The following is a 103,106-nucleotide window of genomic DNA, read 5'->3' on the forward strand; positions in this document are numbered from 1 at the left end:
GCTATACCGCGTCTTAGGTAAGTGCGCGGCGAGACGGGGAGAGTACCGGCCGCTCCGTTCCATCATTTTGCCGACAACGCTCGCAGCGGTGCCAATTCTCTTTTTTCCTCGGTGCCGTGCTTTTCATAGGCATGTTACTGCAAGACATAGGCCTCTCCCAAAGATATTCATGGGGAATATACAATAATCACCACGCTTGGCAGACGTGTTGGCGTACGCAGTGTGGTATTATGACACGCAGGCCGCCCTGCCGCCCATCCTCTAGGAACTTGTGAGCAGCGGCAATCCTATATAATTAATATACAAAATATTAGTTATATAACATTGCATTCCGGGAATTGAACCTGCGAACTATAATCGCAAGTATCAGCCCTTTACCGCTGGGCCACCAATTTTCAGTTACTGTATATTTCAAAATAGTTTGAACCTAAAAAATTAAAACACGTTCATAAATGTTGTAAACATTTTTAATTACTTTAAATTAAAACAGGTGAAACGTAACTTAAAATGTCATTTTACTCAAATCCCTTAAACGTTAGCTGCTCGAAAATCTATTGTCCTCCCGTAGAAAAAAGATAAAGTTATTGATTTAGTATTTCAACAACAACGAAACTAAAATAAGTTCTATTTCTTACAATGCAAAGCAATGTGGTAATATTTTCATTGTAATGCTTTGTGTTTCACGATATTTTTTGATTTAACTACATCTTATCACCTCTTTTTGTTTATAATGGCCAACAAATGTTGAATACCTTGAAACGGGTGACATAACTTATTTTGCTGGTAAACATGCGAAGATAATGGTAATGTATATTATTTTATTGTTTTACTTTAAATTATACTAGGTTTCCTTTTATTAGAACTTTTGTCTACGTTAAAGAAATTAATACACATAAAATTATTTGAAGTTAAAAAAATTAAAAGAACAATAAGTTAAAATTTTCGAGTCGTTGTCGAGTTATGCACATGAATATAAATAAAAATAAATATAACAAACACCATTAAAACAACTCTTAAACACATCCAATTTTACTTACATTTATTTGCCAAAGACGACACGCCTTAAAGCCATATTGGCTGGAAACGTTGTTCAAGAAACCAATTTTAAAGTATGTTGGAAGAGAACCAAATGCTTAAAATGTCTTGCGAATAGAAGACAAGAATTTGGAACAATTTTTATACCACAAACGAAATATGTTTAGATTTAGTAATTAATAATCATTTTCCTAGTTCTACTATAAACGTAATTATAAATATTAAAAACTGCTCTTTCCAATCCGCACGCTAAGCGTGACGTAAATTGGTACATGCCTCCAACGTAATATCTATAATGAGGCCTAAATAGTAGTCCTACTGTTTATTTATGAAGATTGACTTTGACATTGACATTCACAATGCTACGAATGCAACTAAAGGACAGTATTCCTGTAATTAAATTTATTGTCATCGTTTATGTGTATTTATATGAGTGTATATATATATATATATATATATACATATATATATTAAACTATAGATTAATTATTAAAACATACACATTGCCCATTAACATCTTTATTAACAAGTCCTCTAACAAATGTCAGGTTATACACTCCCATCTCACGAATGTACAGTTTTTATAACAGAATACTTGAACGATTTCCTACCATCGATATCTCTCGCAACTCTATAGAGTTTTCAGAAACAATCATACTTTACTATATCTATAGTAGTTTTTCAATTGTGTATTTTTAAGCACTTTCCTTGAGAAATCTTGTTCGCCGGAGGAGACATTTCCACAAAGAACACATGACAAAACCATAACTGATATGACAACATTTCGGACATAAATAAATAAGTCCTACTTTTGAGATGGATCTCACAGCTAAAAGGCACATTAATATCTTAAAACTTTTATAAAGACAGAGCACACCGAGTTCTTATTATCAACAAAGTTTTTTCAAAGTTTAAATCCAAAAAAAAATATACGAGGTGAAAATAAAAGCATAACCACGAACTGATTAACTAATTACTACCACTAGGCTGAAAATATTATCTCTATCACCATTATATGGATGGTTTACAAATTTTCTTTATATAATATTAACCATAGACTATCAAACTGAAATATTACAAACATCAAAACTGTTTAAGTACACATTTATACAGCCTGGTTGTTGTTTAACAAGATATAATATTTAAATACAAATAATAAATTAAAACTTCTTTCTAGAATTCATGCTATAAGCCTTTATTAATTCAGTGTAGTAAGTATTATATTTTTAATACTAACTCTAATTTGTCATAATATAATTGTTAATAGAGTTATAAAGAAATAACAGAAAAAAACTTATGAATAGTTTTTGCTCTCGGAATGGAAGTTACCTGTATTTTGGAACTTAATGTAATAGATCTACCACTATATCTGAGATTGTTCGTTTTAAATAATGATATACCTTCTAAATACATAAATAATTGAGAAAAAATTTATGATACTAGTGAACAGATCAAATTTGCAAATACAAAATAAAGTACTTACATATCTCACTAACAAACGTACAAACCTAGTTTCCGCTTACAATCAATTCTATTTTAATAATACATCTGTGACACAAACGTTCACTTCTAGAAGAGATGTCTACACGACCACCAGAAAATAGCACTTAAGGGCTTAAAAAACAAATTTTCCTAAGTAATAACTGCCAGAAAGCTATAAGTGTCGCATGTCGAGTATTGAGTGTTTAATTAGCGTTAATAAGTTCGTAACAACATAAAAAAATCATAATAAAACTGTAAAGATTACGATTATTTTAAACATGAACAAAATGCAATCTAAATAAGAAAGGACCAATATCTAGCCACCTCCGCACATGCAGTGGTTGTCGTGCATGAAAGCAATGCAATCTATACTTTATATGCGTGTTATTTGCAGTCAGCTACTTTAGCAGCGACTTCCCCATCATCATTATTTTAGCCTTAGAAGCCCATTCCAGTACATTCCCGATAGATTTCCAAAAAGACCGGTTGGAAGCGAACTTCATCCGTTGTCTTCCGACGACCTTAACTAAAATGTCTTACCGCCGCGTGGGTGGACCACCCTTGTGGGTTCGTGGTCACCACTCCAGAATCTCAAAACCTGTGGCTGTGGCCATTCTTAGATTAGCGGAAACTAACGTAATAAAAATCTTTACCTCGGTATATTAATAGATCATACATAGTTCGATTTTAACTAATAAGATGTGATCCTATCTCATGATAGTTAAATAATAATATTTTGTAAATATTTTTTTACTCTCGTAAACAGTTATTAGGATGTATAACTAACCTTAAACTTAAATACAATAGTCTGTGAACATATAATTTACACAAATTTTAACCGCATTGAGTTTGGGTCTGACATCTCTCGGGGGAAGGGAAATTCGTAATTAAGTTTTCTCAACCGTATTAAGTATGCTATTGTCAGTGACCCGTAACAGTGAAAATTAATAAATTAAATTACTGGAATAATGGCAATATTCGGGGAAAGTATGAATAACAGTAATCGACATAGCCCAGTGGACTGGCAAGTTGAAGTGACAGTGTCCAAGTAATATAGCGCACAGAACAGACGGATTCTCGGGCCTTACGGTTCTGAAGTGGAGCCCTTCCACAAGGTGGACAGACAAACTAGTTAAGGTAGTTGGAAGACGCTGGACACAAGCCGCGGTTTTATAGGAGGATCTCTATGGTAAACCCCTATATCGTGGATACAGGCAATGTAAAACGGGTCAATGTGGCGGTAATCTTTGAGACAGTGCGTCTATCGACTGAAAAGAAGAAGATACAGATTAGTTATATGTATTGAAAACGTTTAAATATTAATATTGTAATTATGACAATCTAATATGCATGTAACATTAACTTATACAGGTGATTGGTTATCAGTGTCCAAGCTTTTAAGGAGTGAATATATATTAGTCAGCAAAAAGCTGTAAACTTTTATACCTATATCTAATCACCTTTCATAAAGTGATCACTAAGATATATTATATATTTTTTACTATTAGTATAATAAACACAGAATAATAACTTCCGGAATTTTAAAGTCTGCAGTAACAGTCAGTAAAAAATAATTAATTTTAACGCGTAGTATTTCGAAATTTGATAACACTTTTTCAATAGCATTACGTAATTCATTATTTCTGAAACCATTGATTTTTAGATAGAGTGTACCACGCTTTAATTAATAGCAAATGAACTAACCATTCACCATTTTGTAGCCTTTACACCTATTTCCTAACACCTATGTATATTCAGCTTCTCAGTTGGATCAATGTAGTTATGACAATATATACGTGAGTCAATACACGTGGTACGTGACAGAACGTTAAACGAAACGAACGGAATTTCAATCGCACCTTTTTCCTGAAACTACTTTCCTTTAAACAATCTTGTTATTTATTAACAGTATTGCTACAACGTGTAATAATTTCAAATTCAATTTCGTACGAATTTGTTACATTTGTTTGTTCATAAATATCTATAAATGTTCTTAAATGCATTTTAAATTTCGTTACTATACCATTCAATGACACCATATATAGAAAGACATTCTAATAATTTAGGAATGTTTCTAAGAAAGTCTGCTTCGGGAGGAAACTATAATACGAAAGTAATTGATTTTTCGTATTGATTCCTTCAATTGTTAATCAATTTTGATAGTGTGCCAATTTTAAATTAAAAAAGTAACTATAGATATTGTTAAAAGATATAGATCGAAGAAATACATATATAAGGAGATTGGTTTTATGATGAAATACTTTAAAGCTTTTACACTTATTTCACCTAGTGTAAAGTGATGTAGTTGTCCGAGTTTTAATCAGTGGTTCCCCTGTGGAAAACCTCTCTTTCTGTGCCAAATAGGGAACACCCGGCGATTAGGCACATCGCGGTCTGATCCACTCCTGGGTCACAGTTGCACGAGGGACTTTCCCTGAATTTAAACTTTCACAGGTTTGAATACAAGGAGAGGTACTTGGTGAATCCCCCGTATCATGTGAACATCTGGACCAGGACTATGTCCAACTGAATTTGGAGAAGCATGTGGTAGGCCGATACGGCTTCCAGGTAGGACTTCCGCGTTACCACATATTCCATACGCCAAGCGCGTCCAGCCTAAGCTAACGTTTGACAAATGAAATAGCGCACTCCTTATAGTCTGATCTACATTTACTACTCATAACTTAACATTCTTAACTGCTCCTCATGCTTTAATTATATTATCCTTCAATTTTGGCGCTAAGGGATGGAGGGCAGAAGCCATTTGTGAGTATGGTATATACCCTGAGTTGAACGAAACATCCATATTGAAGTAAATTATATGGCTGTTCCATACGGAATGCTTGTGTTGACAAAATAACATGACTATTTATAATCTTGTGAAATTGGTATCATAAAAGGATTCGAAAAACGCGCGGGGAATAGAATGGCACGCCATTTAATAACGCGGTTTCTGCCTCGTAAAGAACGAACATAACCTAACCTCTTAATTTAACCTAACCAATATATTTTACAGTTTAGTTTAATTTAAGTGTAATATAAATTAATATAAGATCTGTGTTAATATTCTATTCGAAGCAGTCATTAGAAGCAATGTCACTAGTTTCCGTATCGCTGTAGCGCTATTTAAACTTAACGTATCCACCTGTGTTAATTGCACAGCGAGCTGTTAAGTAGTGTTGTTAAAATCTTTTCAAATCGCGTCCCGACTTTAAAGGCTTCTCATTTATTTAACATCGTCCTGGCTCCTCTGTATTCAACGTCAATTGCGTCTTTAAAAAGTAATAAGAAAATCTTAGAAAACAAAATAGGTTCATCATAATAATTACAGCTGCAAAACGTCCACTGTTGGACAAAACCCTTTTCCATAGATTTCTTATCGGAGGTTGGAGGCAGCCTGCGTCTCATTTTCTGAATACCAGAAACAGCGGAATTGCCGGAGACTAATTGGCTGATCTTTTTGGTTACTTTATTTTGCTCCAAACAAAAATTTATTTTATCATATAAATAAAAAATGAAACTAACAGTAAACAATAATCATTATGTTAAATAAAAATAAAAAAGAACAAAAATTTAATAAACAGTAAAACCCCAAGACCCAAGGGAACGAAAACTTCAAACGAAACTGGAATCGCCGCAAGCACATTTCAATTTATTTCCAGAGGGTACGACTTACTGAAATCTCCCTAAGGTGAACAGACTTACGGCTTGTTAATACAAGTTCTTTATTCACAGTTCACTAGGGCGAAAACCCGAGAATTTAACGAAATATATTTTATTTAACATAATCTTATTTCGTTATCAATACATTAACTTATCTCTAATATCTTTATGAAAAGTTTTTATAAGAAGTAAACTTGCATTAATAAATAGAATAAAGAGAATTCCTTACGGTTTACCGACACTTTACAGAGACCCAGGTACAGAGTAGAAAATACAATTAACGTTTAAATTTATTATAATGTATAACACATACCTACATTATGCATACACACATACAACCTTCTGTTATGCTTCTGTGTTTTGTATTTGAATTATAATAAACTTTATAGACTTATAAATGTAATATTTCTTTAACACGCAACGTGCTACAATATAAAATCTAATAAGATAGCCCAACGAATTGGAAAATTTAAATTGAATGAACAGGCCCAATACATACGCTTGCTGGGGTTTTGGATCATAGATCGGCAAGTGTAGCGTGTGATGTGCACACACGCCCTTATCAAAGACTTTGCGATACGATACTAGCTGCTTCCTACCGGTCGTATTAGCAATTTGGGCGTTTTTCCAGCAACGGATGTCCATCGGCTAAATCAATAATGACATACTAGGGTCTAGTGCAATGTTTCTCAACCTTTTTTGTGTCACGCCCCACCTTAGCCTTTCTAACATTCTTTCGCCTAATTATCTACCAAACATAATTTTTATATTAAAGCGATAGGGTCAATCTCGCGAATCCATTTTCGAATTATGACCATATTATTTTATATTATTACCAAAAAAATTGACCGATAGAGCGCATGTGGACTCCACTTTGGGAAACACCGGTAGGGGAGTCCACAGGCACTCTAGCTGGGAAGGCTGGCTCGATATAGCCTCTTCGACTAGGTTAAATATGCTCATCACGAATGCGTTCTAATTCCAAATGCGCATTGACTTAATCATTGCTATCCAATTAATCACAAGACAACAAACGCAAACATTGCGTAATATATTCTATTATACCTTTCACTGCGTGAATAATACCTACTCAATCTATTCTTATCTCAGAAAAATCTTACGTCGTCTTATTTCGTATCTGAACGGGTATCAATTAGATAACGGACGGTTTTATATATCTTCCTTTAGTTTTAAATTTGTTTTACGCAAATATATGACTGTCTTCATTTGTCAGAGTTTCTCGTGAAAATTTAAGTAATATCTAGTACTTTAAAAATCATTTTTAGAATGGTATTATTCGTTATTCCTATTCAACCAACGTTACTATTAATTCGTAAGGATTTTTCGACTGCATGGTCGTATTAAAGTGCTACCAAAACCGCTGTACCGCGTTTTAGGTATACTGAGGCGAGACGAGGGGCTATCAAACTTTATACAACTCTTTAAGTGTTGTAATAATAAATATATAATGTCGTAAGTGCTCGTACCATTTTTTTTAGAAAAAATTAATGCTACATCAATTAAATTTTCTTTATGAACGTTAAAAAAAGAAAAGTCAACAAGTCCACTCTTTAATGCTGTAAAGTACTTTATCGAAGCTAAGGGAGAAAATTGATAAAACTGTACTTGACTGTGAAATCAATTTAATTTTTATACCTTGAATGGACAATATTGATACGATTATCAAATGTCGGCAATCTCATCAATACTGACTCTAATGTGAACTATACCAATGAATTTCTAAAACAATCTTTTTCTTAGAAATATTCGTAGTACGTGATAATATTAAGTAAAAAGCAACAACTTATCATCTTCCTTAATAATGACATCGTTAAGCACAAGTTGGTAAACATTTTTCGCGAAAATACGTCTTCATAATAAATGACTTTCATTGTTTACGATTGCTCGAAGGAAATAGGATTTCCTACCTTTCAAAATAACGTATGAGAAAATTTTTAGATGAGTAAAAGAGATTTGTTTTCTTACGTATTCCTAAACGAATGGTTCACGCGATATAAACAAGTATAATTCAAGACTTCTTTTAAACTCTCTCTATATTTTAATAAATAATAAGCTCACCTTAATGGGCATGAATTAACTGAATAACCGTGCTAATTTCAAAAATTAATAGGCTATGGGAAATGTTTATTACATCTAATTGTTAAGGATCATTTATCATCACCATTGTACCCACTGTTGGATATAATACACCTTCGCAATAGATATCCAGCAGGACCGGTTGGATGCGACCCGCACCTCGTCTTTCAATAACTAGGAATGGCAAAGCTTCCGGAAACTAGGAGTCTGATCTTTTTATGTGTATATATATATATATATATATATATATATATATATATATATATATACCTCATGAGCCGCGCTTGGAATACGGGTTTGCGAGAACAGTTATTATTTAAAATGTGTTTAGGAGATACTGCTGCCCATCATTCGTAAATATTTTTTCCTTGGTCGCCTTTATATTATATTTGGCTTTTGAATAGAACTTATGAAAAAAAAAATTAAAACCCTGTACTATATATATAATATAAATTACAAAAAAACATTCTGATAATTAACATAAAATAATAAATAGTTTATTAAAGAATAATAATTACTATACTATATGAATCTAACTTTTTAAATTAGATTAAGGTATGTTGTAGTGGTGACCCGGCAGTAAAAGACTGAGACTTGCAATCGTAGATCACGGATTCGACTCCTGGGTTACAATCCTATATTATTTTAACTTTGTGTTAAAAAAAAAGGTTTCCTGAGGAGGGGCAGCTGTGTGCTCTACGTAGTATAATACCACACTGCGATCTCCAACTCACCTGCCACGCGTGGTGATTATGGTATCTCATTAAGATATTCCCCATAGATCTTTTGGGGTGACCTATGCCTTGCAACGGATTCTATGTAACGTCGAATGATGACGATGTATTATTTGTAAATCTGAATTTTATTTTGCAATTTTTGTTGTTAACCTGGCGCAGGTTGTTCTAATTTCTTGTCGTTGAAATTGCAATTATTCCTGTCTTTTTAAATGCTTTCTAGTTTTATTAAATATTGCTTAATTTCTAAGTAATTCATAATAAACAATGACATAAATTAAATTATAATTGTTAAAAACGATAGGATTAATCTCTGTACATGCTCTTGTTCATGTAATTAGTAATTAAATTATACTCGCTAAATTAGACTCTTTTCATTTATTGATTAGATGTAACAACCATAAATTCTGCAAAATAATAATAAACTTTTACGTCGCTTTTGTGCGGATGGCATTTCTCTTAGCAACAATTGGTGCACGTAAGATGGTCTATTGTCCTCACAAGTATCAATTCTTGCTATTCGTAGGAAACAGCAATTGTTATTGCAATCGCGTCTCTAGAAGATTCCAGTGAAGTGTCTTTGAAACTGAACGTGCGTCACTACAAAGGAACCACAAGGCTTTATTGCACCTTCCATTCGCAATTTTACAGACGTCGATCACCATGAAATTTATGTAGCATTAAAAATAAAAAAACTCTTAAAAGCGCAAGTTTTTCTACATAAATTGAAAATTTGAAATAATTTTGAACAAACTCAAAGACACAATAAATTTTATTTAAAAAAAGCATGTTTGCAATAATGTAATTGTTCGTGTTATTTAGATACGTTCGGTGTTATAGAATTTGTTAATAAAACAAAATTAACTTATGCCATCAAGTTTATCTTTCCTTGACTAATAAAGAATGAATAAGTTATAAAGGGAGATATATGTGCCGTAAGTTTGCTAAACGCAAAACCGCATGACTAATGGCTTCCCGAGCGACTTCTGAAGCCAGCTACTAAAGCCGTGGCTGCTTGACATTTATTTTTAAGCCGAACATAAATCATCGCATGCACACACTTCATCACTTTCATATCCTACAAAACTTACTGTTAATTAAGGGTACCTATTACCTTGCATTTAAATTAATGTATATTATTTTAATGTTGTATAGCTAATTTGTCAACAAAAACGTTTTAATCTTTAACACTTATTGCAATCATCCAATTATAAAATGATCATTCCAAAACTCTAATGAAATTTGAAAGAGTAATAATTTCCAGGAGTAGGAAGTCGACACTCTAAAGCATGTTAAGTTATTGTTTCTATTGGAATGCGACTAATCAAAAACTTCGGGCCGTACAAAATCTGCTGGAGCAGATAGTAAACAATTATCAATTATAATATGCAGTAATCTGAATTACGTTAATAATTATTTCTGAAACCAATAATTTTGAATAGGGTGTACCTTAAAATATTCAACAGCGAATGAGCTTTACATTCACACCTTTAAAGCTCTTATACCAATGACCAAGCACCATGCGTAAATAAAAAATAATCACCAAATGTGTTGCTAAACACAAAACTGGACAATGGTTAAACGAATTTGGAATATTATCCGTGTTAGTAAATGTGAAAAATTTATTCGTGAATTGAAACCAAAAACAAATGCCTTTGGATGTAATCAAAGGAGATTTTCTTAGAAAAAAATTATGGACAATATTGCATTTGAATCAAAAATAATCATATTAATATTAGTCTCGCAATGTACGAAACTGAAAAATATTCTTGAAAAGATTCGTTGTTTATTACAACATAAATAAAAAATAAATCAATTATTCTGAAATAAATGTATATATTTTTACTATTCAACTGGGACAGGACAATAACTTTTGACAGTCGTTAAGATACAAAAACGCTCAAAATAAGAAAAACTTTAGAATACACCACTTCGGTAGATATCGCCGACAACTACAAATCTACTTTAGACAAAAAATAAATGAACTAAAACTCCCATAACAATAAAAAACAGATTTAGCAGAGCGTGGTTTCGATCCACGGACCTCTGGGTTATGGGCCCAGCACGCTTCCACTGCGCCACTCTGCTTATATTCTAGGTAGTGAATTTAAACATCAATTAATAAAACAATATTAATAAAACCATTATAAAATTTTATTTAAATAAAGAAAATATGAATTAACGGATACTGTGATTATATTCTGAATAAAGTTCAAACTATATCATATCTTTCAGTCTTGCTTTTTAAAAAAAAATATACGGGAATTTATAAAAGGAGCACACTGGCTAACGTTACATCAATCGTACATTCATTAATACGAAATATTACTAATTTCTTAGTTATTTGCTAAAAATATTCGGAGTAGGAATCAATACAATTCGACTGTAAAATAAATATAACGATACAAATAAATTCAGGATTTGTTTACGAGGTTAAATCAGGAATAAGGAATAAAACGAACGAAAGTAACCGCAATAACCTCTGGGTTATTGACAAGTTGAAGTCGCGTTGGGCAGGCCATATAGCACGAAGAAATAATAGCCGCTGGGACCAAAAGGTTCTGGAGTGGATACCACGGATTGACAAGCTCAACCTAGGACATCCATCTAGAAGTCCATGGTGTACAGACGACCTTGTTAAGGTCGTCAAAAGTAGGATGCAGGCTGCACAGAACCGGTCTATTTGGTATTCCAGTGGGGTGGACTAACCACTTTAATTGATACAAGTCAATGACTGTCAGTTAGGCTAGTAGTCAAAAACTCGATTTACCATCAGAAAGTCTATAAATATAAAGTAACAAAATAAAATATAATACAAATACAATATAATAAAAGTTACATACAATATAATAAAAGTTATAAAATATAATATAATAAAATGAAATATAAACAAATCTAATTAAACCTGCAAAATCTATGAATAATTAACAAATTAGGAATTTACTTTACGATATTTACTCTTCAAACCCCAATGAATAAAGATTTCTCTGTAAAATGTAGAACAGTCCGATAACAAGCTCTCTGGAGCTACGAGGAGACGGCAGCCATGTTTTATTTTTGCCTCTTCACTCGAGTCGGCGAAAATAAAGGAATATTCGAACTACAGCGGTATTTGTATTTTATCATGCAAAAACGCTCTCCATACAAACGGTTCGATCGGACGCAAAGAGTTACGTACCATATTATTTACTTCGTTCGCTGAATGTTAAATTCACATTTTCAATATCATATTTTAAAAAAATTGTTGGTGCGTAGAACGGGTAAGGGAATCTATCATTATCATTACGTACAGCGGATAGACGTCCACTGCAAGGCATCACCACCATGACCTGTCTTGCGTTGCCGTACCAATAATTGTTGTTGCTCCACCTACCGAGGGGGCTGCCTACGCCGCGTCTACCAGATCGTGGCCACCACTTCAGAATCTGACATGCATTGGAATGCATATTTACTAATAATGAAATATTAACCTATGTTTTCATTTTAAATATATATATATATTACGCCATATTTTAAAAATGTGTCTCATAACACAGTTGTGTATGAATTAAGATACCGTTATCACTATCAGGAAAAGAGTACTAATATAGCCTGATTTCTAACCACGAACTTACTTCTACTCTGCTAATTATCATGATAATAAATCTGTTTAATAATAGTAATAATAGTAAATAAGAAAACCTATTATTATGAAACATAATTTTTATACTAACCTTTATAAATTACAGCAAAAGCATATTTTAATGTAAATCCAAAATCTTTGCCAAAATTATAATAAAAATTAACTTTTTACCAACAAGTTATTTCATTAAGTTAAATCTCATATAAAGAAGCATATAAAGTAAGATAACAAGGGTATAAAGATTTGTATTAGATTGTTGTCAGAGAGGCAAAATTAAGGGCGACCGTTTCCATCCGGCGCATTGCGGTCCCCATCGTCTATAATCAAATTCCATACGTTTTGTTGAACAAAGGCTTTCAAAATCAATGTGATATTGTTAAGTTACGTTTGCTACTTCGGTTTACACGCTTCGTAGCTCATTATCTAACAACGTTACAGAAAATTATCAGACAAATACTTAACATTCAAAAATCTTTATTTAACTAGGCATTTACACGCACTTTTGAATAACAAGTTATTTTAAACATTATAAAAAGGTCAATGTTGCCAGTCCGTGAGTAAGCTACTAGCTCGGAATGCTGATCTAAGAAAAACCGACCAGAAGGTGGCATACTTTCGCTGCGTCCACCAGCTCGTGTTCGACACTCGAGAGCCTTTTGACCCCTACCGCCTTCGTTCATCCTTTGGTTAAAACAATTTATTTAGTGAATTATTTTGACTGACCATGAAATGTGCTATGTATGTGATTATCTATAGTGCGTATTTTAATGTTTGGTGTAGATAATATCATATTTAATAAATCAATAACTAGAGTAAAACAAATAGTAACTATCGTAACTCATCGAAATATTTACTTACTATACGTAATGTTACCTTAATTTCTTCTGAAAACCGACTACATCAATTGGATTATGTTTAACACATGCGTGACATATAGCAGAGTGGCGCAGTGGAAGCGTGCTGGGCCCATAACCCAGAGGTCCGTGGATCGAAACCACGCTCTGCTAATAATTACTTTTATATCAATTAAATTCATAATAATAACATTATATTCTGAGAGAAAAGTTATACTATGCTTTATATATGAATTTGCAAAAAACATCTTTTATTACAAATTTATTTACATTGCACTAGTGTAGACGCCATTTTGTTCAATGACTTTAACTATCTCTTAACCGTTGCAGCAAAAATCTTTTAACTTCTTTTAAAAAAAATCATTGTAAATAAATTGCATTCGGTCCATAAAGATCACAAATTTAGTCGCGGCTCACGTTACATTTTTAAAATATATTATTAAAGTAAAATCCTAAAAAGTATCGACTTAAAAAAAAAAAAACAATGATTTTAACATAAAGAAAACGGTTGCCTGTATTTATGTACGTGAAGTTACACTTCATTGGCATATTTAAAAAAGTTTTTAATTGCATGCATATCATTAAATACAATAAAATAATAATACTAGACTGGAAAAAACTGTAAATAAAGTTCAGTTTAATTTGTAAAATTTAATAAATAAATATTATTTTTTACGTTAGGTGTAACATATTAATAATAATTCTCTCATTATTCGAATGTTTTTTTTTTAATTTTGACCACTGCCATAGCCTATTCCGGTAATAAATGAAATGGAAAAAATGGCCTATTTTTATTTTTGAAATATTTATTGTTTTCTTGATTTAATGTTTACTTTTCACTTAGTTTCATTAAACTTACTCATTTTTCAATATCTAAATGTTCATAACTTATTAAATTTAGTAATAATATGTGTTAAAGTTATATTTTGATTTGATGTTCAATTTTAATTTTTATCAGCAATTTTTTATTATCTGTTTCATTTTCTTAATAGAATTTATTGACCTATATATATATTTCGCACTTGTATGAAACTAAAACACGTGACCTATTACTTTTGTGTAACAGAGATGCACGCGCGCTTTGTATTTACAAAGAAAATAGTTAATCTGAAATTAGCAAAATCATATTACTTTATCTATAAACTATGTATATTGACCAATCAATCCAATTTAGCCACCATTTCGTAGGTTATGATAACAAAGGCTGTAGAAAGCTTTACTCGTGAAGATTCATTTATGAACACTTGTTTCCTGATAACTTTGTAGACAACGGCCATAAATCTCAATACTTTTGCATAACGACTGCCTTCCGTCAATACTAATACTCTGATAATATATTTAAGATTGAATGAAATCAGATTATTGCAGTAGTTAAAAGGTTATAAGGTTTTTAAGTTAGGTTTTTTTTTAAATTGAGTGTTGTAATTTTTCCAATAATTAGCTGCTAATTTTAATCAATCCCTTATTTTAAAAGAATATCACAGTACATAGTAGTACCTTAACAAATAGAATATAACAGTTGTTGCAATTACTGCCTTTATGAGAATGTAACACTAAATTTAATAGTAGTAAAGTAAATAAGTCATATTTTGCTACGCGATCGTGTCCCACCTTTTAATACATACCTTTTTGGAATACACACTAGAAAATATGTTTGTCTTATTTCGTAACGCCTTATTACAGCCGCCTTATTAGTCCAGCTAAGTGATAGGTTCGACAAGCCTTTAACGATAAGGTGTCGAAAAAATTTGAATATAATATTATCAAGTTTTAATTCGAGATGCAGGGAAACCTTTTGCAATATAAATAAAGGACACATAGAAACAGTGTTCGTTTCCGAAACCTTTCGTACGGATAATAACGAATATGCATTGGCATTCTTAAATGGCATCATTTTATGCCATGCGTAACGAAAAGTCTGCTACAATGGCCGCTATGTTACAGCAAAGGTTTCCACAAACAACGTCCCATGTTTTTTCAGAATGTCAAATGTTGCAAATATTCTGCGAAAAGTCGTTTCAATCCATAGACGCCGACTGCAAGGCATTGACTTCCTCCTAAGTTATCTAGAGGTTGGCAATCGTAGTGTTGTGTACGCTGAAAACGCTGCTGTTCATCTTCTGGAAACTTGTTTGTGAACAGTGGCAATCCTATTTAATTAATGCAAAAAATGTGAATTTTATAACATTTATATCCCGAGACTCCAATCCACAACTTCCAAATTTGAGACCTTAACTGCTGGGCACACACTGCTCTTATTATAGTAAACTTAATATATTCTGAAACAAGTCCCTAGAACATCTTTAATCCCACCTGGAAACGAGAAAAGATACTATTATGGTGATCACCATAATAGTTTCTTTGCTGCTGGGATTCATTCGAGAACCAAGCTGCTTTAAAATTTTACCGTTCCTGGCAACATAATATAGTGAAACAATTTAAATGTGTCCTAATGTGTACAATAGAGAATATTAAATAAAAGTTAGTATTTACTAAATACAGAATGATTCTTTGGGCTCTGCGACTTACACACTGTTCCCCCTCGAACTGGTTTCCGTTTTTTCGTGGCAGAAAGGACTCGGCAGTTGTGGCCTAATCACCTATAATGAAGCTACCAACTACCTGAGACGTAGCTTATCAAAGGCGGCTGCTTATAGTGGGCACTTCGAAAGCGACCAGATAAACTACAGAGCAAAAGTGTACCTGTTTCTAAGAGAGGCAGTATTGCGCTTCGCTGCTTGCCGACTAAACAAGGTTATATTGCGGATTCAGCAGTGGTGGAGCTGGGGGAATAATGATGCTCAGCGGTCTAATTATAATTATCTAATTTGCCCATTACTCTCCCTAAATAAAAAGGTCAGTGTATGGTAGGCTGTGTTACAAAGAACCTTTTTTGAAAGAAGGGAAGATTTTTTTTCTCTCGATACGGGGCTACATGAGTCTTCATCGTCTATGGAATATGTGCCGAGCAAGAGCGTTCCTGGATTCTTATCATAGAGCGAAACTTAAACGATCATAATCCAAACTTCTTTATGGCTTTACAGGAGCGGGTAAATAAAGGTATTTCTTATATAAAAACATGTCACGAACAGTTCAGTAAATAAACTTACTATTTTGTGTATTTATCATAAACTAAATTTGACTTTGAAGCTTTCCTTTGTCCTCGGAATTTATGTTATTAAGACAAGGGTTTCCCATAAAGTTTTCTGTTTCCATTTATTCGGTTGTCTAAAACATGTGTTTGTTACATGCCTACAACTTGGACAAATTTTGTAATAAAAAGAAGGAAATTAGGTTTATTAGGAATATTATTTGCTATAATTTAAAGCATTTGGCTTGTACTCATGTTAAAGGAAACGAAGATTTCTAAAAATCTTGGCTAACTCAAACAGCACATGAACACTAAGACTTCGCAATTGACGGAAAACAAAATTGTAGTTCCTATTTTTAAAAAAAAACTGATTTTAAAATCGCACAATCTATGTCGTTGAATTTCCCTGGAAGCGGTGATTCTTTTGTTTTATAAATTAACTACGAGTGTTTCAATAACACAACATATGTAAGGAATGCTTTTAGCCTTGTAGAGCTGAAACAAAACACCCATTGTGTGAAAAGTAGAGCTTCACTTAAATGAAAAATATTCAAATTTTGTTTAAAACGACTCAAATTCACATCCTTATGACTATTTTGCGGTAGAATTGTTAGACGTTAATATAATTTATGTATTATCTAGGTCACCCAAAGAGCAATGAGAGGGCTAACCTCGGAGCTGCACCGCAAGTTCGAATCAGAAATGAGGTCATAGAAAAACCAATGTCACCAACAAAGCACGAAGAATTGATTGTCTGAAGTGGCAGTGGACGGGGCACATAGCCCGTGCAACCAACGAGCGTTGAGGCCGAAAGGTTCACGTTTGATGACCACGATTCGGTAGATGCGGCGAGTGTGGGCCCCAAGCTAGGTAGACGACATAGCCAGAGTCGAGGAAAGCCACAGTGGCGATCTTTGGGAAAAGGCCTATACCTTGCTCTGAGTCTATCGACTAACATGATGAAGAATATCAGTTGCCATAAAAACCATTTAAATCCTTTAAATCTGCACAATAAATTCAAACATCTTTAGGAATTAGTAACCTAAAAGATATCCATAAAAGACGAAAATCAGCTGGCCTGGTAGTGTTAAATATTTTTTATCTACTTAATTCTCTATTCTCAACCTTTAACCCACGTTTCACGTCCTAAATACAAAAAAACATGCATGATGTTTGTTTAAAAAATATTACATACACCTTCAAAATTATTTAATCAAAAGGTTCATACTTATTTTGAATTCATTTTTTAGGAATACCAATAGCTGTAATGATCCTTAAGAATAAAACATTTCTGTGAGTCGCGCAAAACAATTCAAAGCTTTTTCCCAGACCATTTCATATTTCACAAAGGCAACTTTGAAAACACAAATTCTACAAGGAATATATTAATAATGCTTCTGAAGCAACTATAGTCTATGATTCATATTTCATGAACAGGTTTAAGGTGTATTATGACTCTGGGGAGCTATTAAGGTAGAGAGGTCTGAAAATTTATGCTTTGCACAAACATTCAAATAAAAATAGAACACTAAAAGTTTGCACATAAAAATTTAAATACATTTTTTTTCTTTAACATTACACTTAGAATTATTGTCACATTTCGTTTTACATAAATAATAAGAATGTAAATAGATAGTATCATATTAATAATAATTAAAAGACATGTAATACTCGTAGAAATAAATGTTGAAATCTCTCAATTAACCATGGAGAGGTCTTTGCACAGGATTTGTCTATGAGATTAAATAAGGAATGTAGGGATAAGTAGCCATAAAAGTGACTGACATCGCCCTGCCGGTTTACAAGTTGAAGTGGTAATGGGCAGGGCAAATATGATGGCGGCTAGGGCCTAAAGGTTTTGAACTAGAAACCCAGACCAGCAAATGCGGCAAAGAATATCCACTCACATAGTGGACAGATGACTTTGTTGAGATTGTCAAAAGATGTAGGATTCCAACCAGTCCCACTGGAAATATTTTGGAGAGGCTTATGCCCAACAGTGGATGCCGTATAGCAGAAATGGTGATGATAATTAAAAATATGTGCTGTTAAGACAATAAGGTGCATTAGTAGTTGACTGCACCTACTCTGTGGTTAAAAAAAACTTAAAGTATTCTAAAGATAGTTATCATTTATCACTAAATACAAATGAAATTTTTCAACTATAATCAAGTTATTTTTGTTCATGATTCAAATCCAACCCCATGTAAAACCTCCTTAAGTTTTTTAACAATATTTTCATTTGTATAATACATATTTTCACAAGGGGCCATTCCCATAGACAAATTATTATCAATATGTGTCAGTTGTTTTAAACTTTTGCAAGAACTGTGAATAATTCTACAACCAATATTTAAAAATACCTTTACATTGTCAGAATTTACACCAGCTCCTGGCATTATTTCTATTTTATTACCAAAACCCAGCACAAGACCTTGCAACAACTTAATAGCTTCAACATCCCCTGCAGAATGTTGTTGACCACTTGTCAAAAGTCTGTTAAACCCAAGGTTAATTATTTTCTCAATGGAATCATATGGGTTCTTACAAATATCAAACGCTCTATGGAAAGTAACAGGTATGGGATGGGCTGTTTGTATAACTTTTAAACAGCTTTCTTCATCAATTTCAAGTATAGAAGTTAATGCACCAAAAACAAATCTATCTACATTCAAAGATTTATAATATTCTATATCAGATAACATAGTGTCCATTTCTTCTATTGTGTAACAAAAGTCTGAACCAGCTCGACATCTTATCATCACATTTACTTTAGGTCCCTGTAAACAGAAATATTGACTGATTAATTAAAGACTAACTAAACAGAATTATAGACCCAAAATGTGGCCACTTACAGCAAGCTTTATGAGAAGGCATTTTACAAGGTCAAATCAGAAATGAGGAGATCTGCAGATAAACTATGGTCACAGACATAGCTTGAAGAATTGCTCATCATCATCAATTGGTTGGTAACAAGCCAGTAGACATAGCATAGGTAGATTTCCGCAAAATGTGGAACAAACATAGTTAAGATTGCAGGAAGTTGCTGGATGCAGTCAGTGCAAGACAGATCTTTGGATCTATAACTTCAAGTGGGTGCTTATTGGTTGATATGATGATGATAAAAAAGAAACATTTAATTTTATTAAAATAGAAATGTAGTGTGCCAACTTTATGTCAGTGCAAAATAACATACCTTTGATAAACTTTTACAGCGACATTGGCTGCAGGTTTTATAGATCAATTCATTATGAAAAACATTATTCACCTGAATAAAAAAAGCAAATTATTATTGACTAGACTTTTAGGACAATTTTACAGATTATCACAATAGGAAGAAATTACTTACCAATTTTAATATTTCTTTAACAAGTCCTGGAGAGGGAGTTAATCCACCTTCTGACAAAGAGCTACATATTTCTAACTCATCAGCTCCACCATGAATTGCATTGATTGCCGATTCTAAACTATCAATACAAACTTCCAAATGACCCTGCAAAAAAATTCCTTCATAAAAACAATTATTTCATTACATTTAGATTTATGGTTTATAATCTATAACGCATTATCTTTAAAAAAATCTACGTTTAGTAATGATAGTACTATTTTATGGAAATAAAATAGAATAAACAACGGGAACATTACATGAAATAAAGTTCATACGAGGGTTTATTTACCATATCAATAAATTATTTTATTATATCTAAAAGTGGCCTAGAAAATAGACTGACTAAAAGATCGATCACGATATTTTCTCAAAAAGTTCTCTAATTAATTCCTTTTAGAATTTAAAACGCTCCGATTGGCTACTTATGATTATTAAAAATTACATTTTGTTGTTATTATAAACGTTTGGCGAATATAAAATAGTTTCAACAAAAACAACACACAGTAATTGAATCATAATGTCAAAACATAATCGGAAGCTTAACATTACACTGACAGGAATTTGACCGACCAAATTGGACCAATGTAACGTTTTGATATCGTTGCTTCATTAATGATCTACTTTTCCTAATATGAATACAAGAAAAATTTCAAACAATACTGATATAATATCTAATAATTATTGCTACAACAAATATATCCAAAAATTTTTAACGTAAAGAGACTATTTGATTTATCTGCTGCTAAAATATTCTTCGGTGATATGTCTGTCGGCCTAATATCTATCAACGATGTCTTTCGAAATTGCGTAACTGAGGATTATACTTTATTAAAACAAAAAAATATTTATCCTTATACTTTAAAACAAATACGTATACTATTTTGTAATTACAAAATGTAGTGATGATAGTTAAGATTTCTGAACGAAAGTGTAATCTGGCATGAGACTAATGAAATTGTTGCTATACTCACGTTGGTTCCTTTTGACATTACGAGCTGAAAGAACACGCGAACGTAGGCAAAGTTAGGCCTTCGTTCGCCTTCTTTTATTAGGTACAAGTCTATTTTCTTATAACAAAATTTCATTAATAGGTTATATATAGTTATTCTAAGAAGTTACGCTCAAATTGTCTTGCATTCAGCATTAGATGTATAAACCCATACGGTTTTTATTGAGGTTATAATAATGTTCTGTGCCACATATTACAATAAAATTCAACTGATTATTGTAACAATTACATAAAACTTAAGTAACTTTTTCCTAATTGTTAAATACTGTTTATTAATTACTGCTCTTAATCCTTAACAGTTATGTCTCGTAATAAACAACATGAAGAGACTGATAAACTTACACGAATTGCTATCGTGAACGCTGATCGATGTAAGCCGAAAAGATGCAGGCAAGAATGCAAGAAAAGCTGCCCTGTAGTCCGTATGGGCAAGCTATGCATCGAGGTAACGCCTAATGACAAAATTGCCACGATATCCGAGGAACTTTGCATCGGTTGTGGTATTTGTGTCAAGGTTTGTTAAATATTATTAAATTAATAATTGTATAAAGTTTGCTTCTTTCGGAAATAATAAAGACATTTAATTTCATGGTAAAACTACTAATGTGAATATATAATTAATTGAAACTTATTTACAGAAATGTCCTTTTGATGCTATTACTATCATCAATGTCCCATCCAATTTAGAGAAGCATACTACGCATCGTTACTCCAAAAATTCATTCAAACTCCATCGGCTCCCAATACCCCGGCCTGGTGAAGTTTTGGGATTAGTTGGTCAAAATGGTATTGGGAAATCCACTGCCTTGAAGATTCTTGCTGGGAAACAGAAGCCCAATTTGGGTAGATATACTGTAAGATTCCTTTTTCTATTGTATTTTGTACATACTATTATCATTATAGTATAAGTAATCTGTTATTAATAACAATCCTAAACTCCATTGAATGGAAATAAAATTCACTTTTATCATAATTTTTACATGTCTGTAATATTAATAATTTCTTATAAGTACTTAATACCTAAAATTCACCCCCCCCCCCCCTCCCAGGAATTAAATTATAGATTTGATAAGAAAGAAATTATGAAAATAAAATTCATCTGGTAGTTCACATTCTACTACTTGTCATTTTTGTACAGGATCCACCAGACTGGCAAGAAATTCTGTCTCACTTCCGTGGTTCAGAGTTGCAGAACTATTTTACCAAGATCCTTGAAGATGACCTAAAGGCTCTTATTAAGCCTCAATATGTGGATCAAATTCCTAAAGCTGTGAAAGGAACTGTAGGACAATTGCTAGATAAAAAAGATGATAGAAAAAACCAGCCTGAAATCTGTCAAATGCTTGGTAAGTTTTCTTTAATAAATATACACAATTTACAAACATATTTAGGTGCTATACTTCATGGTCTGCAGGGATTTCACCTAAGGAATCCTAATCCTAAGGAAGTGACTTTAAAGACCAACACAATGACAGATCTGATGCTACCTACAAACTAAGTACTTTAATTTTACATACTTGTTTTCGGGTTTAAAGTACTATGACCATTATTTTTTTTTGTAGATTTGACTCATATTCGTGATCGAGAAATCGCCGCATTGTCTGGTGGAGAGTTGCAACGTTTTGCCTGTGCTATGGTGTGCATCCAAAATGGGGACATCTTCATGTTTGATGAACCATCTTCGTATCTGGATGTAAAACAACGTCTTAATGCTGCGCGTACAATCCGATCCCTTATACATCCTGATAAGTATGTTAAGTATTGACTAATATGTCCTAGAGATATTTTATCGGTACCTAGTAAATCTTTAGAACACAGAAGTAACATTCTGTTAACCCATTATAATAATGAAAAATACTAAAATACTGACTCCTTGTATGTGAATTTTAAAAGATTATTAAAATTATAACTCACATACTTTATAGAAATATTGTCCTAGAATTAATTTACTTTAAATAGTAGCCAAAAACTGATTTCTATTGAAGACTACATTATTTTTTTCTGTGGGACTGTTTTTGTCTTAATTTAAATGTGGTAATGATATAACAATATGAAATTTTTGTTACAGGTTCATTATTGTTGTAGAACATGACTTGTCTGTGCTAGATTATTTATCTGATTTTATATGCTGCTTGTATGGTGTGCCTGGTGCATATGGCGTTGTTACTATGCCTTTCTCTGTTCGAGAAGGTTTGTAATATTTATTTTTAATTATAACATATTAAAGGTTAAGATATATTTAATTAATGCTAAGTATTTATAGATATATATATAAATTACTTTCCATTTTTTGTAATTATGCTTATTTACTTTGTAGATATAACATATTAAAAAATATTTATTTTACAGGTATTAATATATTCCTTGATGGGTTTGTACCTACAGAAAATATGAGATTCAGAACTGAATCACTAGTTTTCAAGGTAGCAGAGTCTGCTACTGAAGAAGAGGTATGTATTCCTTTTTTAGCCTTATTGTAACAACTACATAGAATCCTAAATTATGTTAAAAATACAATTCAGGCTTTTAATAAATATATTCTAACAAAAAATATTAAAATACTATAATAATATACAGATAAAAAGAATGAATCACTATGAGTATCCTGAGATGTCCAAGAAAATGGGTGACTTTAGCCTAAAAGTGATGCCTGGTGAATTTTCTGATTCGGAGATTTTAGTTCTTCTGGGTGAAAATGGTACTGGAAAGACCACATTCATTAGAATGTTAGCTGGCAATTTAGATCCTGATGAAGGTAAGACTTAATTGTAAGCCCGTTAGTTAATTTTATAAACCGATTAACATTTATTTTTATAAAAAGCTTATTTCATATTAATGTGGAATTTAGCACCCATATTTTATGTTTAGTAACCACGTCATTCTTGCATTCTGAATATTCATGACAGAAAAATATGACAAGTTTTATTTCAATCTATTATTGAGTTTATTCGCTTTTTAATATTTTTGGTTAATCGTGAATTAAAAATGGAAATCTTTATTTTATTTAAATTTTTTATTATAAAATTGTATCGTGTATCCGAACGCTTATGTGGCAACACGAATTTATGGAATGTCAAATAAGTTGTCAATTGGTTTCAACTTGACGTTAAAATCTCGAACGCGATATTTATAGCGTTTCGTGAAATTGTATTTAATTTTTTGTAAAAGTGCATTCCATATCTGTTTTTTAATATTATAATAGCTATTTTTCTTAAAATGTAGATGACGCTTTCTTATTGAGGTTATAAGCTTATTATAAAATTAAGTGTATTTTGATGGACCGTAATCCAGATAGAAAATCTTAGCATGGCTAGAACGGAACTCTTCGATTTGTTCTTTCACCCGGTATTTCAAAAATGTTTAAAACATGCGGAATCTACGATAAGTAATGAAGGTATTATTTATATATGCATGTATGGGTAACCTACATACGGCTATTGTAGCGTCCTAGTTAAATAGTTATGTATGTTACTGGTTGAATTCAATTGCTTATTTAAACTATTTATTACCAAAATAATGCAAGTTTGAACATATTTATTTTAAATTTATAACGTTTCTAATTTTCCATAATATAATTTAATAATAATTAAGTAAAAGTACATTTTACACTAACTTTTGATTGCTTACGCAGGTTCAGGTCAATTACCTCAACTGCACATTAGTTATAAGCCACAGAAAATATCACCCAAATCCCAAGGAATGGTCAGGAACTTGCTTCATGACAAAATAAGAGATGCATATGTCCATCCACAGGTAAAATATAATATCAATTCTTATAATAATATTAGAAGAATACAAATAATCTGTACAAGCACTGTCTATATAATAAATATAATATAATTCCTATACTCTTAAAATAATAAGTAAAAGTATAAAATAAATTATAGAATAATGTGAGGGGGTGGTTAATAGGATGTTAATTTAAAAAATGCATGTTTTAAAGTATTATTATGGAATAATGCCTATCCAGAATATTTTATAGTGTGATAAAAGTGGTCAGTGGTGTTAAATTATACACAAAAGGCATTGTGGGCGATATAAATCAGGCAGGCGACTACTGATAAAATAACTTCAAATATGTTACAGTTCATAACTGATGTGATGAAACCAATGAAAATTGAAGAAATCATGGACCAAGAAGTGCAAAATTTATCTGGTGGTGAATTGCAACGAGTAGCTTTAGTGCTTTGCTTAGGAAAACCTGCTGATGTGTACCTTATTGATGAACCTTCTGCATACCTTGATTCTGAACAGCGTTTAGTCGCAGCTAAAGTTATTAAACGGTTTGTACTTTGTTTTTCAAAAGATATAGAACATATGCTTTTTAGATGTTCACTGGCTGTTTGACTTAGTAGTTTGCTTATCTTCTCTCCATGGTTCATTTTCATAGCCCAACCTCATAAGAATCATTTGCGTGGCTGAACTTGGCATTTTTAAAATTAAGTGTATGTAGTTAAAACATGATATATATAAAAGATTGATATTTCTTATGTGCCAAATCAAATGCAGGGTACTATATATGCATGCATGCGCCATGTGTATAGTACATATATACATAGAGCGCAATGATATTAATTTTCCCAAATTCAATGACATTTATAATAAAATTCATTTATAACTCATATATATATCTCTCTATTCTAATTTTTCATGCTCAAAAATATTACAATTATACTTTCACAGATTTATCCTACATGCTAAGCGTACAGGATTTGTTGTGGAGCACGATTTCATAATGGCAACATACCTTGCTGACCGAGTGATAGTGTTTGAAGGTACACCATCCTCATTCGCTACTGCCCATGCTCCACAGTCACTTCTCAATGGAATGAACCGATTTTTGGAACTACTTGGTATTACGTTCAGACGTGACCCTAATAATTTCCGACCTAGAATCAACAAACATGCTTCTGTCAAGGTAATTATCTGTGTATAATTCTAGTTATATTATTAATATTAATAACAATTATCTATATTATATAAATACATATATAAAAATCATTATTGGTTAATGTAATAGCACATCTATACTAATTGCAATTATTTGTTTTATATTAAACTTATTTAGTTTAATTAGTAATGCCCTCTCAATATTAACTCAATTTTTAAGACAATTTTTTTTTTATAATAATTGCATGATAATAATAATGCATATTGGTAGGTTAAAAATTTTCCACTAGTTCACTAACTAGTGGAAAGTTTTTAACTTTATTTTTAACTTATTTTTAATTTATTAAATTATGTTACTTCATAATTTAACTGTGACCTATTTTTTAATTTTAGGACATGGAACAGAAGAGGGCCGGACAGTATTTCTTCTTGGAAGATTGAATAAGCTAGCGCCATTTTAATGCTTGACATTGTATAACTGTCACAATGGTGAAAACCCGCCATCTATGTATTTCCAATAATTTAAATGAATATATTGCTGTAATAAAATCAGTTTTATACAAGTGTTGTGTGCTTATTTTGACAAAATTAATAAACTGCATTCAAATTTGAATTTATTTATCATTTTAGAAATATTTGAATACTTGATTATTTCACTCTATGTTGTATTTTAATTTTAGGTAATAGCATTTTCAACTGCCAATTTAACTGTTGGGCCAAAGGCATAATTATTAGAGACTCAATGTGTAGTCTCGTCTTATAATTTTATGGAATAAAACCTTCAAAAACAGTACATTTTTTTATTAAATTGATTAACATTATGAAATCAAACAGTGGTAGCTCACCAGTGGAGAAGTAAGACTTGCGATCGTAGGTCGCGGGTTCGACTCCCAGGATTCAATCTTATGTAATTCACACTGTGTATTAATTATATGGGATTACAGAGGATTGGCAGCTGCATCCTCTACAGTATGATCGCCAAGCGTAGCGATTATGGCATATTTATTCCCCATAGATATCTTTGGATGAGGCCTGTACCTTACAGTGGGCGTATGTGAACTGAAACAACGACGACGACAAAATAGATTAACTTTCAAATCCAATCCAATTTAGAGCAGTATTTCTAAAATGCTTAGACCTTTGTATGTAATATGTATATTTTAAACATTAAAGCGAAAAGGTTTAACTCGTGTTAAGTTCACATTCGAATTGCTTCCTTTAACAGTCAAATTGCCGCCTGTGAGGCGTGGGGTTCCCGTTTGTAAACACTGATTAATTGTCTCTTACAACTTTATACATTGAACAACAATTTGAAATAAATTTTGTTGACATTTTTTTTCTCGGAAAACAACTTTTAGAATTCAACAATGAATCAATCAATTTGGTTACCAATTATTGATAGTTTTTCGTTTTTTTTAATTCTATGGTTAATAATTTTTCATTTTCAAACAATTTTTTTTTTGACATTGTGCATAAACTTAATATTAATAAAGCAGTGTTAAAACATTTGTGGTGTGTGATAAAATACATTTACCTTCGATTAACAAATAAATTATGAGACACGGGGATAAAGTTATTAATAATAAATTATTTACTACCTAAATAATTATTTATAGATATTACATTATTATTTTTTGTATTATGTTCTTTTACGTTTGGTATTTTCTACAGAAATCAAAATGTTAAAAAGGTTACAATACAAACATTACAAGCTGTTACTGCATCAACCTCTTTTGAAACGAAGTCTGAATCCAGGATTCCATTTATTGTTTCAGAAAAAGATTTCAGTTCTGGCGTTCACGTAAATTGATTGACTAAAAATTTCATGAAGTACGCTGTGGAGCGGACAATGCAAAAAGCTATTATATTAAGGATCTTGTCGGCGAATGAGGAGATGGCAAATGATCAAGTATTGTCAATAAAAACTTTTGAATCAATCGAAATATCGTGATAGTTTTAATTTGTAATATTTGTAGGAAGTTAGATTTTTTGAAGAAAATATGGATTTTACAATAATAATGCTAAACATCGAGAAAAGAACAAAGCAGACGAAGAAAAAAAACAGTAACTTCTTAGGAAAGCAAAATATATTGTCGAATAATAGTTAATTGGTTATCGGATCCTTTACAGCACGATGTTCGGGGTTATATGTCGCATTTGTTATTTGCCATCATCATAAATTACCTCTCTAATTGGGCAAACCAAACCAAAAACCTTTCAGCCTAAAGCGCCAAAGCCTTTACTCTTACAAAGCTAACAATTTAGACGAGTCGACCTTTTACGATTTTAATGAAAACCGTCATGTTCAGAGAAGTAAAAGCATACTCTCACGTCAATAATTACTACTATGATTAGATTTATTAATTATAGCACTTTACTACGTTTGAACTAACCCGTCGATTGATTAATTAGATTTCACATAGATTATATTGTCAGTCTTCAGCATTTTTTATAATATATATAATTTTGCGAATGTATACTTTCTAGTGAGAAGCTATACTGTTTTTCACAATAAACCTACCTACCCTGAACAAAGATACGCATTATACAAAGAGAGAACGTCCATATTGTTGTGTGACATGCGACTCGCCTTCAAGAACGCTGCAGTAACAGACGACGCACTCCGAGTGACGCCGCTGCAACAGGACACCGCGCTAAAAAAAACATCGCTATAATGTAGTGTAAGTTACAAGACTGTCGGACCCTTAATGATATTATTCCCCCAGGTGTATAAATAGCCATATAATTTTGTAAAACACAAAGGTTCCGAGTGGAACAGCTACTCGTTTTACGAACTTCGGTGTTTAATTTCAGTAAGGATAGAAACCTTCATTATTAAAGCTCCCAGCATCTAAAACTATAAAAATTACCACTAAATATTAAATTTTTCGAAAAGAACACGAATCAATGAAAAACGTCAGCATTGTTCATAAAATTTGCAGTTGGTTTGCCATTGGTTTATTTACTAAATACCTCGAACTGGTGCCTGCCTTAACGTGGCGATGACTATAAGTAAGTGAGGTAAGTGCATCTGTCTTTGTTTACGCAACGGAAGCAAGATTCCGGAGTAAAATTGTCAGTATGACGATGTGTCACTCAGCCTGCCTTCCGTTTCACACCGTGGCGGTAATGAATGTTGGGGTTATTCTTCATCCGAGACTAAATTATGGGTAGCGGCCGAAATAACCACCAGATCCGTTGTAATTTGAAGCCTTTTCAAGTAAAAATATTGTAAAGTAGGTTAAAAATCAGGTTTATACAGTAAAAAACTGTCTAAAAATATATCTATTTAAAAACAATATCATAATTTTTCTCAACCTATGGAAAAGCATAACGAGCGTATTTGAAAAGCGTATTCCAGTTGCTATACTAGATTTTTTGTTACGTATTTTATTTATTTTTTAACTCTTAGTTTGACGTCAATCCATTCCCCCGGCTAGCTCGTCCCATCCGGCGCAGTAGCCCTTAGCCCCTGTGTGACGGATTGAGTCGGTTGTGCCAAGGTGGATGAGAACTACACTAAGTTCCCGGAGAAAGGGAGACTTTTCTTCTCAGAACACTGAAACAAGGCTTGAGCTGCCATACAGCATTAGGAACATCATGGGAGTTTGTCAGTGCCAGTTCCACGCAACATGTTTTTGCTCGCGCAAAGAAAATTGTGTAGATACCAAAAATATAATTATTAGAGACCTTACGGTTAACAGCTACAAAAAGAATGCTATAAGGTCAAATATTAGAGAACATATGCAAATAATAAAGAAAATATTGCATGTATTGTTTAATTCTTTTTACGTTTATATTGCGTTCACAAACTTTTTCCTTTGAACCTGTTTTTCTTTAAAATATTTGTCGATAATACTTTCTTTCATGTTTAAATGGATTCGTGAAAGTTTTTATAATTCAACACGGACGGCAAGTTCTGAAGTATTTAGAGTTGTTAATTGCAAAATTAGAAGCCGATGACACAAAGTTAAGTAATTATCTGTACAAAGTGATCATTCTGAAATATGATACAATGTTTTTTTTATAGGAATGTGATAGATTAATAACTTCTGGCAGTACGAAGTCTGCGGAGACAAAATGATAATGAATAAAATTGTAACCCGAGGATAGGAACCCGCGACCTTAGATCGCAAATCTTGGTCCTCTGCCGATGGGCTGCCACTGCTCTACGAAATCCATTATTTCTAAAACCATCGATTTTTGGATAAGACATTTTTTGGAAGCGACAGCAAATGTTATATTTCTCCCCTGATATTCACTTCTTTAAAGCTTTTACACCTATAACCAATCATTCCGTATAATCATTGTGTTTACAGATCTTTTATATTGATTACTTGTAATAACTACTAATACTATTAAATGTAATACTAGTACTGGTAACATTAAATGTAATAATCTCTTAAAGTTTACGAACAAAACTTAAATTACAAATAATTAATTGAATATTCGACATCAAAATTTCTTTATAATTTTCCTCAAATAAATAGTGATTACAAATGTGTTACTAGTAAGTCTATCTATATATCAAACGTTCACAAACATTCAATGAATATCCAATGATTCATCGTCTTAGACATTATTTCATTTAACTTGATGATTTCATTATAGTACTTAAATTAAAAGGGTGATGACTGCAATATGTTTATTTGATGATTAGTTAATGAAAAAGTTTTTTGATTTTCTAACATTTGTCATTACAATAAGTTCTTCAAATCTAAATCCGTAGGTTAATAGTAAGCTCTCTTGACCCGATATATGTATAAGAGAATATTCATTATTTGTATACAAAAGAGAGGATTTTAACATTTACGTAATACAAACCGATTTTTTGTTAAAATACGATAGCGATTGCTATTTGTAAATAAAGATGGCTACACAATCAATATATAAAATAAGTTATAAGTATTATAAGTACGAATAAAGCCGGCTTTCAAATCAAATGTTTGCCGGTATGGCGGCACTTTGGACGCGGTGGCGTCGGCCGCCCGTCCGATGACATCACCACTGGCGCGATTACGTGGCACAATCGGGTATCGTCAACTTTTTTTATTTTTTGTTTAGTAGCAAAATCGACAGATGACTTTAAGCTTGTTGGAACTCTGTATACAGGCGGCTTCCAACCAGTCTTATTGGAATTCTATGGGAGAGGCCTATATTCCGCAATAGATGCTCTCGTAGAATTCAGCGTGTCTGAATTAGTATTGGTGAATTATACTTAGATTTATATCCAGAACCAACTAATGAATTAAAAGTCAAAAACTGAGTTCAGAATTGAGGTAAGTAAACAGGAGCCTTCTTATCAAGATCCAAATAACGTTTTTTTATTAATTTTCCTAATTAGGGCCTTTGGAAAACTAGCACGTACATTATATCGCACATGAACACTACTAGACTTGACTTTGATTCCTATTTTCTCTTCTTTCTACTTTGATTAGTTAAATTGATATAATTGTATACAGTTTAGTTCAGTTATTTCATGAGTATTTTCGTTCGCTCTGTTTTATGTTTACTTGCATTTATATCCTTATTTTGATTATATTGTGCGGATTAATAATTTTTATTATAAGTTTAAATTAGATAACTAGCATGAAAGAAATTTTAAAACATTATCGTTACTATAAGGGAATAGTTCTATTCTTTAATTTATTTTCGCTGTAAAAAGAGAGCGAATATAATTATTAAAATGGAATCGGATAAAAAATAATTATTGTACATAATCGTGTACTTATTCTGAATGTGACAATCGAGTGAATTAGTCTTTGGGTGGATTTTACAGCAAAAATCTCCAAAGGTTATGAATACCTGAATCGTGCAGGCGAGTGAGAGGGCGAACAAAACGCCGCGATTGTGACCGACCTCCGACTAGTCTCGTATTCGTGTTTATTTCGGCTTATACTCTGTAGTAACTCGGTTGGGTGTGTCTTTGATATATTAAAAAAGTACGTTAATTTTTCCTTTTATTTTAATAAAAGTTACAGTAAACCAACCCTTTTGTGATTCTATTAGATATTGTTAATCGATATTGTATAAAACGCAGTACGAACAGAGCATGAATGTTATTTTGCTTGTCGGTAAAATGCCGGTCCGCGTTAATGGAATTTTATTTTTAGCGAGGCTAAATAAATTAATGGGACTGTTAATAGAAAGTAATAATAATGCTTTTCTGTTGTTTTAGCAAATATCCACCATGAGCGGACAACAATACTACCCGTACAAGGTTAGTTTACCTCATTCCTTATTTAAGCACCTACATATCCATAGTATCGATTCTCAGGAGATGATGTCATCTTTCCGGAGCAAGGTTGGCGAACTACGCTTCACAATTATTTACCAAAGCAATGAGTAAAGAAGTTTCACTAGAATTTTTTCAGTAAAAGTAACGTAATAAAAATAAACTAATTGGATATTTCATTGCAATGTTTATTAGGTGGATATACAAAGCTCATATGTTTGGTTTGTAATAACAGATAATAATTTGTAAAAAAATCGAGGTAGGCCTAAAAAGTTAAAATTTTACAGGATATCCTCAGCTATCACTATGATCGTATATTTTTTTATTCCAACTACACGTTAAGAGCAAAACATTAGTTTCATATAATATAGTACAAAATTAAATGTTGTTGCTTCTTGTAGGCATATACAGTCCTAGCCATAATCATGCTAGCTAATACGATATTAAACAGCACTAAATATGTACGAAATCAGAAAAAGTTTCTCATGCAATGTTTTCGCTGTAGTGCACACCAACGGTATACCCTGCGGAGCCTTTTGACCCCGCGGCGGACGCTGAAACTCTTCGGAAGGCTATGAAGGGTTTTGGCACTGATGAGAAAGCCATCATCGATGTACTGTGCCGTCGTGGAATCGTCCAGAGACTTGAAATCGCCGAAACTTTCAAGACTAATTATGGAAAGGTATGTTTTAAATTGTCCTTCATATGTTCGAGTTCCGGCGTGCCTTCGGAAATTACGGCTCTGTCTGGTACTTTAGTTATTTCACCGGTTTTGGAAGCCGTCAAATATGTAGGTCGCTATGACGAATGCTCTATATGGTGAGCAAGGGCTTCCGAGAGGGAACCTCGTTTTGAGCTCACAAGCTAATTCGTTCAGCATTCCAATTGGAGGGTGTCCAAGATGGACAAACCTCTGTTTGATTGATATTGGCAGATAATGTAAACTGTTATTCAAAATATATTTCAAAGACCAAATAGGTATTACATATCTACACAAGCGTCCGATATATAGGTTATATAGGGGTTTGGCTCCTGTGACAGTGTATCTATTTAGTAATATTCAGCTTTCAATTACATTAAGTCACTCAATTTGTTTACTTTAGTTCGACAGGTCATATTTATTTGAGTTAATCACAAAATTATTTGTGTATCTTCTTCTGATAGTAGTTTATTTATAGTGAAAAAAGTTAGAATTATTATTTTCTGTAAACAAATCAATATTTATAATGATATCACAATTAAATTCTGAGTGGTAAATTATTTTAAACTACAGTGGGAACCGGTTTTGTGCATGAGGCTTTGAAGGTGTAACGCTGTGTAGCAAGTGACCTAACCTTGTTTCATTTATTACGAATTTATTTCAAAATACATCGTTTTAACTTGATATTTTTAAACTTCTCGATGTAGTTACATACACAGTTTAAGTATAGACTTTATTATGAATAATATTTTTTCCAGATTGTACAAGACACGATTTTTAGGTGTCGTTTTTTGTAATATCTAGCAATCTTATGGTACTAAAGTTATATATATTTTATTGAACGTGTATATTTACATTTACACGTTCAATAAAATATACCAAAAATGCCTGTGAAAAGCTATCAAAATATTTAAACAGAATGAAGCATTCACAATTAGTTAGCGATGTTTCTACCTACTATTGAACTTTTGTTCGGTTGAATTTCCAAATAGATATAAACACATCAGTTCATTTATACTTATTTGGTTATTTTATTTAATTATACAGAAGGATTTATGATGAATGGAAATAAATGTTATGACTGCCTTTCATTGAATTCGACGAGTTGTGGTCGTTAAAAATATGATGTGTAATAAACATGTCAGAGTCGAAATAATAAGTCGAGGAATGTCATTGAGAAGTTCAATTTCATTAAAGATTTTATTAGATAGAAATTAGTCTCTTTTGAATGTCAAAGTGTTTCTCTCGATATATAATATTCAGAGTGTAAAATTATTTAGAAAAGTATGTATACATATAAATTTAAGAAAAAAACTTTTTTATTCTTTTTACCATTTACAGTGACCCCTTTGGTCATGAAAATGCCAGAAGAGCTTAATTAGCTAGAAATTAGAATCAGACTAAGCTCCCCTATAACGTCATCTTTCAACATAAAGCTACTATGGGTTTAAACAAACCCTGATTTGAGAATATCCTATGTTATATTTCTATTTTTATTATATTTATCGTATTACCGCTAAACTTAATAAACATAGGCAAAACCCAGAATCCATTCTGAAGCAGCACCTTGAGCACAGAGTCACGCGTTCGTTTAGATTCTAATCATTACGTTGCCTGTGTGTAAACCTTGAACATTTTAACGCTGGCTTGATTTACCGGCCTCAACCGATGACGTTACGTTAGTCATCGTTGATTCAGTGCTCTTGAATTTATTCGACAAACTTAAAAAAATTTCCTGCCAAGGGGCTAATAGGCCATATTTTGTTTTAATAAATAAAACTCATTCAGAACTTGAAATATCTCGATGCTAAAAAGAAACTGTTTATGTAACGTATCACCTTGTTTTCCACATAGATAAGATATCTTAAAGTTTACATTCACTCCTCTCTGTTGTTTACGCTTTATTAGTCTGCGAATATACATTGTTGGATTGGTGTTAATCAGGGGTGTCAAACACTCGGCCCGAGATGAACATTTATGCGGTCCATACCAATTTTGAAAGCAGTCTCGACAATTAAAATTTCTCCCGAACTAAGATAATACCAGAGAAAAGATATTAAGTATCAAGGCGTAAGCAATAATTTAACTTTATACATATATGTTATAAATTATTAGACATTGTATTTTTTTCTAATAACATTGATTTTATGTTTACGGCCCATCTAAAATTGAGCAGTTTCTTTCGCTCAATATAGCTTTCGAGTTTAACACCCCTTCGTGTAAACGTAAACAGTTTGTTGCTGGGACTATTTAAAAATAAACGATAAGCTAGTTAATTATTTTATGTTTTTCCCGGCATAAAATAATCAATTCCTTATCAGCAATAACCATATTCATATTATAAACAGATTTATTAACGCTGCTAATATTACTGTGAAGTTGTTAAAATGTGGTTTATACTTACCAATTTTATATATAAATAATCGTAGTTTTAATATAGAATTACATAAATTATAGAAGGGTTTATTGTTGTATGTTTCTAAATATTTTGATAGTTTTTTTTTTCGGTTATTTAGCAATTATAATCAACTTCGTTTCTGCCGTACGACGTTCTCTGTTAGACATAAGACTTCCCTCACAGATTTCTAATGAGACCCGTTGTAGACGATCTGCATTCAGCGTCTTGTAACGACTTTAATAAGGTCCACCGTCTGTCCGCCTTGCTCATGAACATACTACTCTGCACATCTATATCTGTGGTCTACGCTCTAGAACTTTAAGGCTACATTGGACATATATTCTACACGGTATGTGACCGGCGTACCCACTGCTACTTCATATTGTTTATCTTCTGGGTTCTGTCGGGTACTTTCGTTGGTCTACGGATCTTTTCATCCTTATTTCGATCTTAAAGAAAATCCCAATACAGTTTTCTCTCTCGTTAAGCGACAGTAAGCTAACCAATGAAGTCCGAATTGATAGACCACGTTTTACTGTCGTAAGACATGAATGGTAATACGCATTGACCATGTATGTTAGTCTTAAGGCACTAGGAGATATTGGATTGGATATCTTGTAGTTTCCCGTACGCTTTACGTGATATGCCATAAAGCCTTAAATGATGGCGTAAATTACGTTATCTTTTTTTTACAAGTATAATAAAGTTAAAAGTAAATAAAGTCCGATAATAATCACTTATAGTCTTCGTGACTAGCACATTTTTGTTACACACGTATAATTATTATTGTTTATATTACTTAATAGTATGAAAAATTTCTTTTTATAACTGTAGATACTTAAATTTAATCATCATGTCTGCCGGTAGATGTCCTAAATATCGCCACGATGACTAATGTTGCACTGCCCGCGATCTTGTCTATGTCGTCGGTTCTTCTGGTTGAAGCCTTCCGATATAGAGTTTACTGGCTCGTGGTCACCACTCCAGAACCATTCGACTCACAACGGCCGACACCCGATATGCTTCATCCACTACAGACGATCAATTCGAACCAAATACAATATTTCAAATAAACTGTACCACTGACATAGAATTATTTATTTATACACCCTTTTTACAAATTTTGTAAAGGCGTACTTAATGACTTTAGGCATTCTCTACCAACAAAGGTGTTGCAGTTATATTTAATTTACTTAATTCTACACTTTAGGATACATTTAAATAGTTTCATAATATTATACAAAAAAAGTACAAAGGGCGGTCTTATCACACAAGGCAATCTCTTACAGACAACCATAGTATGAAAAAGGTAGAAGTACTAATAATGGGTAGTATATAGTAATAACAGGTAGATAATTAGTGAGCATTACTTTACAAATTATCATATGAAATTATCACATTTTATTATGGAATATTTCCTCCTACGTCTCCCAAACCGGTTAGAGGTCGAGTTTTGGTACCTAAAAAGGAAGTTTAAGCTAAGCGTCATCTGCGCCCTGAAAAAAACGCAAATAGACGCAATAAGTCAATAGAGCAAAAGTGCGAAACGAGTCCCAAAACAAATATTTTCTCGATGGTTGTCTGCCCCTATAGTCTGAGGAGATATATAAATTGACATTTTGAATATTTATGCGTTTATAGACTACTGATCAGAATTCGTTCATTTTTACTCTAAATACATTGTATTCAATAATGAAACGAAACTACGTTTATTAGTTTATTGCCTGCACAATCCATTTTATATTATCACAACTGCTAGTACGATAATGTTATAAATGGAACAAACGACGTAATTATCTGAAGTGGATTTTTATTAGCTAATAAAAGCTTTTACTTCGATCAATACAGTTACTTATTGCAGAGTACTTTAGTTGTTTTCAAATTTATTACAAATAAATGGATAAAGATATTTTTTTCTTTATTATAACTTAGGATGCAAAAATCAATGCGTTAGCTTAGCCTAAATAATTATTAGGCTTACAAGTTTTGAAATTTTAAAATTGTCTTGAAACTACGTTTCACGTTTTTATCGCTACATGCTTATTCAAGCGTATAAAAGAAATGTCACAGTAATAACGAGTAATTGTGCATAGTGAGTCAGTGGGGTCTAATGGATTCTTTTCAAGTGTACTTTATAGCGTGACTATATCTGTAGAAAGGAAACCGTTTAACTGTTTAACCGTGTAACTCAATGTTATAAATAAACGAAATGTACAACAGCAAAAAGAAACGTTCTTTTGCATATTTCTTCTGCTATAACTCAATTTTTAACTATAATCGTATTTTTCTTACTAAGCATTAGACTTGCTTAGTAATAAAAATACGATTACATTTGAGAATTACTTTAAAAAAAGAAGAGTCCATAAGTACGTTTCTTATTTTATTTTTATTTGATAAATTTCAATTACTCCTCTAATAATGACCAATAACAATGATGCAAATGAAAGTACTGGTAATTCAGGCGGTGAGGTGTTATTAATTGAAAAAAAAAAAAGATTGAATAATATTCCCGGAAATGAAAATTAACGTAGCATTGTTAGCCAGTTTTCAACTGAAAACACCGGAAAGAAATGTTGTTATTTTTGTTGTTGTTTATTAAATATTATTAAAATAATTATTATCACGGAACATTTAAACTAAACGAATATCATACAAACTACTCAGATACCAATGTACATGCAATATATTAATATATATATTTTTTTACTTCAAATGTACAGAACACAATGTATTTATTAAGAGGACCGGAAAGTAATGTCATTTCTGTCGACATATTTTACAGTAATACCGATTGATTTTTACCGTTTCGGCATTGATAATTTGTATACTAGAAATTTGTATACTAAAAGGTTGTCGATAACGAAGGTTATCATATTGTTGATTAGGAACAAAAACTTGATGAAAATGTAGTCGTGTGAATTTAACTTAAGAAAGCGACATCACTTTCCAGTCCCTCTAATAATTCTGTTGTGTAATGAAGTTTAGATTATGTTTTGTTGCTGTATTGTAATGTCAGTCTTGAAATGAAATTTTCTCCCAGGGAGGAGAGAGTAATATTACAGACTTGAAACTTTGGGGGTCAGTTTACGCGCTGCAAATTTAAAAAGTTATATTAAATTATTTTTAATGGAATGGGACAGGTCAATAATTTGCGGCAGTACAAAGTCTATTGGACAGGCTATAACTTAAAATGAGAGAAACAATTGGTATCATTAATTAAAAACTTGTTTATCAGGATCTCATTAGCGAGCTGAAGAGTGAGCTTAGCGGTAACTTCGAGAACGTCATCGTTGCTCTGATGACACCTCTTCCCCACTACTACGCCAAGGAGCTCCACAATGCCGTGGCTGGAATTGGTACGGATGAGGAGGCTATCATCGAGATCCTGTGCACGCTCTCCAATTACGGCATCCGCACCATCTCTGCCTTCTACGAACAATGTAAGTAATTGATTCATATCAGCTGATAAACCCTCGCTGCAAAGCATAAGCTTCTTCCGAAGATCGCCATAATGACCGGTCTTGCGCTGCCCGCATTTAGCGGCTTCCCGTGACCTTGATTATGTCGTCGGTCCAAGTAGGGGGGGGGGGACCTACCTAAGCTTCGTCCACCGACTCGTAGTCTCAACTTGAGAACCGTTCAACACCAACGGTAGCGAATGCTAGAGGGGTATGCCCCGCCCACTGTCACTTCAGACGAGCAATTCTTCGAGCTAAATCGGTGATTCTTTCTTCTGCGGATCTCATATATTTGGCACGGGTCGATGTAACATTACTCCTGAGTATGCCCCGTGATGGCGTGAAACACGTGTTGAGTGATTTAACGGTGGTAGTTGTGTTTCGCATTGTTTACCGCATACGCATTTATCAGCAGGCTGGCGAGCGGTGCACTTCATTGCACTACTACTGCTGCATAGAAGTAGCTATATATTAGTCACTTTCTTACTTAGGATGAACTTCAGCAAAATAACGCCTGAATCTATAAGATTTTTATATGTGGAGTTATAAAATCATAGTTTGTAATTTTTATCTATGTATTTCTTTACTTTAAACCTAATACAATAATATTTTTATAGTAACTATTCTATTCACCACATTACTTAATACCGCACTATTTAAATATACATATATTGTGTATTAAGGTGAGATTGATCAATAAGACATTTTATTGTATTACAGCCTATATATATCTCATGATAAATAAAGGATTTATTTAAAAAAAAAACAGTTAAAATTTGTGTTAAAATAGTATAGTTTGTTGGAATGTTCTTCTCGATGGAATCAACTATCAGAACCTGTTGTTCTCCGTGTATAAATACAAATTTAAATTTACGTCAAAGGTGCTTAGTAAAGCTTATTAAAGAAAAAGAGGAGAAAAAAATGTTTAAAACTTTTCTTCTCATTAAATTAATAACATTTTCAAGCTGTTTTATTAATAAATCTTTTCATGAAAACAGCATTTATCTTACATGAGTAATGTTAAATTTGTATGTTCGACGGAATGTACCAATTATATAAAGCATACGTGATTATTTTTGCTATTTTATCACGTAAACTAAATTATTTATTCAACAACTTCAAAAAATGCTGTTGTCAGCAAAACTGTTGTATGATTTAAGGTAAAAGGTACAGGGGTCTTGTTTATTAGTATTAGCAGTTAATAAATATATATATATTTTTTCTCTAAACAATATTACTTTTCATCTAACCACACGTATGTGGTAGTAACCCACCGTGCATTTTATATGGCTCAAAGCCAGCGAAATGGAACTAAACGCATTGCTAATACGATACGCCAGATATAGTTTCGCTTGGAATTACACAAGTTATTGGAAACCGGTACATTTATAAATACACGGTATCACTTTAACACGAAATACTTCTCGTTAGTCGAGAAAGTTGGCGTCTATTCTTATATGTTATATTTTTTTCGGTACTTTTATACATTTAAATTAAGAATCCTGATAATCGAGCCGATCTCTGTTACTATACACATGTTCGAAATAAAATATTTTAATAAAAACAGGAAGTCGTTAAAGAATGTAAACTATTGTAATAGTAAATAGAAATGTGTTTACTTTTTTAAAGATATTAGGTTAAAGCCTGCAACAGATCTATTCTCCGCATACTTGGCACGTGGAAAACATCTTTCGATGGAAATAACACCCTTTTATAAACAATCACTAAGTACTTTCTCTCCTCAGCCCGTTTCGCCTGTTAGAGCTTTAATTTGAAAATTATAATTTTCTTATGAATGCTCCTTTAAACTCCATTGCGGGTGGAACTTCGTTACATTCGTTCTTAGCTGACTTCTAATCGGTGAAAAGAATATTCTTAATGGTTCATGATATACACACACACACACACACATATATATATATATATATATATATATATATATATATATATATATATATATATATATATATATATATATATATATATATATATCGTGATGAGTCAGTGACAGTCAAAATCTAAATATAGAATGTGAATGATACCATACAGGGGAAAGTAATAAAAAATATATCATCATTAAATACATTTCCAACTGTAACATTGAAAATATTGGAATAACGCAATCCTTTGATTGTATCTAATAAGTGTATGCTGATTATTAGACACTTATAATTACTATTTACAAATTATTCCGAATACTGCTGGTCATTATATTTTTTGAGTCACTAGCAAAAGCTGGTTTTTGTTGGCATTAAGAACTATACTTGGTTTTTGGTAAGACCTATGTCCAGAGGAAGTTCCAGGGCTGAAATAACGATAGTTGATTTTTCATGGAAGATGTCTAGAGATTACAAGTTACAATTACTCACATTAAATAATACTTGGTTTCTTTTACGGGATCTAAGAGTTATCGCTATTATAATTATGCTCCACTTTATCTAATTTTAATTTTCAATAATTTAAATAACATACATCTTTCTACCTATTAGCAATTGAAAAATGTACTATAAATCTTACAGAGATTTTTCTTTTTTTTATGTCTACATATTAAACAAAATCCCTTCTATGAAATTCGTTACTGTTTAGAATGAAATTTATTGATTACATGTGCTACGTAGAAAGATAAAAATGGCGTATAAAACAAAGCTTTTTAGGTCAGGGAAGGGCCAGTGGCGTTTAATTCAAGGTACGAACGCGAAAATTGTCCAACAGTATATGGGCGGTAGGCAAGCGATTTGACGCACACATAATTTGAATTATACGCTAAAATAAAGGGTAGGGCGACGATACATACCGTTGTGTGCATACTAATGCCTGGTAGAATTTTTTATTCGCGATCGTACGTAATTAGCTGCACGATAATGTTATATCGTTAATGAGAAAAAATTTCGTTTCACTGAAACAATTAGTTTAAATACTGTTCAAAATACATTGTGCTTCAAATAATACATTACTTCTGTGCTTTGGCCTATAAAATATTTTGTTGTTATTTATGACGTTCGAATTTTTTAACGGAAATCACCTCTTATTATGAAAACTACACTTAAATCTTGTTTATTTATTATTTTTGCATAAATTATTAACCCTTGTGACCTAAGACAATGTCTATCCAATATCAAATATACCTACAAATTGCGTTTTTTTATTGATCCAAAAATTAAAAACTTAATACAAGGCAGGTTGAATTCCACAAAATCATTCCAAAAAAATTTTTATCCGCAATCAAAAATACTTTATTCGACAAAATATAGGGTGCATTTTTTATTGACTTAAAGATGAATCTGACAATTTTTCGGATTATAAATACTTCTGGCCTGAGAATAGGAGAAAAATTGAATATATATAGGGGAAAACCGGGACTATATTTTTATAAAATAATTTAAAATAAGTTATTTAATACAACATTTAATAACTTGGAACCGTACACGTACTTCATTCCCAAGATGCGTTATCTTAAAAACAAAATTATTTACGGTGTAAATTTAGCAACTGGAACTTTCTCGGCATATCCGGAGATATACATTACCCATATAATATTAACTTTTCTCAATTGAGTCTTAGGTATACAAAATTTATTTCTGTTATTGTTTTTTATTTATAGCCTCTACAGCAATAGCATATAGTTTTTTTTACTATTGTTACAGTGTACGGCAAAAGCCTTGAATCAGACTTGAAAGGTGACACGTCGGGTCATTTCAAGCGTCTATGCGTGTCGCTCTGCATGGCCAACCGCGACGAAAACCAAGGAATCGATGAAGACGCGGCCAAAGCGGACGCCGAGGCGCTCGCGAACGCCGGCGAGGGACAGTGGGGCACCGACGAGTCGGTCTTCAATTCCATCCTCATCACGCGCTCTTACCAGCAGTTAAGACAGGTAAGATTCTATTATATTCCCTTTGCTTCATAGTTATTGCTACACGATTCCCGAACAGATATAGAAAACCAGCAGAGTTTCAGCTCTCTCGTGTCGTCATCATCATCATTTTAGCTGTAGAACGACCACTGCCGTACATAGGCATTGTGCATAGATTTTAGGCCTGCTTCCAGTGTATTTCGACAATCTTAACAAGATCGTTAACCACCTATGATGCGCTGCCAGTCCGTATTCTCCACTCCAGAACCATAAGGACCTAACTTCCAATTTCGCGCTAGGTGGTCTGTCAAATTAGCACCTCAACTGGCCAATCCGCTGGGATATGTAGGTTATTTTCGATTGTCTGCGGATCTCTTAATTATTGATTGGATTTAATAGAGATATCTTGACCATAAGCTTCTCCTTGGCTTGTTGAGCGACTGTGAGCTTCCAAATGAATCCCAAAGTTGAGTTTTCACGAATCTCTATATTTAATAATATATATTAAAATATATATTTAATTCCTTATAATCTGATAATAGGAAACCACCGATCAGAGACCTTTTTCGTTATCCTCAACATAATACGCGTTTCATGTGACAGGTCTTAGTTTCGTCTCAAAGACTCCTGTACCCAATCTTGAAGCGTCTGCAAAAGCAACCCGGGAACTTAAGACCGGTCTATCTGATGGAATTAATAATGAATAAAAAAGTACCTCTCGAACTAAGTTGCTTTCTAGAAGTCTTGGCCAATCGTCTGTATTTGGCCACTTAAAATGATGTCGATGACTAAAAGAACGCATAACTTCCTTCCTCATTGCTCACAGCGACAAGTACAACGATTGCTTATAAGTCGACTTATCTCTGCGATGAGTAAACCGAACACATACTTTCTTCGTTCTGGGATGCCCTTAGACGGATGCGTCATGTTTTATGACTGTAATTAAACTTTTTTGAGGGTAGAACGCAAAAACCAAAAATAAAATGTGTATAAAAGAAATAACACCGTTAAATCACCAAAACAGTTTCGATATTCACAACTATCACAACTCCTTTTCTCACGCTCCCAAAAGCCAATTGTATGGCACTATTGCGGCAAGACAATTGCCTCAATTTGCTTTAAAAAGTGTAAATTAAAATTTTCCTGTTGTATTAATAAGTGTAATTTTTTTATGTAAACAGTGGAAACTTACGGGATTTCCCCGTAAGTCAAGAACGCTGACAGTGAATTCATTTTTAGAAACGGAACGTCAGAAAATCGAACTGTTTTAAAACAGTATTGATAATAGAACATTCGTGCAATAAATATTCATTAATTAACTTCAGAGCGCTGATATGCGCGAATGGCCTTGTTATTACACATTTTAATTGGATACGACTGCGTTTGCGATTTTGAAGTAGTTTCATGGAAATTTTAAACTTACTTCCAAACGTAACATGATATTTTCGTTAGTTGCTACGATAATGAGATGAACAATGTAAATTTTTAATTTGCCTTGTAATGATGACTATTTGATGAGAGTTAATATAGTGTTCCCTTTATTGCTGGGTTTTCAGAAACAATTTCACTGAGGAAAAACAAATTACATTGAATTAGATTAAATTGAAATAAATTCAAGTAAGAAAAAGAGTAAGAATAGAAATCGGTCCAATAATAAGACCAGAACAGAAAAAAATATACATAAAATCATCATCATTATCATTTCAGTCGACCTGTACGTCATGGTTACTGTTGGATATACGCCTTATAAAATTGTCTTAAAAATTGCCTTACTGGCAAGGAGGTGTCTTGGAAGTCTTAATGAATAATTAATTAATGCCGGCCTGCATGCAGCTTCTCCAACGACCTTAACAAAGCCAACGCCTTGTGGGTTATCATCCTAAGTCATGTTTCCCGGTCTGGTTTCTCCATTCCATAAACTTGAGCCCTCCGTAGGTACGTGTACTGCGCATATTACCACTTGAACTTGCTAATGAAGTCTAAACTGAGAGACCTGGCTTCATCACCAGTAACAAACGTTGGTCGTAGACTTTCGTTTTAAATACTGAGGAATATCGGAGGAGAAGACCGACAGTTTATAGGCAACAGAAAAAGCATAATGACAGGCTTTTAGTTTTAACTCTTTTAACAATATAGATACATATTAAAGAGATGTTTACAACTTCAAAACTTTTATAAAATTCATAACCTGCTATAAATGTTTTCAGGTTATGCTAGTATATATGTTGTTCTAGTACGTGATTTCATATTGATCACATATACAAACTATATGATGACTCACGATAAAAGAACTTGAGAATGACCTCAGACTGCAGACATTAATTATTCATGATAACGTCTGATGGCCGAGTTAAAAAAAGAAATAAAATCAATTGCAGATCTTCGCCGAGTACGAGGCGTTGACCGGAAAAGACATTGAAGAGACTATCAAGAAGGAATTCTCTGGAAGCATCGAGAAAGGCATGTTGGCAATTGGTGAGTATTTTAATTATAATACATTGTTAAATATATATTCTACTTATATATTTATTGTTTTTTATTTGAAATATAACATCCAGGTATCAGATATAATTCGGCGCAAAGTAATAGCATTCTAGCAAAATAATGGGGACGATTTAACAAATACAATTATTTTCAGTCTTGTAGTGCGTATAAGTGTAGTTTATCGCGTTATTTGCGCAAGGAAATATTGAAGTATTGTTATCAAAATAAAATTGTTCAAAAGTGTAAGTCGACATCTTAAGGCACGCAGGCATCAAAAATTGACTTTAAGACAGTAAAATATATGTCTAGAAAAATTTTAATATTTAGAGGAATTTAAAAAGTAACTCTGATTATGTATATAGCTCAAGCTAATGATTTTGTCGATTTAGTTGACACGTGATAGAATATTCGTATCGTTTGAACAATTCAGGGACGTACTATGTTAACATTATATCTATCCAAATAATCAATACGTCTACACGAACATTACATGAAGCAGTGTGTAAAAAGTGAATTAAATTGCTTTATAATGATGACTGTAAAAAAATGTAACCTAGTGGTTCTTCTGCGCAAAATTTTTTTAAGTATAACATTTTGGCACTTTTCCGTTGGCCAAGTGCAAGCTAATATTACCAATTATATATATATATATTAGGTAATTCTGAGAAACTTTATAGTTACATGTTCAGGGCCATGTGCTCTTTCTGATTTATCGAAAATAAAGTATAATTTCTATTTAAAGAAAATTTGGGATATAACTAGAATTAAAAAAAATGTCTCCATTTTCTTAATGTAAGAGTACCAGTATACTGTATAATGCCAAAGAGTGAAACATGATATCAGAATCACTACATTAGGTTATAAGCAAATTTTAAATAAAACAATATTATCCAAAAATAATGCATTTTTAGCGTTTGGTTACATAATTAAGTGGATATTATAAACCATTGAAAAAACTACTGAGCTTTAGATAAAAAAAAATATTCTTATAATATAGTTAACCCATAAGAATTTTATTTTTAAATATCACCTCAATAAGGTGTCTATCACCTAAATGTACACACTCCTTGAATAGAGACCGTAATTTTATAAAATCGCATTGGCACATTGCTCACAGCACAGCGCATATTTCTTCGATAATGTTATTCTAAAGCGAAAGTTTGTTGGAGTAGACGCAGCTCTTGATGTACTACATCTGGGATCCGCGGATGCCACAATGTCCTCTTGACGCGATATCAGTTTTCCACTAAACATTTCGTTTACAACTGCTAAAGACGCTGATATATCGTCCTATATTATTGGAACGAGGTCCTGCGGTTGTGGAATAAAAAATTATGTAGTAATACGCGCGCCTTTCTGGCCCGTTCCTTGTAAAATCATAACACCTTATTAAATCTGTTCATATCTAAAACTATACACCATTGTTACAAGCCAGCTTCAAGGTTACGTATTCTAAGCACAATAGGAAGTTAGTGCTATGTGACCTTGTCTGACTCATTATTTTTTCGCATACTTTACCTTCGTTGTCATGATTTCATCTAAAACTTACAAGAATAACCAATGTTAAACGAGGAACCATTGATACGGATTAGTTCAAAAAGGACGTATCGTTGAAATAATTTGTGTTTGATTTTCCTAAATAACCTGCTTTAATAATTTCTTGGAAGTATCAATTACAAATATATTGCTTCAATCCACGATAAAGATCTCTAACATTATATAATAATGGTTTTCGATGTTTATTGATGTAAATATGTTTTGTTTTTGCTTACAAATATTATATTGCTATTGTAATACAGGACATAGGGGTATCAAAAAAAAAACAGGTAATGTTAAACTGACTTCGTTATATGTTATCTTAAGCTCGGACGATAAGCGTAAACGTTTGCTCCAAATCAATTCTATATTCAAAGGTATATGAGCGGCCGTACAGAAGAGGTTAATGTCTAGCCGTCTGTTCTTAAATATCTCGTGCCTCTCTTATAAATCTGTCTCTGCTGTAACTTCTTATTCCATTACCATTGCAATAAAACAACAAAACGACAAATAAAAGTAATCAAGTTTGCAATAGAAAAAAACTAGACTTCAGAACTTTATGTTCATTTAGTTTAGTTGGCATGGATAACGTTCGCGGTACGCTGATCGAGCCGGGCTGATAGGCCTAATGCGGAACTCTTTATCTTCCGATCAATAGGGAAACTTACACATCTGTTATCTTTATACCACTTGTAGTAGAAAACTAAAACTATGGAAAGATTATCTTGAAAATAATAATTCACAATATATATTGATAACCAGCGATTAACCTATATATTTTTTAAACAGATTATTGAGGTGGTTTTAAAGAATAAATAAACTAAAGGAACTTTTTTAACTATTAATCATCCGAATATCAAATCACTATTGATAATAATTTCAATGTAAATAAAACAATTTTTTATTTTAGTCAAATGTGTGAAGAGCAAGGTTGGTTTCTTTGCTGAACGCTTGTACCATTCGATGAAGGGAATGGGCACAAATGATAAAACACTCATCAGAATCATTGTCAGCCGCTCTGAGATTGATCTGGGAGACATCAAGCAAGCATTCCTCGAGAAATACGGACAATCTTTGGAGAGTTGGATTGCTGTAAGTGTTTTCATTTATATTCTTACTATCTTAACTATGGCTTTTGTTTGTACTTTTCGTTTATGGCACTTATACTAATATCTTAATGCTACATGAGTTTTATTTTGGTAAAATTAGAATAATTTAATCATCATTAGATCAAAATATTATTAACATATTTGTGTTTTGTGCTAACAATTTTGTCTGTTAACTATTTAGTGTACATATAAATCCACATCAAACATACAAAAAAATTATAGTATCTAAGTAAAAAATATTTTTTCCAGTTATAAAGAAGCTGACCCATATGTATTATTTTCAATATATAGCATGAGTTTTACTTTAGCGCATATAACTACCGCTCGATCAAATTAAGTAGACGATTGACAAGTTTGACGTTTCTCATTATTTTTGTAGTACAAATTTAAGAGAGATTTTAATAAAGATTGAAGACGTTATTGACATTAAATCCCAAGTTATTCATAACAATATAGTGCTACCGAAACAGCAGTACCGCGATTAAGTATGCACGCGGTGAGACGGCGGGGAGGATCAGTATCTGCGTTCCGTCAGTCCGCCATTTTCTCACTTTTATCTTACCTCGCTGCGCAATCCTAAGGCGCAGTACAGGGATGTCAGTAGCACTAAAGTATAGCTTTGGTGTTTTATTTTAAAAAAAATCACAAGTATAAAGTTACCTTTATACTTATGATTTTTTCATCATTTATTATAGATATAAAAAAGCAACTTATGTCAGCGTCTAACTGGTTTGGTCGACTGTTCTTTGTATATATATTCATACATAAATATTTCATTATTAACATAGATTATACAGATCTAGTATTTATCAATATAAATTTTCGAACATAGTTTTAATTTATCGGCAGCAGTTTTTAAATAAAGGTGATAATATTGTGTTCATGATATTAGTTACATTTGTTGTCTAACAATTGTAAAGATTAATCAGAGTTACATAGAATTTTAAAGAAATTATATAATGCTGTAGAAAATATGTTTAGAATAGTAATAAATTTTGATTTGCAGGACGACACTTCCGGGGATTACAAGAGGGCTTTGCTGACCCTTGTTGAATAAATATCTGGTCAGGAGTCAGGATAACAGCGTTGCGATACTTACTCTATCAGTTTCTTATTTTCGTCAATTGTTAGGTTTTAAGTCAAGGATGCTCCATTATAAACATATTTAACTGGTTTCATATTATGTTTATACTGGTTCCCAAGGTGTAAATTTTGTTTGTAAAGATCTGTATATTACGCTTGTCTCACGGTCATTGTAATTTTCCACGCACAGTAGCTAACTGCTTGTTGTCATGAGTGCATGGGGGATGTGGTGAACCCCATCAGTTTGGTTTGCTTTACAAGTAGTTGGCATTTTTTCAGGAGGAGGTAGGAGGTCCTCTCGGCGAACTCCTATCCACAATGGCTTACTAAGTCATCGGTGATTTCGCACACAATAACTATATAAGTGTGAAAGTAAAATAACCGTAAACCCATCTATACTTTGGGTACTATTGTTTATTGCATTTCGAATATTTAATTATAAATTATTTTAAAAGATATATTGAGAATCTTTGTATTGAATCTATAATCTCGCGCTTTTTTTGCATGGTGTAAAGAAAGTTATGGGCCAGTTTCTTTGTATCTTGTTTTTGCTAACATTACAGCATTGGTTCGATATTTGTTTACAGGAAGACCTAACTGGTGACGTCAGGGATGCGCTAGTCGCACTATGTTATTAATCCTGCAAAATAATTATTTTTGTAGCAAGCGTTAAATTATTGTATACATTAGTCAGCTTTGCATGTTCGTATCTGGATACTGTTACAAAACCAATGTAATATTTTGCAGGATGATACGAAAGGAGACTACAAACGCGTGTTACTCACTCTCGTTTCCTAAGAAAATGCATAATAATAAGTTCTACAGTTTATTTAAGAGACGCTATGAGCTATGTTCCGATGTGAAACTGCCTTTACATTTGTATAACTGTTGAGATGTAGAAATCAAAGCTTTTGATATTTTGTGAAAATGAGATATTTATTGGTGCTGTAGTTTTGTTTACGATATTTACAGATTAATAAAACTATGTATGTTCCGATTGTGTTTTATTCAACATCTCTAATGCCCTCCGAAGTTATCTGCAAGAAATTTACAAAGGATATATAACCAAAGATCAAATATTTGTATATAAACTTGTCTTAATTCTGTATTAAAAGAATCAAAGAGGTAGTATGAAGTAGTAGTAGGTAGTATGAAGATTTTAATTTCAAATTAAACCAATTTTTATTTTAAAAAGAAGAATATTTATGAATAACATTTTACCTTAAAGGGAGCTACTGCTTCTGGAGCTATATTACTCTTAAGCAGAAGTGCCAATCTGTCACCTCCTGGATCGTCAGGCTCTGAGAGCAATATCCTAATATTGCATCTGTGTGCCCACGCGTCTCCCAGTGAACCCACTACCGCCCCACTGGATAATCCTACTCTTGTACTCATCTCGTTTGTCAGAACTACCTGAATCAAAATATTCTTTATTCAAATAGGCTGTCACAATCACTTTCGAATAGTCAATTAACATGAAATGTCAGTATTGTCAGTCCTGCAAGAAGTTACCACCGGCTAGGCGAGCAGGCCCGCCCGCCGAGAAAAGCCCGCGGGAAATTCAGCAGTTGCTTTTACAATAAGTCCATGAAAATAATTAGCTTTCTAAGTGAGCATCAACATTTAATTCCACAAATTAACATCAGTTTAGTATTCTTGAATAGAATAAGTACATTTTCAATGCTTTTAATATTCATTTTAAATTTCTCCAGTACCAAATCTAGAATTGGTGGAGTTTTATTGTATATTTGTATACTGTTAGGAAGGTGCTGGTACGCAGGCAGATGCGCAGTCATGCGCTATACTGAGTGACTCGCGGTCCGCCCTCCAAACAGTCGCAAGACCGGACACCCTGCATCCCTTAGGGTTAAGAGTAAAAGAAAACATCATGAAAGTGAGCGAATGGAAAATGGAAAGAATGTATGGAAGGGTAATGAGGGGGCGGATCTGGCCAAATAGGCGGCCCTGAAGTATAAAAGAAGACTGGATTATGAGGAAAGCCCCATCTCATTCGTCAAGCGACAGCATAGGCTGGGTACGCTTGGCGAATGAAATAGGAGGTATGGAAGGAACGACGGCATCGACAACGCGGAAATTCTTCCCGAACGCCGTTGCGGTCTATCGCACGCTCCGCAACATGGAAGTGGACGCGGTCTTGGTCCAGCTCTTCACGTGGCACGGGAGATTCTCTGAGTAACTTCATAGGTTTAAGCTCAATCCCCCGTGCTTTTGTGAACCGGGCGTGGACCAGACCGTGATCCGCCTGGTAGTCGAATGCCCCGTATTTGAAGGGCTCCGAATCGACACCGAGTGCCGATTGAGGAAAAAGATTGAGGAGACGACCATCGCCTCCATCATGATGGAAGAAGGAAGAGAATCCTTCCTCAAGTTCTGCAGGTTGTTGGCAAAAATTGTGATAAATAAAAATTAATAAGTAAAACAGGAAGAAAGAGAACTAGAATTAATTATATTAGAAAAAGTGAAAATGTAAGAAATAATACTGTAATTCTGATAAATTAAAGAACTGTTATATATATAATAAGAAGTGTGATATATGTAGAAGAGGAAAATAAAAATCTGTGATATTATAAATAGTAATTAGACTTAATTGCATTGATAAAGGATAGATGAAAGGAAAAGAAAAATAAAATGCATTATGGAATGAAAGAGACAAAGATAAATAAATAGACAGAATGATAGAGGAATGGAAGAATAAAATATATAATATGAAGAAGAATAAAAATAAAAGAAAGTGAAAAATTTAATATAGAAAATAAAATCCCTTTTTTTATATAAAAAGGGGTAAATCGAGATTTCCCTAAATACGACGGCCAAAAAACCCAAAAAAATAATAAAAACAAATTTTCTTCTAGTGGTCCTTAAGCCTAGTTTAGCCGCTCTATGGACCAACACTTAACCGATTTAAGTAGTGTCCCGCGCCAAAGCTCTTGACCTCTCGAGCTTTGCTTTGAGGCCGAGATTTCTCTGCTAACTGTTCCAAAGAACGTGCAAAATCTGCAAAAGTTACTTGGACAGCAGTATAAGTCAAGTCAAAAACAAAACATTCTTCAAATCTTTAAGTCTTTTTTAACCATTCTTAAGATTATAGTTTATTGGACATAGTAACAACATTGAGTAATAGATTTTATCTAAAAAGGCAAGGTACTAGAAAAACCATTACAGGTTAATATAAGTATATTAGTGCCAACACTTAACATATTCTTACTTACAACAGGTGAAGTGTCTGAGCAGTATATCCTGTTATATATATATATATATATATATATATATATATATATATATAGAGGCTACTGATTTTCCATAATAGATTCTTGTTGAATGCATAATATATGTTAAAATGAAATCATATGTAAAAAAATATTTTTGGTTACATACCGCAACTTGATTTTGCACTGCAAGTCGTTGCAATTCGGCCATCTGTCTGAACAACAAGCCAGTGCGCTGTTTTGCTGTTATACCTTCTTTAAAAGGGAAAGCTATTGAATCTATTACAATAAGTCTTATCTGAAACAATTTTCTAGTCAAAACATTTAATTCAACTAGGGTTATAATAACATGATTATAGCCAATTAACATTCCTGACTATATTGGATTATTACATTAAGAAACACATCATTTAAATTCAGTCAAAATATTAGTAGTAATGGGATATTTTACATTAGTTCCATCTGTGAATAATTGAGGCAACTGATGCATGAATGCACAAAACTTCTCAAAACCAAATGCATTCACATAGTGCAACTTCTTTAATGCTTCTTCTTGATTAATGTTTAAGGAGTTGTTTAGTAATTTATAACATTTTGCTAATGTTGCCTGAAGAATTTCTGAAAACATACATAAGCTGACTGCAATGTTTTGCTGACCATACATATTTGTAATACTGATTATACATGAAGTTAGATAATTTAATGCATATTTGCGAATGCCCTACTGTTAATAAATGTAATATTACTAAACCAATATATTTTTTACTACATGCATGTTGATACATGCCCGAATAATAAGTTAAGCAGACGACAGATGCTTCATGATGTTGAAATTGAAAGCGGGGAGTGATTGAGACAGTATATTTATGCAAAGATTAACGAACTATTAAGTATTTTGGCCACAATATAAGGGCATTGCCAATACAATGACTCACTTAAGGCATCTGAATTCAAATTGGCTTTCAAGTTTGAAATGGAACACCACAATAATTTAACATTAGAAGTATAATGGTTGTAGTGGCCAGCAATATAGAGCATTCTTCATGAATGTTACATGTATAGAATGTGTTGAGTTAATGGTGGAACTCTAGGGGATATTGCAAATTTTTTTCCTTCTGTTAAAATAAGTGTAATTCATGGTTTACATTGCAGGCATTATTTTTGTTTATTGTACATTGTTACCTGTATATTGTTATGTAGAATATTTTCCAAGATTTAGAGTTTATTTTACCTTCAAACCTATGAAGTACAAAGTTAGTATTTGTATCTACATAAATTGCTTCTGCATTTAATCCTCCAAGTGATTTAGGTATTTGCACTGCTGCACATAATTGCATACTGAAAGTTCATCAAATTTAAAGTCATTTTGTCACTCAAACTGTAATATCGATACCGAAAATGTGAAGTTAAAATGATAATTAATTTTACTTAGCTTAGTTGCTCGTAAAAGATTTAAAGCTGAATTTTTTAAAATAAATTATACTTATTTTTATACTTCAATACATATTAAAAAAACAATTTTGCTATTAATTGAAAACTCGTACCATATTTGAGTTTTTCCAGTACCCGGTAATCCCAATAATTCGGTAAGAGTGCCTAACGGTATACCATCACATCCTAAAACTTTATCCAGTCGCTGACAAAATGTTGGAATGTTTGGTAAACTGGTGTCTTTCTAAAAATCATGAAAAAAATAATTTCTTGTGTGGCCCACTACGGAAGCACTGTAAATTTTAAAAAACTCACTTGCCACATTTCTGTTGCATCAAAGATTTTAAAATCTACGGCCATTATTAAGTTATTTAAAGTTAAGTTAAAAGTTTACTAAGAATCAAATTTAAAATTTGAAATAGCTTTGACGTTTTGATGTTAGGCTTGAGTTATATATTCAGTCGTTATGTCAATGAATTATTTTTTTGTTTGTAATGAAAAGAATTACGTGTTAGTGTATATTATATTATAAATGTACATAATTTATTGTGTATTCAAATGTTAAAATACGGATTTATGTTTTCGAAAGGGATGAAACGATACGAATAAATGTAAGTAACTACTCGATACTTTACTTCTAATACCAAGTACTTTTTGTATGGAACTTTAAAAATGTCTATCATATTTCAAGCTAAATATTATGATCAATTTCTTGTAATTTTACAAAACAACCATACGGATAATGCTGTGATATGTTTTTTCGAAACAAAAGAATTCGAAACAAATATTACTCGAAAATTAGGAATAACCAATTAGTTGAATTTTCAAAAATGACAACAATTTTGTAGAAAATTGTTGATAAAGTAGATCTACAGAAGACTTTATATAATTTATTATTTCTGAATGATCTAAAAATTTGGGAACTTTTAATAGATTAAAGTTATTTTTTTTAATTTTGCGTTTTACATGGTAACCATATATTCAGTTGTCAACGTTTTGATTATTTACTCTGCTTGACATATCTGCACAAATTTTCGCGTATATTTTAAATAATAATTATTGTTTAAAATGAATCAAATGAATATGCATGTTCCTATGAACCCCGTGGGCGCACAACCCAACGTCGGTATGCAACTGCCGGTGTCAGGACCTATAATGCAACAACCGTCACCGCAGCAGATGCAACCATCTATTCCGCAACAACCCCAACAGGATAAAATGGATAATATATCGAAAGTTAAGACATTAATGGGTTCACTCCGGGAATCTCTTCCCGTATGTAAAAGTTTAATTTCCTTTAAATCACAATATTTATCCGGTTTTACGTACAATATGCTTAATAAAAAATTCAATAATGTTAGCACAAAAAGTAAACTTCGAAATCAACAATATTTAAAAAGTTTGCTTGGTAAATAGTGGTTTACCTTTAATAAATATTGTTACTATGTTTACATTAAAATTACAAAATAAATTGTAGTAGTAAGTACCGAAATATCAGAGATTATTAGTGAAATGAGTCTTTTATTAAATAGCCAAATACCTCTTGTTCATAATAAAACAAAGAAATAAATAAAATATAAATATAATGTTTATTAGAGCATAGAATATGGCCTACACTAAGACATAGAAATAAAATTTAGATCAATGCATTCAAAGGATAGCATTTAATTTGGCTTACCTGATGCGCCAGTGATTACTCATAGACAAAGTCAGAATCAGTGTGTTTTATGTTCAAACTTACAATGCTGTATAAAATTTAGTAATATTTGTATATTATATTGCCAGTTTACAATAAAAGTCTACAACTGCACATAAAATGTGTGAAGTGATTAAGTAAAATTTCCTATTACAAGTTAATTTGGCTTGAGAATTTTAAATAATTAAATTTTATCATAAATTTTGTTTTAGATGACTTTGAAATCTGCTGCACAAATTTTACATCAAAATCACAATGTGGATTCCAATTCCCAGTAAGTAAGCAAATCATATGACTATCAATATATCATATATCAGGTAATGTTTTAACTTTTGGTATTGTTGTTAACTCTTGGTATTTTTGCTTTCTTTTTCTTCTTTTCAGCCAATAGAAACCCACTGCAAGGCACAGGCCTCTCCTTAAGTTTGCCACTTTACATTATATTTTTTTCCTTAAGGGGGTGCAATTGTCACCATCTTTTTTATTGGTGGAGAAAACATTGGGATGTTCAAAAGTATTTATGTAAACTAATTTATACTAACAGTCAATCCATTATACAACTTATCAAAAAACAATGTTGCATTTTTGAATATTGGCAAAAATTTTTACTTGCTATTAATCAGCATACCTGACAAATGCATTTTCAGATGTGCCTCTATTTCACCTGTAGAATTTAGATTTTTAGGATTCCTAATTTTTAATATCAACCTAATATATTTTTGTGTAAATTAATCTCGGATATTATTGGATGAGTGAGGTGGATAACTATACTTGCTTGTACAAGTGAGGCAACAAAGTATATCTGCTTGTGTGGAGGTAGAAGTCTCTGTAATTATTTTACAATTTATCTCATAGAAACCATCTCCTCAACTTCCAAGTATATTAACTGTGACTGAACATCCTGTTACAACCTCGAGATGGTAGATGCGGTGATTGAAAACCACCCTCAAGATCTATCAGCAACACTATCAAGCCTTTAGATAACTGGTTATTGTGGCAATCTTTGGGAGAAGTTCTGCATTGGGTTTCTATCAGCTGACATGACCATGATGATGATGTGGATCTGAATATTTTATTTTTAATTATTAATTGCTTACATATATTTTTTATTTTAAAATATTATATGTGGCAAAATAAACGACAAATTTATAAAAAAGCAACAGAGTTATCAAAAAAGTATTTTCTGTTTAAGGAAAGGCATTGACAATCCAGTTCCGAGATTTGACAAAAACTTAGAGGAGTTCTTTTCACTCTGTGATCAAATGGAACTGCATTTGGTAAGTTGAACTGGGATTATTTGTCATCTAAAATATGTTGGACATTTTGAATTTCTTTTTCAAAAAATTTAATCATTTTTATAGCTTAAAAACACTCAGAAACGCATAAGGAAAAAAATTAAACTTGATAATTTTTACTGAAGGTTGCCAAGATTGTATTGTCATAAATTTTTTCCAAAATTTCCTCTTCTTTGTAGTTCCTTCGGATTTTTTATTATTTTCTAAATTACTCATTTCATTTAAAAAAAATTATGTGTGCTAAATGGCTCTTCACAGATATAGCAAGGTTTTTGATGCCAATACTCTATCTTGCAGAGTGACCGTTTTGAAGATATAACAAAAATTATAGAGGGAGACAGAATGACAGCTGGATAGCGGTTTATTTCTTTGCACAAATGTTTAAACGGCATAGACATTTAAAATTGGAATATTTTACTGACTGTAGGTGGCGACACCTATAATGCATACACACCTATAATGCGACACCTATATACACCCGGTACATTCAAGCGTCGCACCACGGCTAGACAGAGAAGTACTCGAGTTTTCGCTACGATAATAAGAAAATCTATTGCACACCGATAGAGTCGCCTTTAGATAACCAATCGGTCTTGTCGGAAACGAAGCCAAATCATATTTCACAGGGGACGCCAACCCCAATCGTACAAGATATAAGGGTTGTTAGAGTTTCTTTTGCCACTTCTTAAAACGGTTTCCTAAGTAATAGTAGTGTTATTAGACAGGCAATAGCAACCAACCAAGTCAAGGTGCGCCGTTGTATCGGAATGATAAGCTGATTTTATCCACTAATGAGCTCAAGCCGAGGTCCACTCGTACCTAGTTACAATATACAGCGTCAACCGAAGCAATCTAAGAACTAAGCAACCACCAAATCTGATGAAATAATAGCAAGCAGAAGCCCGAACCAAGGAGCTTCGTGCCTTTAAAGAAGATTTAGGTTAGGCATCTTCTGTGCCCTGGCGCGTCGATCCCGCGGCAATGACATTTGCGAAGCAGTGAAAGTCGGGCCTAAAAAAACTATTCAAATTTTCCTTTTGCAAGAAATTTACGAAAGGAGTTTTCCATATCATCCCCTATCTCTGAACTCCACAGCTACACGTCAAGCAGTCTCACATCTAACATAAACCCAAAAATCGATAAACAGAATGTAAATAGGATACTTACTTGGTTCTGATTTCGGGATATATCTTCGTGAAGGCTTCTTTCAATTATACTGTGAGTTGCAAATACACTGCACTAATTTGTTACTATGTAATATGTTGATGTAAACAAAGGAGGAGGGGACGCATCTAACTGCAACAATTAACTTATTGACCTAGCAAACGCCAATCAGAGTTACTTATGGCACTATCGCAGATATATGCTCTGGCCGCTTTATCACTTAGCTGGCAAATAATATAAAGTTCATATGTTGACCATCGCGTGATTATGTAAATATTATAACAGAATCGATGATTATCATTAAGTCAATGTTAATAATTAAACACAGTATCCATGTTCACAATTTGTAAACAACGATATATTGACTATCACATTTCGCTCAAGGCCTAACGTAAGCAATATACACCGGAAGTACGAAACTCATGAAACTGGTTCAAATAAGAAGAGTTAACGAATTCTTGGGCAACCATAGTGGTTTTGATGTTATAGCCTTCTTTATATAATAAATTAGATTTAAAATTAGAAAAAACTGTACATCTTTAACTTCATCACGACGTTGAAAATATCTCCTCCCTCTTATTAATCTATAGACGCCCACTGTAAGGTATGGGCCTCCTCAAAGATTGCTACGATGACCGGTCTTGCGCTGCCCGCACATATACATACATATGTATATATATATATATATATATTTATATTTATAGATATATATATATATATATATATATTTATATTTATAGATATATATATATATATATATATATATATATATATATATATATATATTTAAAGATGGATCGTTTGTTTTTTATTGTTTTTTGTTTAATTAATTAACACTGTCATCTATTTATTTTTCAATTAAAATTAAAGTTAAATATTAAAACAATCATCCTTAGGATAGGATATTCTTAGAAACGAGTCCAGAATATTATTATATAGCATGGATTACGACTCTGTTACGAGTTTATTAAATTTATTATTTTTATATTCTAGATATTTTAACTGTCAAATAAAATATTCAATTTATATGTATAAACGATAAATATCGATATTTCTATACGTGGGTATTACAATTCGTCGTTTTAGCCTATTGGCGCCCACTGCAAAGAATAGGCTCTCTAAATGTATAAATGGGCGAATATACCACAATCGACACGCTTGCAAGGCCGATTTGTAATCGCAAGATGGTATTGTTATACGCAGAGGACCTTGCTGCCCATCCACTTACTTGAGAGCAGTTGCAATCCTAAATAATTAATGCACAAAGTGTGAATTCTATAAGGTTGTATTCCGGGTATTGAACCCACAATCGAAACTTATAGACCTCAACTGCTGTGCTACCACAGTGTTTCAGTTATTTGGTAATTGTTGTTTCAGCGTACCGCAATAACGTGTATACAGCAAGCTCAATCGGCAGCTCACTACCTACCGCTCACTGTGAATACATCAAGACTAGATTCGGGGCCCACTACTCAGGTAAATTGGTTATTAAATGATTTTTTAAAACCATTGTATGTCACAATCAAGTATTTTCCCGTGCCGAAATTCTCGAAGGATCTATCGTTAATCTATCTCTCAAAAGATATAATAATATGCTCAAGTTGCTGTAACACTTTTTTAAATCTTATGTGCTATAAATGTGAACAAACAGATGCATAACATTAGCACTTTGATATTTTCTATTTAGAGATCCATAGTAAATAAACGAATAATGAATCCTTTAAAATCTAATTTACGGGTTATGTTGTATCATTATTTTTTTTGTTCAAGTTAGACATATTTTATGTGACCGACTTGTCCTTGCGTCTATATCAGGGGAGGCCAAACGTGGATCTTTGAACGAATATTTTTATCTCCGATTAATTGTCGAATTATTTCAATACTTAATATATGACCTATTATGATTATTATTTATATGACCTATGTCAGCTCCTGGGCAATCGAAACAAATTACTGTTGTGAATAATAATTATTATTATTCCACCATGAAATTATCGAAATCGAAAACGCTGATCATATTAATTAACCGGCATCTTAAGTATTATTAGGAGTGCTGTCGTATATGTGTTCCGTTATATCTAACGTCAATACACATATTTTGTACTTTTGTCATATAATTTCAATAAATATAATTTTCGTAAAAAAATACGCTTGCTTGTTTTAAATGCGTATTAAATTGCAGCTCGCAAAAAATTTCAAATTTCGAACAATGGCTCGCTCAATCAAAAAGCTTGGCCACCCCGGTCTATGCTATATTCGCCGGATAGAGTTGATAGAGCACTCTTTCGATCCCACGATTGTGAGCAAGAGAAAGGGAGAGATAGAATTAAGACATTGGCGTTAAAAATTGTAAACAATTTTCTGTGTTTTTTTTGTTACTGTTTTCTTTTTTTAGTGTACTTCTTACTGTTTTAAAAACGAATAAGAGAAAAACACACCAAATCACAAGTTAAAAGTTAGTCCAAAAATACGAGTAGTTTAGAGAGTAGAGAGACAGAGAGAGAGTAGAGAGTACAGAGACAACCACGCAAATAACAGTGTCTTTATATTAATGGATCGTTTTTTTTTGTCTAAAGGGGAAATTTTACATGGAGTATCTTTCCGTTGTCTTTTGCTTGCCAATCCATATTTTTAAAACATGTATTTTTACTTTTCAAGTGCTTGTGTAAGTTTCATAGCTAATAGCAGCAATTAGAAGCAATGCTTTGGGCGTTGCATCAATGGAGCATCTTCATTAACGTTTCTTATTCATAAAAAATAATAAGATACATTAAAATATAAGATTACTTTGATTGAAATTTGTATTTTCGAATATTAAAAATTATCCAAGTAACTTCATGTTTCAGTTTCTGTTAAACAAAATTTAAATGTCTCGTTACCTATTTATTCCTCTCATGATAATGAGATGATTATGATTATATACAGCAGTTATCCTATTCTGCCCACGCCTTCCTCTGGGTCAGTAAACTGGAACCTTTTAGTTCCTCTATGCGGCTTATCAATATTTTGGTTAAACGCTGATAAATGGGCATTTGTATTTTGGTAGTAATATTAAGTTGTAACGTAACGTAAAAGTAAAAAGATATACGTAATTATCGCCTATTTAATTTTGTTATTTATGACACAAGGTTACGTTTAAGTGTTGTTTTACTGTGGAAAGCACGTTCGTATTTAAAACCTGTATCTTTTCAGCCGTATGACGTCCAATTTGAACGATTGTAATAAGGTCTTCTGACCACTTTAATAACTGTTCCTTTTTTAACTTTACTAGGAGTAATTAGTCGAAGTCGCCTCCATAGTTTATAAAAAAAATTACTTAGATAAAAATTTGCAATTACATTCGTTCGGTTTTTGAATCAAATACAGTAATCGTCATCATCCAATGAAAGTGTAACGTCCACAGCTAGACATAGGCTTCCCCCATAGATTTCCAATAAGACCGGTTTAAAGCGATATGTATTCGGAGTCTTTCGACGATGCTAAAAATGTCGTCTGACTATTTTGTTTGTCAATTACTAATTAAACATAATTATTGATCAACGTTACACTAAAAAGTTTCCAGAGAATGGGCAGCAGCGTCCTCTGCGTACCATAATTTCACACTGCAAATGTCAACCCGTCTGCCAAGCGTTGCTATTATGGTATATCACCCCATCGATATCTTTGGAACGACCTATGCCATACAGTGAGCGTCTAGGGGCTGAAACGACGGTTTATCAAGTGTACTATATAACAATTATAACAAACAATGACATTAAAACAAATTGTGTTACACGTTACGTGAAAGAAAATCATAAAGGTGGGTTTTATAAATCAATATAAGTTATTTTTACAGGAGACGCAGTTGACATACCCGCAGTATTTAAACACAGTACGGCTTCAAATATCATACGCCAAAGATATCCACGACACGCTGGTAGCCGCTGCTCAAAACATATTACCAACAGAATGACCCGAGAGGAATTAAAACTTCGAGAGACGTGTGAAGAAAAATGTATTTAAGCATAAGACTAGTATCGTGTTAACGTTATATAAGCTGTAAATAAAAATATAATATACAGAAATAATTCTTTGGTATTACAAAATATCTAAGCATGACTATTTTTAAAAAAGAACATGTAGGTACTTAGTTTACTTATATCTAAAGGAGATGTTAAAAGGCATACAATTCGACAATTTTATACAATAAATCTTCACTTAAATTAACAGTTAACCACAATAATACATAATATTTGATTTTGAGATCACATTTTTCCAATGATAAAAATACATAATCATTAATATAGAATTTCAAATAATTTAAATACATAACACAATAATATTAATTTGTAATTGACATGCAACATTTGTATGTATTAATTTTCTTGATAATAAACATAGAACCGCAACAAGTCAACGTAGATGACATCTTATAAAAAATCCATACTTATTATTAAATTGACGTAAATATCTATCAGTCTTTGCATTAGCTTCTGGAACACTAGTGTTTTCAATGAAATGAAAAACGTTACATATTTTCGATCGCTTCTGGAGTCGGTTACCTGAAACAAGGATAATAAAAATTTAATTAGTTTTCAAACTGACTTTAAGCGATTTTTTATTTCAAGACTACTTTATTACAGGGGCGGCCAAACTTCGGTTTGCGAGCCACATGCGACTCTTTGAACGGGTATTTTTGGCTCCGATTGATTGTCGAATTGTTTCAATATTTAAATTTATATAACCTATGTCAGATCCTGGGACATCTAACCAAATTACTAGTGAATAATTATAATTATTGATCTACCATAAAATTAGCGAATTAGAAACAACGACCATAATTAACTAACCGGCATCTTAAGTATTATGAGTGCTATCATATACGCGTGCCATTATAATTACCTTCGATACACATATTTTTATACTTTTGTTTAAATAGTTTCAACAAATATGATTTTTGTAAAAAAAAACACATTCTTTTGCGTGTTTTAAATGCGTATTCAATTGCGGCTTGCTAAAAAAAAATTCGAAAAATAGCACTCGCACTACCGAAGCGCTTGGCTACCCTTGATATATTATATAAAAGGTATTTCACTATTACACCCGTATTAATATGTGATCTATAATAATTAGTACTAATTTACTATCATTTTAAATGACCGGATTATTTAACCCCTCGGATCACAACAACGCTTATCTCTTACAAGGAAGTTCATCGCTGGACATAAGCCGCCCCCATAGATTTTCAATAGAACCGATTGGAAGCAAGTCGTTGATGGACGTCCTATATGCGACGTATAATTGTACTTGGTGGTCCCGGCAGCCATCAACTTGTCGCGCTATTTGGCCCGCCTACTGCTACTTCATTTTACCAATCCGCTGAGTTGTTACCACCATCTGGTCTGCTGGTCTTCTCGATCGTAATTCGAGCTGGTAGAGAAATCACGACCATAGCATCCATGGCTTGAGCTACTGTGAGCTTGCAAATGAGACTCAAGTATACATTAATATACCAGAAATCAATACCTTAGTCGTGATAATACTGTGCCGACAATTTTTTTTAAAGACCAGAAAATAAAAATTAGCTACTAACAATATTTTTTAATATCAGAAATTGGCATTCTTACAGACATAAATTATTGAAAAAAAATAATGTACAATGACTCCTAGTGTTCTATATGATGGTGTGAAACCATTGTCAATCACCGCGAAAGTTTCTGGGTTAGCACGAACAATACTGAATCTGGGACGGGCTATCCAGATAAAGCGCGAAAGATTGTGGCAATAAAAAGACGCAGTTTTAGTGGACAGGAATGCTACATATTTCCCCCACAGAGGCAGGGTATCTTGATCATCGGATATCCCTCTCCTCCTCGAAACCAAAAAAAGATAAGGTTAGATTGCCTAGTGATTTAAAAGCATTTATTTCCTTTCCTAAGAATAATGTTATAAGTATATATCACTCATGGAACCGATGGCCGTATGGGTCGACAGGTTCTTTATTGGGAGACCACGTGGCGGTAGACGCGGCATGTGTACTCCCCCACTAGGCAGAGCGATGTAATATTAAAAATCGTGTGAAGTCGCTGAACGTGGGCAGCGCAAGACCGATCAGTGATAGTTCATCGGCTAAAAAGAACATTTACACACAACACAATAAGTATAACAGAAGTCATGAGAAGATTCAATGACGATGTAACAAAGTTACCATTTTTTCTTATTGACATTTATTTGGGGTAGCAAAGCGTCGAAGTTATTTATCCTCTTACAAAGTAACTAAGCACGAGGATACCTTCAAGAGCCTCATCTCTGGCCAAAACGTTATTTATTTCACTTAGTTTTCTAATCTGTCATACTCTTGGATCGTTTAAGTGGGTAATCTCTTAAAAACTCATCTATTTCACTATTAAAAAACTTTTTTGAACGGAGAAATAAATGTATATTAAAGTGAAGAAAGGAAATAACTACATTAAAGACAAATTTATCAGCTGACAGTTCATTAAACCAACACGTAAATAAAATAAGTACAAAACAAAGCAATATGACAAAGTGCGGAATAATACAAGATGTACACATGATTCACTTGAAGCCCCGGGGGGCTGCCAAGATACTGATATAGAAGGACATAAATTAATATTATCTATTATGTATAGGAACAATCCGAGCACCTCGCGACCACTGTTTGTTCTCGTAAACGACTCCGATAAACTTATTATTGTGACATAAATTAATGCACCGCCTGTGGAATAATACAGGACCGAAATGTTTGCTCGTCTACCGAACTGACCAAGTGTAAGAACTTGAAACAACCAGTAGTGATACATAAAATTTCTTTAAGCACAGCTAAATAGTGTATATCGTCTTATCGAAGCTGCTAATGGTTAAAAGAGAATTCAAAAAGTGTATTATTTAAGAAATTTTAATTAATAAATTAGTTTTAATTTTATATATATGTGTAAAATATATAACGTGAAGATAAATAGATAGAAGATAGATTTAAAAGTTTAAGAAGGATACCAACTGTTCGTGAAAAGGCAGTGATTAAACAAATTTTCGTCGCCCAGAATTTGCCTGGTTTTAAATTTACTTAAAATGAATGATTCGTGTATGTTTAAAGAAATAAATGCTGGTGAAAGAGACGTTTTTTTTTGCCTCCCGGAGAGTCGCTAATAAAGTTCCCCTTGGTTCTACTTGGGACTTGACTAAAAGTCCCCTAAACTCAGGTCGGGCCTTCCATTCAATTCGTGACAACAGAGCCGAACCACGGCTCTATCAGTTGATATTGAGCGAAGAATGAAACAGGGTTATGGATTTTGTGCATTCTTCTCAAAAATTTTTTTGTTACAATTACAATTATTCTTCTCTCTTTTTTTTGCCCTTGTTTTTGAGTGCCAGTGTTTACTTATATGTAATAATGTTAAGATTTATAAATCCTTTCTTAAAATGTTTGGTACCGTATCAAACAGTTTTTAAACCCAACTGAAATAATTTTTTTGTACGCTTTTGACTGATATCGTACATTAGTACAGAATATTTAAGAAAAAGAATTTCAGAACAGACTTTTTACGCAAGTATTTTGCTAAATGCTCTCATCGCTATGGATTGTAGGATTACCAGAGGTAAAATTAGTCAATTTTAATGTAGAATAATTTTACCTAATTAATCTATTAAAATATATAAACCGGAATATTATGAAAAAACTCTCGATAATTTTGGATGGCATAATTGCATCAAGCATCGATGCATGATGCGTAAAAAGGGCATAGAAAGGGTGTTCAAAGTACAATAAGGACTTTCATATCTTACTTACACAATACGTTGGATAGAAAGTCTTTGCGCCTAGTAACATAGACCCTTTTATTTATATCGAGACTTATTCACTGGCTTGCTCAATAACGCTTGATGGATATGTCAACTCAAATATGAATTAAGATAAAATTAATGTGATAACGTTATTAATAATGTAACATAATAATCAGTTAGTCTGTTGCCAAATACACGGAGCATAGCAACTTTATTGCAACTTGATTAGAGCGGTCAGCCACCCAGCAGATAGGGACATTTCGAGTTATTTGATACGCCTCGCAACAAAAATCTATGGAGTATTAATTTCATCTAGTGATATTAGAATATTATTTTTACGATAGTAACACAATTAAATATAAATACGAAAGTTTTGAACGGAATAGAAATAAATTATCTGTAAACTGTACCAGTTTCGATCGCAAAATATATTAGGTATAACTACATCAAACACGTTTTTTTTTGTTTAATCCTGGTAATGAATTCTGTAAAAAATTGTAAGAAAGAATACGTGTACTTCTTAGCAGTTCTCGACGCTATATTACTGATATTGTATTGTTATGGCGTTATTTAATATTTAATCACAGTTGAAGAGTTAAACATTCGACCCGCGTACACATAACGAATGAATTCATTAATTGTGTATTCTGGTATTCAGTAATTGATTAAGTCGACATTTAATACATTTAGTAAAGATTAAAGAGAAGAGTTGAAATTTATCCACTATTATTTCAGTTCTTTATAAACGATCTGGGAGTCGTTTATAACGGGGAATAATTCTGTACGTATACGTAGTACCGTTAACCATACATAAATTATAACAAAGCACTTAAGAAATAAGAGATTAAAACTTTCAAGTGCAGTTCATGATTTGGGAAGTGTAAGCAAAACAAGAGTTATTTATTATAAACAAAGGTAAGGTGTTAGTTTAAGAAACTAGAGATTACATATTTCAAGTGTTGTTCGAGACGTAAGAATTGTAAACAGGACGTTAGTTGTTTATGATAAAGTATTAAATGTTTGAGTATATAAGGATCTTATTTTAATAATAAACAGTATATGTCATTTGAATACATACCAAAGATAAATTCATTACAAGATTTTCATAACCCACTCATCACACCACATCCTCCTCAGTCACTTAGAACACGACATGCGCAGACTTCATAACAACAACAACTCAACCAACAACACATCAAACGAAGACACGACGACGATGCACTAAAGTCAAGCAGCGCTCAGCTCACAAACTGTTTCGCTTCCGGGAACGGCCGCCGGCCCTCGCCTCTGTGCACAGCGAGGGCTATCTGAGATAAGACTCGCAGTCTACCTTTAAACGACTTGCTTTCATAGCACATCATACACCTATTCTCATTACACTATACCCTCACACTTGTTTAGTCTACCTTCGTACTAACATGTTCGTTCAACAGGCAAAATTGGGCTAGTTAATTTTGTTAAGTTCGTGGACCCATCAGTTTCGATGAAGTTACAAAAACTCTGAGCTAGCAGCATGAACATAAACAGGTACAAGATATAAAGATAAATGAACATGTAATAACTATAGAACTATCTCATGTTTTTTTAAGTTATCTAACAATTCGAGCGAGCAAATCTATTAAAACAATTAAATTCGTGAGATAGTAAAATATAAAGTCTAGACGAAAGAGATAAATATTAAGACAAAGGAGCTAATGTTGAACAAAACACATACCTTTAAAAAGTTGTATCACAGAATAACTGTCGTATTGATAATTATAAACAAATCATGTTTACACTGTTTAAAATTTATGTATAATGTATTTGTGTTATGTTATTAAAAGACATAAAGACAATATTTTTATCATCTTTCCATTAAAGTAAAGCACGTACAGAATTATCGAGTATTTCCTTCCATATCGATATGCCTACTGCAACAATGTTATGTTATGATATTTATTGACTAGTTATGAAGACAACAAACCAATAAATCAGTACACGTAAAGCACACACTGTATTCGAATTTATTGTTACGTAAAATTCAACATAAATAATTTTATTCCCTACTAAATTCAATTACTTTATCATATATATATATATAATCAAATATGCGGTCAGCAGATTTTGCATGACAAAGTTTCTTTCTTGTATAATATTTCAAGTTCATATGTGCATGTTTTTATTTTGTATTTTATAAGTCTTCTTGATTTTCATATTTTCCTATATCATAGGTAATTTCGTTTTTTTAATCTTTCAATTTTTCCTTTAGTTCTTATGTCGGAATATACCATTCTATTTACCACCAAGCGATGATTTTTATGTAAAAAGCTTTACTAATTAAATTATTCTACTAGCAGACTAAAATCTGTTATTATATTCGTCGTTGTTTACAGCCTAAAATGACATTTAGGATTGCTATATGAAAAGAATATTGCCAAAAGCACGATTATCCGTCACGAGTAAATATTTACCAACATTAAAAGTCGAAACTAAATAAAAAAGGTAACTGTAGTCATTTATCGTAATGCATTATAAAACTTGTTTTTATCTAATCATTATAGCCTCATTAGAATTTATTTTGTTATTTATACTGATCAATAATTTTATTTACATTAAATAAGAGAAAGCAGTATAGATAAGTAATTCAACCGGTAATAGTTCATGCAAACATTCACATATGGCCAGTTATTGAGCGAAATTGAATCTGGTCGAAAGACAGTATTGACTAGAGTTTAGTTAACACATGTGCAATCGCCCTTCTAAAGCGGAAACATGAATGGCAACAGTATTTTAGAGAAATTGGAACGTCTGATAACGATATACACTCTCTGGCATAACAATTTTATCAACCCTATTGATAAAAAGAAATTGTAACCGTAAAAGTTTTTGCTTCAGTCTTATAATTTAAAATTTACATATTTATACGTCAATACTTAAAATTTCTTATAAGTGCAGTAAGTGCTGACTTAACAACCATTTACGCCTTTTGAAGTCAACAGTTAAAATTAGGATTTATTTTTAAAAACATGAGTTAAAATAAATAAAACAAATGATATTATAGTTCGCTTCATAATACGTAATAATTAGCAAAAAACTTTACGTATAGAATTATTTTACTAACCGAATAAAATCTGCTTATTATATTCGACATCGTCATCGTCGTTTCAGCCCATAATAAGCCTCTCCCAAAAATATCTATAGGGGATATACTACAATCGCCACACTTGGTAGACGGTTTGGCGACCGCAACATGGTATTATCGTACGCTGCTGCCCATCCTATTGAAATTTGTTTGTGAGCAATCTCATATAATTTAGGTTTCACTCAAATATCAAACCTATGCTCGATTGGTTAGGATTTTCAACCAGAATAAAATATTTATGTTTCGTAATTTGATACAACTTTTTACTTTAAAGGAATAAATGCATAGCTCATTAACTGTCAATTAATGTATATAAAAAACAATGGATTTAAAAATGATAAATAACGAAATGATAACAAAGTCAGAAAAAGCGTTTTCAAAATTCGAATTACTACATATTAAAATTAATTATTGTTTTCTATTTGTTCCTGCAGACTTTATATTGCCAGAAGTTATTGGCCTGTCGCATTCCAATAGAAAAAATAAATGAATGTAACGTATTTCAGAGGAATGTGAGAGTTTTAAAGTTTTTTGCTTAAATATAAGCTATACATTCAACTACTTAAAGCTTTGAGCTTTACACATAAGTACTAGAATAAATCGAATCAGGCCATGATAAGACTTGTTTTCACATTTACTTTATTAACCTTGGCGGGAGAGCGATAAAGGGTTGAGGAGATCTAAAATTAGACTTTCTTTCCACATAATGCGATAACCAGATTCTTTGTTGCAAACTTTATATCAATTGCAAAATATTTATGTACGATATCCGTTATTTATTATTAAGCCTACTTAACCTTGAGCATTCATGTTAGGTACTTAAACCGACAATAGTCACAATAGCCTACTGTGTAATGTTTTTGAATTACCACCCGGATTCAGAAATGACCGCCCGCTCCCTAACCGCGAACAGCGTGGGCGAACAAAAGTTAGTTTACTCGGGTAGACCTGGTAACTACGTGCGAAAGACTACGTGCACTTGGAACGCGTTCGTTCAGTTTTTGTTTTATTTTTAAATTCACGGACGCTAATCACGGCTAACAGCATTAACATCAACCGAGAATAAGTCAAGTCTGAATTACCACATAACAAATATAAATTGTTTAGTTAAAAAAAACTTATCAAAGTCGTAAAAAAGTCTATCACAACGCCAAGGTTTTTAATAAATATTTTTAATAAACTTTCGAGTTGATTCTATCGTTGCTACGTAAAGGATACTTAGGAAGATGAACACAAAACAACCCAATCGAATCTGTTTTGTGTTATTCTCAGATCTTGGCATGTTTGGACCATCTTATAAGCTCGTTTAAAGTTGAAGGAAACAAGAGAATACGGTGATATTGCAATATACAGGGACACGTGTCGCAGCTACCCAGGGAGCTGAATCTTCGCTACTTTAGGAGGTTTAAATAGGCTAAGCGCCTTCTGCTTTCAGGCAGCAGTGTACGAGGAAAAGCGATTGTAAGTAAGCACGTAAGTTAATTTTAGTTTTGATAAAATTGAGCTCTGTTATTGTAAATGCACCTAAGTGGATAGTAATATAAATAAATAAATAACATTGGTTTTAATTATGTTTAACCATAAAAGGTTTATGTGTAGTTTAAATTTAATATAACTTACGTTTAGCCAAATACTTGTTGCGCTGCGTATGTGATGTGGAGAAAGCCGTTTTGCCCGCGAAACTGTTGGTAGGCTTGTGCCATCGTCATGCTGTGACTCACCAATACTTTGTCGTTCACCAATAAATACAGCGCCTAATTGTAAAATAAATGTTAACTATCAATACTACATGAAAAACAAATTATATGTTCGGAAATAAATCCATAGACTAAAAGTAACATCATCATCATCATCATAATTTTAGCCGTAAAACATACATTTAAGACCAAATTTCGCATCGGGTACAAAAATGTAAATTTACCTGCGAATCCCTCAATTTCATCTTTGTCCTTATTATATACAGGAACTGGGACATGGTGAGTTCTTGTGGCACTAGGAACTTGTTCCTTCCAAGAATTGGCACTTCCTTCTCTCTTGAATATCGCTCTACGTACAGCTGTTCAAAAACAAAAATTGTGATTATTTTTACTAAAATTTTATTAAGATAACTTTAAATTATTACAAAATAAATGGCCCTACAAAATACTTAAGATGATTACTAAAAAATTGACCATTTAACCGAAAAGATTTTGGTCTCCAGAAATATACTATCATTAATCAAAAGATACTAACTAATTTCTAGGTAATAGAGTTGAATTTATTAGTTAAATATTTAGTACAATCATTGTAACAGAATAGAAAGATTATGTTTAACATGACGCTCCTTTTTTCACCTTTTATTTTTAATTAAATAAAAAAAAACAGATAAAAACAAATGTAAGTTCAATAAATATTTAATATTTTTTTTAATAATAATCCATGTAAAATATTACTAATGTATTTAATTTTTTATTCAGAGTATAAATTGACTTTTTATTTTGATATATTCTGTAGTATTTATTATCAAATTAAAAACAAAAAACTGTAGACTGTTTCTGTTACCGGGGTATCACATTTGTTATTACATGACATGACGTTTTCTACTCGTATGCAGTATTTATAGTACGAGTTGCCATATAATATTATATAATAAAAACTATATACATACGTAAATGAATATTAATTTTAAAAAATTAGCGAATTGACTATTTATTATATACCATGTATATATATTATAATGATAATTGACAATTTATTATATAGCATGTATTTGTATATATATATTGCGTTTGAAATAACGATGTAATATTTACCGGTATTTTATTTGGAAATCGATCCCTTATTACTTGAACCTCTTGACTGGGGCCGGTCATGTCTGTCAACAAAGAGATCCACACAATTTTAATTACTAATTGTAAAACCGTATTTAAATAAATACATTGTTGTAGCTCTTATCTAATTTATGTGATACAATTTTTGTTTACGAAGATAATTTATTATTATAAGGGGCAATGGGGTACAAAAAGCGATATTTAATATTTTTTATCGTTTTACTTACCATCTTGGTATCCAAACACTTCTTGAGACGCATATGTAATATATAGAAAACCGTCTTCATCGCCAAAATTTTCGTAGGCTTGTGCCATTGTTAAGCTCATGCTCAGCATAGATCTGTTGTTGATTATTAAATATAGTGCCTGTTAGAAAAAAGAAAATAAAATATTTTCAAATCATATAATTTTTTTATAATTAATTTTCGCTTGCTAGCTTTCGCATCACTCGATAGATTGAGCAGGTATGTTGAAAGATGGACGGTAAGGACAGAGTCCTCTGGAAATATCTTTATAATTTGGCGCTTTCAATGAACAAAATTTGTTTTCTCTTTAGAGGTATTTTAGCAGTTTTCAAAAGACAGATAAGGTAAAAACCCAAATAAGCTGCTCGTTTGAGTTTTTTTTTGGATAAATATTTATTAATGGGTTTGAGGCAGCAGAGCGTTTATGGCGCTTAGTCAACACGTTTTTTTAATGACTTTTAGGAGGTCTATGATAGGACTAATTGTTTTAATTTTACCAGTTTGGTTTATTCGAACGCGTATGTGTTTTTAAAAAGCATCCGCTTCGAAATTTAAAAAAGATAATGACCAAATGAATACGTTTATGTGGGGATTACGATTCTTTTACACGCAGAGCACATGACTAGTTGCTTGATTCTATTCTCAATTGACATCTAAGTATTAGCAATGTTTTCGATTCAATTTATTTCACTTATCTAGTAACGCCGTCCTCGCGATCTTATTAATATCGGCCATTTAAATTAATTATCACATTCATACGCTGACGTATTCGTCGATTATTATTAATATAATTGATATTGTTGTATAACTAGATATTAGTTGTTATGGTTTCATGTATTGACTTAAGGTTATTTATTAATTTATTCACCTAGGATCATTTACAGTGATATCTTGTGTACGTCATAAGATGAATGTTAGAAGATTGCAATTTAATTTAATAGGAAAAATAATCAAGTTCATTCTTTTTTTGATAAGCTGCTCTATAACAGCATTCAACTATAACCTAACTTAAGTGGGTTCCAAATACATTTTGACGTACGAAGAGCTCACTAGAAACACATACGGTATTGTTCTAAAACCAATTTTTTTTTAAATCCTTCACGATGTGAGCCTACGAAAAAGCTACCAATTTTATATAGTTTAGAGAAAGGAATTTATAAGACTTGATGTCAAATTTCGCAATAAAAATTAGATGTTAATAGCACAATTACTTAAAGATTAATGATTATATGTAACCGATACAAAAACTTTTTATAAGATATGTTTTTCCCTAATTAAAGATCATATAGACAAAAAATAGACTCAACTTTTTTTTTTATAGAAGATAGGAAATTTTAATTAATAAAACGTATTTTGTTTTAAGAACTTTTTACCCTGGCTGGCTTTGGTTATTTATTTTTATTATGTTAATTATATATGACATGTTTATTACGGTAATTGGAATTACTTGTGTAGATAAAACAAATTCAATGGAATAAACACGTAGATATTTTAGTACTATGTCTACAGGATGATCGAATATAGATGTAAGGGCTTTAAATTGGTGAATGCATCAGCAAAAAGTTTTGAAAATTTTAAAACTATTTCTAATCACTCTACATAAAGTGGTCCCTCTGAAAAATATTACATTAATATATTTTTCTATTGGAATTCAACTGGCTGACAACTCCTAATTGTACAAAGTCTGTTGGGATAGATAATAAATAATAATTAACTTTATCCCGAATTTTAAAAAAGGTTTTCTTAATATATTATCATTACGTATAGTAATTATATCGGAAGAAATATTTTTTAGATAAGGTGTGTATACATTAACTCTCTGAAAATGAGCTATACATTCACCCGCTTTGACCTTTTCACCAAATATAACCAATAACCCTGTATAACTGCAAATTTTTGTTGCTGATTATGTGGTATACATATTTATTACATAAACATAGTCAATGTTTTCGAACTTACTTGATTGGGTTTAATTCTAATCCTGTTTCGTATAATGACGAGAAATTGTGACATAGTGATATCTTCTGGGACAAGAAACTTTGACTTATCTAGTGCTGGCAAATTTCTCTCTTTTGGGGACCTCTCGACAATTAGCTGTAAAGACAGTACATGTTTAGATTATACTGTTGATTGCATTTAATCGAATACTACAATAAATTTAATAAACTTACCGGAATTTTAGTAGGGAATTTACTTTTGATCGCCATTACTTCTTCTTTTCTTGTTACTGTAACAAAAACAGTTTAAATTTATAAAATTTACATACAACTTGATTAAATATTTACATAAAATTTAACATACGAAATAAATATGCCTTTCATTTTGTAATGTAAATGTTAAAAAATTTTACAAGAGAAAGTGGCGACACATGTCGTAGCGTTCGCCGTTAACGTGAGGATGTAGCCCGTCTGCAACCGTAATCTGACTTTGACATAAAAATCCCGTGTATTAAATTGTTAGATATTTTTTTAAACCCTAAGTTGTAGCCGCTGGAGTCTTAAGGTTCTGGAATGGTGACTACAGACCTGGAACAACTGCGTCGGACATCAACCCACAAAATCAACAGTCGACTTTGTTAAAATTATCGGAAGACACTGGGTGCAGGCCGCTTCCAACTGGTCCCATTGGATATCTATAAAGGTGGCCTATGCAGTAGATCAGACTTTCGGTTGTAATGATGATCATGAATATTTTAAATCTCAGGGTATAGAAACCAAAAGAGGAGCTAGTTTCCGCTCAAGATTTTGTAAAGTCTGAATATGTACCAGTCAGAATTCTTGTCAGAAAAATACAACTGTGCGATGTCCGCCCTTTAAAGTCAACGCTATAAAAATTATTTTTCGCCAAATTGCCATCACCTAAGTAAAGTGATGACAGATGGCTACCACTTTACTTAGTTGATGGCCTTAAAGTATTAAGGCCCTTAATTGAAATCGACTTTTTTCTCCGAAAAGAATTCCGATCTCAAATAAGGCCTTTCGAAAAATATCCGCATTGCCGTGAAGTTGCAGCTATGGCCGAGTTAACATAACAGAGAATTAAGGCCACGAATGCAATCAAAATTCTATAAAAACCTCGAAGGTAATAAAAATTGTCTTACAAGGGATCTAGATTTCTACCGAGACACTAATCAAGCCTGCTCTTGATATGTTATTTCGTTTGAAGAATGTAAAAAACTTCATTTCGTCCTGCAAATCAATATTTGATGAAAGGGTCTAAATTTTTTTTATAGATAATGGTTAAGATTGTAGAATGTTACGAGGAAGAAATTGGGGGAAAGTTATGGTTAGGTGAAAGATACCTTTCGGAGAGACTAAACATTTGACGTAAAAGACTTAGAGTTATGTCAAAGATTATCAACAGACGCAATTAATTTGATAAAATTTATTAGCGAATATACAATTTTAAAAACAAATTACTTGACATTCTCCACCTGTGGAAATTATCTTAACATACTCGTAAAATTAATACTTTTAACGCGAGTAACGAAAATGGGTAAGTCACAATAAACTTCACTTTTGTTCTCTAAACAACTTTGTAACCAAAGTTCAAGTGTTAAATGAGTACAATTCCATGACTTGGTTTCTGCAGAACGAGGCCACTTGTCACACATCAAGCTCAACGTGTAGGTTGTACGTAAAATATTCCCAAGAAAAATCATATCGAAGGTGACATCGAGGGGCTACGAAGTCCTGATGTAATTTCTCACGAACAGAAACTCTGTAACCTTCTAATAACAATTGTTAACCTAAACGAAACTGGAGAAGAAATGATGGCGGTTCCAATGACTTGCTAGCGTATTTTTTAAACCTTCTGTGTGGAAGAATATATCGGAAGATCTGAAGAAGACCTTGACGTTTTAATTAAAAAAAATACATTCTATCCTTTGTTTAATAATGTTCATTCATTAAACCTGTATTCTTTTATATTATTTTCAAATGTGAACTTAATTAAGGCCCATCGTATAGTTATAGAGCAATTTGTAATTCTTAAAAGTAAATCAGCTAATGATGTAATAAAATAGGCTCCTTGATGCGTCCATTGGAAGCAAACACCAGTTTCTATACGAAAATAAGTTTGGACTTCGATATTAACCTTACGTTCGTGTAGTCACGTACATATGACAAGACAGAAACGTTACAATTAGGCGGTTGAACTAATAGATAACATGCAAACATTGAATCCTAGATATTGTAGTTCATTATGCGGAGTTATTTACCGACTATAAAAATACCAGGGCGTTGACCTTAAGGGTCTTTCAATTGTTTAGTTTAATCTATTTTTTGGGAAACGGATTTAAACAGAAATTTAATTGCATCACATTACATTATTTGTAACATTAAATTAAATATTGTCTTAATACTTTGAACTCACTATTTAAAAAGTGAAAGATTTTGACCCAATAAATGGTAATAACCAATATTTGCATGAACATTGTTTTGTAGTAGACGATGATATGATGATGGGAGAATTGAATAGATCCATTTTCAGTTTGTTGTGGGTTGGAAGACGCTAGATGCAGGTCATATTCATCCGATCCTTTCAGAAACCTATGGTGGAGACTTAAGTGGCCCTGCCGAAATGATAATGATTTTTTATTGTTTGTAGATATTTGGCCTTTGGCATCCATGGCTTCATTGAGTTTCAGTTGAAAAAGCCCTTAACGTACTTGACCTATAATTAAAATAATCGTGCTCTACGAGGGTTCTCTCAGGAACCGAGTTGAGCTGTCGGTTTTTTACCGTGATGGCCGTTGGTCTTTCCACGCAAACGTGCACATGGACTCAGGAATCCATATCCTAGCCATCTCAGGAGACGAGACCTCGGCTAGGATATCATTCAAGAGCCGTTTAACATGAAGTAGATTCATGGGACTCCGAAAGAGCTGAAACATCTCTTCACTTATAGCAAACGTTATTACCTCTTCGCAACGGTAAGAGGCCGAAAATTCTTAAATGACTTTTACCATTTTTAAAGGAACAGAAGTTATATATGACATAAATGCGATATAATGCAGAGAAATAATGTGACATATAAAACATATTAAGACAAATATAATAGATCTATTAAATATTCGAGAAAAGTTTTTAAATATACATAAGCTTGTCTCGTAAACTAACTTACTGACTGTATAATAATATAGATTTTGTTTTTTAAATATCATTCCTAAATATGTACAGGAATTAAGTACCGTAAGTATAACTTATCACTATTATATAGTTTCACCAGTTGTGAATACTCGTAAGCATTTTTATATCTTTAATGTAAATTTGTGGGTATATCACAGCAAAGGATATTATTAAATTATCAAATTGACACTTACTGAATGGCTTTTTTGACTTGAAGCACTTTTTCACATTGTGGTTCACATCGTGTTTTATTAATGCCGTTATGAAATTGAGTTCCATTTTGAAGATCGCGGATTATTGTACGAGTGTCTGGCCGGCGCGATTGGTTAGCGTTACTTGCGCGTGCGCTTCCTGCGAGCTTCGTGATGCGACTGCAGCAAAGTAAACATCATCAACTGTTTTTATCGATCGACATGAGGTCGGCTTGTTGGAATAACATGCGATGTTAATCACTGCAACGCTAACGGACACTGTTCTATTAAGTTCCAGTACTTTTTCGAAAAGCTTCATATTTTCATAATGTATCGAAGAAGTAAAATTAATATTTGCAAGTAAAATATCTCATAAGAAATCAACTTTTTAGGCATTGTATAGCATTGTTTAGTTTTTCTTTTTAAAAGTTAGAATAATGTTTTTTTTTATTTAATGCACACTGAGAATCTTTGTGGTATACATGAGACAGATCAAAACTGGCTTTTATATTCCTCGTCAACGAAGAAGGAAACGGGCGGTATCCCACTGTCATCCTTTTAATTGTTATATAGTAAATTAATGTAAGACCTAGTTAATTTACTTGTACATTCATTAAGTAATAGGATAGAGATTGTTTTAACGCGATAAGCCTGTAGATGACAGAACGCAGTAGGTGCTTCATTTGGAGTGCTTTACTTGTAATCTCAGGGGTTCTCTTAGGTACTTCGTTTCGAGTCAATTTCTCATTTATTTAAGCTTAGAAGTACACGTTCCTTGAAATGACAGAACCCTCCACGGTAGATCCCGGATCTGGTTGTCACTAAGAAACTTATAACATTCACATTCAAGGGACCCGCCCGAGAGGACAGGACCGAACTAAAGTCTATTTGTGGGTCGAAAATGATCTTAATTGTTATTTGTACTGTAGCTACCAAAGTGTAAGCTGCACATAATTGCTTTACTTTTAACCGCCGCGCCCTGACCAAAGGCACTCCCTAAGCAAAGTGAAACTCGGCTTCAAGAACGGCGTCGCAACAGAACACCGCGTTAAAAAACGTCACCACATCAAATTGCGTGCATCTCTTTACGCTGCACGGTACCCTTTATAGCACCATAAACAATTCTTACGGGTAAATAAATAACCATCTTATTTTGTCAATACAAGCATTCTTTAAAAGCATTTCGTATGTAATAGCCGCGAGGCTTTCCACACATACTCAAAAAAAATAGGGGACGTCCATAGTCTATTTATAAGGCACCACGAAGAACTGGCTATAAAAATGTCCACTACAAAAAATCCGTTGTAAATGCAATTAGATTTTTAATAAAATTCCGTAAAGCATTATTAAATCAACATTTATTAAATTCAAAATCCATATTAAAAATAAATTGACAAAATGGCATATTATTATTATTATTAATAAACGAATATTTAAATGGCCAGCATCCTCGGCAATAATTTTGTTTGTTTGATTTTTTTATACATAACTTTTAAAACGATGCGTTGTTATATAGTATCTTTCTGCTTCTTCTCCACAACTATAACACTCTGCGAAGTAGAGTATAGTCAAAAATATTTTTTATTTTAGAAAAATTGGCTATCAATCAATATAAATCCTGTTAAAATTTTTAATATTGAATAAATATTTTTTTCTTCATTTACGTTAAGATAAAAATTTTACTGCAAAAATACTGAATACAATCATCGAATTTTCAGAGGAGGCGATATGAAAAAAAAATATTTCATGATTTTCATGAGATATTTTTACCTTTCTTTACTATTTTTTAAATTTGTATATTCTTATATGTAAGGGCGTCAAAATTTTGTTATCTCCGGGGCATTTAAAACCCTAGACCTGACCCTAAATACAGAATCTTAAAATATAAATAAAAAATTGTAAATCAAGTCGAATTGCACTTTAAAAAAGGCCTTAGTTACTCAACAATATTTTGCTCAATGCGCGACAGCATCTGATAAATCTCGTAAAACACTAAGCTGATATGGTCGTTTATTAGATAAACAAAAAATTAATGTTTTATTATTCCGCACATCGATAGTTACTTAATCATTATACATTACATAATTAAATTATTATTGATGCAACACATGCAACCAGAACTAAATTGTTATAGAAAAAATTTCTCCATGTTACGTTTTGATAAAAATATGAATGTAAGTATAAAAAAAAGATTAAAACTACTGACAATAATGGTCGCATAGACAGGAATAAGAGTGATAACACAACATAACAAAACAATAAACATAGTGGAAGATACGGTCAGTGACTTTGTAAAATAAAAAAATGTACAGATTGTAATGCGTTCCTTTGTCGTTTTACGTGTATTTATTATTAGAGCTTTTATATTATTTGTAAAACATTTTTTTATTAGAAGAACATGCTTAATTTATGTACTACAATGTGACGAATAGACATGGCAATTACTCGATGATAAGTGATAACACTTACAAAGTTTTAAAAACAAAATGCTTTAAATATACCTACACAATACCTGAGATGCAAACATGACGAAATGGTACGTCATTTTTACGTTTAATATTTTTTGATCATTCACAAGTGTCGTTTGCGTCGAAATTCACAGTTTGACTGTCTTAGCTTCTATATTTTATATTATTTTCGTTTATTCATTTGTGATGTACAACATGAAAAGTATTTATTCTCATTTGATATGAACTTGAATCAAATTTAGTAGTTCACGTACCGGGAGGCTTAGTAGCCGTGACCAGCTAAGGGGAACCTACATCGCCAGCTAGAGATAATTAGGCTGGCCAGTGGCTGCACTCTAAGTGGGCTAGACGAAATAATTTCAGAGGCGAATAGGAAGGCTGTTGAGCTGGTGATTGGGAGTCTGTCTCTGTTTCCGCACCGAAAGCAAGCGATTAGTGGAGAAACAGTAAAACAGTCCGCAACTATGGTGGGTCGCACCGCGGATGCACCGTTAGTGGTGCAGTGGGCAATAATCGTCTTCTAGTGAACGGCAGAGCCATAGATCTTTTATAGGGAACTGAAAAAGGCCAGTTCTCTTGGCCTCCTTGAACTGTAGGTGACGGATTGGGGATTACGGGTTACCAGAGTTCCCGTGGAGAGGCCGAAGAAGTTAGTTGCATTAGCAGAGTCTAGTAGTAGTCTACGGTTTTACATAGGAACAAAATGGCCGATATTTATCCTTCAAATCGATGCTGCGAATGAGTGAAAGCATTAAGAATTTTAGTTGATACGACGCTATCAAGCCAGGCAAGTAATGTTTCTTCTGATGGGCTATCAAAGATCACAGTAGTACATAACTTACTCACCTATATGAAAAAATAAAGTAACCAGATTATTACAGACAAATATCTATCCAAATATTAATCTGAACTAATCGCAGATTTTTGTTTTATAAATTTAAATTTCCGCACATATTCTTCTTTTCTATTGAAACTTATGGTACATTTTTAATACAATTTAATAAAAGCAACATATGTTAACTAAAATTTAGTAAGCGCTTTTGTGTATTATCTAGTTAAGAATTATAATCTATATAATTTACTTAGTACCTAACTTTAAATGTATACGTTATTGTTCCTTACTTGACATTATCGACCAATCAATTGACCTGGAGATTATTTTGAGTTTACATTGATATATTTCGTTCAAGGCATCAATATTCCATTCAAAACGTATTTGTTCTATAAATAAATTCAAACTATGATTGTCAAGCACTACGTAAGCTATTAAAAGAATATGAATACGTTATTACGTACACTGATATCTCTTATAGTTTAATAACAAGGAAAAGGAATATGCTCTATTCGAGTTTTATCGGTTGTTTGCTCATTGTTTCCAAGGTGGTAACGACTTACTGGGAGTCTGCCTGGGCTTATTAGGGCTGAGCATGTGTGTTAGTATAAATGAGCTACAATTTAAATTTATTAATACGATTATTCGCGTATCGAAAGTTTATGACAAGTTTCAATGTACACTAGGGCTAACTAATTCCCTTGATTGATGAAATTGAGTAAATTTTTAATCTGGTTACCGATAAAACTTAGTAATGATAATTTGTTAACAAATAAACTATTAATTAAATTATATTACTGTTTTGATAAAGTAGCCTTGCCATTAGAAATACTTTTTATGACAATATCTATTTTATTGGAAGCCTATTCAGGAGCGGACAACGGCTGAAATGATGACAATTATAAAACAATATTATATTCTGTGGTATATTAAATTAAAAGCATTTATAACAATAACGTACTTTTACTTCACGCTTTCTAAAAGCTTGCGATAGAGATTAAAATGAAATTTTAGTAATAAAAATGCTAATGTATTCTAAAATTAATGGCTAAATTATAAACATAGGAATATTTTTGTGTTTACAGGGTATTTGATAATGATAAGCAGTAGGTAATTACTAGTAAATGGAGTATGTCTAATAGTTGAGATAATGACCTGGTATGACTTTAGCTTTATGAGCAATAAAAATAAGGTTAAAGATCTCAAATACGCAAATAACGAGATGAATCTGAAATATTATGCAAGGAAATTGTTCTAAGTAAACTGATTTTAATTGTTCATTTAATGTATGTCATAAAGCCCTAGAAATACCAACATTGTCATACAGAAATTGAGAATTAAAAAACGTTTGATAATAAATATTGTGCACAAGGCGCCATGATTTTTAATCAACTCGATTTCTAGGAGATTAAGCAGTCATTATAAAGTATGTACTTTGTAAGTTGAAATTGTAATACACAGCATGTCAAGGTATCTTGATTATGTTTAAAAATTCTTAATAACATTTCCATAAGATTTTACTTACACTTAGATTCTTGCGCGCTTGTCATTACGGCAGTTTTACAAAATCGGTGAAGGTAGTGTTACATAAATAACGAAATTTTAGCTGTGATTAATTCAAAAAATACACGTTTTAATCTTATCTAAGCTCCATGCGTTTTTTTTAATTAATACTTAATAATTACATTGCATACACGGTTTATTTAAAAATTTAAGGTACCTTATGTATAATAACTAAGTATATAATAAAAAACCAAATACTTTTCCTCTTTATTTATTATATGTTTACAATTTATTGAATAACATTGTTCTAACATATAACTTATTTTAATATTTTAAATCTTGTGAAAAAAGTACTAAATATCGTAAAGAAAATCGCGACTAAAACCAACATTTGTGTGGTCTACCAAGAAGCTTTAATTAAGAATAAAATACATGCGCCTTACCCTTAACAAATATGTTAGTTAAAATTATCATATTTATGAAATTATACTACAATTTAAATTTTATTGCTAATGATACATGAATCATACATTAATTTTAAAAACTGTAAATGATATGTTAAATGATCGATGTACATCCCCAACAAATAAATTTTCATTTGTTTGTTTTATTTAAAAGTTTTTTTAAAAAATATATTTTCGTTTCGATTTTAAAAAACTTGTTACAACGAAACGCGAAACCTTTTTGACGTATATTGCTTAGGCTGTCTCGTTCTAACTTCAAATAAGTAAGAGGTGTAGAAATAATTTAATTTAATTTATTTAGGAAAAATTAAGCCCAATTTTTTCACAATGTTATAACTATCACTTTCTCGATAAATAATTCTGTAGAGTCCTACTGCAAAAAGTTTCGTTTTCAGTTATATTATTTAGACTAAGTAAATAAATTCTTCAATCGATAATATTATCCTATACTTTGTCGCTTACATCGCTTCCTTGAAAAATAAATTGATATTTAAAGATGAAGTTTTAAATTGAGGAGTGTACGCGCGTGAATCGGTTTTACATAACAATGTTATTAACACCAATTTATATTGCAATGACTTTTATTAAGACCTGGCGTATTCGCTCATTTCGCGCACGGCTCTTGGAGTTCCTCAGCGGCAATACTAGTGTTGCTTTTTGCAAAGTTCCTGAAAATGCAGCAGGTATGTTGTACAATCTATAACTTTATTTGAGTATGTTTTTGTTGTCGGTCGACCCAGTATGTGATGGTACTGGCGTGGTGCTCATATCTGGTGCAAAACTGAAACGTGTAAACATTGTGAGTTCAACCCAAAACAATGTTTCTCAATATAATCTAGCCACATTAATGCAGCACACAATTTCAAGATTCAAATGTGAAGCTTTGTAGTATTATTAGAATATTATGTACTGCAAGTATATATTTATATTTTCTCAAGTGTCTCCACTTAAGGTCAAAAAATTATTCTTTTGATTTAGTCCAATACAACAGGCTGCGATCACAACAGCAGATGAATGACAGTGCTTGAGTTGGACTATCCCTCCCTGCGGACTTGTGGTTTCCCTTTAATATAGGAGATAAGTCCCAAAAGTTTTGAATTGTGAATCACTTTGAATTTAAACACCCTTGTGAATCGCTTTCAGCCTACATATATTTTCCCTTTTCTATCCAAGGTTCTGGAGGCCTATAGATACAAGCAGCTGTCAAAGTTTTTTCACATTAATCATTTGCTGAGTTGTTTGTAGTCTGGCTTTCACCCTGGGAACTGCACCACCTGTGTGCTTCTTAAAGTGTCTGGTGATGTTAGATCAATGGAGGAATAGGAGAATGGAGGATACTAAGCTCATAGTTGTGGCCTTAGTAGATTTCTTGAATGCTTTCAATGTCATCAATCACGTTGAATTGCTATCTTGGGGGAGTGTCTGCAATCTATGTGAGCTGAGAATTCATCCTCAAAGTGGTGATCCTCTATGCTGGTGTTCCTCAAGGAGGTTTACTTTCTCCATTGCTATTTCAATTATTTATTAACTTCATTATCCAAATACTTCAGTGTTCATATCATCTTCACACTGACAATTTGCATGTGTACACCTAAGTGAGTGTCACAATATATCTTTAGCAATAGAAGAAATAAAGAAGGATTTCACTCACATCAAGAACTGGTTTGACAATTTTGTCTATCTTCAACTGGTGTGGGCAGTTGAAGAGCGTTTAGCAGACTGGACGCATTGACCGTTCTATCCGTTTTTTATGGTTACATGATAGTCACATGGTGCTCCAGTGTTTGGGACCTTAGGTTGCATATAGATTCCATTACGAGCTGGCGGGTATATACCACCTCTGCTAAAAAGTTTATTGTTTTTTGCATACTTTATGTGGTCTAAAATAATTTCTCCCTTCCAAACCCAAGGCAAAGTTTGTGCGATTATTTATTCTCCCTTATAATTGACTATGGTGATGTGTGCTATTTGGATCTGAATGCAGACAAACTCAACAAAGTGGACTGACTGCTTTTAGAATAATTGCATTCAATTGGTTTTTAATCTCAACAAATTCAACCATATACCTTCCCACTGTTCTTAACTAAAATAGTTGCTTATCTAACAGATCCATTCTTTGCATGTACTAACTACACTTTTCTCTTTACTCTTTTCTTTCACTTAATCTACTTAAATGTCCTTCTGGTAGTACCGACTTTGCTCACTCCTCGTTGGCAATACAATCTATTCTTGTCTGGAACATACACCCTCTCAATATTAGAATGATCAGGAATTATTGTTCATTCAAAGTAAAGGTTTAAAAGCTGTTGCCTGACAACTGATAGAATCAACATAATAATTGAATTTCATTATCTATTATATTTATATAAATAGTCCATGTAAAGATTCAAATATAAGTATTATGTAATATTTAAATATCATTAAAGTAGTAGTCTTGAGGTGTTTTTTTAATATTTAAATTGTAATTGATTATTAAAGACAAACACCATTTTATTTTTATTGTAGCATTAAAAATAGTAATAAAATGCTTCCTTCAAAATATACTTATTAAAAAGTTTTTATTTTTCAGAAACGCCAACATTGAGTTCAAAATTGTGCACTAATCCCAAAAACGCTTATCTATGTGATTTACTAGATTACACAAATGCTTCAAGAATTTGTAGTATGAAACCCCCACAGTGCATTGACATTGGTGATTGGGTATCCTGTTCTGGGGGATTACCATTAGGTTCAAGTGATATTTCACCAATAACAGAGCTCAATGTTGATGTGCTGTTTGAATGTGAGTTAGAGCCACATGAAGCAAGTTCTCATCATGATATTGTTTCTGTAAGAGTTTTGAATTTTTATATTATTACATGCTATTATTACTTGTCTCATAGCTTATTATAACCTTTGTTATTATAACCTTAATCCCCTCTTAGACCATTAAATTAATTTTACTGAATTGACATGCCATCAGCCTCTTAAGTTGCTTGGTTGGATCTGAATCTCGCTTTAATACTTAAGATATGATTAGCACTTTTATTGCCTCGTTGGTCCAATCCTTAATTAGATTAGCTTTTACAGTAAAACTAAATTGTGTAATATGTATTATATACTCTTTTTAATATAATAGTATCTGGACATATAGATAAAATATCCTTTTTTGTGCTTTATAACTCAACAAACTTGTACATTCTTTGTGTCATTCTTGTCACTATGTTCTCTGTGAGTTAATGAAATAATTATAAAGCATTATCAAATCTTTACAGGGTGATTATTCATAGGTGTAAAAGTTTTAAATGTGATGGAGGAATGTATAGCTTATTTGCTCTTAATGTATGAAACACCTAATGACGACACATCATAAAAAGCATTTTCAAAATTTGAATTATAATATTTTAAAGTTAATTACTACTTTATGTTTCTCTCTGTAGACTGTACTGCTAGAATTCATTTACCTGCCACATTTCAATAGAAAAAAAATAATAATGTAACATATTTCAGATTGATTATTATACAGCATGATTGGAAATAGGTGTTACGCTTTTTGCTGACAAATGTGATATTCACCCCTTATAGGCTTTTAAACATATAACCAATTAACTTGTATATAATGTTATTAGATCAATAAAAAACCCCTCATAGAACTTGTATTATTACAGGCAGGCTTTATCACTACCTGGTCAGCAGTGACCATTGTAACACATACCAATCAATTCATCAATTTAGTACATATAAAAACCTTGTCATAGTAAAAAAAATGGTATATATGAACAATTTTTTAAAATTTTCCTATTTCTAATGATTAATATTTAAATTTCAGTTAGAATCCATGGGGCAACCAGTAGCATGGAAGGCAGGTTCACATTTAGCCATAGTATTAAAAACTAACATTGAACATCTCAGTGTGGTTGGCTTTCAATTTATTGGCGGTGAATTTATAATAGATCACAAGTTACCAGTTGTAAGGATACAAAGTTTGTATATTGTATTATAATATTATATAGAACCTTGTTGAATTTTTTAATTTATAAAATGTGCTTTCTTTTCATGCAGCTGTTCAAATATCAGGAGAACCTAACAAAGCTTCTGACACTTCAATGAGAGGATTGCGCAGTGAAATTCAGCATGGCTTAAAACAATTACCTGATGCATTCCAGTGGCCAGTTCATGCAGCTTTATTAAAGAAATTGTCAAAAGTAGTCGACATAAAATCTGAAGTGAGAAGTACAACTGTAGAAATGAACGGAGGTAGTGATCAGGTTTTAGATACAATACCACCAAAGAGGAGCGTCACATTAGCCGATGTAAGTACAATAACAACGAAATCACTATCTGCTGAAGAAGAGTTTAATGAACCTGATGAAAATATAAAAAATGATATAAAAACATCAACTCCAGAAAAATCACCTAAAAAGAAAACAAAAGATAGTCAAGAAGAACGAGATAATGAAGTGGTTGTAGAAAATGTTACAGTTGAAATTCAACACAATATAACACCAAAAAAATCAAGTTTAAAATTGGATTTGAAGAAAGGAACAAGCCAACTTTCAACATCACTGCTCAATATATCTAGTCAAATCAAATCCATAACAACACATAAAAGAGTTGTAAGTACAACTGGACCTAAGAGAACGCAACCACAAAATGAACCAATGACAATAGTGAGAGAAGAGAATAAAAGTAAATGTACATCGCAACAGAGTATACCGAAATCATTAAAAAGCTGCCGTCCATTAATAAATACTAAATCGCCAAATATTTTGATTTACTCTGATAGTGTAGTAGCTAGGGATAATTTGGAGGCCTCTCTGAGAAAAGTATTGGATTGTGACAGGTAACATTATGTTAAATATTTATTATTTTACATCTAGAGATCAAATATTTGAAGAAAAAATTCTTTAATTATTTTTGTCGTTTAATTTTGAATCACTAATAAATGAATAATCAAAAGTTAAAATTTAGAATACTCAAAATCTGCCTTTGTCTCTAACTTCTCATCTCACAGATTCGAGATTTTGATTTTCCTATACAAAAATGTTTTCCATAATAAGCCAACAACTCTAGATACCTGCAACTGTGTTACGCTAATAAAACATGGTCAGATGCTCACATTTTTTTCAATTAGATCAAATCAAAGATGTGCAGATCCATAGTTGAACTATAGGATCTAGCAGCCAAGCAGAATACCATGTTGAATTGACATTGGGTTGGCACTCAAAACAGATGGCTGTGGGGTCTTAAAGTTCTATAAAAGAGATCGAGGACTCTCAAGTGTAGCATAAAAGCTCCACTCACAAGGTGGACAGATGACTTTGTTAATGTTGTCTGAAGACATTGGGTGATGCCCACTTCCGACCAGTTCTGTAAGAAATATATGGAGGAGTCTTATGTTTAGTAGTGAATGTACTACAGCTTAAATGATGACAACCGATTGTCCAATATCTGTTTATGAGAAAATATTAATAATAGGGAAAATTACAGATGTGTTATTTGGTACATCAGAATATCCATAGTGATAAATTTTATTCACAGGTATACCCTATATAGCGTCTCCCCTGAATCACTAGAGGCAGGAGCTTGGAGAGGGCGAGCTGCATTGGTTGCAGTGGCAGGTTGTGTGGGCAGATCGGCACCATTGTTACTGGCCCATCTTCTTGATGGAGGGCGATTGCTTGCACTTTGCTCTGACTTGCTGCATACCGTGTTGCCTTATTACAAGACAGCTGAAGTTAGTATTATACTATATTAATAAATATGTTTTTAGTTTCATTTTGACAGTTTTTTATTAAAGTGAGCTCTTGTAGCATTCTTTTTATGTAAATCTTCTATAATACTAATATTCAAATAAAGTCCAGATGGTTCCAAATGCACCCTGATCTAAGGTTCTTACATGCTCTCCCATGACAAACTAATGCTTTGTGGTCACTTTAAATCCTTGATAAAGTAGTAAAGCTATTTGTTGTTGCTTTATTATTACTTTAAAAATTCATTATTACTTGATAGGATTTGTTTTGAAGTTTATTTTTAAAGGTTAAAAAATTGTCATTTATATATATAAAAATATTGCTATTTCTCTTATATCATTCAATATTCTTATATACAAAGACATTGTACCATCATAACTTAATTAGTTGTCGCACTCCACAAAGTCTTAGGGATAAATCTTTTTTTATTAATTATTAAAATAAGTGACAAAAAATGTAGCTAAACAAAAAAAATGTATGAAACAACAGCTTCAAATTAAAATATTTATGTCAGGTATTATATTAAATAAAGATACCTATTGCCGCGGTGTGCTAACACGGTTTTAAATACCGATGTATTAAATGCAACATTGGTTACGACAACTAGCTTCTATATATAGCAAAATGTTATAACAAAAAAAAACTTTCTTTTTTGTTATTATCTATGGTGTACAAAATAAGTGTAATATAATAAATAAGTAAATAAAAAATGTCATTCGCATTAATATAAGTATATTTATACATTATGTTATACATTTATCTTTTAATTATATTTATTAATTGATGCAGGTTCGTGAAAGTGAAATTGTACAATTTAGCTATGATAAATGGAAGTCGGTTAAAATGAAACATCACATTTTCTGCTACCAGGCATCGCCCGCCAAAAAACAATTCTCTACAGAAAGTGACAGGCAGTACGTTAACAATAATTACCTTAATTTATTAAAATGTAATTTAATTTTCAAGATCCTTAAATAATTAATGATTTTACAGAGCAAGCCAAGATTGCAATTTAAGCCGGTATGACTGAAATATTCATAAATAATTTAAATAGATCAAATTCTAGTATATTTTAGTTACAGAATTTTCAAGCTTATTGTATATACATAATATAGATATAGATATACCAGCTTCATCTATATTTATAAATATTACATTAATGAACAGTTCATACATTCACTTTATTTTATTATTTACTTACATACAAATACCTAAATTGTAAGAAATATCCTATAAATTGCATGATATAAATAATATTACCACAATTATATTGTTAAATAGAACATTTTTGTTTGTTGAAGATATATGATAAGAGATCGGATGCTTGTGCATATGTATTTACCTAAGGATATATTATTGTTCAAAATTATTAAAGCCGCTTCAATGTGTTGGGAATATATAAATAAAGAGAATAAATTCTTCTCTGCTTGCGCACAAGCATATGTAGTGGATTGTCTCACACAACTCATACAGTGATACATCTATCTCGCTCATTCACATCTAAGTAAAATACTTTACAAAAATGCTTTTCACATTATGCCAACACCTCATATTTAGATAAATATGGATACAAATATCTGATCTCTGATTATAAACTCTAATGTTTATCAAAAAATATTTTTGCATGACACTGAATTTCAATTCTTTAAAGTTTGATAATTATGTACTACGGAAATATTTAAAATGAAACTTATATAAAAAAATCCTTAATAAATCGTTAATTTTATTAAATATTATTAAAAAAATATAACTAAAACTTTATTATTATCAGGAAACATTTAAACTAAATGAATATCATACTAACTACTTAGATACAAATGTACATGCAATATATTTATATTTTTTTTACTTCAAATGTACAGTACACAATGCATTTGTTAGGGGGACCGGAAAGTAATGTCGTTTCTGTAGACATATTTAACAGAAAAAACGATTGATCTTTACCCCTCCGGCATTGAAAATTTGTATAGACGGCAAAGGGTTGTTGAAAACGTAGTTGAATATATTGTTGATTAGAAATAAAAACTTGTTAAAAATATTGTCGTGTGGATTTAACTTAAGAAAGCGACATTATATATCCTTTCCGTTCCCCCTAATATAAATAAAATTTCAGATGTAATTCGTGCATGTTCAACTTAGACTTGTTACATGCTCTGTTTTACCATAAACACATTACAACAACTACAAAACTCATTATTAAATGCATGCAATGAACTGCATGTCATTTAAGCTATTTTAATTTATTATATAACTTGAAAAATATGTAAGTAGTACGTCTTCATTATAGACCGTCTAAGTATGGTGGCCATCCTGGACACGAGCTGGACATACAGATATTAGCGTCAGAAGAAACATGGCGGACTCCATCTCTGTTGCAGGCGACTGATGTTACAACTAAGGGCATTGCAATCTTCTCTCAGGTTAGAATTATTCTCCTTATATATACAAACAGACAAAGTGGGTACTTACCAAGGACTCTGTCAGTCAATCGTTTAAAACTAATTACGTAACTCTTATAAATCTTCTCCTATATCTCTAAAAATGAGTGAATGAGTACTTTTCACACAAACTTTCACTCAAGTTTTCTCACTTTGGTCCTCATTGTCAAGCTCGCAATCGCTCAATGAGCTAATGGCAAAGGCTATGATTGGGATTTCTCTAGCTCAAATCAGGAATGGGGAGGTCCATAGACAAATGAAAGTAACAGACTTGGCTTAGCGGATGGCAAGGCGCAGAACGTATGGCCGGTGCGGTTTTAAGGTTCTGTAGGGGAGACCATAGACCGGAAAGCGTAGCGTAAGACGTACACTAAATAAGTGGTCAGATGACTTTAAAGTAGTTGGAAAAAAACTGGATGAAGGCCGTTTCTGTCCGGTCTTATTGGATTTTTTTGGTAAAAGCCTACATAAGCCTTAAAACCATAAATTATGACATACTTATAATTGCTCAAAGAGCTAAGAGGAGGGCTATATCTGTAATTTATTTATGACACAATCCAGCGGATTAGCCAAGCGCAGAATAGATAGCCGCTGGGGTCTGAAGTTTCTGGAAAGGAGATCACAGATCGGCGAGTGTAGCATAGCATGTCTACACACTAGGTGGACACAAAACCTTGCTAATGTAGCCAGAAGATATTAGGCAACTGGTTTTATTAAAAATCTATGTGCGAAGTCTATGTGTGAAAACGTTTTTTGTTTGCAGATACATCTTGAGGCGGACCCAAACGATTATTTAGGCGAAGAAGGTATTAAAAGCAACGAAGCTCGCTTAGGGATCATTCACAAGATAATGGGCGACATCCTCGGCCTTCACGTAAAGGATCCCAAGGAGCTGCGTCAAGTAGATTATACTATGGGATACTTTTTAGGAAACCATGTGGTAAGAAGACTTTATTTTATCCTAAATCACAACAAATTTGAGTTTGCATTATCATAGTAGATATTATATAAAGATGTTTATGTTTTTAACGAGAACTAATAATCGAGGGACAAGTCAAAAGTAGAGATTTGTAATAAATAATATCCACAGTTAGAAATTTGTAATAAATAAAATCCAAAGTTAGAAATTTGTAATAAATAAAATACAAAATTGGTGGCTTGTAATTAAGAAAATAAAAAGTAAGTGATTGAGATTATATTAAATATTACTCTTAAAAATATAAATGTCTTTAAACCATTTAAAGTTACCATTACTTGAGTCTTATGATAGTGCAGTTGTTGTGATAATTGCATAATATTCCAATAGAATTATTATATACCATAAGAGTACCCAGTCCACGTATTTAACCAAGCTTCACAGAAACACCGTCATCTGGTATCATGTCATTATATAAGTTTGTTCCAAAATTTTCAATTCATGCCTTTATCATAGCTCTGTGTATTCTGTGGTTAGCTTTAATTGACTTTACCGTACTTATATTATCTGTTATTGAAGATAAAAAATTATAATACCTAATGTCTCTAATTTTTTTGCTGAAACAATAATTTTCTTTTAAAGAATACAAAACTTGTTGACGACTTTCTACCCTTTTTTAATTTAAAAAACCCAAAAATTCATTGCTTATAACTTGCTTGATAAATCTTTAATACTGTTATGTTCCACTGCAAAAACTAATATAAAACTGGTTGGACTGCCTTTTTGGTGAACTTACAAAACTTATAAATTAGTGAAACTTAATAATTGGACTGGATATTTGTATGCATATTTACACAAAGTTACAGTGTAAGTTATTTAGAAAAACACTTCACTACTTATAGTTACTGGGTTTTGGAACACAAATATACTCTTATTTTATTATTTTAATTTATGATTATGTTTTAGTTAATTTTTAAAATATTACGAATCAATGATGTAGCCTTTAAACTACAGGGTGGGGGTATTATTTTCACAGCTCTAAACTAATGCAGATATTGGTTAACACTTGCATTGTCTAGTATATTTTTATGTATACATGTATATGTATATATATACATATGTATTTATTTGTATATATAAATATACATATATATATATATTTCAGCGATAGCTGGACGTACAATGTCAAACGGCTGAAAATAACATTGACATCTTGGGAAAATAACTTTATGTAGAAATGCATCTGAATATCCTATCTCATATTATAATGAAGGAATTGACTCTTTTCGGCTTGAATTTCCATAGTTCGGTTAAAGTTTATCATAAAAGTACCACAGATGACACATTGCTATAGGAGTGAATAGACAAGAGAGCAATGAAGTGATAATACAGGGTGTTGTCCGGTAGGGCGCGTGGGCGGCGTCGCGCGCCGGCCCCGGCCACGTGACGGTGTGATGGCCGGTGAGACCCGCCTCGCTTTGCAAACACCTTTACACTATTCCTTCCTTGCGGAGATTTCAACAAGTCTTTAACTGTATCTTCATAACCTTACAAACTTTGTTCAAGTCGTCAGAAGTCGCTGGATGTAAGTCACTTCCTAAATAGTGGAGGCCTAAGTCCAGTAGTGAATTTTCTACAGCTGAAATGATGATGAATGAACATGTTTAGTTTAATATCTTTAGTCAATGTGAGCATCAGCAAACATTACATGGTGCAAATATAAAAAAAAAACCGTTAATTCTTTTTGTTGTATATTATTTCGAAATCTTCTCAGAGATCCCTGTCAAAAAATGTTTTAAATTTATTACGTTTATTTTTTCTCTCGTGTGTAACGTTCGTGAAAAAACCTAGCCGATTTGGTTAAGCCGTCAACTTATTCGCTAATAAATTCATTTTTATTTACATTGATTGTAAGGAAATATTGAATATTTAAAAAAAAATACAGCACGTTTGTTGAAATCTCTTATACGAACAATGTTTAATATCTAACTATACAATATATCGTGCTTTTGTTGTTGCATGGTAGTCAATCCAAATTTATTGAATAGCTTTCCGTGGCGTTTTTATGGCATTCCGCTTAATGTGGCGTAAGTACTAATTTCTTGAAAGGTAATAATGACTCAAATTATTAAAAATTTATATAAGACTTGTTGAACTTTGGCTAAGTATAATATTGAATATTCTACGGTTATAATTCTTGCTAGATTTCTGGTCTTCAGGCGAAGGTATATTACAATATTTTATGAATAATGTAATTCAAATTTTTATCATTGTATCTATAAATTAATATTGTAATACAATGACCAGGTCTATTATTATAGTTACCGAAACTGCTGAACCGCGCCTACAGTCCGCAATAAATACTTGCGGAGGCGGCGTTCATTCGCGCGACACAGCGTTTTCGATATAACTATAGTCACAAATGTGTTCGTGCTTATTGAATCTCTTACCGTTTTCATAAACAGTTATAATGTCAGTTGTAGAAATTTCCCAAAATAACAACCTATTGAAGGACACTCCAAGACCGGATTGCTTAATGCATTTTTAAGTCATTTGACCCAATCGATCTATGAAGTGTGTGTCTAAGCGATCTATATTTTGGTGACCTATCAATCTGTGGTGTAATATGATCCGAGCCAAAGCTCCGGAAGAACCTTTCTAGGTTAGTTTCTATAAACAGGTCTAGGTGAATCGCTTTCAGCTCTCACCTTCAGCTGGCAACTCTAACTCGGTATAGCTGTAAAAACCAACCGACAAACATCACCAACTTGTCAATAACAAAAAAATAAGCTAAGTAAAACTGAGCTGCTTGCAATAAAATGCTTTGTTGTACGCTAGCAAAATAAAGATGCAAATTCTTATATTGTTGCATGTTACCGAAAATGGTAAGACTTTTTACAAAAAATAAATTGAGAGACTAAAATTTTTTCTATAAATATTTCTAAAAACTTTTTCACATCACTTTATTCCAAAACATTTTCTTTTTTTAATTTTATCGATTAATTATTGGCTTCGTATGTTTTGTATTATTATTTTTATAAAAAGAAGGGACCGGTATATCGCACTTATAATTGGACCAAATTTAAAAAAAAATTATGATCGGATTAACTGATTTGTAACTTAAGTTACATTATTTTGTTTATTCTGTTCCAGGATAAGCTCTCGTTAGTGGACAGACTGTGTCCCCCGGTAGACGGAGGCAGGCGCGTTCATAAATTAGATAAATTAACAATTCAGTGGTGCATGAGGGGAGAGACGCCGATAGAGTTGCCGTCAGCGGGATTTCTACCTGTATGCCTCTATGAATGTCCTGAAAATTTCTCAACCGTTGAATACTTCGATGTGAGTTTAATTTTTTTTAAAACTAGTAAATGTATAGTAAATTTGTACTAAACTACGGAGATTTTGAACACAAAAATTGCTACGATTAAATTTAGCCATGTAAATATATCACCATCATTTCAGGCGTAGGATCTGTTGGATGTGTTGGACGTTGATTTTCAAAAAAACTTATCAGAAGCGGCCTGCTTCAAGCGTCATTCGACGACCATGAAAAGGCCGTTTATCCACCTTGTGGATGAAAATCCTACGCTGCGCTTGCCGCTGTGGTCCACTCTTCAATTCCCCTAAGGCTCCTGTCAGCTATATATAGCCTACCCACTGCTACTTCAACTTGGCCAAACGCTGGGCTAAGTCGGTTACTTTCGTCTATTATTGTGTCGTTGGATTTCTATAGTCAGTACTTTTTCGATGTGTTAAAGAAAGGTGTTAAATCATTAAAAAACGGTGCGTTATTGAAATATGCATTTGCCAGTCCGGTTTTTCCAAAACCCTATGGTATAAGTGGCCAACGCTTCTACGCGTTATGTGGCCAGCCTACTCCCACTCTCATTCATTTAAAATCTTCTTATTCGTTCTCTCGCAGAGAAATAGCACATGGCCATTGACACCGTGTTTAGAGTCTCTTTTTAATTATTTAATATAATTTATATAAAACATATACACATATAAAGTGTGTAGTTATTAATATAAAATGTTATTTTAGGAATAATTTACAAAAAATCACTTTTGTTTTCTTAACTAACGATTTGTTTCCAGAACCTGACATCAACATGCCTGGGCCGTTTAGTTATCTATGCAGACGTAGTTGACTCGACGACGTTGGTGGTGGATGGAGGGGCTCTCGCGCACGGCATGGCGAGCGTGGCGCGGCGGCAACTTGCAGGCAACGGGCGCGGCGGTAACGCCTGGCTGACGCCGCCTGGACAAGCCGCTATATCCTTGCAGGTACAGTTTTTTGGTGCACAGATTTAGACCTATCACTTGAAGTCACATATACTGATATATATTAATAAATGTTTTAATATTTAAACATTACATGCTTCTCAAACCGCCTCGAGCTCGGGTACTCCTAATTCCGCCTCTTATTTAATCACTCAACTAGGCCATTTTGAAGTTGGATCCGGGCTTCAATTTCAATCGCTGGACATGTCAACGTTTTCAATTCACACGACTGACTAACACTGGCCAAACAATTTGATGCTTGTCATTACCTAATGGTCAGATGTCGGGTTTCTAAATATCTGTTATAATTTATAACTTTAGGCTTTGAGAGCTAAAGCCTCTGAATTTACAGCACTGACTTCAACAGATATAATAGAAAACCACTACAAGAAGTCATATACAAGGTTTTGTATTTATTTTAGTTTGTTTGGGTTTGGCGAACGAAAACTTATGGAGATAATTTGTGTAAATAAAGGTTTAGATGAAAAGGTTGATATTGATGTCAATCATTATTAACATTTCAGGTTTGGGACGTCCATTGCTCGATATACGCCTATTTCATAATTGCTTGCATTCAACATCTTCCGAAGTACCTCAATAAGGTCGTCTATTTACCTAGGCCGTCTCTCCCACTAGAGAACCTTAAGGACCCGGCAGTGTATTCTGCGCGCTATGTGGCCTGTTCACTGCCATCTCAACAAGCCAATCCGCTGGGCAAATACTAACGCTCGTCTATGGATCTCCTCATTACAAAACATAGCTCTCTCCATGGCTCGTTCAGCGACTAAGCCTGCTAATGTGGCTTGAATTAATAAACCACGTTTTAATGTCGTAAACTGGTAATACACGTTGGTGGTAGGCCTTCGTCTTCAGTTAATGTTATGTCATACCCTTGTCTCATGGTCCATGCATACCGCTAAAGATCGGCACAGATAGCGTTACATAATAAAACGGTTAAGATACTCATTAGTGAGGAATACGTCGCGGGCACGAGCAATGTCATATAATATAATAAAATGTACGTTGAAATAGGTGTGGCGCAAGATGTCTCCGAGGCTGTCGCTGGTGCAGCACGCAGCTGCGCTGGCAGTAGTCCGTGCCGTCCGAACTGACCCCGCCTATGAACACCTGGACATTAGGTTCGCAGTCATTTAAGATAAACAAACATTTACAGTCCCGTAACGTGCCAAGATAAACGAGGCGTTCACCATTTAAAAAAAAAAAAACATTCTGGGTGTACAATAGGTCACACTGTAGGTTTTAAGAATACCAACAATTGTAATAAGTATCAAATTATAAATGATTTATTGTTAATGTTTTTAAAAATAATTCTTATGACAATCTTTGCATCGTTGTATTCTGTAAATCTATGGTGAGAAGCATTGGGCCCACTTTTGAAGAGGCTTTTCCACGGCATTTTTGAACGCAGCAACCGTATCTTAGAAATATGTCATTGTTTATAGAATAAAATGGCCTAACGACATCTACTACGGTCGCGAAGTGAAAATCGGCGGAATCATCACCAAAGCGAGCTGTTTGGACGACGAGGTCATTCTGCACATAGGTTAGTTAATATATACATAAATAAATATTTGTATATTGAATAATGTGGTATTTTATTATGACATAAGTTCTGTGTGGTATTTTATTATGACATAAGTTCAATTATAGCAACCGAACAAATAGAGGTAAGGACCTTTTGAACAGCTTCAAATAGGAAATAATTTTGAGTGGCAGTTCAAGTAGAGGTCTTTTCTCAGGTCCTCACAACCAGTCATATCAAAGAACTTCCGCAGAAGTGAACCAAGAGTTCCATGGTTTACATAAAATTGTATTGTGTATATATATATATATATACACAATACATAAATATATATATATATATATATATATATATATATATATATATGTATATATATATATATATATATATATATATATATTTATGTATACAAATATAAACAATACATATATGTAATAAATATGATTAATAATAGATGTCAAAAATACATTTTTGTTAATTTTCAGGAACAGGCGTAAACATATCGAATAGTATTCCAACGACTTGCGTTAACGACATCATTGCGGACTATAATCACGTGCACAGCACAACACTAGCCTCGATATCCGTAGAGAAGTTCTTGGCGCGGTACTGCTCGGAGCTAGAGACGATACTGGAAGTCATCGATAGTGTAGAAGGCTTGGAGAGATTTTTGGAGCAGTATTACCATTATTGGTTGCATGAGTAAGTTAATTATTTCCTCTAATAATAAACCGAGTTGTGTTGAAAATTAATTGTTCTGACTTAAATTATGAACAATGGAGCTGATTTTGGTATTTGCAATTTGTCTAATCCAACAAGCACAGCATAGGACTTTCGGTCCTGTTATCTATGACGAAGGTCATATCAATGTCCACATCAATGTGAACATCTTACGGCTGAAATAATGATGATATAGTATTTAGGTGATGATGATAAGTCAAGTAACCACAATATAAAAAATAGGTTTCTCGAATTTTATCTAATATATAAATTAGTTACGGCATTTAAAATATTTCTTTATTCTTGTCAATATTTGAGCAGTGACTGGTAGAGGATTGAGGTTTGCAATCGTAGGTCGAGAGTTCAATTCCCGGGATAGTCTTATTTATAATTCACACTGTACATTAATTTTATGGGACCGGTACTGCTCACAAAAAAAGTTTCTAGAGGATGGGCAGCATCGTCTTTTGCGTACCATAATACCACACTGCGATCAACGGCCCAGCGTGGCGGTTATAGTATATCCCCCCTATCTCTGGGGGGCCTATGTTTTGTATTAGGCGTTTATAGACCGAAACGATTGTCAATATACAGGATCATTGAAAATTGATGTAAAGAAGAGTGAATGTATAGTTTATTTGTCAATTAATGAAACTAATAACCTATTTTAAAATCAATGGTTTCTGAAATAATTAATAATGTGATGATAATCGTTTTACTACACATTAAAATGAATTATGGTACTGCAAGAAGTTATTGGCCTATTACAATGCAATCGCAATGCAATTTAGAGTGAATTTTCAGAGGTTTACCTTAAAAAAATATTTTTATCCATTCACTTTTACATCCATAATAATCAATCACAATGTGTATAAATTTATGTATTTTTTTAGCGGGGAAGAAATACGAGTGAAAAGCAACGGTTCGGACAGCCCCATTGAAGGCACCATAGCGGGCGTGGACGAGGCGGGTTGGTTGCGTGTTCGCACAGGGGGACGCGAGATAAAGGTCGCACCCGACGGCAACACATTCGATATCATGAGCGGACTCATTGCACCAAAGATTTAAAATTTAAAAAGGGTAGATAAAGATGCGTCTACAACGATAAGGGAATGACCATCTAAAATTTGTTTCATATCAAGTAAAGGCACTAATTGTACACCATTGATTTTTTAAATAAATGGTGTACAAAAAAAAAATGACCAGTGGCGGTGGATATTATAACAAAGATAGAAATTTTTAAACGGAATGTAAGAATGCGTCTACAAAGACAGTCAATGTCTTCAAATGTTTTATGTCAAGTAAGGGCAGTAATTGTACGCCTCTGATTTAATATTTATCTGAAATTAATTCTTTTGTCCATGGATGGATATTAATAAATCAGGCATAAATTATGAGTAGTGGTGGTCATGGTACCAAAGATTTAATAATTTTTAACGGTATTTAAGGATGCGTCTAAAAGGACAAAGGGAATGGTTGTCCTAAATTGTTTCATATCAAATAAGGGCACTAATTGTACGCCATTGATTAATATCTGTCTGAAAATAAATTTAAATAATAATCCATGCTTGGATGTAATAAATCAGGCGAAATTCATCAGTGGTGATTACAGCTTTAAATATTGGCACAGGACTGTCTAGGTTAAGGGTTGGACAAGCGTCAGAAAGTTCCACTAACCATTGAGCTAATATTTATTTAAAGTTAGTTTGAATCTCGTTCAGTGCTACCGAAACCGATCTTGGTGCGTTACGTAAGCGCCAAGTGTGGAGGTTGCTCTTTTTTCTCGGACACCACCTCGTCGCTATTTCTTACGGCGCGATTCGGTTATACTATGTATAGCATTTATGAAAAGAGAAATTAAAAAAAATGAAAATGTGTTCGGTTTACTAGTATAAGGATTTCAATATTTTTAGACAAGTCATCGATTAATTTTTTTTATATATGTATATATATTTATATTATTAATATATATGGTTAAAAGCCAATTTGTTGTCAATATCACAGCTCGGATCATAGAAATGATCAAAATTATTTGCAACAATTAATAAATTGTCTTTTAATTTTTACTATAAAAAATTTCGATTCGATTTAAAAATCCACATTTATGAAGATTATGGGTAATGCTAAATGGTGTTAGGATCATAAGAAGATTTTTGAGGATAATGTCATCGATTAAAATAAAATTGTCTAGATTGTTGTCTAGATAAAAGTCAATTACTTATCCACATCACAGCTCAAAATTATTGGCAACACCAGTTTTAATCAAACTAATAAATTGTCCTTAATTTTATGTTATGAAAATCGATACCATGAAATATGTAATTAACATTTATGCGAAATGGTGAAATGTGTGCTTAACTAATATAAGGATTTAAATATTCTTTTAGATAATAAACTGGTCGATTAAAATTGTTTCTGTTAATCTGTTGTGTTTGTTGTCCACATCGCAGCACCATTTTTAACCGAACTAATGAATCTATTTTATATGTTACATCATTATCAATCGTTTTCGACTTAAATCGATTACAGTAATTCATTTGATTTTTGTAGTGTTTGTTAATGTCTGTATCCGATTATTCAATCATTACTAATAAATTCAATGTAATAGTTACTAAAATTGCTTGCAAATGTTACTAACTCTAACATTTACGAATAAGGTTGATATGTAGGTGATAAAACCGTTTAGAGACTATACTGCATCTAACTGTTATCTATACATAGATTGTTCTACTTAGCGTATGTAGGTATCGTATTACCAGAGATCGGATGTTCGCTTGTATATTTACCGTAAGTTATTTTTTAGATAAGAAATTATTGACTGTCTATAATTTTAAATAACCTGTTCTAAGGTTTGTACGTGATTTGTTGTCGTACAGTTTTGGGGAAGTATGCTCATTCTATAGGTTTTCCGTTAATATTTTTATGTAAACATTTAAGATAATAGACACATATTTTAGCAATTAAGCTAATTCGCTTCTAGTTTAATTTAAAAATCTTTATTTATTCATACGCCCATATGAATCGTTAAAATTTTACAATTATAAATATAAGGGTGACCGGAAAGTAATGCCGCTTTCTCTAGTTAAAATCCCACGACTACATTTTTAACAAGTTTTATTTCTAAACAACAATACATTCACTTTCGTCATCAACAACTTTTTGCCATCTGATATAAAAATATGAACCATGCATTTTGTTTCTGATATGTATATCCTTGATGGCGTCGTCATAATAAACAGACACGAGTCGCATTAATTATTTCTATGTCTGGATATTTTTGTACAGTTGCTTATAATAATTAATTGCTTAATATGTAACATCTTCATTCTAGATTTTGTTATTGTAAACTTTATGTAGGTTGTGTCTGTTGTAAAGATTCATCTGTCGCAAAAATATATAAAATCACATATATTATTAGATTATTATCGGTGTTTAGGTGATTATTATAATTTGGCAATTGCAGTCTCTCTACTTTTCCTAATTAGCTAAAGCTTCATGTTTCGGTAAATATGCATCCGAATATCCGAAGTCTGATCATATCACAGAACAGCGCAGCCGAGTCACTGCCAGTGTTCTTATGTGGATTATACAATAGGAAGCGATGTAAGATATTAATATAAACGATGTGTTATTTCTCGTTACATAAATGTGATTGTAGTATCATACTGTCGATGTAAGACGTTTTGAAATGTTGCGGTGATGAAACGTCAAATGTAATCATTATCATTTCAATCGTAAGACGTTCACTGCTAGACTTAAACCTTATACATAGATTTCTAATAAGAGCCGTTGAAGGCGGCATGCATCCAGCGACCAGCAACGATTTTTATAAGGTTGGATGCAGACCGCCACGTTGGTTCTGTTCACCTTGCGAATGAGGTACTAATATAATCATAATCCTGTATTATGATAACACGATTTTTTTTTTCAAATATATGTATTTATATTCATTATTTCAAATATATATATTATATTATTTATTTATTTCAAATTTATATATTACATACAGCATTCGTACACATTATATACGTAATATTTAAAAGTATTCCTTGACAGAACTATAATTTTTGTAGACAATAGATTTTTTAATATAAAAATAAATCAAAAAAATATTATGCTATTGTTAATTAAATATATAAACACATGCAATTGAGTTGCTGTGCTTTAAAAGATAATATTGTAGTGTTAGCCTTTACGGGTTATGTGTTCAAAGCCATATGATGTGTTGCTAGTTAAAATATACAAGAACTGTTCGGTCCATAGCTGTTACATGGTTTATTGTTGAATATAACAAAGATATAATTACGCAGGCAATATTTTTTGTAAAACGTGTTATTACTGTAATATTAATGATTCATTGAAGCTATATAGTCTATGTTTATAGAACATAAAACTACTTTAAAGTGAATTCTAAACTTGGCTATCGATAGTTTTGCTTTAAGACATTTTGTTTTATTATTCTTAATTGAAATTTTATGTAAGTTCCTCTAAGATTTAGTTACCTATTGGAAACTTTCACGCACTACATTCTCATAGTATTAAGTATAAGTATTTTTTTGGTAAATAGTGAACATTCCTTAATAAGAAAAAAAAATACATTTAGTTGACGTGATGTAATGATAAAATTGTCGGCGGCAATTGATTTTGTTTCGCTGGTCGGAATTTCGATTTATTGTGTGTCGGTCTATTTGTTGACGTCTTAATTTCCTTTACTGTGCTCAGGAGCGACTTAAAAATAAAACACGACTGCACTGCGTGTGATCTTTATTGGAAGTTCAACAATTTTCATTAGTAAAAATGTAAAATGTGAATTAAAATTTATATATTTTGACATTAATTTTGTCTTTAGAACAACAAGATACATTGTTATATATTACTTGTTTTTAAAGAAGTGGTAGTGCCGTTCATATCACATGGATTTTTAAATAACGAAAACCACGCTCGGCCTACGTCCATGACATCTGAATTTTAATAATCAAAGGCTCATTATGCAGCAATATTATGAATGTGATATTTAAAAATTGTTTTAATCGCTTTTATTGTTTATATAATTTAATTTACGGGTTGATTTGTTGTAGGTTGTTATATTTTGTAAATATATAGCTTATTTGATATAATGAAAATATTGGTGGTATAAATTTAAAAATTTGGAAAATTTTTGTCTCATTGGAATCTCGATGTAAATTTAAAAAAAATCTTAATAATTTTGGTGTCGCTGTTGTCACGTGCTATTGTTATTTTATTTAAAGAATTTTAAAATGTTAAACATTATCTTGTTACATTACTCTTGTTGTCATCTTTGTCCTGAATTAAATTATTCCGTAAAAATGAAGTCTGACTTTTATTTATATTAGGAGGACCGGTAAGTAAAGTCGTTTCTATCAAATAGTGAAA

General features: G+C 32.4%; 7 protein-coding genes across 12 annotated transcripts; 4 read left to right on the forward strand and 3 right to left on the reverse strand.

Annotated features, from left to right (window-relative positions):
* Positions 1–17,907: 17,907 nt before the first annotated feature.
* LOC137920318 (PF03932 family protein CutC) lies at positions 17,908–20,449 on the reverse strand. Of its 2 annotated transcripts, XM_068763615.1 has the most exons (4): positions 20,256–20,449; positions 19,928–20,071; positions 19,775–19,846; positions 17,908–19,358 (listed from the first exon to the last, which is right to left on the reverse strand). In XM_068763615.1, exons 1-4 carry the CDS (start codon positions 20,256–20,258, stop codon positions 18,762–18,764), a joined length of 816 nt encoding a protein of 271 aa, XP_068619716.1. In that variant the 5' UTR covers positions 20,259–20,449; the 3' UTR covers positions 17,908–18,761. The 2 variants fall into 2 exon arrangements, with proteins under 2 accessions (XP_068619716.1, XP_068619717.1); XM_068763616.1 differs by lacking the exon at positions 19,775–19,846.
* A 485-nt stretch (positions 20,450–20,934) lies between these two features.
* On the forward strand, positions 20,935–26,428 carry pix (ATP-binding cassette sub-family E member 1 pix). Its single transcript, XM_068763799.1, has 12 exons — positions 20,935–21,018; positions 21,275–21,489; positions 21,614–21,829; positions 22,114–22,321; positions 22,538–22,724; positions 23,044–23,165; positions 23,325–23,425; positions 23,553–23,730; positions 24,607–24,728; positions 25,062–25,258; positions 25,659–25,893; positions 26,259–26,428. The coding sequence occupies exons 2-12, from the start codon at positions 21,277–21,279 to the stop codon at positions 26,304–26,306; spliced, it is 1,827 nt and encodes a 608-aa protein (XP_068619900.1). The 5' UTR covers positions 20,935–21,018; positions 21,275–21,276; the 3' UTR covers positions 26,307–26,428.
* A 5,280-nt stretch (positions 26,429–31,708) lies between these two features.
* On the forward strand, positions 31,709–49,715 carry AnxB9 (Annexin B9). Of its 4 annotated transcripts, none has more exons than XM_068763649.1 (8): positions 31,709–31,807; positions 32,044–32,085; positions 32,606–32,782; positions 38,434–38,638; positions 42,301–42,530; positions 44,888–44,984; positions 47,440–47,621; positions 48,645–49,715. In XM_068763649.1, the coding sequence occupies exons 2-8, from the start codon at positions 32,056–32,058 to the stop codon at positions 48,693–48,695; spliced, it is 972 nt and encodes a 323-aa protein (XP_068619750.1). In that variant the 5' UTR covers positions 31,709–31,807; positions 32,044–32,055; the 3' UTR covers positions 48,696–49,715. The 4 variants fall into 4 exon arrangements, with proteins under 4 accessions (XP_068619750.1, XP_068619751.1, XP_068619752.1 ...); XM_068763650.1 differs by having other exon boundaries at positions 49,001–49,715; XM_068763651.1 differs by having other exon boundaries at positions 49,309–49,715.
* spn-D (spindle D) lies at positions 49,649–53,828 on the reverse strand. Its single transcript, XM_068763653.1, has 7 exons — positions 53,695–53,828; positions 53,493–53,623; positions 53,180–53,286; positions 52,400–52,566; positions 52,118–52,246; positions 49,943–50,134; positions 49,649–49,758 (listed from the first exon to the last, which is right to left on the reverse strand). The coding sequence occupies exons 1-7, from the start codon at positions 53,737–53,739 to the stop codon at positions 49,726–49,728; spliced, it is 804 nt and encodes a 267-aa protein (XP_068619754.1). The 5' UTR covers positions 53,740–53,828; the 3' UTR covers positions 49,649–49,725.
* Positions 53,829–54,378: 550 nt separating this feature from the next.
* Positions 54,379–61,765, forward strand: ix (intersex). The gene is made up of 5 exons (XM_068763657.1): positions 54,379–54,654; positions 55,288–55,349; positions 56,268–56,352; positions 58,912–59,010; positions 61,370–61,765. Exons 1-5 carry the CDS (start codon positions 54,448–54,450, stop codon positions 61,484–61,486), a joined length of 570 nt encoding a protein of 189 aa, XP_068619758.1. The 5' UTR covers positions 54,379–54,447; the 3' UTR covers positions 61,487–61,765.
* Positions 61,515–81,680, reverse strand: LOC137920350 (uncharacterized). 2 transcript variants are annotated; one of them, XM_068763656.1, is made up of 8 exons: positions 81,638–81,680; positions 73,664–73,719; positions 73,452–73,586; positions 71,475–71,613; positions 71,230–71,291; positions 70,359–70,493; positions 70,058–70,191; positions 61,515–62,075 (listed from the first exon to the last, which is right to left on the reverse strand). In XM_068763656.1, exons 1-7 carry the CDS (start codon positions 81,660–81,662, stop codon positions 70,060–70,062), a joined length of 684 nt encoding a protein of 227 aa, XP_068619757.1. In that variant the 5' UTR covers positions 81,663–81,680; the 3' UTR covers positions 61,515–62,075; positions 70,058–70,059. The 2 variants fall into 2 exon arrangements, with proteins under 2 accessions (XP_068619757.1, XP_068619756.1); XM_068763655.1 differs by lacking the exon at positions 81,638–81,680 and adding an exon at positions 76,816–77,007.
* Positions 81,681–82,589: 909 nt separating this feature from the next.
* Positions 82,590–98,855, forward strand: Hcs (holocarboxylase synthetase-like protein). The gene is made up of 14 exons (XM_068763574.1): positions 82,590–82,762; positions 84,649–84,908; positions 85,888–86,041; positions 86,121–86,901; positions 87,600–87,795; positions 88,601–88,725; positions 90,099–90,231; positions 91,013–91,189; positions 94,319–94,507; positions 95,264–95,452; positions 96,482–96,588; positions 96,913–97,013; positions 97,478–97,694; positions 98,606–98,855. The coding sequence occupies exons 1-14, from the start codon at positions 82,627–82,629 to the stop codon at positions 98,778–98,780; spliced, it is 2,940 nt and encodes a 979-aa protein (XP_068619675.1). The 5' UTR covers positions 82,590–82,626; the 3' UTR covers positions 98,781–98,855.
* The last annotated feature ends 4,251 nt before the right edge of the window (positions 98,856–103,106 follow it).

Source organism: Battus philenor, unplaced genomic scaffold (genome assembly GCF_028537555.1).
Source record: "Battus philenor isolate CCGP_79_NKW_IND1 unplaced genomic scaffold, ilBatPhil1.0.hap1 SCAF_18, whole genome shotgun sequence".
NCBI lineage: Eukaryota > Metazoa > Arthropoda > Insecta > Lepidoptera > Papilionidae > Battus > Battus philenor.

Coding starts and splice junctions, on each gene's coding strand:
- Hcs (XM_068763574.1), top strand. CDS start 82,627: ATGTTATTAACACCAATTTATATTGCAATGACTTTTATTAAGACCTGG. Junction 88,726..90,098: donor TCTACAGAAAGTGACAGGCA/GTACGTTAACAA, acceptor TCTTCATTATAG/ACCGTCTAAGTATGGTGGCC. Junction 90,232..91,012: donor GCATTGCAATCTTCTCTCAG/GTTAGAATTATT, acceptor TTTTGTTTGCAG/ATACATCTTGAGGCGGACCC.
- ix (XM_068763657.1), top strand. CDS start 54,448: ATGAATCAAATGAATATGCATGTTCCTATGAACCCCGTGGGCGCACAA. Junction 54,655..55,287: donor CACTCCGGGAATCTCTTCCC/GTATGTAAAAGT, acceptor ATTTTGTTTTAG/ATGACTTTGAAATCTGCTGC. Junction 59,011..61,369: donor ATTCGGGGCCCACTACTCAG/GTAAATTGGTTA, acceptor TTATTTTTACAG/GAGACGCAGTTGACATACCC.
- LOC137920350 (XM_068763655.1), bottom strand. CDS start 76,900: ATGGAACTCAATTTCATAACGGCATTAATAAAACACGATGTGAACCAC. Junction 71,614..73,451: donor TTAGAATTAAACCCAATCAA/GTAAGTTCGAAA, acceptor TTTTTCTAACAG/GCACTATATTTAATAATCAA. Junction 71,292..71,474: donor AGTGTTTGGATACCAAGATG/GTAAGTAAAACG, acceptor CTTTGTTGACAG/ACATGACCGGCCCCAGTCAA.
- spn-D (XM_068763653.1), bottom strand. CDS start 53,739: ATGGCCGTAGATTTTAAAATCTTTGATGCAACAGAAATGTGGCAA. Junction 52,247..52,399: donor TATTCACAGATGGAACTAAT/GTAAAATATCCC, acceptor AAATTGTTTCAG/ATAAGACTTATTGTAATAGA. Junction 49,759..49,942: donor AAGCAGTAGCTCCCTTTAAG/GTAAAATGTTAT, acceptor AATTTCTTGCAG/ATAACTTCGGAGGGCATTAG.
- AnxB9 (XM_068763649.1), top strand. CDS start 32,056: ATGAGCGGACAACAATACTACCCGTACAAG. Junction 38,639..42,300: donor CTCTGCCTTCTACGAACAAT/GTAAGTAATTGA, acceptor CTATTGTTACAG/TGTACGGCAAAAGCCTTGAA. Junction 42,531..44,887: donor CTTACCAGCAGTTAAGACAG/GTAAGATTCTAT, acceptor AATCAATTGCAG/ATCTTCGCCGAGTACGAGGC.
- LOC137920318 (XM_068763615.1), bottom strand. Junction 19,847..19,927: donor TTAAAGAAATATTAAAATTG/GTAAGTAATTTC, acceptor TTTTTTATTCAG/GTGAATAATGTTTTTCATAA. Junction 19,359..19,774: donor GCTGTAAAAGTTTATCAAAG/GTATGTTATTTT, acceptor TTCTGTTTACAG/GGACCTAAAGTAAATGTGAT.
- pix (XM_068763799.1), top strand. CDS start 21,277: ATGTCTCGTAATAAACAACATGAAGAGACTGATAAACTTACACGAATT. Junction 23,731..24,606: donor CAATTTAGATCCTGATGAAG/GTAAGACTTAAT, acceptor TTGCTTACGCAG/GTTCAGGTCAATTACCTCAA. Junction 25,259..25,658: donor GCAGCTAAAGTTATTAAACG/GTTTGTACTTTG, acceptor ATACTTTCACAG/ATTTATCCTACATGCTAAGC.